The sequence below is a fragment of the Macrotis lagotis genome, chromosome X (genome assembly GCF_037893015.1).
Source record: "Macrotis lagotis isolate mMagLag1 chromosome X, bilby.v1.9.chrom.fasta, whole genome shotgun sequence".
In the NCBI taxonomy this organism is placed as follows: Eukaryota; Metazoa; Chordata; class Mammalia; order Peramelemorphia; family Peramelidae; genus Macrotis; species Macrotis lagotis.
Window position 1 is genome coordinate 81,272,112 of NC_133666.1, and position 144,179 is coordinate 81,416,290.

A 144,179-nucleotide genomic window follows, 5' to 3' on the forward strand; every position below is an offset into this window, starting at 1 on the left:
AGTGTGAAATGTCCACCAAGCAGTGGCTGCTGCCGGCCTGGAATTCTGAAAAGCTCAGTCTATCAATCTGGGGGTCAGCTGCATAGAGGCCCTAACTAAACCCTAGGGAGTTCACAAGTGTGTGGAGAGAGAAGAGTAGAGGGCCCAGCATGAAGCCTTGAGGGGCCCCTGTAGGGATTGGACAGGGCTGATGATTCAGCAAAGGGCAGAGGAAGACCAGCCAGATGGGAAATTGGGATAGAAGCAGACATTCAAAACCAGCCAGTTTCTTTAGGTACATAAACCCACTGCCCTTGCTGAATTTTCATTTATACCCTTATTTTGCTCAGTAAATCTGCTTTCCCTCCCCCTTTTTTTCAAGCATTAACTTCAGTCCCCAGTAAAGAGGGAGGGAAGGGGAGGGATGCTCTCAGAATTGACCCATGGCCCAAAGACCTAGTGTCCCCTCTGCCCAAACATTCTCACTCCCTCTTTGGTTGTTGGCAAGGTTGTTGATGCTCTGTGTTCTACCACCTGCAGGGCCATAAGTCACAAGAATACTGTCTAGCTTTGCCTAAAGCCTTCTATGGCGCTTCAGGGGTTCAGGCAAGGGGCTTTGGTGGAATTGTTAAGGTTTCTTGGTTCATTTCTGTTGGTTTTAGAGATGGTTCTGGGGGTTCCAGGAAAACAGAAATAGCCCAGGCTCTTTCCCTCGTATTTTGGGAGTCATTTAGAATCCAGGGGTGAAAAGCACATAGACCGACCCCTCAGCAGATTGTCTGGTATATAGTAAGGGCTTACTAAGTGCTTGGTGTCTGGCTGCAGGCTGACAGGCCTATCCTCCTCCCCCAGCAGCCCTTGAAAGATGACAGCTCCATGGACCCTCTCCAATTTAATTGGTGCATGGGAAGCCGGACACCACCTATTACTGTTACAGTAGGTGGAGCCAGGCGTGCTATGGGGAGCAGCTGTCATTCCAGCTCAAACCTGAGATGACAAAGGTCAAGAGTGACCGGCCAAGCTCAGAGATTCTGAGGAGCAAACAGAAGCCGAGCAAGACTCCATTGCATCCTCATGCGGGACCCACTCCTGCCCTCGTGGGCCAAAGGTGAATTCTCTGTGGCCCCTCCTGGGCTGTGTCCTTTGTGTGTGCCTTCTCCCTAGCCACTGAAGTAATAGATAAGAATATTGTTGATTGACTCAGTTCTTAGACTTCTTGCTTTAGAGATGGGAGGGACCTCAGAGATCGAGTTCAGCCCCTCATTTTATAGAGGAGGAAACTGAGACCCAGGGAGGGGAATGATGATGATGATGATGATGATGATGATGATAAATAGACTTAAATTGTGCCTACTATGTGCCAGATATTATGCTGAGCTCTTTACAAATATTATTTCATTTGGTCCTCACAACAGAGGGAGATGTGATTATGATCCCCATTTTACATTTGGGGAAATCAAGGAGGATAGAGGTGAAGTGATTTACCCAGGGGAATGGAAGTGTTTGAGGTTGTATTTGAACTCAGGGCTTCCAGACTCTGTGCACTGTGCTGCCCCCTAGAAGGGAAGTGATCTGTCCAAGGTGATACATGGGAGCAGAGCTCTAGATCTCAGAGGTCAGCTTGGCCAACCCCCTTATTCAGAGCTGTGCTGGAATCAGCTCAAATTGGTCAGTTTTTAGTAGGAGCGTTTACACCTCAGCAAATGCTACAATTCAGGATCTCATTGATTATTTTGTTGTCTAGACTTAAGAAAGTAAGGACAAAAATATTAATGATTCAACTTCTGAGTGTGTCCAGCTGTGCAAAGGGATGGGGGTGGGGTGAGGAGGAAAGTTAGTAGTTTACCAAGCATACCCCTGCCCTCATTTGGCAGAAAAAGAAACTGAGACCCAGGAAGTTGAAGAGATTTGCCCAAGGTCACACATAAGATCCTAAGGCTAGAGCTGTAAAGGGGGCCCCCAGGGACCTTCTATCCAATTCCCTTGTTTTACAGATGGAAAAAGTGAGGCTCAGGGAGCTCAGAAAGTTGCCCAGTGGGTGAATGATTGAATTGGAATTTGAACCCAGGTCTTCCTGCCTCTCAGTCCTCTGCCTTTTCTACTCCCCAGTGCCCACTGCCTATTTACATAGTATCACCCTCATTAGAAAGTGAGCTTCTTCAAGGCAGGGACCTGGCTTTTGCCTTTCTTGATATCCCTATCACTCTGGACAGCTCACATAGTAGGCACTTAATAAAATTCTTATTGACTTTCTGACTTCAGGAAGTGTAGATTTGTTGACCAGCACTTAGCACACAATGTGGACACCTAATAGGTGCTTATTAAAGATTGATTGATTTATTGAACTGGACCCAAATGAAACAGGTTCTTCTTTCTGGTAGACTAAAGGTCTCTCCGCTACAATCAGATTCATTTGCTCCTGAGCTTCTGCCCTTCCTGAAAAATATAGCAAAGTCTTGCTCCCCAGCCCTTGCCTAAGAATTCAGGAATCCCAGAGTAAAAGGGTGCACCATATATTTTTAAAGGGGCCTCATTATCCCATACATCTGCTTATAGCAGGGCTTGGAGCACATCCCTAGAACCACTTCTCTGGCCCCCACAAACCCACAAAGCTTCCAAAGACAAGGCTTTCAGTACCTCCAAAAGAGCCTGGTCACCAGTTCCTCAATCTAGAACCTTTCCTATCTTATCTGGGCCTTGAGAGACCAGGGATGGTCATTCTGTGACTCTCCTTCCTATCCTCTAGGGAGTCGATCTGCCTTCCCCACCCCAAACCAACTTTGACCCAGTCATACTATGGGGAGATGGTCAAATCATCCCCAACTTGTCTGGGCCTTTCTGAGAGCCAGTCTGACATCCTGCCCCCATTTATTCCCTCCTCGTCTCACACCAACTTTGAACTGTTTTCAAAACTCCTTCGTCAAAGTTCCTTCCTCAGAGGGGCTCAGATCCATGCCTCTCCAGGCCATTGGAAAGAATGTGCTGTCAGTGCTGAAGGCCATTTTTGGAGAGGAGTCTCCAGAGTGGTCTGATCAGGGGTGGCCTCATTGCAATCATTGTGCATTCAATCAAGATCCCCGTTGGCTGCCAAGCCTGTCTCCTTTCCTTCCAGTTGTACCACATATGTAGAGGAGGAGTGAGTCCCTTTGGCCTGTGTTGATAGGAATCAGAGTGGGATTCTATGTTCCATCTGTCTCACATTCACTTAATTAATTAGCCTCTGGAGGCTGAGTGGACCTAAGCCACTCTGGTTTAGTTGGGCTTAGAACCTGGAGTCAGAGGAAAAGAGCAAAATGGGAGACCACAGGGTGATGGAATAACCCAAGACTGAGAATCAGGTGACCTGGGATCTAACCTAGGCTCTGCCATTATCTGTGGGCACCTAATTCCAGATACCTTCCCTTCTCTGAATGTCAATTCCCCCCCACCCCGTAAAATGAGGGGTTTAAACTAGCTGGCCTCTGGGAGCCCTTCCAGCTTTAGAGTTAGGGGCCTAAGTGTGATCTTAGACAAGTCCCTTCCCCTCTCTGGGGTCTTGGTCCTTTGTTCTGAAAAATGAGAGAATTCAATTGTATGGGCATTAAGGACCCTTCTAGTTCTCTTGGTTTGGATCATCTAGATGGCCCAGTAGATAGAACACTGCTATTGGAGTCAGTAGGATGGGAGGTCGAATCCAACCTTAGACATTTTTACTAGGTGCGTGACTTTGGGCAAGTCACTTAACCCTTATTGCCTGGCATCCAGGACCATTTCCAGTCATTCTGATTCATATCTGACCACTGGATTCAATTGGTTCTGGAGGAAAAAGTGAGGCTGGTGACTTAGCACAGTACCCACACCCCAAACTCATATCCAATTCATGTGCTTTGTCATGGTCTTCTTCAGGAATGAAGTTCTCTCAGTCTACGTTCTGTGATCCCCCCCACCTCACTCTTTGAAGGGGTTCCCAATCTCAAGAGATTATTTTTTTTCTTTCCTTCCTCCTTGAAAGAATAGCTTTAGAGGCTGAGTTCCAAGCTAGGGGCTTGGAATTTTTTTTAATGCTTTGAAAAATTTCAATATAACTGATTTCCTTTGCAATCCCGTGTATTTTATTTCTTGCATTTAAAAACATCATTCTGAAAAGGGATCCTTGGGTTTCTTCTGATACCCTAGGCACCAATCAATGACACACAAAAGTCTCTAAGCTTTCTTTCTTCTCTTTCTTTCTCTTCCTTTTTGCTTTCCATTTTTCTTTCCTTTCTTTTTTTATCCTTCCTTTCTACATTCTCTTCTTTTTCCATTTCCATTTTGATTAAATTCATTAATTTTTGTAATGAAATCAATTGTACTAAAAATGATCTGCCTATTTAAAACAAAGAAAAAACACAGCAAGCAATTTCAAATCCTTGCATTTTAAATTTACATTAGTTCAAATGCTTGAAATTATTAGGATTCTGTGTGAGCTGCCCTTTCCAGAAGGGAGTAACTCTGTGTCTTGTAAGTATGGACCCCTGAGTGGGGGCCCCCAGAACCTGGTTCCAGGGCTTGGCTCCATCCTCATAAGATGACAGGATGCTCAATTTAGATCGAAATCAGCAATGCCAACTTCCCACATTTTTCAGTTGAGAAACTAGTCTCTCAGGTAAGTTACTTGCCCAGGGTCCCAGAACCAGGGTCAGAAAGAGAATTAGAATGCAGGTTTTCCTAACTATAAATCCAATGGAGAAGGAAGAGAGCTTGGGGCTGCTTGGGAGGTGGCGGGGGGGGGGGGGGGGGCACAAGGGAACTGGAGACTCTTAGGGAAGGTCAGTTTCCAGCCCAAAGGCTGCTTACTTCCCAAACCACTGCCTCTCTCTCCCTGAGAATAATACAAAACAGGCTCCCGGACCTGGGGAATGGGAGAGGAACTAATGGGAGGAACTGTTGTGGGAGAGAACTGATGAAGGGATGGGGGGCAGGGGGAAGAGGCATTTCTGTATTCTGACCTGGAGGATGAGCTGTTTCCGAGACCATGGGACTTTCCTCTTCAATTGCTGTGAAAAAAAAGAGGAGTCTGTGAGTGTGAATCTGTTCTTGGGGGGCTGCAGATACAAATGACTATGTGTGTGTCTAAGGGGGATATGTGTCAATGACTGTAGGTGTGTGTAAGATGGTATATATGAGTGTGAGAGTATGTGTATGTGTGTGAGGGGCCGTGAGCATATAATTGTGTACATGGGGGGGAGCCCCAGTGTTGGCTGCCTCTGGGCTCATTCCATCCATACTGCAATGCAGTTTTCTTCCAGAAAAGCTCTGCTGTAATTGGCTAATTAGTGTCATTGTACTTCCTCCTTGCTGGTCTCTCTCCCTGCATCACACCCCACCCCCCCCACCCAAGATGCTTCACGCTGCTCATTGCTGCGTGTCTCCCCTCCCCAGCTCTAGGGGCTCGGCCCTGAGAGAGAGCCCCCAAGGTCCTTCCCACAAAGGAGAGGCTGACCTTTTCTTCTGGCATGGCAGTGTTCCACAGGGCCTGGGGGGGAGGTGTGTGGAGCGGGGGGGGGGGGGGGGGGGGTGCAGCAGAAGCACAGCAGCAGAAGGATGGGCAGGAGAGACTGTCCAGAGCTAGAAAGAAAGGAAAAGAGGCCAGTTCCATCAGAGGAGCCAGGGCAAGGTCCAGGCAGCCAGGAGACAGAACTGCACAGGAGGCAGCTCAAGCTAGGATTTGGGCTCTGGAGCTGGGGTCCAGTGATTTGGGAGTTGGGGAGTACAGCACTAGAGAGCAGGTGGAGTCAGCACCCAGCTCCTGGTTAGTCCTGGACTACTAGGATAACTTAGGTTATGCTGACGTGCAGAAGAGGACACAGCCCCATAGGTGGTGTTTCTCCAGGCAATGGCAGGTCTTACCCTGATTATTTTTGCTTTCACCCCCCACTAAGTCCAGATGAACAAGACTGGCCCAATGTTGAGATTTGAGGCCAGTAAGCTGAGCTGGCAGGATATGTCAATCCTCACCCCCCCACACACACAGCCGGTATGGCTTCTATTGACATTGCTCCTTATTATCACCCAGACCAGAGAGCCCTGCTTTCGTCCCATCATTCTAATGGCCCAGAATCACCAAGGGTTCCCCATTGCATATTGGTCCAAGTCCAGACTCCTTACCCTGGCACTGAAGATCCTTTGTGCTCCATCTCCTATTGCCTTGTTAGCCTTCTCTCACACCGTCCCCCTATACAAAGTCCCTTCCCTCCACTGAAGTTGCTCTCCCCAGCTCCACACATATATACACATATGCATATACCTTACATTCACACATATACATACCATATGTTCACAATACATACACCTTAGCAACCCACAGATACATATATACAACACCCATATACAACGCACACACATATCACATGCATATGTACATACCCATGACCCACATGAACTGTACATACCACACATACATATGCACATACACACACCAGACCCATTCCTACCTTTGCAACATTCGTGTTTCTTGCCTAGAAGATCCTTCTCTTATACTTTTCTCCTTTCCTGTCATTTATCAATTTCTCCTCTTACCATGAAGCCTTTCCCATGACATATGGTTGTTAGCACTGTGATTATTAGCTCCTTGAGGCAGTGATATGACTGGTAATGTGTACTGTACTGTTGGCGATTTTTGATGACCAATCCCAGACTCTAATTGTTTCCTCTGGGTGAGTCCCATCTCCTCAACTAGATTGGGAATGCTTTGACAACAGAGTCAATGACTTTCTCCATACCCGACCTAGATACAACCATAGAAACATTCAGCAAAAGCATTTGGGCACCGTCCTTGGCTAGATGGGAAAATGATAAACTCAAAGGTTTGGAACCATAGAGCATTTTATCTTGGGTCATCTTCAGTTCTAACTCTTTGGTTACATGTTATTCCTGCCCTTCAGTAGGTTCCCCCAAAGCAAGGAACAACCCAGTGTTATTAATGCTACTGCTACTGCTACTGTGGTGATGGTGGTGGTGGTGGTAATGATGGTAGTTATAGTGGTGGGGGGGGGGGATGGTTGTTGCTGTGGTCTTCATCATCTCTTTGTCCCTTGTGCCTGGCTCATAGAAGGTGCTTAGCATATGCTTGTTGGGTTGCTTTAGAGACTTTGATGCTTTGCTAGTCATGGGCATATAGCAACTGGGGAAAGCATTGGTATTTTCACAAATGGATACAAGATATCTTCGTTTTGTTTTTGCATCCAGTACCCTTCAGTTGTAGGGTTACCTCATTTTCTATCTAAAAGACTTAAGTCAACAAGCTGCCCATCCAATTGCAAAGATTTTTCATCACTTTGGCCTTTCCTATATGGATTGTTTTCCAATACAATACTAGAACCAAAGACAGGCACTCTGCATATAAAAACAAAAGAAAAGCCAAACCTTGTCTTCAAAGATCTACCTTCTTTGGTTTATCTTCTCTCCCAGCATCTCTTTTCTGTATGCTGTTCCCTGAGGGTCTCTTTTGCCTTCTAATCCCCCCAGTCTTACCCTGGCACTGGCAGTGGGGAGAGAGGGAGAAAAAAATAGAAGTCACTTCTCTAGCCCCCATTCCTAAGGCACCCTGGTCTTTCTCAGTCCGCCACTCCTCCAGAAACCCATAGCCTCTTTCCCTGAAGTCCATTTTTCGGGTCTCCTCTCCCAGCCTCCCGGCTCCAAAGTTTCCATCCCCCAGTCTCCCCACTCTACAGCCTCCAGCTACACCAGCCTCTCAGCTCCACTCTTTTCAGGGGACCTTTTTTTGAATCACAAATTGCACAGGAGGTTCATGAAAAAAAAAAGATGTGCTTAGATGCAAACAGGCAGTAGCAGATATCCAAAGATATCCAAAAAATCAGATGGTCATATGAGGTGATGGACAGGTCCTAGAGTAAGCCAAGCACCCAATAAACAATTAATAAGTGACTATTCTGTGTGAGATACAGGCTTACTATGTGCAAATCACTGGGAATACAAAAGAGGAAAGGTAAGGAGTAAGAGTAATGAAAATGGAAATTAGGTAGGTCACCTGTGAAGACTTTTGGAAATTCTAAATGCACAGATTGAGAAAGATTGAGAAAGCCTGGATGCAGGGGGATGCTGGAGCCGGCTCATACTGACTTGAGATGATTGTTAAATTTTCAGTGTGAGCATTTCACCTTGGAACTCAGCAAATACTACAAATTGGGGCTTGATTGGGGCTTCTTTTGATTGTCTAGATTTAAAATGGTGATGGAGAAAATGTTAATGATGAAGATTAAAGCTAAAAGAGGGCCATGTGGTTTTGAAGAGACAGTTATTAAACATTTCCCAGCACACTGCTTGGGTTGGATCAGTATCGGCCCTACTAGAGATTTCCACATGAAGTGAGATCATATATCCACCAAAGAATCCAATTATAAGAGCCATAGAATTGCAGCTCTGGGCAGGGCATTAGAGATCATCTAGTGATCAACCCCTTCATGGCAAAACAGTGTGGACAGGTGGATTGAGTGTTAGATACAGAGTAAGGAAGGACTGCCTTCATTTCTAGCCTCAGATACAAGTTTGTGTGATCTGCACTAAATTACTTAACTACTCCTCACCTCACTTTCTTCATCTGTAAAATGGAAAAAACGTACCTGCCAGTGTTGTTGTGAGGAGCAAGATAATGTATATAAAGCAATGAACAAACTTTAAAGTGGTCAACAAACGCTATTTATTAGTATTTTCCGGATGAAGACAGTGAGGACTCAAAAGGGAAAAGGATTTATCTAAGGTCACATAGTGAATTAGTAGTAAAGTTGGCACTAGAACACAGGTTGATAGTTCAGGACTCTCTCATTTTTCTCCATGCTCTGTGTCCTAGTATGACCATCCTCTCCAGAGAAACCCAGGGTACCCATCCAGGTAGCAATTCAGGTGTCCAAACTTGCCCTCTCCCATTTCTAATATCCTCCCCCTATCAACTTTAACCTTAAGCTTGCCTTGTTCCTCTCCCTTCTGAGAGAAATGTCCAAATGAAAGTAAAAACGCCTGAATCTGCCCCCCCTTCTAGGGAACACATGAACATTTTAAAAAGAGTCTCCTAGAGACAGTGACTTAAACCCTCCCCCCCCCAAAAAAAGATTTCTTTTGTGAGGATTTTGAGCAAAGTGTTAGGTTGCTAGAGGAATCATTTTGTGATGTGCAGGACCTTGTGACACTTCTCACATCGTAAACCATAGGTTCCCATTGACTGTATCGAGCTAACATGACTGATTCTTGGGAAACAAACATTTTATTAGCCATTCTAGCAGCACTTAGGGTCCTGATAAGGGTGGTGGAAGTGCCTTGCACAGGCAGACAGGATGAATTTATAGATGATTCCTTCCTTATCTATCTCTACCTGTCAAAACCTACCTATCTTTCATGGCCCAACTCATATGCCTTAGAGCTCAGAGAAGATTTTTAACCTGAAGAGTCCATTCATTCATTCATTTATTCACTCATCAAATATTTACTAAAGGATCAAGTACCAGGTTCAACCATGCTAGAGAACCCCCTTTCCAGTTGGGAAGACAGACCTTAAATATATAGGAAGCAACTGAAGATAAGCTATAGAATAGACTGAGCAGTGAAGGGGGTTGAATCAATGAGAACTACCCTTGGATACTTAGCTATATGATTTCTTGGGAAAATAACTTCTCTCCCCGGATCTCAGTTTCCCTCTCTGCCCTCTCTGTAAAATGAGGGGATGGGACTCCATGGCCTTTGGGAATCCTTCCAGCTCTCCATCTGAGATCTTCTGATCTTGCAGATGAAAATTTCCACCAGCCTGTTTCTTAGGAGGACTTGGGATCTAAGTGGTATCTCCAGCAGTGTAGATTGAGGAAGCACTGAACCATCCTCACGCATCCCCCAGGTGCCCTTATAACTTGAGTTCATAGGAATTAGACCTGGAAGACATTTTGGGGATGATCTAAACAGAATTGTGAAACTCAAGGCCCCACCAGCAAAACTCTCAAGTTAGAAGAACAAGCTTCAAATGTAAATGGGAGATGTTTAACAAAATAAATGAAAATGCAGTGCAACATAGAAAATGTTCATTTGTGGTTTTCTAAATCAGTATGAAGCCTTTTGTTGTTCAGTTGTGTCCAACTTTTCATGACCCCATTTGGGGTCTTCTTGACCAAGATATTGGAGCAGTTTGTCATTTCCTTCTGTAGCAGGAAACTGAGGCCAACAGGGTAAAATGACTTGCCCAGGGTAATACAGCTAGAAAATGTCTTAAGTTGGGATTAGAATTCAGGTCTTCCTGACTCCAAGTCCAGAGCTCTATTTACTGCAGCACCACCTAGTAGCCCAAATATGACCCCTAAGTGTGACACCACTGAAATCCAACCCCTTCATTTTGATGCTGAAGAAACTGAGGCCCAGAGAAGTTAAAGGATACGCCCAAAGTTTTACAGGTAGTAAAGAGCAGAACTAGCATTCAGGGGCGGCTAGGTGGTATAGTGGATAGAGCACCGGTCCTGGAGTCAGGAGTACCCGGGTACCTAGTTGTGTGGCCTTGGGCAAGCCACTTAACCCCATTGCCTTGCAAAAACCTAAAAAAAAAACTAGCACTCATACCCCAGTCTCTTGCTCCAAAACTAATTACTTTTTGTGTTAGATCTTGAAACCTCTCTTACTTACCAAGGGGATATGCTTAAGAGGAGGGCTCAGTCTGGGGCTGTGGTCAGGACTCACTCTAGAGTTGCATTTGGGGCTCAGTTTGGAATTAGGACAGGTCTGTTCAGGGCAGAAGATTAGTGAGTCAAAGCTTGACCTTTGTTTGCCTCATTGACCTACTTATGCAGTTAAGGTCCTCCTGCCTCTGAGTTCAGAAGAAATATAGGCTCAAAAGAGCTGTCGAAGTTGGGTGAGAATTTGCCAGGTCATACCTGAAGGATGGAACTTGATGTAAGGAGAAGTCACACATTGATGGAGTTGAGGTTGGTCAGACCCAGTAAATTTCATCAAATGTTCTAACTGGGAAAGGGGAGAGACTTCCTTTCTTATGACCTCTTGAACATCCAGTACACAATTTGTATTCTGTTTTGTGTGCCTCTTGTAGTTAGTTCAGGATCTGAGGAACAGGAACCACCATCTTTCTTATCTTTGGGTTTCCCCACCCCACCCCCACTATGCTTTGTAGTGGCATTTAGGAAATGGTTGTTGTAGGAAGGATTATTATTCAATTATTCATTGTCCTTAATGATTCAAAGCAATTTCTTTGGAGGGAGCAAGACAGTGGGATTAAGTGACTTATCCAAGGTCACACAGCTAGGTAATTATTAAGTGTCTGAGTCTGGATTTGAACTCAGGTCCTCCTGACTCCAGGGCTATCGCCCTATCCACTGCACCACCTAGCCGCCCCTGATTCAAAGCAATTTCACAAATATTTAATAAGACCTATTTGTGTGCTTGAAGGCTGTAATAGAAATAATCCCTTACCTCAGATGCATATCCAGGATCAAACTTACACAAACTTGACAAATTGAGGTCATAGGAGAATTGAGTCCAATTCCCATGCTTTATAGTTAAGGAAACTGAGGTCCAAGGTCATTTTTTGACTCAAAATCCCAATTTGCCCCTGGGTAGAACCTTAAAAGAAGAGAAGACTTTTAAAATGAGGAGACTTGGAAGGACTCAAGTACATAAATTGGATGTGGGTGGGGGTGCTGTGTTAAGTCACCAGCCTCAGTTTCTCCTCCAGAGCCATCTTGGGTCCAATGGTCAGCTATGTACCAGGATGACTGGAGACGACCCTGGAAGCCAGGCAGTCAGGGTTAAGTGACTTGCCCTGGGGAAGTCTTGTGGGTTTAGGGTAGATTCTTGCCACCCCAGCCAAAGGGATAAGCTCTCTAAATATGGAAGATTCAGTCCATCTCTGTTTCCCCTTTCTTGTCAGGGGCCCAGAGCTACATCCTGCCTTCCACCTGTTTTTGTTTGGTCTGGGTTTGCCAAACCCTGAGAGAGGAGGGAAACAAGCATGAGAAGGGAGCAGGGGAATGATTTGGTGGGTGGGCATCCAGTTAGTTCCTTAAAGCTTAATTTGATTATAACCTTGGAACCCTTGCCTAATGAACTTCACTTTTCCAACAGCCTTTGTGAACTATGTGGCTCTGCAGAGGATAGAGTGTCAGACCAAGAGACAGGAAGACCTGAGTTCAAATTTGATCTCATACATTTACTAGTTGTGTGAGTAGAGTCAGTTAGGTAGTGAAGTGGATAGAGCACTGGCCTTGGAGTTAGGAGGATGGGAATTTGAATCCAGCCTCAGACACTTGACTTTTCCTAGCTGGGTGATCTTGGGCAAGTCACTTAATCCTGATTGCCTTGCATTCTGAGCCATCTCCAGTCACACTGATTACTATTTGACCACTAGACCCAGATGGCTCTGGAGGAGAAAGTGAGACTGGTGACTTGGCACAGCCCCACCCCCTCTCACTCAAATCCAGTTCATGTGCTTGTCATAGTCTTCTTTGAAAATGAAGGACATCGGGGCGGCAAGGTGGTGTAGTGGATAAAACACCGGCCCTGGAGTGAGGAGTACCTGGGTTCAAATCCGATCTCAGACACTTAATAATTACCTAGCTGTGTGGCCTTGGGCAAGCCACTTAACCCCATTGCCTTGCAAAAATCTAAAAAAAAAATGAAAGACACTCAATTGGGGATTGGCTTAACAAACTGTGGTATATGTATGTCATGGAACACCATTGTTCTATTAGAAACCAGGAGGGATGGGAATTCAGGGAAGCCTGGAGGGATTTGCATGACCTGATGCTGAATGAGATGAACAGAACCAGAAGAACACTGTATACCCTAACAGTAACGTGGGGTGATGATCAACCTTGATGGACTTGCTCATCCCTTCAGTACAACAACCAGGGACAATTTTGGGCTCTCTGTGATAGAGAATACCATCTGTATCCAGAGAAAGAATGGTGGAGTTTGAACAAAGACCAAGGACTATTACCTTTAATTTAGGGGAAAAAACTGATATCTTATTGTCTGATCTTGCTATCTCTTCTATTTTATGTTTCTTCCTTTTAAGGATAAGATTTCTCTCTCATCACATCCAATTTGGATCAATGTATACCATGGAAACAATGTAAAGACTAGCAAATTGCCTTCTGTGGGGGGTGGGGGGAGGGAAGTAAGATTAGGGGGAAAATTGTAAAACTCAAAATAAATAAAATTTTTAAGTACAAAAAAGGGACAAACATTATCATTAGTAATGTGACTGTGGACAAGTCACTTTATTGTGTTTGCCTCAGTTTTCTCTTCTGTAAAATGAACTAGAGAAGGAAATGGAAAACCACTCCTGTATCTTTGCCAAGAAAACCCCAAATGGGGTCATGAAGAGTTAGATCCAACTGAACAGTCCTTAGCTTCTTATTTGCATCTTTAATGCTAGAATGTACTGCTTGGTTGTAGCTAATGGCAGTCTTTTACATTGTAGGTTATAGCTTTATGGGGGAGATAGGAGGGAGGAAGAGGAGAACCAGGTGCTGCCCTTGGTTCTGCATGGAGCTCCTAGTCTGATAGAGAATTATCATGTGACCGAAGTGAGAGTTGGAGCTCTGTCTTATGTGGTTTAGAGCTCCCAGGAGGTGGGAGCGGCATGAGCTGGAGGGAGGAGGACAGCTTGCTGAGAGGTGCTAACTAAGGAGGTCTCTACTTAATTTCCTTGACTGTAGCTTTCCTAAGTGCTTCAGTGTCCCAGCTAGTCACTTCCCCCTGAAACTCTGTTTCTTCTGTGAAATGAAGGGATTGTGACCTCTGGGGCCCCTCCCAGCTCGAGCTCTAGGAACCTCTTGTTCATATCTTGCAAATGATTTTCTCCATCTTTGAACCAGTGCTTCCCAGAAGCAGCCTGGCCGGAACTAGTCATCAGGAGTTGGGGAGAGGGGGAGGACCAAGGAAGGAGCCTAGACTGCAGCTGTTTGAATGATAGGTAGGTCTTTGCCTGTCCTAATGTACCCCCCCCCCATAGGAAAAGGAGTGGATAGGAAGAGAGAAGTGGGAGAAAAGTGGGAAAGGTTAAAATGGAATAGCAGCACCCCAGGCCTCCACAAAGTGAGCAAAACGTCTGCTCTGGCTGAATGGAGGAACAGTTGAAAAGGGTAGTACAGTGGGGGGTACCTCTGCTAAGTAGTTAGTAGTAGTAGTGGTAGGAGGAGGAGGAGGAGGAGGAGGAGGAGGAAGAGGAGGAGGAGGAGTAACAATAGTAATAATGTCAACTGCCATTTATGGTACTTGCAAGCTTCCAAAGTATTTTCCATGTGTGTGTGTGTGTGTGTGTGTGTGTGTGTGTGTGTGTGTGTGTGTACGCGCGCGCGCGCGCCTAGGTAAGGAGCCATTAGAATCCAAGATGATTAGCAGAAAGGGTGGGGTTTCTGTCTAGATTTAGACATCTAAATAGCAGAGGTTCCTTAGAACCACAGTCAGACCTTCAGATGTGGCTGGCTGAGAAAACAAGAGGTTTGGGGATTGGGGTGGAATACTGAGAAATCCTTCTGAACTTTTCTGGTGTCTTTGGACCCCCTGGCAGCCAAGTGAAACCTCTGAGGTCCTTCACAGAGTCACACTTTTAAGTTAGAGAAGAGAATGCTAACTTTCATTTAGGAGTGAATGAACATGAACATGTAAGAGGTTTTCCTTCCAAGTGCTCAGATCCTCCTCCGTGGGGGAACCCAACTTCAAAACCTGCCCCCTCCCTGCATGGTGCTCTGAATGTTCTTGGGAGACAGGATGAGCAAAGGAGGGAAACCTCAGAATCTCCCAATTGCTAGAGTTTACATCACACTGCCCTCCGGATATCTCATAAAACTCAGTGTAAGTACACTGTTCTCCCCATCTTACAGTTGAGCAAACTGAGGCTCAGAGGACAGAAAAGCAACTCATAATCTCCCACAGCTGGGAATTATCAGACTGGCATTTTTCCCACTTATTTGTTGTTGAATTCTTGGTTCTGCCTTGATCAAAGGATTTGGGTGGAGATTTTGACCCCCTCTGTTCCGGGGAGATTGTTTTCATTACTGGTTGTTCAGTTAGTCATCGTTTTTCTCTAAAGAAATGACCACCTGTCCCCCTGTTCTAAACCTTGGCCTCCCTGAAGGCTGGGGCCTGCACCAGTTGGTCTCTTTGGGCCCCTTGCCGCTCTGGAATTCAATGATTCCATAATCCCATGATTCTCTGGGTCTAGAATTCCCTGCTTTTCAGAATCTGTGTCTGATTCTCTTGGGTACCTAACTTTTTGAGCCACTGAGGCCATTGACCATGGGAAGGGGTGTGTACTCATGAGTGCCTTCCACCAAAAGGAGATTGAGCTGCAGTTCAAACCTAGTCTGGGGGGGGATCCTCTGGAGCCCCCTGCCTGGCATTGGCAGGGGATGGGGGAAGGAGGCAGTGGCAGCAGCTGCTGCTGCCCTGTCCCCACATTTGGCGTTTGTAAGCATGTGCCCATGAGGAGAAGGGAGGGGGCGGACTGGGGGGTTGGGAGAAGGTCTGTCTCTTTAAATCTGTCTTTCTTTTTTCCTTTCCTATTCCCCCCCCCCCCCATCCGCCTCCCTCCACTAGCACAAGTAGCAGAGCAGCGAGGGCCCTGGAGCTGCAGTGACTGTGCCTCTGAAATATTAATGAGGCCGTGCTCAGCCTCAGCTCCCTCCCCCCGGCTCCCCGCCCTCCTGGGCTGAATGCAGGCCTTGTCCTTGGAACCAACCCCTTCCCTACCGGGTGGGCCCAAAGGTGCGTCTGGCGGGGGAGGGTGGTGAGGAGGGTGCTGGGGCCCGGGATGACTCAGGCGCCCAGGGCTGAAAGCTCTCTGCCAAGGTCAGGAGCTGGCCATTTGGGCAGCAACAGCCCCTGCGAGACAGACTGAAGGATGACTGGCAGCCTGTGCCAGGCACCAGGCTCTGGCATGGGGGCCCCACTGTACACCAGGCCCTCCTGAACACCTGCCCTGGCAGTCTCAATACACTCACCCTAGAAATCCTCGGACCCACCCCACCCCGCCCCTCCCCCAGGCTAGCCACCCCTGTGGGATAAGAGGAAGGTCAGAAGAGGGGAGGAGCAGCCAGCCAATGGGTACTGGACAGGAGTCTGGAGGGGTTCGGATGCTATGGATTCTGTATGTGAACAACGTGTGAATGACCAGATTTATATGTGGGCATGGGTGCCGGCAAGCCTATGAGAGTGAGTCTGTGAGTGTGAGTAAGTGTGTGTGTCAGCATGCAACTATAGGCATGAGCCTACAGAGGAATGTGGAGAGGGGCAAGTGGGAGTCCGAGATTGCTCAGGGAGAGGTGGGTGCCCACCCTTATACCCTGTTTGGGGTTAGATCTTCCTGCCACATTCTTTTGGAGGGCCTTATGACCAAAGAAATCAACCCCGATCGTGGATGTGTGGAAATGGGGATGCATTGTGGCTATTTCAAAGAATCCCCAGGGTGAATCCTTCAGGGACACAAAGGACTTTTCTGTGGAACCACTCATCAACCCTTGCTTGATCTGCTCAGTAGTAGCTCTAGATGTCCATAGAGTCAGTTTCCTTAACAGGATTGACACCTGGAATGTCTTGGAGAAAGGGACGATTCTCTGGATAATTTTCCCACCTCCTCCTTCTCCTGGCCCAGGAGGACACTGATCCACACTGCCTCCCTTTCCAAGGCTTAGACATTTATTCAGCCAATCCAAAGTGTGGAGGGCTGCTCTATAGATGGCATGCCCTCAGGTCTAGGGGAGAGAGAGAGAGAGAGAGAGAGGGAGAGAGAGAAGATTCCTATAAGGCAGGGAGCACCTGTCACATTCATTTTCATTGGTTCCTTCATTACACAAGAAAGTTCTTAGCATCTTCTAGGTGTCAGTCCTATGTCAATGATCTGTCCTGAAAATGAAGACCGGAGAAGGAGGATGAGTGAAAGTATTGAGGGGAACTCTTCTTACAGTGGGGGATGGCAGGAATCTTGAGGACAGGGGCCATTTGGTTTAGAGGAAGTAGGAGGGGACTGTAAGGTGGGAGAAGGAGGGAATCCAGCAAAGGCATGGAGACAGGAACCAGCCCATAATGTATAGGAGACAGGACAGGCTGGCATGTATGGAGCAGAGGAAATCTCTGAGCTAGAGAGGGTGGGTGGGGTCAGACTGGGGAGGGCTGAGGAGGCACTTTGTTCAAATGGTCCCTTGGCTGAGGGCCCGGGTGGGTAGGGAATGCTTCATGACTGAGGTGGGACCTGAGTCGCCAATGCTTGGAGAACCACTAGAGGTTGAATAGGTAGAAAGAGGAGTGGGAAAGCTCTCCAGAAGAGCAGAGAGCAAAGGTTCCATGGCTGTCTTAAGTCTGATGTGCTTTCAGGAACAGTCTGACCTGGCTGGAGCTGAGTTTGCCTAGGGGATCAGAGAAAAGAAGGTTCGAGCACTGGGGGGGGTGAGGGGGATGGGGTTGTAGTCTCCAAAGGTCTGACTAAGGAGGTCATCCCTGCTCCCGCAAGGAGGGAGTCACTGAAGAGGTCAGGGGACAAGTTGATCCAGGACCCCCCCCAATCACTGGGGGTCAGGAGTGTGGGTGGGGGAAGGGAGGCTTTGCTCATCTCCCCTCACCCATGAAGCCCTAGTGCCAGCTGCTCCCTCTCACTCTCCTCCCCAGGCCTGGAGTTGGCAGCTGCTTTATTTCACTTGTGGGAATAGGCTGTGTTATTAACCCCTTTGGCTCCTCTTGTCTCTGTCTACTGTCGGGAGTTTCTGGCTAGTTAAATGAAGGACCCTCCATCTAGATCTGAAAGGAACCCCAGAAGGCATCCATCTAGTCCAATCCTCCCTCATTTGACAGAAGGGGGAATGGGGATGTTTAAAGGTCAAATGACTTACCCAAGGTCATGCAAATAGAAAGCTGCCAGGGTCAGGAAACAGTCTTTACTGTCTATAAGGGTCATCAATTAAATGGAGCTACTTGAATACAAGGGACCCTGAAATTCTTGACACCACTGGTGGATTATATGTTCTTTTGAATTATCTAGGACTCTCCCCCAAGAGCCCAGAAAGTTACCTGGGGTGAAACTTTATGGAAGGATGATAACAAGTGGCCAGACAGTATAATGCTGTGGAATGAACATGCTTACTAGCTGTATGACCTTGGCTATCTCCCTCACCCCCTCCTGGGACCTCCGTTTCCTTCTCTGTAAAATGAAGGAACCAACCTTAGAGGTCCCTTCCAGCTCTGGCTCTAGGCTCCTAGGATTGGCTCACCCCCTCCGACTTCTGCTGTCCCCACCCCGATAATCCTCAAGCTTAGCCTCAACAACCAACTTCTGCACTCCTACCTCTGAGTTGCAGAGTCACGAGATGGTGCTGAAGGGGGTACACCTTGAATCGGACTCTCTAACCCCAACCAGGCTGGCCCTGCCACTGGACAATCATTCATCTCTGCTGGGCCTGCTCTTCCCTGCTCTCTTCCCTTCTCCACTTGATGTGGGAGAGGAGGTATAGGTGAGACAATGGAGAAAGTTCAAACCTTGATGACTAGAGGGACTGTGCCATTGAAAGACAAGAGAACAAAGTTGGAAGAGAGGGGGGACTAAAGTTAGGTGTGATGATTGGTGGGACAAGGGTCTGGTAGAGATGGGAGGGAAGATGGGGAACGGGGGCTGGAAAGCCCCTTGACTGGGTAGGGTTTCCTTTCTCATCATGAAGAAAGGGAGATGGAGGTGAGAAACAGCTTGATGTACTTGAAAGAATTCGAAGGATCAAGTCTTCACCCTGTTATTGACTGGTCAAAAGGACAGTACCACAGTTCTTACTTGTAAAATGAGAATACCTGTGCCTCTAGCAAACCCCACCCCCCCCACCCCCCCCCACCCCGTCTCCACCCCTTCCTCAATGTCTTTGTTAATTGATTGAATTGAACTCCACCAATATCTATGGGACTCATAGCCCTGTGTATAAGACTCGTTACAATGGGGGTCCCTGCCATCCCTCTAGTTCAACCTCACATCCTCTGAGGCCTGGGATGCAGGAATTTTTGTCTTCCTTTTACCCTTGAAGCCTCCCCAAGGTCACAGAGCTAGTAATGGCAGAAAAGTAGGACCTGACCCTGGGTCACCTGAGTCATAATCCAGTCTGCTTGCAGCTCTTGATGAATTTGGGCTTCAAGGCTTGGATTAGGACCCCCAAGGAGGTCACCTTGGAGAGAGAATTTTCAGTAGAGTGGCAAGTGGGTGGAGACAGAAGCCTGTTTGTAAGGGATTGAGGAGGTAGTGGGTGGTTAGGAAGTGGAGGCAGGGAGCTTAAACCACAAGTCTGAGGAGTTTGGCAGTGAAAGGGAAGAGAGGGAGGATTGTAGCTTGAGGACCTAGCAAGACCCAGTGAAAGTTTTTCCAAGATGGGGGAGCATATTTGAAAGACTGAGGAAAGTGAAGAGGAGAGATGAGGATGTGAAGCAGGATCCCCAGGAGGTAGGAGCAGATGGGCAGCAGTGCCACTGTGAACAGCTTCAATCCTCCCTGGGTGTCCCCTCTCCAGTCATCAATTATCAGGCACTTGTCTCATTGGTGTGGGCTGCTTCATCAGCCATTAATGGTCATGAATGATGTGGCAGGGACCATGGATGATGTGAGAACAGGCAGAGGGAGATGGTGATGATGAGGGGGAAACTCTAGTGTAAGAAGGTGGGAGCTCCTGTTTCAAGGGATCTTCAGCTGTTAGGGTTCAGGGAATCATCCAAGCATTCAACCCGCTGGGCAAGAGATGAGCCAGCCCATGGGCTAGGGAAACTCGATGTTGGGTAGAAAGAGGACTGGTCTAGGAAAACTAAGATCCTAGATACCCTAACTCTTCAAACTCTGGGGGGGGGGGTTAAGTTATAAGTGGAGCATCGAATTAGAACCCAGAGTCTGACTTAGAACAGGGACTGGGGGCCAACTCAGTTCTCTCCAAAATAGGACTGAAACTTGACCTGGAGCTGCTTGAGACTTGGACTGTGCCATGGGGCGGGCGCTTCAAACGCTTGCCAGCCTTAGCCTTCTCCAACCCAGAAGTGGGACCTGGGAATAGTTTGGTCCACAGGCTAGCTTGGGCTAACATGGCCTGTGGGGCTGAGGGGGGGCATGCTCTGTGGTACCACCATTTGCTAACCTATAGGGCTTCTCTGCCCCTTCTTCTCTGTTCTCTCTTTGACCAGGTTTTCCCAGTGCGGCCGAGATACCAGGTGGGCTTGATTGTAACTGGAATCCCCCCACCTGCTTCAGAGAGCAATCTCGTCCATGGATCGGCACCCACTTTGGACCTCGACACACAACAGTGCTTGTGACTGTTAGCTGGCCGAGTTCCCAAAAGAAGATTTTTCCAGATTTCTATATAGCATGAAATCATTATTGATGACCTCTTAAGCAGGCATGTGGGTTAAGATTATCCTTACCCTGGGGCAGCTAGGTGGCACAGTAGATAGAGTACTGGTCCTGGAGTCAGGAGGACCTGAGTTCAAATCTGGCCTCAGACACTTAATAATTCCCTAGCTGTGTGACCTTGGGCAAATCACCTAATCCCACTGCCTTAAATAAAATTGGAAAAAAATTTAAAAAATTAAAAATATTATCCTTACCCCAGGCCACACCACCTGATGATGCTAGTGGGAAGGCTCAGGGAGGGCACCAAGGGAAGCCATCCTCAGTGTAATCGAGTATTTGCATTCCGTGATTCACCAAACAACCCAAAGAATTTATTCATTGAAACCTGAGTTGATAAGTGTCTTTGTCATTTCCATCCCACTCATTCTTGTCTCCGGTCTTGTTTTCTCCTTCCCTTCTTGTTCCACCAGGCATTCCATATTTCTGCTCTCAGAGACTGCTCTACTCAGCAGTGTTCCTCTTCAACCAAATAGCCCTCCCAGCACCTCCAGCCAAGTGAGCAAAGAAAGGGGTTACCAGTTGTGAAAGCAACATGGGAGACGTGGCCAACAGCTCTGTCGGTCACCATGCCAAGAATCAGCCGCATGGAGCCAACCGGGCTGGGGGCTTCGGCTGTACGCTGCCCGAGCTCCGCTCCCTCATGGAGCTCCGGGGGGCTGAAGCTCTGCAAAAGATCCAGGAAACCTATGGGGATGTCAGTGGTCTCTGCAAGAGGTTGAAGACCTCCCCCACTGAAGGTAGGTGTGCTCTCTACTTTGCCTGGTCCCGGAGGGGGAAGCACTGGTCTTGAACCCTTAGCAACCTAGTCAAATGAGCACCAGTGGACTGCTACTCTACCTTCTTTCCATCCCCTAAGCCAAGCATTTCTGGCTTCCTTGGGCTGCCCCCTGTTCCTCTTAGAAGTTGCCTTTCCTTATTTCCCAATCCATACTGACCCATCTTAGACCTCATTTCTTCCAGATCTTGTTCTTGCTTTTCCAAATGTATCTGATACTTTGGTCTGTCCAAATACATTCTGTGGGTAACTAATGGCCTAGGGACCTTCCCTCAAAAGACCAGAGGATTAGTGGATAGAGCACCAGCCCTGGGGTCAGGAGGGTTTGTGTTCAAATCGGGCCTCAGACACTTAATAATTATGTAGATGTGTGACCTTGGGCAAGCCACTTAGCCCCATGGCCTTGCAAAAACCAAAACCAAAAACCAAAATGACCAATAAATTTAGAGCCAGAAAGAGGTTATTCTCTCTCAAATGAGGATATTAGTAAAGTACTTGGCCACTTATTTCTTCCTTTCCCTCCTTCCTGCTCATTTTTTTTGTTTTTGCAAGGCCATGGGGTTCTGACTTGCCCAAGGTCACACTAAATAAGTATTAACTGTCTGAGATCACATTTGAACTCAGGTTCTCCTGACTCCAGAGTCAGTGCTCTATCCAAAATGCCACCTAGCTGCCCCCTTCCCCCTCACTTTACAGAAGAGGAATCTAAGTTCACAAGAATTGATGATATGGGGGCGGCTAGGTGTCGCAGTGGATAAAGCACCGGCCTTGGAGTCAGGAGTACCTGGGTTCAAATCCGGTCTCAGACACTTAATAATTACCTAGCTGTGTGGCCTTGGGCAAGCCACTTAACCCCATTTGCCTTGCAAAAAAAACCCTAAAAAAATGATGATATGCCCAAAGTCCTATATAAGCTCATATATTTAGAATATCTCAGGGGTGCAGTCCCCTCGTTTTATAGATGCGGAGACTGAGGTGACAGAAGGCAGATATCTTACTCAGGATCATATGGTAAGTGTCTGTGGTAACATTCTAACACAGGTCTTTTTATGCTGCCTTTCTGCTCGTGTGTGGGTGTGGGTGAAAGGGTATGTGTGTGTGGGGTGGGGTGATGTGTGTGTGGTTTGTTTTTTTTTACAGGTCTGTGATTTTGATGGGTTAGTGGGACCTTATAAAAACAATGCAAAGGAAATGGCTCACTTTTACACATAAGGAAACTGAGGCTTAGAGTAGTTAAGTGACTTACTCAATGTCACTCAGATAGCAAGTCACTGAACCAGAATCCTCTGGGTAAATATATTTAGAATATTTGAGGAGACACTTGGGAGCAGAAGAGACAACCCCAGTGTAAGCAGCTCCCAACTCTCCTTCTGAGCAGAGTAGGCACTACTCTCTATAATTCTTCCCTTCTATGATAAGCAGCTGGGCCTTGCTCCAGTTTCTCCCTTCACTGGGGTGCATAGGGAACATGTTTAAAAAAGGCAGCTGAGTTGGACCTTACCAAATAGGATGTGAATATGAGAAAAGGAGGAAGAAGAAGGACATTCCTAGGTGGGAACACTGTGGATAAATATGATGAGGTGGGAGTGAACCCAGCAAGTGCAGAGGAATGGTTAGGAGACCAATATGAAGTAGACTGAGGGAGAGCAAGTTGGAAAAGGTCTATTTGAGTCTGTTTGGAATAGACTCTCAATGTCAGACTCAAGATTTTTGACAGGTAGACATGCATTGTAGGTTATTGAGCCTAAAACCTTACTGAATCTGCTTTAATAGCAATGGGACTGATTTGTTATTCTTATAAATGGATGCTATTAAAATGTTTGAAAATGTCCTCCCTCCCAGTAGATTAAAGATTTCCACTGCAATCTCATTTATGTTATTTACTTGTTCAGCAATTCAGTGATCCCTTTTCCTTCAGAGATCACGAAGGTCAACTCTTGTCTAGCTTCTGGGCCAATAATTAGAAGCCGGGATTATAGACTAAAGCTGGAAGGAACTTCAGAAGTCAACAAGTCCCCTCCCACCCCCACCTCCTTTGTTTAATAGTAAGGGAAACTGAGTGCCAGGGAGGTTAAGGGACTTGTCCAAGCTCACACATAGAATCCTAGAACTAGAGCTTGAAGGGGCCTCAGTGGCTATCTAGTCTAATGGCCTCATTTTACATAAGGGACACTGAGGCCAAGGGAAGTGAGATGACTTGTCCAAGGTCACACAGCTAATAAGAGGCAGAGTCAGGATTTGAAAATCAAATCCTCTGATTCCATATATTCATTGTTCTTTCATGCTGCCCCTCCCATTAACATCTACCTGCCATGTCATCAAATTCATGAAATTAAATCAACAGAACTAAATCCCACATTAATGAGTTTTGGCTGTGAAATGAGAATAAAGGTACCTTTGCTGAGCCTGGTTTCCTGTCCCAGGGGTGGGTGGATTTGATTCCATTTGAGATAGAGAGCTTTGGGAATGGTCTGTGCCAAGGCCCTGCCCAGGCCTGTTGGGAGAATACAAAATGAGCTTAGTAGAAAACTAATTGATTCCCCCCACCTTCATCCCCATCCCCCCATCTCTCACTCCATCTTTCTAATTCCCCACATTCATCCAGCTCAGCTCCTGTCCAGTAGCCCCAACAATATTGCTTACCCCATGGCCCTTCTCACTGCCCTGGGGATGATTACTACCCCTCAAGTCTCTAAGTCTCTCCCAAGACTAGTTTCTTCCCACCCCACTCATCCTCCCAACTACAAAATTGATCATTTCAGCAGGATCATTTTCCATTTGTTATCAGACTCCCTGCTTCTGACTCTCTGAAGCTGAACCAGCTAAGGCAAAACTGAATTCTCTTCTGGGCTCTGCCACTAACTAGTTGTACAGGAAAATCACATCATTTCTCAGGACCTCAGTTTGTAACTCTGTAAAATGGGGAGGAGAGGAATAGTAGCCATGCCATCCATCTCACAGATCTGTTGTGAAGCTTAAATGCCATCAGGAAAGCGCTTTGGCAAAGTTGAAAGGGCAAGCCAGATGGAAGGGGTGGTTGTTGTTTTTCATGATGAACCCTTCTGGGAATCTGTTCCCTGCAGAGCATTTTGAGCTCAGGGGATGTTTCTGGAGAGCCACACAGTCAGTCCCCCCACCCTCAGGCAAAGCTGTGCTGTGTTCCCGACCCTGACTGCCATCCATCTGTACCCACCTGCTTACACATTGTAGGCCCACCTGCCCAAACATGGGACTTTCATTGGGACCCACAGCCAACTATTCTCATCTCTGCCCAGGCTGAGATAAGAACCAAAGGCTCACTTGGGGGGTTTATTGCTGAATCTTTGAGTTGGAAGGATGCCCAAGCCATGCCCCACCACCACCACAGCATCCCTGAAAAGAGGTTATCCAGTGTCTAATTGTGGGCACTCCATTAAGGGTAGTCTACACCTTCCTAGAAGGCAGTGCCCTTCTGCTCCTAGGTAACTGTCTTGCTTCTGAGGAAGCTCTTTCCTGACTTCAAAAGGAAGGGCTCTTGATTATGCCCTCTTCCACAGGACAAACTTTACTCCACTAGACATCCCTCATCTTCTCTTCTCCAGTTCCTCATGGATCATCTCCAGGTCATTTTTCATCCTGATTCCTCTCTTCCAGATGTTCTAAAACTTATGAGTAGCCATAAAATGCAGCACCAGATGGAATACTTGATGTAGAGTCTGACTATAACAGATTACAGCAGATCTATATCTGATCTCTCTACTCCCAGACAATGCCATCTAAGATCCCGTACTCTTTTTTGGCTGCCAAACCACACTCTTGACTCATTGAACTTGCAATCTACTAACCTCCCCACTCACATCTTCAAATGAACTGCTGTTTAACCATGAAGGTGATTTTTTTCAAAATTCAGGAGCACAATTTTTCCATTTATTCCCCTTCAATTTCTCCTTCCTAAATCCAGTCCAATGTTCTAGCCTTTAAAGATTTTTGGGGATCCTAACTCTGTCATCCTTTCCTTCCTAGTCTTATGTCACCTGCAAATTTGAGAAGCATGCCCTTGATGCTTTAATCAAGTGGGGTGGGGGAGTGTTAAGCAGTTGGGGTCAAGTCCAGATCCTTTGCCTAGAGCACTCCACTAAGACTTCCTTCCAAGTTGCCATTAAACCTTTTGGGTGCAACCAACCCCACAGTATTGAAGCCATCTATGTATCCCATCTCTCTACCCCGTCATTGCTCTATCTTGCCTATAGCATTACTGTCAAATGTTTAGCTAAAATCTAGGTATCTATGTCATTCCCTTGATCAACCAAGCTCAAATAATCCTGGCAAAAAAGAAAATAAGGTTAGTCTGGCATGACCTGTTGTTCTAGCTGAAGTCATGCTGGTTCTTAGATGTCACCACTTCTTTGTGGGTCATTCATTAACTGGCCCTTTTTTGCCAGGAATCAACCTTCCACCCTCTAAATGTATTATTTGCGGTCTCCATTCTTGTTTCTTTTGGGAAAACCAGAGCACCCTTTGCCCTTCTTCATTCCTGCTTTCTATAGTCCTTTGGACTTCACTGACGGTGACCCAGCCATCATAGTCTGCCAGTTCTTTCAGGATGCAAGGAAGGAATAAGCTGTAACTAGGCCAATCTGTCTTCAATGTCTAGTACCTTGAGTATATGGTGTCTTCTGTGTATGAGCACATGAATACTCATACACTCAGCCTCTACAGAGTCCCCATTCACATTCACCCATGGATATGCACATATAAGCTTTCCCTGACAAGATATGTGTGAAAATGTACACATATATATGTTGCCAGGGGACCACAGGTTCTTGTGGCTTTCAAACCCCTTCTTTTAATGGAGGAGAACCCTGACCCCGCCCTCATTCCCCACCACTCCTACCCCACTACCAAGGCAGGGAGGTACCTACTCTACCTTTATGACTTTAGAGAGTCATATGGGACCCTCAGATTAGGAAAGGAAGTGATTTGCTCAAGGTCATACATAGAGTTGGAAAGAACCTCAGAGTCACCTAATCCAGCTTCCTTAGTTTACAGAAAATTGAGGGAAGGGACTTGTCCAAGGTTCCACATAAGAACCTAGCTCTAGAGTTGAAAAGGTACCTCAGAGGTCAATTAATCCAACCTCTTTATTTTTCAGAGAATGAAGTTGAATCATGAGGAGGGGAAGTGACTTGCTTCAAACATAGATCCCCTAACTCCAAAGCTAACACACTTCCCACTGTACTATATCCAGTTCTTCCCTATAATATTTAGTCTGCTCAGCTACTAGATTATACCAAGTCAGCTCAAGGAGGGACACCATCAGATCTTTCTATCCATAAACTGGTATCTCAGTGAGATTTACTTTAAAATCCTAGAATCAGAGATAAAAATGCTTGAATCTCTGTAATTGGGTGTTCTCACTATCTCCCCATGAAGGAGCCCATTTAGCAACCTCCAAAACATGATCATCTGGGTCTCCCTTGGATATGTCAAGCTGAAGGATCTCACTTTCTCCATTTAACTAAAGAGGGGTCTGCAGAAGCTGGAAACCCTGGGTCCAAGTCCTGCCTGGAATATCTATTGACTATGGGACTCTGGGCAAGTTATTTGAAATCTTGTGACCACAGGCAATTTGTTTTCAAGGCAATGGGGGATTGAGTGACTTGCCCATGGTCACCCAGCCAGGTAATTATTAAGTGTGTGAGGCTGAATTTGAACTCAGGTCCTCCTGACTCTAGGACTGGTGCTCTATCCACTGCACCACCTAGCTGCCCCATTACAGGCAATTTTCAAAGATCATGAGTGAGTGGTTCCCTGCATTAGGATAAGTATCATTGAAAACCATAGGTCTACTAAGCCATCACCACAATTGCCTAGGCAGGAAACCCTGGGTTCCACAAGCAGAGACCAAGGTTTGGCAGGTTCTGTCAGTCACTAGACGATTGTTAAATGTTCACCACATGCAGAGCATTGGGTCCTCAGCCCTTAGCTAGTGACTTAGCCTGGCACAGGGGAGGTGTTTAATGAACTCTCATTGAGTGACAGAGGAAGTAAAATCGGCCTCTAGGTCCTTGACATTTGAAGTCTATCAAGAAGACAGGCTCTAAGCCCAGGCCCCAGGCCAAACTGAGGTATCCAGTTTGTGAGAACCAACTTCTCTAATTTGGAAGGTTGACCACTGGGGAGAGAGGTATTTTCAGCCACAGCCCCCTCATAAAAGCTTTACTAAATCAAAAGAGAGGAGATCCACAGCAGTCTGGGAGGGGATCCCCTTATGTATGTCTTTGATCCTCTCCCTTGATCTTTCAAGGGCAGAACCCAAGAAAATCAGGCAGCAGGGTTGGGGAGGCCATATCCGGCCCAAGGCAGTGACCACGGGCAGTCCCCATGGCGCCCCTAAGAAAGCCTCAACTGGCCAAAAAACAGCCAGTCAGGTCTGATGACCTGGACCCACAGAAACCACCGAAGGTTTTCAGCATTTGAGAACGTAGTTTTCAATCAGAACTGAAACAAAAAGGGGTTTCTGGTCCTTGTGCAGAGGCCTGAAATAGCCAATTCACCAGACATCTCCTTCCACGAACATTCCTATTAATCAGTTAATAGGGGATTTTCAGTGATCATCTCCAGGCCCATTCCTGCATGAGGTAATGGAAAGAGCGCAGGCTTTGGAGTCAGCCCACTTCCTACCTGTGTACCTCAGTGACATCCTCTGTAAAATAAGGGGGTTGGACCCTATCTCCACAGGGGCCCCCTTTAATCTTGAGGGGCCTTCCTGTTCTTGGTCAGAAGCGCCAGCTATCTTGGCCACTCCTCTGGCTTAGAATCAATGAACTTCTTCCAGATTCTTCAATATTTCTCTCTCTGAACCTGGCATTAGTCCTACTTGTGGATTCTTTCCTTCTCTCTACCCTGGTCTAGGTACCTGCCACCTCTCACCTCCTAATGGGTCGCTCCAGTTGCAGCTGATTCCCCCTTACAATCCACCCTTCATATTTTGACCAGAACAATCTTCCTTAGGGGCATTTCTGATCATAACAATCACCTGCTCAAAGACTCCCTGAGGTCTACTGAATAAAGTCCAAATCCTTGATGTTGATATTCAGGGCCCTCCATGGTGTCTGGCCATTGAGCATCTTTCCAGCCATTTCTCCTTTTGCTGCCTTTTATTCCCCTTCCCTCCAAGGCACCTTGTACACTCTTAGCTTCAGTTGTTGTCCCTTTGCCACCTAGGGCTTGGGCAGATCTCAGCAGGATTGGAAGCTCCTCAGGAGGAGACTCTGAGTCTCCTTCTCCTCCTTGCCCTGGCATTGATGAGATCAAGATTCTGACCCAAAGCAGGAGTGAAATCTATGAGAGTAGAAACTTCTTGAGTACAGACATGATATTACTTTCCCTCTTTGTATTCCCAGCCACAAGCACGGCTTGAGCTGGTAGGAGCTTTAAAAAACACCCAAACAGTACGACTGGGCTTAGGCTTCAGGTTGTGGCCAGAGGTAGGCCAGAAAACAGGCAAGGAAATGAGCCCAGGTACAAGGAAATAAGGAGACCAAGTATGAGGAAATGAGCCCAGGTGCAAGGAAATGAGCCCAGGTGCAAGGGAATGAAGACCAGGTACAAGAAAAAGAACCCAAGTACATGGGAAAGAGCCCAGGTGCAAGGAAATGGAGACCAAGTACAAGGAAATGAGCCCAGGTGAAAGGAGATAAACCCAGGTGCCCAGCTTTTCCTCTTGGGGCCCAAATACCCAAGCCTCCAGTGCCTCTTTCCCAATCAGATGAGGGCCCCCACCCCACTGACCTCTTCAGAAAAACAACAAGAATAAATATCTAGTCCTGGGAAGCTTTTCTTTACCTGTCAGGCCCTGCCTTCAGGAACTTGCAGGATTCTGCCCTGGTGCTGTGGAATAGGCTGATCCTGCAGTCTGAAAGGGAAAAGGGGGAGGAGAAGGAGGTGAGAGAGGAGGAAGAGAAGAGGTAGGAGAAGGAGGAAGAAAAGGAGGAGGAGGGGGAGGAAGAGAAAGAAGAGGAAGGAGGGGAGGAGGAGGAACAGGAGGGGAGAAAGGAGGAGGGCGGGCATGGGAAGGGGGCTCAGAGGACAGAGCCTCAGCCGAGGTGAAAGGCCTTCCCCTTCCTCCAGAGGAGGCATCCCCTGGGAACCTGGAGACCAGGTTCTAATCCCAGCTATCATGAAGCTTGCTGTCTGTGTGACCTTAAGCAACTCTCTTCCCTTCCATGGTCCTCAGTTTCCTCCTCTGTGAGGTTGCAGGAGATGATCTCTAAAGGCCTTTCCAGTTCTGACAATCATTGCTTCTAATCTGATTCCTGTGGCATCTGGCTGCCTGACATGGGCAAAGTGCCCTGTCTGTGTCTGTGCCACCTGGCCAGACCCTGCCCCCACTATGACTCATTTGCTGCCCTAGCCTTCATAGCCCTTGGAAGAAAGGAGGCAAGGAGAGGTGGGTGTGGGGGGGGGGGGGATGGGGGGCCTTTCTCTCTGTCTCCCCTCCCCCTCCCCTCTCTTATTCTTTCCCTTCTATCTTCTGCTTTCCTCCTCTCTCTTTCCCCTCCTCCTTTCTCTCTCTTCCCCCCCTCTCCCTTCCCTTTCTTCCTCCTTTACCTTCTCTCTTCTCTTCTTCTTCTCCTTCTATCATCTCCTTTCCACCCTTGCCTGCCCCCCTCCTCCCCTTTTTCCTTTTCCATCTCTCCTTCCCCCTCTCTATTCTCTCTCCCCTCCTCATCTTTCCCCATCACCCCCCCCACACACACACACACATACACACCCACCCACTAGCACTGCTTCAGGGAATTTGAATCCAGCCCATGCCTGCAGCATTGGGACTTAGGAAAGAAAAAGGCAAGAAAAGAAAGAGTGAGAAAGGAAAAAGAAGTGGGGAGGAGAAGGAAAGCTCGAGAGAGAACAAGACAAAGGAAGATGGAGATAGGAAGTGGGGAGGGGAAGGGAGATGTGAGTGAGATGTTGGCTTGCTGCAGCAGCAAGGGCAAACCAAGGGGAAGCTAACAGAAAAGGAGGCACAAAGCACACTGGGGCCCTCAACGGACTGGTACTTTCTTTCTTGAACCAAAACAGCCCCCAAAGGAGTTCTCACTGGAAAGGAAGGGATTCTGGGAGGGGACAAGTGATGAGATCTATTCATGAGAGGGCTAAAGGTCAGATACTCTTCCTCGAGTCAACCCTAGGCAATTTTCTCCCTTCTTTCTGATGGGACAAGAGGGTAAATCCCCAAGCTGCCTGTTGGTGAGGAGCCAGTGAGAGTGATGGTGGCCGCAGCACAAGCTAGGGCCAAGGAGATATTTGCTATAATTTCTCTCTGGCCCTGTTACTATTATTCACTCAGAGAGCATCTGATCCAATCTGTATCTGAACAGGAATCTCTTTGAACGAACCTCCAAGGATGAAGACAAGGGAGGGGAAAGAAACAAGCTTTTATTAAATACCTCCCCATATGCCAGACACTGTTGCAAAGTACTTCCATTGGATCCTCATCACAACCCCCGTTTTATGTTTGAGGAAACTGAGGCAGACGGTGCCACAATTAGGAAGTGCCTGAGGCAAGATTTGAACTCCATGCTTTCTCCACCTAGCTACCTCATGAAAGACAGAACTAGACCTGTGATTTCACTGGTACTGGGAAATTCCAGGGCAGGAAACTCTCTACTGTCTCCTCAGCAACTTAGTTTCCAGAATTACATTGAGCACTGAGAGATAGAGACATGATTTATCCCAGGGTCATAGTGTAGGAAATGTTAGATGTGGAATTTGAATCCAGCTCCCTCGGCACTGTGTCTTATACTCTGACATGCACTGTGATAAATCCCAAGCTCCTGACATGTTGTTTGCCAACTTTGTCCCTGCCACACCTCTTTGGATTGGATATTCTGGCAATCTACAGTTTGGCTCTGCTCATGGCCCTCTCTGACTATGACTTGAATTCTGCCTCCACAGAGGTCTTCCCTTCAGCCCTATGGAGATTGTTTATTCACCAGCACCATTCAACCCCAGACCCTACTTCCTAGTAGTTGGGAATCCTAGAGCATTCAAAGCTGAACACAATACTACCTATTTGATAACTGAAGCATGAGACTATTTCCTTCATTTCACATCCCTGATTCTTATTGAATTTACAATCCACTGAAACCTACAGATCTTTTTTAGACAAACTGTTCATCCCAACCCCAGAAGTACAGATGCAGTCAATTGTTGAATCTAGTTACCCCAAGGCAGTTGGGTGGCATAGTGGATAGAGCACTGACCCTGAAGTCAGGAGGACCTGAGTTCAAATATGACCTCTGACACTTAATAATGTGACCTTGGGTAAGTCACTTAACCTCATTGCCTTAAATAAATTTTAAAAAATAACTCTTTACCACCACCCCCCTTAGATCTGTTCCACCATTTTAGCCTGCCAAGGTCTCTCACGATCTTTATTATATCATCCTACATATCAGCTAGCTCTCCCAGTTTCATAATTGGTTAAGCATACTATCAATGTCATTGATTAAGAAAAAAACATTGACTAGAAGAACAGGGCCAAGGACAGATCCCTGGGACAACTCTTTCTAGCTCAACTCCAATATTCTAATTCTGTAATTTAATACCCTGTGATCTCATCCAGGATGTCATTCTGTGTGCCCCCTGGTGGGGTCTGTGAATAATAATTATATCATCATTGTTAATCATCCATACTAAGAGATGCTGGGACCTGGTCCCCTTTTCAAAAGTCATTCGCTGGGGCTTTCATTCGCTGGTTTATCATATACACATGTTTTCCAGGTGTCTTCTCTTGTTGCTTTGGTCTTTGATCCATGCCCCCAACCTTAGCTATACCTATTTCTTCTTGTTCTGGTGCTAAATCAACTGAATCTCTGATGACAGTCCTTAGTTTAGTAATGAACTTGATTGGAATGATTGGAATCAATAGACTATACTAAATTACAAAGCAAAAAAAATCATTATTATTTTTTGCAAGATAATGGGGTTAAATAACATTCCCAAGGTCATACAGCTAAGTAAGTATGAAATGTCTTAGTTTGGATCTGAACTCAGATCTTTCTGACTCCAGGGCCAGTACTCTGTCCACTGGACCATCAGCTGTCCCTCAAAGCAAAAAAGAATTATTACAGGTTTGTAACATTATATTCCCATCTCAAGTCCAACTTCCCTAGGGGGTCAAAATCCTGTTCCAGCTAATTACTATCTAGACATTTGGAGACTGAATCCTTCCTAGCCAAGGCTTGGGTCATGGGACCATAGAAGTCAGTATCTGGTCATACAAAGCAGCAAAGGGCATAGGGAAATGAAATCTAAACTGTCAAAAGATACCAAAAGTTGAAGTCTAAAAGGCCCTTTGCATGTCACCAAACCAGGATGTGCTGGAGCCAGCTCAAACCCCTCTCAGACGAGCCATTAAATTTTGGCAAACTCAATTGTTTTGTTGATGCCATTCAACTTAAAAGTGTATTGTGTGCTTTTGAAATGCTAATTTTTAAACATTTACTGGCAGACTCCTGCCTAGAACTCAGGGTCATCTGCATGTCAAATGTATATGTAAACAGACATAGAGATAGCCACAACAACTTTTTTATTTATATAACACTTTACTAGGAATCTCATCTGATTCTCACAAGGATTATGAGAAGTGGATATTCTTAGGATCCCCATTTTTACAGATGAGAAAATTGAGGCAGGCAGAAGGGAAAGTGACTGGCCTAGAGTCACACAACTAGAAAGTGTCTGAGGTTGACTTAAATTCAGAACTTCCTGATTTCAGATCCAGCACTTACTCCACAAGCTGCCCAGAGACAGAAACATACATACAAGTGCTGCCTCAATTACCTACTGTCTGTTTGACCCTAAACAAGTCACCCAAAGTGCAAAGAAGATGCTGGCCTGTATTGATAGAGGGAGTTCCAATCCTTATCCTGTTAAAGATTCCCCATATCGGAGAACTTTTGTGTCTCCAAAGCATCTCTCTCTAATCTTATTAAATAAGGACAGAGTGGTTCAGAAATTCAGTTCAATTTATTGATGTTTCACTGAATGTCCTTCCTTTATTCCCCACCCCTAAGCTCCAGAGGGAAACTGAGGCAGAACAAGTAGCTACTCTGTTTGGCTAGATGACAGAGAAGAACAGAATCCTGCGTGATCATGGACTACACCAGGGAGGGTGGGGGTAAGGACAGGAAGAGCTATGACATGAAGAGGTATGGGAATGGAAAAGTCTGAAAAGATAAGTAGAGGCTGATTGGTGTGGTTCTTGAGGGTCACACTAAGGCACTTTCTTCAGACACTTAGGAATCATTGGAAATCAGTCTCAAAAGTTCAGGCTTGATATTCAAGGACCCAAGTTCCAGAAGCAGTTGGGTGATTGTGATCTGAGACAAGACACTGAACCTTAATTTTCTTGGTCATAGGATTCCATGATTTCTAAGGGCTTTTCCAGTTGGAATGTCTCCAAAAACTTTCATAGATACCAATCACCTTCTTTCTTCACCCAGTTTACACCCTGGCCCCAATTTCTTTCATTGTAGAAGGGTATTAATGGTTTTCCTGCTGGGGACTCAACCAGAAGATAAAGAACATGGAAACCCTTTGGTCAAGTAACTTCAGTAATTATAAAAATGAATGAGATTTCTAAAGCTCTTTCAGTTTAGGAAAGTGTTTGAGACCACAAACTCATTGGAGCCTTACACCACTGAGAAGCAGCTACAGCTAGATCCTGACTACTGTAATAATGAATTTCATTATTTGAATTTTCCCTACATATTTCCTTTGGGCTGAAACCTATGACCATATTTTACATAATTATAGGGCTTGGTAGGTGGTGCTGTGTATTTAGAGCACTGGTCCTGGTGTGGGGGGACCTGCATTCAAATCCAGTCTCAGACACTTACTAGCTATATGATCCAGGGCAAGTCATTTAACCCTGTTGGCCTCAGTTTCTTTATCTGTAAAATGAGCATGAAATAGCAAACCACTCCAGGATCTTTGCCAAGAAAATTCCAAATGAGATGACAGAGAGTCAGATACAACTGAAAAACAACTGAACCAAAGCATAAAGCTTCCAATTTGTATATAGAGAACACTTCAGGGAATTCATTCTTAACTGATTGCTACCTAACTGTATTGCAACAAGCTTTACCTTTATTTTACAGATAAGGAAACCGAGTCTCCAAGAGCTTATGTCTTGCCCATGGTCACACACACCTACAGAGTGTAGGAGGCAAAATTTAAAGTCAGGTCCCTCATGACTCCAAGGCCAGTGATCATTCTTTGAGAAAGTTGTACTAATTAGGCCAAAGGAATGATCTTGTTCACAGTCTTAGCCCAAGCATGACCGTTTGTTGCCTTGAGTTTTTGTTTCCCTCTCTCCCTTCTTGCCACCTTGCAGGTCTGTCAGACAATGTCACTGACTTGGAGAAGCGGAGGCAGATCTATGGACAGAACTTCATCCCTCCCAAGAAGCCTAAAACCTTCCTCCAGTTAGTGTGGGAAGCTCTCCAGGATGTCACCCTCATCATCCTGGAGATTGCTGCCATCATTTCTCTGGGGCTCTCCTTTTATGCACCACCTGGAGAACAGAGTGACGGTGAGTATGGGGTGGGCCTGGATCAGGGAGGGGAAAGAAGGGAGCCCAACAATTTAGGCCAGCAAATCTTGGGGAAGGAGAGACTCAGACCCTCCCCACAGGAAACTTACAGTCCCACTGGGAAGTCAGGCCTCACCCGCAGGCACCACTCCAAGAATGGCATAGACCAAAATGGGGAACAGTGTGGGGGAGACAGTAAGGGCTCAAGTTCAAAGGCAAGAGAAATTCCTGAGGATGGGGTAGTCAGGGAAGCTTTGATGGAGGACATAAGACTTGAAGATGCCTCCAGGCATCCAGAGCTTTCCTGCTGACACTGTGGTACCCGTCCCAGTCCTGTTTTTCTTCAATTTCTCAGAACCCTGAGATAACCCACCTCCCCTCTCCCCTACTCAAAATTCTCATCTCTTTTGGTATCAATCTTTGCTTTCCCCTTAGCCCTTCCAGAGGTCTGTAAAGACTATTACAAAAACAACTGTAAAGTTTTTGTAATAGCCAAGACACTGCCTTCTCCCACATAGGGCTTCACACTGGCCTCCTCAGAGTCTTGCATCCACTCAGAACCACAGTACAAGAGCAAAGAGCACCACATGTGTTTTCTCTTTCTCCACTCCTCCAAAAGACAGACTTAGTGAAAAGCAACGACATTTTAGTGAAATTATATAGTAAGGGGCAGCTAGGTGGCATAGTGGATAAAATACTGGCCTTGGAGTCAGGAGTACCTGAGTTCAAATCCAGTCTCAGACACTTAATAATTACCTAGCCGTGTGGCCTTGGGCAAGCCACTTAACCCCATTTGCCTTGCAAAAAAAAAAACCTAAAAAAAAAAAGAAATTATATAGTAAGAAAAATCACAATAAGCCATTCTCCTGTACACCCAGAGCACACTATCCTACAACTATACACTATCAGGGGAGGCATGCAGAGCAATTGGAGATGAGGCTACACAGGTAGGAAACACATGTGGTCAACACACATGCATGTGTATGGTGGCTGACAGGGGAGACAATGCATACCTTCTCCGATGTTGTTTCTTCTGATGTTGTCATCTTCCCCTGCTTTCATTGGGCTCATTGAGGAGGATGGCCAAGAAGCCTCATGCCTTTCAGGCAAGGAGTCACTTGTCTGTTGTTTCCTGCTATGTCTGGGCTGTCCAAAATGTAACCCATCTGTGGGTTTACTAAATGCTCTAGTAAATGAAAATGGAGCCAACTGCTTCAGAGCACTCACTAAAATGGCAAATCAAGATATCTTGTCTGTTGTTTCAATAAAAACTTTTAAAAGTAAGGTTGGGCAGTCCTGTACTATATGATTAATTTTACAGATAGAGAATCTGAGGCCTAGAGAGATGAAATGACTCACCTAGGGTCACTCATAGATTCTCTAGCTCTAGAGATGGAAAGGGCCTCAGAGGCCATCCAGTCCAAATCTCTCATTTTACAGAGGGGAAGGAACTTATCCAAGATTCACACATAATATCCTAGATCCAGATCTGGCAAGACCTCAGAGATCATTTAGTCTAATCTCTTCATTTTATAGAGGGGGAAACTGAGGCCCAAAGAAATATCAAAATAGGAATTCAAACTAAGGTCCTCCACCACCAAATGCAGTACTCTTTTCTATTTTAGCCCCCCCCCCCCCCCAGGGTCTTCTTTCCTTTCCACAGTCTCTACAATCTGGTTCAACCAACATAATCAGGCACTCAAGTGTCCATGGAGGCCTCACTGTTCTGTTGACTGGAGCCTTAGTGCCAGGGCCTGGAAGGGTCCAAAGGCCTTGACCCAGTGGCAGGGACCAGGTCTTACTCCTCCTCTTCAGTCTCCTGACCCTTTCCCCAGACCCACTCACTAAAGTCATGTCAGAACAGAGCTCAGAGGGCGATTAACTGAACAATGCTGCTGGGCCTGAATGAATGCAGAAATGGTGGGAATGTGCCAGGGCCTATCTAAGCCTTTCCCTCTCCCTTGGGGGCAGCCTGTGGGAATGTCTCAGCTGGGGCTGAGGATGAGGGCGAGGCAGAGGCTGGCTGGATTGAGGGAGCAGCTATCTTGCTATCGGTCATCTGCGTGGTGCTGGTCACGGCCTTCAATGACTGGAGTAAGGAGAAGCAGTTCCGGGGTCTGCAGAGCCGAATTGAGCAAGAACAGAAGTTCCAGGTCATCCGGAAGGGGCAAGTCATCCAGGTCCCTGTGGCTGAGCTCGTGGTGGGAGATATCGCCCAGATCAAATACGGTGAGGGACATAAGGGACTCTTCACTCTTTCCCAAGGGCCAAATGGTCCTACTAAATGAGTTATATTCCAAGGGAGAGAGAGCTAAGCTGTTCCCTTTTCTCTAAAACTTTCTTAACCCATTTCACATCCTTCATCCAACTTAACTTGGTCTTCCAAGGCATCAATTACACCAACAATTCTATTGGAATTGGAACAAGAAGAAAGACACTCCTTCCCACCCATCCAGGGACCTCCTTCCCTTCCTTAGGCTTGGTCTGGGGTACTAAAATGCCCCCTTTATGATGTTTTTATGTTATTCTTGCCCTTAGAGTCATTATCCACTGTTACTGATCAGTTCTATTTGGGGGAGTTCTACAGAAGCCACAGACAACAACAGAAAAAGTTTAGAAACTCAGAAGTGTGTAAAGTATATGTATAGTATTATATGATATCAATCTATTTTATCTTTTGATACCATAATAATTCAAACTTCTCTGATATGAAGGAGAACCAAAAAATTTGACTTGGATTTTCCAGGTTAGGGAGGTGCTGTGCTCTTAACCCCAAGTGTGTGGAGGGGCTAACTGTATATAGATCTTCCCCCCACTTTCCCAGTGGAGTAGAGAGGGGGATTAAAGGGAGGCAAGAACAAAGGGTTGAATTCTAGGTCCCTATCAGTTACAGGAAAAAGGAGGTAAAGAGGAAAATTCTAGTTTGATACAAGGAGAAACTTTCTAACAGTACTGTTAGAAAAATTGAAGATTGTGAGTTCTCCTTCACTTCAGGTAGAATCTGGATAGCTCTCTTGTCAGGGATGTTGTAGGAGGATTCACTCTCAGATATTGGTTGGCCTCTGCCTTCTGAGGTACCTCCCACCTTTGAAATTCTATGTTTCTGTGATGAAAGGAAGAAAACAAAAGGGGGAGGGAAGTTTGCTTGAGCTCTGAAGTGTTCTAGCTGCTTCCTGATTCCTTTTCTCTCCTGGTACCTTCCAGGTGACCTCCTACCTGCTGATGGAGTACTCATCCAGGGCAATGACCTCAAAATTGACGAGAGCTCCCTAACAGGAGAATCCGATCATGTGCGCAAAGCTGTGGACAAAGATCCCATGTTGCTGTCTGGTAAGTAAGAGTCCTAAGTCCTGACTCCAGGCAAACACTAGGGGCCTTTATGAGGTGAAACATGGACTTTGTCCATGGGGTTTTCTTGACAAACATACTTGAGTGGTTTGCCATTTCTTTGCCCGGTGTGCCCCCATTTTACAGATGAGGAGCTGAGGCAAATAGGGATGAAGTGATTTGCGCAAGGCCACATAGCCAACAAGTGTCTGAGACCAGATTGGAACTTAGGAAGATGAGTTTTCCTGTAAACCCAGTGTTGTGTCCTCTGCAGGTCCATTAAACTTCCCCAACACTCCTGTAACCCTATCTAAAAAGGGAATATAAGGAAATTGTATGGTAGTATGCAGACTAGAGTCATATGGTTTGGGTTCAAGTCCTGGCTCTGCCACTTTACTTCTGGTGTGACTTTGGATAAGTCTCTCTTCCTCCATGGGTCTTAGATTTCTCCTTGTAAAATGAAAAGATTAAATTGGATAGTCCCCAAGGTCCCTTCTAGCTCTAGATCTAGGAGTTTATTATTCTATAATCCCTTATATTTAGGCTTTTCCCAAAAAAATCCAGTTCTTGCCATAGCCTAGCCTTTGGCTTTTGAAACCACTTAGATCCCAATTTGGATCTTATTTCTCTTTTCCCAAGAAAGGACTCTTCCCTTGGGCTTAGTGAGTGACCTGACAGGAAAGTGGCATATTATATTACCTTCTTCACACTTAGTTTGGGTTTGGTCCCTTTGGGCTGTTTCATTCTATCTTTTGCAATTTGAAGATCATTTGTCTTTACTAGAGAAAATCAAAGCCAACTTTAGACTTTCCATGACATTTCCCCATTGGAAGTCTGGGAGGTAGAGGTGGGTATGTGAGGGAGAGTAGGAGAGCTTGGGTCATCTTTACCCATCAGATAGTGACCCTGAGTAATACAGACCAGTGTTACATATTCAAACAAGAGACTTATGAGACAGAGATAACCAGACCCAAGTCTTCACTTTAAAGATAAATTTTCCACTTTATGGACTTGCAAAATGCTAAATTTGGGAGGAACACAGGCCATTATTTGTCCCAGTCCCTTCATCTTCTAGAACCTGGGGCCCAGTGAGAAGAAGGAAGTCATAAAGCAAGGATACGCCAGCCCTGGGCCTAGCATCCTATAGCCTTCCTTTACATATATTACAGTCTTGTGGAGTGGGAAGAGAATGGACTCACAGTTAGGAGACCAGACTCTTGTCACTCTTTGGCCACTATGAGCTTCATAATCTTAGGCAAATCACTTCCTGAGTGAAGATGCGTGACAGCATTTGAAATGGAAGGGATCTTTAACACCATAGAGACCAAGTCTCTCATTTTACAGATGAGGAAACTGAGGCTTAAGGAACTGAAATGATTTTCCCATGTTAACTTGGATGCTAAGTGACAGCTATAATATCAATAGAGAAAAAGGTGTGGAGAGAGGAAATTCCAGGGTGATAAGCAGTCCAGAGGGGTAGGAAAGCATGAGTCACATTCAGGACTTCAGTAAGTCAAATTTGGCTGGAATGTAGAATATAAAATGTATTCTGCTTAATGCACACTGATTTGAGGGGAGCTTGGAACCAGATTGTGAAGGGCCTTGGATCCCCAGTTAAGGAATTTGAGTTCAGTTCAACCTGCATTTGTAGAGATTTTCCCCAAACCTAACACCAGATGACTGTGATTTCTCCATCCCCTGAACTACCATTTGGATTATGGTCTTTAGCCCCTTTTTATGGCATTTGTTATCCTGATTTCTTTTTTTTTAATTTTTTAGGGTTTTTTTGCAAGGCAAATGGGGTTAAGTGGCTTGCCCAAGGCCACACAGCTAGGTAATAATTAAGTGTCTGAGACCGGATTTGAACCCAGGTACTCCTGACTCCAGGGCCAGTGCTTTATCCACTGCACCACCTAGCTGCCCCTGTTATCCTGATTTCTACAACAGCTATTTCTCTTTGTGTCTGGGGCTTGGTTGTGATTCACAGACAGAGGGAACCAAGGTTCTAGAGGGATCCATGGAGCATCCTGACCCTCTCTTATTTAATCAGGTACCCATGTCATGGAAGGTTCAGGAAGAATGGTGGTCACTGCTGTCGGTGTGAACTCTCAGACTGGCATTATTTTTACTCTGCTTGGAGCCAGTGGAGAGGAAGAGGAGAAGAAAGAGAAGAAAGGTAAACCTCTATGCTCCATTATCTACTAGGCCTTCCCCCAGACCCCTCCCCTCCCTTAGAATCAAGCCTAGTGGAGTCATTTGAGGACCATTAACCCTACAGTTAGGAGAAATTGCCTTCAGTCTGAGATTCCCAGCTCTTTGAAGGAAAAACTAAAAAAAAAAGTTTTCAATCTCAACAGGATCAATCTCCTTAGACTCCCTTAAGGCATTTGATTGCCTTATACAATAACCCCCCCAGAAGAGAAATGCTTTTATAAGTGATACTAAAGGAATTCAAAACTAGGCAGAAAGAGCACCCTTCAGGGTTATTGTAAAAGGGGGAGGGAGGGAAATGGACCAAAGAGGTCCATAATGTTAAAGTCCTATGACCTCTGATGGCCAGGCCATTAAAAAAAACCCTTCCATGTTCACCAACACCAAAACATTGCACAATTTCCAAGATGGCCCTTGAGAACAAGACTTCCCCAGGAATGTATATGATAAAGTAGAACTTAGAAATAGCCTTAGAAATGACCCTTAAGTCACCCTGTCCCATGTCAATCTGTCCTGGCTCCCAATTCCTTCCAACAGCAGAACATCCTAGCCTAGGACATAAAGCCTGGGCAACTTCAGAGCAGAGGAGTACTTGCTATCTTTCTGCCCTCACAGCTCAGTTGCTCAGACTTCCCTACTGTTGCAACAGATCAAAGCAACTCATATTCCTAAAGTGCATACTCTCTTTGCATCACCCTTGGGAGTTGGTGGTGCAAGCATTCTCATCCCCATTTTGCAGATGAGGATATCGAGGCTCAGAGAGGTGCTCATGGTCACAAAACTAGTGAGTATTGGAGCTGGGGTAACATGTTCAGGCTCAGGCTGGATGACCATCAGACATGGATGCTGTAGAGGGGACTCCTGCAGCAAAAGGGATGTTGAGTCTTATGGGAAAAGAAATGGGCTGAATTCTTCAGATGGTGGGATTGATACCCCACTCCGATGGAGGAAATCGCAGAAGTAAAGGAAGGTACGGGAGACTGGCCTGGACCTCAACTGGTTCCCAGAAAATCCTTCCTGTAAAAGAAGTAGAAATCTCTTTAGGGAAATCCCTGACTTGCAGGAGAGTTCGGGGCCTAGGAAGAGTGGTATCTCATCCAGAGATAGATGCTGGAGCCTGATGGGGCATTAGTGCCCAAACAGTCTCTGGGATGGAGGTGGGATCCCTCAGTAGCCTTCATGTGACTGGGGGGACAGGGATCCAGGTAGCCCCAGGCTGTTCAAGAACAGCTGATGCAATATTTCCAGCCTGCAGAGTGGGGAGTATAGTGGTGGGGGAGGGGAATGCTGAATTCCTTTTGAAAGCCCAGGTCTAAACCAGCACTTGCCACGGTGAACAGATTGCCCCACTCCTCCCTCCCTCCTCCCCCTCACACACACATCCCACTCTGTCACTTATGCATCCTCCCCCCCCCCAACCTCCATCGATAAGCCATAGTCTGGAGCTCAGAGACAACCTCATCACCATTCTTGTTTCCTGGCCAACAGTATGTTCAAGAGACCTAAAGAAACCATTGAATCCTAGAGCATCTCCTCCTTTATGTCATTTCCTAATCTCTGACAGCCCAAAGTCATCAAGATCCATCAGAGCCCTGACCCACATCCCTGCCCTCAGTCTCCCTGATTGTTCCCTAATCCCAAACCCTTGAACTTCTCCTATCTGTATCCCACTTCTGAGATCTAAGAACTGACCTAGTTGAGGAGGTAGAGAGTTTAGGAAGGACTCCAATACCAATCTGTCTGCTCTGATCTAGTACCCATTGCTGAATTAAGTCTGAACCAAACCCTCTCACCTTGATCCTGTGGTGTTGGATCACAGAATCATAGAACAGTAGAATCCAAAGAGAGCTTCAAAAACCATCCATTCTCATCCCCTCGTTAAAAACAAAAAAATAAAAAAAAATATTTTCTTTTATGTTCTATTTTTCTTAAATTTTAATTTTGAACATAAATACCACTGCTACCAAAAACATTTCCATAAACATGGTGGAACAAAAAAAGTAGGATTTTGTATGAAATCGTGATTCTCCATTTCACATGACTTTTAAAAAAATGCAATAAATTCTACAACTTAATTTCCAAACTGTCCTATTTGTCAGGGCTTCCTTCTGAACTACTTTCTCAGTCTCTTCCCTACCTTTTAAAATATACTACAGTTGTCCCTTTTCTGAGGGGCAGGAAGTTTTGGTCATTTCTTCCTGGGATTTGTGTAGGTCTTGTGGAAATCCATTTTTCCCTTTGAGTCTGGACTTACTTGGTTCTTCTGGTTTTGTATCTCTAGATTTGATGTTTTCTTTTACTATCTGTCCAGCTTTAGTTCCTGAAATGGGGCTTTGTCCCAGGATTAGAGTCCACCAACCTGCTGTACTTTGGGGTGGGGAGTGGGGCTCCCTTTTATTTGGTCTCTCATTGGATCCACTGGAGTTCAACTCACCTGGGTCTTTGAGGTTGAGTTCTGGAATTTCGGGGTTTTCTCTGAAATTTCAGGACAGAGTATTTAGAATCTCAGAGCCCCAAGGTATGGGTTGTAATTCCTTTGAGCACTGGGAAGTACCACACTAGTAACTGATCACTACCTACTACCACTAAAGTTCCCACAATGTGTGGGGTTTTTTTAATCACTCTGGGGCTTTCTCAAGGGAATCCTCTGCTCTTCTTGCCCCTAGATTCAGAACTTTTAAAGCCAAATGTGTCCCATCTCCGGTTCTGGTGGCACTTGCTTGGCTGGAAAGGGGCTTTCTTTTTGCCTGTGCTCTTCGTGCTGACTTTTTATGCAGTTCTGGAATGGAAGATGCCACTTCCTGTAGTTTCTTATTGGATATTTTGATCATTATTAAATCTGATGCAAACTTCAGGGTTTTGCTGAAGTAAGTATGTGATAGAACTGGATGACCTCCTTCATTTAGGCAGCCATCTTGAAAGGAAGAAAACTGATTCTCTTTTTAAGTACTAGGTTCCTCTTCCATAGCAAACTGTCTTCTCAACTGCCAGAGACTGACTCTCCTCTCCACTAAGTCCTCAGAGAGGAAATGGAAGCCCCCAAAAGAGCAGCAATTTATTGAAAGTGACTTGGGTCATAAGTGACAGAGCCTAGACTAAGATTGAGATGGTATGACTCAGTAGAGCCTTGATTTATCTAGAAGGAGAATTCTGTTGTTGGGAAGGGAAGCTGGATGGTGCCTATGAGCCAGCTTAGGACCCAATGATCTTCTGGGTGCTCCTCATCATGTCAGTTGGAACCTCTGCCAAGTATAACTAATAGGAGAGGTCACTGAGATTGAGAGTAGAGATGATAGGAAAAGTCTTACTGTATGTCTAACAAGAATTGATTCAAGGTCCAGAAATTGGTAAACATAACAAGGAGTGCCTAAGTATTCAGTCCAGAGAACAAGACGAAGCTCTAAGTCATAGAATTTTGGAGTTGGAAGGGACTTCAGATGAACTTGAATATCTTTAATCAAGAGGCTTTCACTTCCTCAAGACACAGCCTCTTCTGTCTTTGGACAACTTGGAATGTTAGAAAGTTCCTCCTTCTATCGGTTCTCATTCTGTACTGAGGCCAAGTGGAAAAAAGTTCATTCTCCCTTCCCCATTCCAATTTTTCAAATATTCAAAGTTACCCATCACAGTCTCCCTGAAGTCTTATTCCTCAAGCTAAACATCCTCACACAACATGATTTTCAGATCCTCACAAGCCGGTGCTCACTTTCAACAGGCTCTAGTTGGTCAGCATTCCTCTTAAAATGCAACATCCAAACCTGAACACAGGACCCCAGGGGTCATCTGACTATTGGACTAGAAGTTTCCTTTTCCAGTCACCACACCAAGAGGGATCATGGTAGCTTTAACAGATGCATCACTTATCAACATGAGCTCATAAGTAACTTCCCATATCTCCCCTATACTTCACATATACAGTTAGCTATTTTGAATCTATTAAATTTCATCTTGTTGGTGTTTCAGATCTATTCTTCAAAGTTCTTTAATCTTACATTGCTCTCCCTAGCACATAGCACTGAAGTGTTTTGCATAATTTTTGAATTGAATCAAATGCTTGGATCTTGAATTCTTTATTAACACCAGATTTTTTTCCTCGGTAAATTTGAAGAACATTGCATATATGTCTTGATTCAAATCACTGATAAAAAATGTTGATGACTTAGCCACTGACAGTTTCTTGAAACACTCTACCAGAGACCTCTCTCTAAAGTGACCTTTGTTCATCAGTTGACAAATCCGGTGCAAATCCATCTTGTCCAAAAGGACTTTGATGATGTTTATCAGCTCATCTACTCATCCAGTAAATATCAGTAAAAGTGAATTAAGCTTGTTTGGCAGACCCTGTTCTTGAGGACCTTAGGCTGACTTAGGGCTATAATTGCTTTTCTTTTCTGAGGACTCACAAACTTACTGCTCATTGAAGTAACTCGGTCATGAATTTTGCTACTTGGGTATGGTTTATAAAAATGAAAAGAAAAAAAAAACAGAACATCAGCTTTTCCAAGACCTCCCTCAATCTCTTCAATTCCTAAAACATCAAACAAATGTAAGCACAAGAGAGATGAGAAGAGAGTTAAGAGAGAGCAATGTACTGTTTGGAATGAGTTGGAATCTTCTGACCCAGACAAATGACTGACCTGGGAACAGCCTGTTCTTTTACTCTGTTTGATCAATGTCTTCCAATTAAAAAATTATTTCTTGGCAGAAAAGATGGAAGCAAAGTAATTCATTCATTTATTCAGGAATTATTTCATAACATCTATCGTTTATAGAGCACTTGGCTGAGCCCAAGGGAACATAGCCTAAGATCTGATGCCTTGCCCATGGCATGAGGGTGAAGCAGAGTCTTGGCAGTGCTTATCAATCTGGAAAGGTTCTTCATCCATTCTGCTTTCAGGTGAAGACTGTCTAGCCAAACATGGAGAAGATGAGCACCAGAAGCTGACAGATCCACAAAATTCAGAGCAACACTTAGGCCTGTGTATCCCCTTCTGGTCCTTCAGGGATGGCAATAGCATGGTAGAAAAAAGGAGGCTTATACCATTTACCAACCTTAATGTAGCTGTTGGTGCTCTTCATATGCACTTATTGTCATATTGTATATTCAGAAGTGGAGGAAAACAGCACAACTACAGTAGCCAGACTCCACTCCTTTATTATTTTTGTTTTGAGCATAGTCATTAAAGCCCTTTAGATGCTCCTTGGCACTCTTCCAAACCTCACTTCATGAGAGCCTTAGCCTCTCTAACTGTTCCTAGAAGATCATAAGAATCTTTGGCATTTTGTACCTGTGTCTCCTTCTATCTTTTGCATATACATGTTTTATAAGTGAACCCACTGGAGAGCTCACTGTGTGGCTGCATCATATCTTTAGATGCTCATGTATTTTCTTTTTTATTAGGGTCATTTATATTTGCAGTGTCAGAATTTTGCTTTTCTTAGCTTTCCATCCTTCTTGAGCCAATTTCCCTTTGACTCTGTCTTATGGGTGTTATTTGTCTTTTCTTTGATGTCTTTGAACTTCAGTTAGGTTATGTTTGATATTTCCACCTTTCTCTATCTTGTTGATTTGGTCCAAGATTCCAGTCATTTCTACATCACCTACCATTTCCTTCTTAATGTATATTATCTCATTGATTCAGAGTGACCAGGATCCACCGAGAATCAAGAACTCAGCTTCAAGCAGAGGGAGACCCTCTAGCAATTTCCTAAGAGCTGAAATCCATAATCATCATCACCATAATCATCATTGTCGGCATTATTGTCATCACAACTCACATTTATATGACCTTGAAGGTTTCTAGAGCCCTACTCAAATCGCCCCTACAAGGAATGGGCTGGGAGCTGGAAAAAGGGCAGGGTTCATTCTGCAGTCACCAGGACTCATTCTGTAGGCTAACCTGACCTGACCTGGACCTGACCCTGAAGTCATACAATCATAGGTCTAACCCAGAGGCCAACTAGTTCAACTTCCACATTTTACTGAGGGGGAAACTGAGGTCTTGAGAAGAAAGATAATTTGCCCAAAGTCCTACTAGGCTAGAATCTGGCATAGCACCGTTAAACTTCAGAATTACCCAAGCTGCTTAGAGGTCAAGCACCCTGTTTTATAAATGATGCAACCAAGGGAAAGGGAAAGGAAGGGAGTGAGCATTTTTAGTGCCTACTCTGTGCCAGGCACTGTGGTAAACTTTGCAATTATTATCTCTTTTGATCTTCACAACTCTGAAAATTAGGTACTATTTTTGCTCCCCTTTTACAGTTGAAGAAACTGAGGCAGACGAAAGTGACTTGCCCAAGATCACATAGCTAGCAGTAAATATCTAACTCAAATCTTCCTGACTCTGCCAGGTACAAGACTCTATCCATTGCAGCGCCACCTAGTCACAGGCCTTGGAACCACTGAGGCTAGCCACTTAAAGAGGATCATTTTCTTGGTTTTCAGGCCATGCCACAAGGCTGCCCCCTTCCAGAGAGAAATCTTTCTCCTCATTTCTCATTCAGAAGCAGCCTAATTTCACATCTATCCCCTTGAAGAAAGTTGAGGAAGCATCTCCAAGCCCCCTGGAGCTGACACAAGTAGAGAAATAGTGTTTCCATAGCTACCTGGTTCCACCCGCAGAGCTCAGCACCTCAAACAGGCAAGCCCCTAGGGGGAGGGCCAGGAAGAGGAGGAGGCTGAAGCCCAAGCCCTTCTGGGGAGCAGTCTCCTCCCCCCGTGGTCCCCAGTATGAGGGTATCAATGAGCTCTAGAAAGAAAGGAAAATCTTACCTAGACAGATAAACATAAGACTCAGAAGCCTGTATGTACATCCTTTTCAAGAATATACAGATCTTACTGACACACAAAGGAACTGCTAAGTAAAGAACCTCAGAGGCTTGCTTTAGTAAGTGCTCAAAGCTAATTTTGTAATGTATAACTTATAGAATATTAGAGATGTAAACGGGGCTTTATCAATCACATAGCCAATCCCCTCAAGAAAACTGAATGAGAAGAGTCAAGCGTCCCTGAGATCAATCTCTGGCTACAACATCTAGTACCTGAATCACATTTGTCCTCTTTGAGGGGATCAGTTTCATCATCTATAAATCAGGGGATTAGACTAGATGACCCTAGGTTTCTTCCAGTTCTTCCATCCTAGGGGCAAGCTATAGTTTGTTTGATCTTCCTCCCCCAACCCAAACTCTTCCCCAATATCAACAAACACCTATTTTATTTCCAAGTTTTTGCTACTGGTAAAAGTGTAGTAGCAATCAATCCCTATTTATAAAAGGGCATCAGACATGCCTGCCATCTTCCTCTTGGCTGCCACGGGTTCCAAAGCTGAATTAGTGAGGCCTTGTTGTATTAGCTGACGAGCTTCCAAATGATCCAGTGAGAAAGTTAAGTATTACAGGGCAAATGAGTCATCCACTGAACCTTCAAAGTGGAGCCGCCTGGTCAAATTCCCATAATCAGAACAGATTCTAAGATATTACAGATTAAAAATATCGACCATTGTTTTCTGATGAGGGGGAAAAATGCATCAGCTATCTGAACCTCTTCCCTCATTTGAGCCTCTACCTTGGCATTAAGATTCCTTGAAATTCTGTCTACAGTGAAGCCATTGGGCATTTCATCCTAAAGCCCACTGGCTTCCTTTCCCTCTCTCCACCCCCCCAAATGCCGTAGAATCACAGATTTGAGCTGGAAGAGACCCTAAAAACCATCTAGAACAACTTTCTTATTTTACAGAGAGGAAACTGAGGTCCAGAGAAAGGATACACAGTTAAAGAATTGTCTGAGGTGGGATTTGAACTGAGGTCTTCCTGGCTCTAAGTTCAGTTCTCCTTCTTTACCATGTCTGACAGTGTCTAGTATCCAGTACCAATGTGTTTGGAGCCTGAGTCACAGTTCATCTCATCCTTTAGTCCCACTTCTTAACTCCTCATAACACTTCCCCTGCCTGCCTTAATGGAAAGATAAGACTGGTTTTGTGTTAAACACATTTTAGCCTTCTTATTCTTCTCCCCCTCTTCTTCTTCCTCCTCCTCCCCAACTCTTCCCCACTTGGCTCCTCACCTTCTAGGGAATCCCAAACTCTTCTCTTCCTCTCTACACAGGGACTCCTTGCCTCAACCACTCAGCCCCACTTTTGATTTGGAGGGGCTATTTCAACTTCCCACAGTGCCCTGAATTTCTGGCAATGGTAGCAGTACTTTAGAAAGGATTGCTAATGACACCCGATTCCCTTTCCCTACTTTTCACTCTAAGTAGATCCCTAAAAAGTTTATTTTAGAAATGACATCCTTAGCAATTTCTTCTCTACCTTCCACCCTGCTGACTTTCCAGAGGCAGCCACAGTCCACAATTGAATTTCTCTTTTGGTGACCTCTCTATCATTTAGAATGAATGACCAAGTGTCTCACCAGCTACAAACTCTCAAGCTATACAGGAGCTGACTGAATCATCCTGTGTATATTTAAACCCTGGGATTATGGGACCCTAGACTTTCATCTGGAAGGGACCTTAGAGGTCATAGTGTCCAATACCCTCATTTAATAGATGAGGTACATAATGGAGGCACAGAGAGATGAAGTTACTTGCCTAGAGTCACACAGCCTAGTGACAGAAGTGAATAAATCCTACAACTGACACTTCACTGCCCTGGGGAAACCATTCTTTAAATCTTTTGTGTCAATACTCTGAGGAAACAATGAACCCAATGTTTGTTATCTATATTCACAATAGGAGCAGATGCTTTAGTCTGAGCTTTGTAAAAATAAAGATACAATTTTTTCCTACCCAAGTTCAAACTCCCTGAAATCTATCTATAGACTCCTTGGGAAGGTCTATGGACACCAAGTTAAGAACTCCTACTTTATAGAAACCTTTAGGAACATGAATGATCCCACCACTAATTTGTTTGCTCTGAGTTTTCATAAATTACAATTGGAGTCAGGAGGACCTGAATTCAAATTCTTCCAGTGATACCTATTGTTTGGGACAGTCATATGGCCCCTGAGTGCCCCAGGAAGAAATATGAATTACACAGATGGACATTGTGGCAGATCCAGACAGAGTTCTCCATACACTGATGAAATCACAGGCCAGAACCAAAGTAATACATTTGCTAATTTAGGGAGGAGCACTCATAGTTTGCTTATTCTGCATCCATCTTCCAAAGCCCTGCCACTTTGAAAATCAGGACTTCAAAGCTGAGACAAGGTAGGTTCCCCTTGGGTTTTTTTTTTCATCAATTTATAACCCAGTGACCAACTGATCATTATTAAGGTAAGATGTGGAAGAGAGAAAGTGTTTCAGTCCATCATCTGTCAGTGAGCTAACATGTCTGACTAGGCTGCCAGCAAAAGGAATGGGTTTTCTCAAGTTGTTGACTCTTACATGGATCTCCTCCTGACTAGTGGCACCTCTTTGGAGGCAGTTGGTGAGTGTTAGGGCTTAGCTTGTGCTTAGAGGTCAGGGGTCAGTCCAAGACTAGAACTAGGGTCCAGTCTGTAGCTTAGTTCAAGGTCATATCAACTGCTCAAGGAAGAGCTCCATTGATTTTTGGAATCAGGGTCCAGTTCATCTTTAGGATCAGTATTCTTCTTCTTCAAAGGAGGGAGCTGAGGCCAAGAGAGGTGAGAAAGTGAGTGGAGCTCAAGGGTGGGTATCTAATTATCTTTTCCCCTAGGTCCTAGGGTTCCCCCAAGCAGTAACCTGATGAATTCCTCTTTGTGACCTTGTCCTTCTCATCCTTCTCAGTCACTCAACATCAGTCACCATGGGCCCCGTTTGTCTTCGGCAGCCATGTTTCATGTGCATGTATGTACATGTGTGTCTATGAGCTATGTTTGTCTGTTTTCAAGTGTTGTGTCTGTCCTTCCTCTTCCATTGTAGGCAAACAGCAGGATGGGGCTGTGGAGAATAACCAGAATAAAGGTAACTGGAAAATCGTGGGTCCAACTCCCACCCCTCCCCACTCCCTTCCCCTAGCTTCAAGCCCCACTTGGAGGGAGAAGGGAGGAGGGAGGAGGAAAGGGAAAAGAGCCATGATGTGGGATAACTGGGGGCTTCCTCCACGGGCTCTGGAGACTTCTCTAAAATCTACTCTCAGCAGCATTAAGAAAGGAGGTAAGTGAGTCTCAGAACAACTAGGGATGTTGATCTAAGTATTGTGTCAAACAACACTGGATTCAGGGGGGCCTTAAAGAGCAGTTATTCCAAACCCCATCATTTTACACTGAAGGAAACTGAGGTTTGGAGAGCTTCTCAAATGGTACAGCCCAGGCTTTTCTCTCTACATCACCCTCCCAATTCCTTAACCACCCTGCTTCTTCCTTTGGGCTTTTTGTTTCCTTTTTTGGGCCAGATCTGTGATTTCATTGGCATAGGGAACTTCTGATGAGAAAAGTCCCTCTACCAATGCAGTATCGCTCACCCCCTGCTTACCCAGGGCTTGAAGAGGGTAAGGGTCACTTGATTTGACCCCAGCCATGCACACAGTAGCTGTCAGAGGTGAGGCTTGAACCTAGGACTTCCTGGCCAGATTCCCAATATGGCAGCTTCCTCTCTATTATTTCTCTTTGTTAAGGAGAATTGTTCAGAAGTGACAGGGCCAGTTGTAGGATCATAATCTGATAGAGGCAGAGACCTACAGGTTTACACATACAGTTATCCCTCCCACATCACAGGGGTCAGAGGCCCAGCCACCCCTGAGATCTCCAAAAGGACCCTCCTGATTTTTTTCTTTTCCTTTTATGGGGTGTTTACAATACCTCGTTGTAAAATTTGGATTGATATTATATACTATTTTACACATATTTTATGCATTTCTGATTATCTAAATTTTTTCTGTCTGCTGGTCTTCTTGTGTCATCTGTGGCTTATTCAGAACTCCTAAAACAAATTCCCATTTAATTTCTCATGCCAATCCAAGGAATATCAAAAGCATAATGGGGAAAGTTGTGAGGTGGAAGGGATAACTATATACATATACTTCCATGTGTGTAAATGTGTGCTAGAGCCAATTGGAACAGGCGCTGGAGAGTAGATTGTTACATTTTCAGTGTGAATATTTACACCCGGGAAACCAAAAGCTATGAATCAGTGCTTGATTGATTGTTTTGTTTCTTGTCGATGGTGTCAAACCAAAGGCTGCATATTGATTTAGAAGATCACAAATTAATATTATCTGTGTCATACTGTATTTTTAATTTATTTTATTAAATATTTCCCAATTATATTTTCATCTGGTTCTGGTGTTCGATACCTCTGAACCGAGGAGGATCAACCCATTACTGCCAGAGGACTAAATTCAGCAACTGATTGTTTTTACCTGTTTTTATCCAGTCCATGAGTCAAGAATAGTTTTTATATTTTTCAATATAAGGGGAGGAAGGGAGTAAACATTTATCAAAAGCCTCCTATGTGCCAAGCATTTTAGGACTATTATTTCATTTGATTGTCACAATAATCCTGTGAGGTAGGTGTTGTAATTATCATCATTTTACAATTAAGGAAACTGAGACAGATCATAATTAAGTAATTTGCCCAGAGTCACATGGTGAGTGAGTATCTGAGGGCAGATTTGAACTTAGGTCTTCCTGACTCCAAGTCCAGCACTCTGAACTTTGTTAATCCTCAGTCTAGACTTTGCCCAGAACACCTACTAGTTGTTATTGCCATGCTATGGTCCATAGAGTCACAGAGTCAGTCATGACTAATCAGCAAGAAGTCTAGACTTAAGAAAATGTTAATAGCAAATTCAACTGAAAAGTGTTTTATAGATACTTTTTTCCAGAAAGTCTGTTGTTTAACATTTACCAGCATATAGTTGCATATATACATATTATATATGTGTTTATATACACACACACACACACACACACACACGCACATAAAGGTTTATCTGGAAGAACCGTTAGAGATTACATAGTCTAAACTCCTAATTCTAGAGAGAAGGAGGGCTAGACCTACAAGGAGAAGGGATTTGTCCAAGATCACATCTTAGTAGCCAAGTCCAGACTCAGACCTGCAGCTCCTGACTTTTAGGCCATAACTTCTTCCTCCATAGCCCCACTGAGTTATGACTATGATTAAAAGGCAATGTCAGAGTTAGGAAACCACAAGTCTGTGACCCAGCTCTGAGCCAACCTAGTTGTATGACCCTGAGACATTCATTTCGTCCCTCAGGGTTCCCTCAGCTCTCTCTAAGATTGCAGAGAAGGTGCCTATCTACATCAGGAAAGGAAATTCCTCCCTGGGAACTCCCTACATTGAGAATAACACAAAACCAGTCCAAGAAAATGAAATACCCATGACCTGTGATTTGACAGTTTGACCATGGACTGGCTGTGTACATCTATCTTCAATATAGAGAGGAAATCTGAGTCACATGACATTGGGTACCATGGCACCATCCCTACTGGCATGGATGTCAACAGCATATGGTGTGTTGGCAGCACCCAACTCCCTCCCCACTTACTCAATCTGCTTATGCTGTTTGTTATTTACCACCATCTGAAGACTTGAGCATTTTCTCCCCAAAGACTTAGGAAGCATGATTTGGAGTCCTGGAAGCCTGTCCCTTAATAACCTTTTGGGGCTTTAGCTTCTTCATCTATCAGATGAAGGAAAGCCTTTGAAAAGCATGTTCCATAGAACTGACAAAAAGCCAGGGCCACCCCAGAGAGGAGGGATATTAAAATGGTGTTGGTTCACTTGGGATCATATGATTCCAACATCAGAGACTTAAAAGTCCAAAGAGAACTTCATTTTCTATAGAGTAAAACAGGCTCCTATAGAAGTGACTGAAAAATAAAGCAACTGGCCCACCTAGGATAAAGAGTAGAGCCAAAATTTGAACCCAGATTCTCTGAGCTCAAGTTTAATATGTTTTCTGTTATACCACACTATTGGCACCAATGGTGTTCTGGAGCTGGCTCTACAAATTAGTATTTGATTTATTGTTTTGTGAATTGTCAAGAAGGGGATGGAGAAGATGGTAAGAATGCTAATTAAATGTGAAAGGTTGTCCCATGCATATTTGTTATGGAAAGCCCCTTGGTTAAATGTTTACTAGCACCCCCCCTGGATAACATTATTGTGAGACAGTGTACAGAATAATCACTGATATTCTTAATGGTGAGAGGCAGACTAATAGTGGCTGGAGGCCAACCTTGGAGTCGGGAAGCCAGCCTCTGCCCCCAGTGGCTACAAAACATGATGAGATCCTAGATCCAGCTAGAGGCAACCTTACAAGATCATTGAGTCCAATCCCCTTTTACAGGAGTATGATGGCAGTTCGGCAAGTTGTCATTTGTGTGTGTGTGTGTGTGTATATATATATATTTGTAGCCTGGAAAAGATCTGAGAAGTCATTGTGTTTAAACTCCCTCCCCTTTTATAAATATTCCAATTGACCATACTAAGAATTCTCTCCCCTGATGAAATCACAGGTCTGGTCCCCCCCCCCCCAAAGAGATGATCAAGAAATAAATCAAGACAAAATTAATATATTCTCAGCTTGATTTGTTTGAGAAGTGATGGAATTCAGTCTGAATTAACAGCCCAAAGGACTGTCCTAGGCATGAGGGTTACAGAATTGAAAATTAAAAAGTGAGCTCTTCCCAAAAGGAATATTTCCATGTACATCAGAAGAATAGGTTTGAATGCTAGCTCTGCTACTTGATATGGGATCTCAAGCAAATCTCTTCCTCTCTCTGAGTCTCAGATTTTACATCTTTAAAATGGGAGTAATAGACATGGTGAGTTTGATTGTTCCCTTCAGCCCCAAACTCTCTGATTGTGTAAGTAGGTGGATTTTGTGGGCTCTTTCTAATTCTGAGGGTCTCCAGTGCAATTGCCTAGATCTGGACAAAATCCTCCAACTGACAACTCTTATTGTGTTTTTTGTCTTAAAAAAAAAAAAGATCCGAGAGATGCAAGAGACAAAGGACTAGAAAGGTGAAGGGATGGGCTCGAGGTCCCAGAATAATGGCTGAATGTAAAGTGTTAGTGGTCAGTAGTCATAATTCCTGCCCTACCCCAGGTCCTCCTTCTGTGTAGGTGTGGTACCCACAGGGATGAGATTAGTGTGACTAGAGCTGGAGGGGGGCCTTAGAACACCTCTGAGTCAAACCCACTCATTTTACAGATGAGGAAGCTGAAACCCTGGAGGAGCAAAGTGGCCTTGCACAGAGTCACGTAACTAGTAAGTGTTTGAGGCAGGATTTGAACCCAGGCCTCCCTGATTCAGAGTCCAGGTCTCTTCTACTTCCTGTGTGTTGCTTTCTAATTTGCAGAATGCTTTCAATTGATCCTTATACATTAGCCCATTTTTCAGATGGAGAAGTAGAGCCCTTAGGAAACTGAAGTGACTTAACCAGTATCATACATATACACATACCAGTGGTTTATCAAAGGATAATTTTGAGATGAATGAGATTCTGAAGCCTGGGTTTCTTCCTGTTATCTGTGACACCTAGATTTCTCCACACAATCTATGTGTTCTGTATCTCTGTCAACATGTTTTTGCCTGTGGATGCTTTGCAAATATCTGTGGTTGTAGCTGGTAATGAGATGGGATTCGGTGTGCAGAGTTGGGGTGGGCGAGCAGAGGAAGGAATGGAAAGGAGGCCATGAGAGACAGGCTGGAAAGAAGCCAGCTACTAGATACAAGGTGGGGGGGGCTAGTAAAATGGTGAGAAAGAAGACACAGGAAGCGGAGGACCCAAGAGAATGAGACAGTTGGCTGAGAAAAGGCAGAAGAAAGAAGCAAAGAGAATGGAGGTGAAGGGTTGGACAGATCCTTGATTCAACCCCATCATATAAATGATGAAACTGAGGTGCAAGGGAGAAGAAGTAAATTTCCTAAGTTCACACACAGGATCCTCGATCTAGGACTGAATGGGATTTCATAGGCCATCTAGTGCCACCTCTTCATTTTACAGAGAAGGAAACTGAGGACAAGAGAGATTAAATGATTTGCTCAAGGCCACACTGGTAGTGAGTGTCAATGGTAAGATTTGCAAGGAGATCCTTTAATTCTATATCTAGAGAAACTGAAATGCCAGAGACCCTTTTGCCTGCTTCCTCAGTGACCCAGAGAGCTGAAAGAGGGCTTCAACAAGACTGGAGGAAGGACAGCTAGGTGGCACAGTGGATAGAGCACCAGCCCCGAAGTCAGGAGTACCTGAGTTCAAATCCTAAATCAGACACTTAATGATTACCTAGCTGTGTGGCCTTGGGCAAGCCACTTAACCCCATTGCCTTGCAAAAGAACCTAAAAAAAACAAGACTGGGGGACTCTTGATGCAAAGGTTAAGTCATGGTAGCCAAGAAACCCAAGGCACATCAGCTGACAGGAAGCATTCAGGTGGTCTCATCTAGGCTACATGCATCAAAACCTGAATTGGACTCCTGGACTTATATGCTAAACTCATAGCCAGAAAGCCCCTGTCATACTTTCTTGGCAAGGAGATTGGCTCTCCAACCCTTGGGCATTGGGAAGGATGGGGACTCTGGTACTGAACTCAAGAACACGATGCTCCAATCCATTAGCTTGACTGGTAGCAAGAACGTTATGTTGCCTTGTACCAGTGCAGGAGGATGAAGTCACTCAGGGTCCCTACATGTTTACTGGTCTGCAGAAAAGACTGTTTGCCAACAGGCAGCTTTAGACCCCAGGCAATGGAGAGGTGCCAGCTTTTTACTTCAGTGAGATTGGTTTCATTCAGAAGGCAGATCCTCAAGGCAAACTCTGCTCATACATTTCTCTGCCTTTTTTTCTTCAACCTCAAATCTGGTGGAGGACAAAGGTGAAATTCAGACAGGGGAACTAGTCCTACCAAGTTGTTTGCAGACAAACATTCCAGAGAACAAGAGGTTCAGCCTATGAGAATTCAAGGGGGTCATGTGGAGAGGAGCAATTGGCTACTACTTCGGAGGCGAAGGGGGTATCTTAGGGTCAGGTATATAGTAGACACAGAACTGATGCTTGGTGACGGATGGGTGGATGGATGGATGGATGGCTTGATGGAGGCCAAAGTGGCAACAAAGGAATATGACCTACTTTGTTTAGGGAAAGGTGAAGAGATTGGGTTGACTGGAGCAGAGGGAGGGCAAGCTCTGAAAGAGTTGCAGAGGACAGCTATGGGATGGTTTGGTCTGAATAGAATTTACATTCTAGCTTGTTAGAAACCAATTCTCAGAAATGTCATCTTAAATCTTCAAATGAGGAGATTTCCAGGTTTGGTTATCTCTCCCTCATCCCACATTTTCTCCACACTGTTAGCCTCTTGGGCAATTGTGGAGACTGTGAAACTGACCCCCAAAGAAAAGGAGAAGTACTATCTTGTGGTCAATAGACTCTCTTGGCAGAAGGGGTGGTGGACTACAGTTGCGGAATGAGGCATACATTATCATACATGGCCAATATATTGGTTTATTTCAGTTAAATGTGCTATTTTGCTATAAAATCCTAGTGATTCCTTCATCTTGACATACATCTCAATAGAATCTTCCCTTGTAGGAAAAATAAATTATTAAATATAGTTAAATGAAACAAACCAACATATTGATCATGTCTCACAATGTATGCCTCATTCTGAATCGTAGTTCACCACCTCAGCACAGAGACAGAAGGCAGCTTTTCGCACAAGACAGTATTTTCCTCCTTTTTGATCAAAACCTGATTTATTTATGCCATATATAACAACAGCTCCCATTTCTTGAGCACTTGAAGCTTTACAGAAAGAGCCCTTTGCCTGACAATTGCCCCAGGATTCAAGGGTGAGCATCTCTATTTGACAGATAAGGTAACTGAGGCTCTTGAATAACTTATCCAAGATTGCATGGGTAATAGTCAAATCAAGATGCAAAGCCAGATCGCCTGTCTCTTTCCCATTCTAGCATGCTGCCTTTCTGATAAGAGAAATGATTTAAATAAAGTAGAATGTGTCCAGGCTTTGTTTTTTCCTGAAAAGGCAAGGATTTTGTTTAACCCTTTCAGCAGCCAGTTCAGACCTTGACCCTGACCCTCTTGTGTTCTTCCATTTCCTTTCATACAGCTAAGAAGCAAGATGGGGCGGTTGCCATGGAGATGCAGCCACTGAAGAGCGCTGAGGGTGGGGAGATGGAGGAGCGAGAGAAGAAGAAAGCCAATGGCCCCAAAAAGGAAAAGTCTGTGCTTCAGGGGAAACTGACAAAGCTGGCCGTACAGATCGGAAAAGCAGGTATCAACTAGGGATGCTTCTGGGAACAACCTATCCTATACTAGACCCTGAATGGGAAGGAGTTATGTTAGTGAATAAAGGAATAAAACGTTTGAAATCAAACAATCAGAAAAGACAAGACAGTATATAGTGGCAGTGGCACAGCGAGTGATTTCTAGGCAATTCTGAACCTCCAACCTTGCTAAACTGAGCTTCCTAGGAGCCCAGCTCCTTCCTCTGCTTGCACCCAAGCCAGGGGATATTTCCTGCTACCTCAGGGCTTGCACCTCTTGCTAAGCCTGCTCCCCTTAATATCCTGGGGTTCTGAGTAGGTGGGGCTAGCCAGGAGGTTCTGGACTCTTGGACTTCCCAGATCTGGCCCTTTGCCCTCTGAGCTCCTGCCACTATCACTGGTTGCTCTAGATTAGTATCTGCTCGCTCACTCTTTTTCATCTACACTCCATATGCATAAACATCTTTCTTATAGAATTTATTTACAAAGCCAATTCAGAAATAGCACATCCACATGAGGCAATTAGAATCAACATCCTACCCAGCTTGGACTTCTATAATTCATGTCACACACATTATTTCATTTGAGCTCCACAACCATCCTGGAACATAAGTATCATTATTATTCCCATTTTATAGATGAGGAATTGAGGCAGACAGTCAGGTTAAGTGATTTGCTGCCTCTTTTCAGAAGAATTCATAAAAGGGAGTTATCCAGTTCAGACTATGAAGTTCTTAGACTTTCTGTATTCTAGCTAGCTACAGCAACCTGAACTGAGATGGACCCACTTGGAGTCTATCTTACCCAAAATCATCAGCTTTCTCACCCTGGATTAAGAATGTAATCCTTTGTCCTAGCCATCCAATTGAGATTAATCCATATGGGGACTCTGGCTTGAGTTCAATGGCTCATTCTGCTCTCTCTATTACTATGGAGTCTCTAGTCTGGGCTTCTCCCAAGTGAATCCTGCCACCTGGAAGCAGAGGTGTAGTAAACTACTGCCTTGGAATTCTCCTGGGATGGGAGACTGGGTGACATTGAGCCTTCTTGATGTTGCTTTGAACTTGATTTGGGGGAGAGGAACCTCCAAACTGGGTTTTCACAAAAACCTACAGGTTTTGCTGGGCAGAGACCATGGTATCGCATGGGATCAGCAGAGGAGGTCATAGTTTTGTGATCTTCCCTCCTTTAGTCATGGCGGTCCTGGAACATTATATTCATAAACCAGTGCAACGTGGCCAATGTCGTGGTCATAGGGCCCCACCAGGACTCCAATGCTGCATTCTAGTCATCCCAGGTCCCAGATGAGTGACTAGACCTACCAATTCTGGATCCCAATTGTATTCAGGACTTTGTAGAAGTGGTATAACCACAGTTCCCTCCTGTTCTTATTCCACTGTGACCTGGCAGGAGAGGTAGATAGTTGGCCAGGAATCCTTGGCCTGGTTTCTCAGGTCTTTTCAGCCAAGGAGTCTACTGATCTGTCCAAGGCTGAACTTCTTATACTAAATAACATGATTAGAGATACTGTGTGGAGACACAGCACTTCCCTGGTGCTGGAGAATATTGGCCAAGTCCGGATATTAAAGAGACAGTGCCTGATTACCCCTAACCCTCACTCTCCAGCAGTGGCAGGTGATTGGCAGTTGCTTAGTGCCCTGGCAATTTTTATTGCAATATCGGAACATGATGGGGGACAGGGGGGTGAAGATGACTCTTCTCCCATCCCCCATCATGTAATACTGAGAACCAATGGGGAAACAGGAACAGGTTAGACCTCACTAAAATCAAGTTTCCCGAGTATGTGCAAATTCAGGTGGCTTTTGACTAATGTTCTGGATCACTGGATCTAATCAAAGTGAGCACATGTTGATCATCTCAACAAATAGGGATACTGTTTTGGAGATGCCTGGAGCTCTGTCCTTCTGTCCTTTTTGTATCCTCCTAGGACAAGAGTTCTTTCCCCAAGGTCCTTGAACTTGCTTTGTCCCCTCAAAGATATATTATGATAACTGTATCTCAATGTAACTGGCTTCCTTTGTTGTTCCTTTTCTTTGTTGGGTTTTTTTTTTAAAATTTAAAGCATGATTCTAAAAAAAACATCCACAGACTTCACCAAAAGACTCTATTACACAAATAAGATTAAGAATTCCTAATGTAGGAGCCCAACCCTAGGGATGGAAGGAGACCTCCAGTAGAACTGATCTTGGGCTACAAAGAATCCCGGATTCAGGAGGAAGAGGAGGACTTTTAGAATTCCAATCCAGCCAGGCAGTTGCCCCTAATGTTTGAGGGCCCAGGAGCCTGAATGCCACGTGCCAAGGAGGAGACAGAGTCAGGGCATTGCCAAGTTGAAACCAAGGTCCGTTGCTGGAATTCAGCCTGCAAGAGAGGAGAACAGGTTAAGATTTTCCCAGCTAGGTGTGAGGAGCCATGGGGGATGCAGTGGAGCCAGACAGAAGCCTGAAGACCTGCAGCAGTGTAAATGCTTGTATCCCCAAGGACTGCTGGGAGCCATCTGCTTTTCAAGGCTATCCATGTAGGACTAACAGGCCTCAGCTGGCACCACAGTCATGCTGCCATCTTGGGTCACACCAATCTCCTCCTCCAGGCACTAGCATACATCTCAGACAAATCTTGGTGTAACGGATCCTTTTTCATTCCAAAATCTCCACATAATCAAGATTCCAAGTCAAAGGCTTATTTATTTGAAACACTTTAGACTGATAAGATTCAAGTTCAGGAACCCCAACAGCCAGCAAACTTCAGTCGGGGAGACCAAATCTCTCCACTTGTTTGTGCACAGTCCTTAAGCTAAGAATGGAAATGTAAAAACTATTCTTAGCTCATGGGCCCCACAAAAACAGGTGGCAGGCTGGATTTGGCCCGCAGGCTGTAGTTTGCTATCCACTGTTTTCCTAAACCGGTAACTTGAACTAAATTGAATGGTGACCCCCCACCCACCCAAGACCCAAACAAACAATTTTTCTGAAACATAACTGGAGCCAAATATGAATCGTTTTGCCAATTAATGGCTCCCCCTTCCCTTAAAAAAATCACACACAAATAAATCTAGTTAATCTATTTATACCTAAACCAAGATTTTTTTTCTATAACTATTGGACCGGAAAGAATCACCAGAATATTCTAAAGAGTCACCAAGCCAAGCCCAGACTAAAGCAGTGTTCCATTTGGTATCACATTTTTGTAAATAGAAATCCTACTTTAAATGTATTTAGGGAGCGCTTTATTCAATGGAGTCCTGTTGTGAATCCTTTTCTAAAGCTAATAACATCCTTCTAATTGGTCTTTTGTGTAAATGTACGAAGATCCCCTCCCCATTTGCAGGGTGCTATTCTGGAAACCCCTGCTAATAGAGGAGTGTGAATGCGATAGGGTTTGCTCCTGCCATGGAAGGCTTCTTTCCCACAGCTGCCCTCCCTTTCCCAGGGCTCTTTCTATTCTTCTTGAATGGAGAGAAAACTTACATTGGAGGGCTGATGTGTCTTTACCAGCTCTCTATAATACGAGTTAATCTCTCTTTTCAAAAGGAAGTTCCCCACACCACCATCACCACCACCAACACCAACACCACCATCACCACCAACAACAACACCACCACCACCACCATCATCACCACTAGCACCACCATCACCACCACCAGTTCTGGATTTTCTGCAGGCAGCTCATAGAACTACCAGGAAGGCAGCAGCCAGGGATCTGCAGGGCTGTAGCAGAATCAGAAGGCACCTGAGTGAGTCAGGGTACAGAGGTGAATACTTGAACCCTCCAATCCTAGATCTGCAGGGTTCCCAGTATCAACCCAAAGCATAGAAGGTGACAATTCACATTTGATGCTGATTAAAATAGGAATCAAGTTCGCTTGAAGAGAGGTACACCCAGGACCAGGTTAGCAAAGGTTTAGCAATGAAGTATTTAGGGAAGGGAGAAGATATGTGTATGTGTGTGTGTGTGTGTGTAGATACATATATATGGATATGTATGTGTATATATAGATACATAAATATATTTAATGTGCTTACTACACACCTTAAAGTTTAATCTGCATTTTCATCATTTTTCCATCTCTCTAAGTCTAGAAAACAATACATCATTCTTTGATTTGTATCAGTTTGCTTATTTCAGAAATGTCAATGCTCACGCTGAAAATTTCACAATCTGGTTGTCTTCTAGCACAGCCTGGGTATACCTGTCTCCTTTGCCTCACCCTAATGTGGGTGGCCCCATAGAATTCATATAATGGTGTCTGACTATTTCTTCTCCTTTCTGCCTCTTCACTCTAACACACTTATCCCCTACACTACCCCCTCAATCCTCCCCCTCGCCCTCCCCTTGGCCGCCATCGATTGGTAGGTTTGGTGATGTCTGCGTTCACTGTCGTCATCCTGGTCATCTACTTCGTGATCTACAACTTTGTCATTGGTGGGCGGACCTGGCTCTCCAATTGCACACCCGTCTATGTGCAGTACTTCGTCAAGTTCTTCATCATCGGAGTCACTGTCTTAGTTGTTGCTGTTCCTGAAGGACTGCCACTAGCTGTCACCATCTCCCTGGCATACTCAGTCAAGGTAAGGGGCTGGTACCACCAACATAACTGTCTCCTCTGAGGAAGCCTACCTTAAGTAACAGGCCAACATACTCCTTAAATAGTGCACGTTTCCCATTGGAGTGATGCCATCTTCCCCTACCAGATTGTACACTCCATGAGGGCAGGGACCAGAGCTTTTCACTACTTTGCATGTCATTCAGTAAGCAATCAAGCAGCATTTAGGAAGAGACTGCTATATGGAGAGATAAAAAAAAGAAGCAAACCAGGCCCCTGCCCTCAAGGAGGTTACATTTTATCAGGGGATAGCTATGAGTACATAAAGATAGATTCAAAACAAATCCAAAGTAAAAATGAGGTCAGTGGGCAGGAGGCAGTGGAAGATAAGGGGTGACCTCAAGTAAGGTAGTCCTTGAGTTGAACCTTGAAAGAGGCTAGGGATTTTAAGAGGCTGAGGTAAGAACAGATTACATTCAAGGCATAGAGCACAGCCTGTGCAAAAGCCTGGAGAGAGGAGATTGAAATAACAAGAAGACTAATTTGAGGTGGAAAGCAGAGTGTGTGCAAAATGTCTAGAAATGTGACAATAGAGGAGTTAAGATGAGGGGGAATCCTCAGAGCTTCTTGAGCCAAGGAGTGACATGGTCAGTCCTATACTTTAGGAATGTCACTTTGGTATCTAGAAGATGGACTGAAGTGGGGAGACAGTTGAGGCACGGAGGCTATTAGAAGGTAGTTACAATAGTCCAAATAAGAGACAATGAGGGTCCAAACTTGGGAGGGAGGAGGTGGTGACTGAGCAGAGACAAGGCATCTAATAAGTCAGAATTTCTTCAAATTGAATTTTCATTCCCTCCCCCACCCCTCAGGGGCTCTCATGTTCATCTCAAACACACATTATATTCTTTGCAGAATGATTGCCGAAGGCCAGCAGTCCCCTGTAAACAAACCGAGCTTCCTTAGGGTCCTGGGCCTTAGTCTCTTAGAGATTGTTTTCAGTCCTGGACAGAAGTCTGTCACCACATGATTGGATCATGGGATAGACCTTTATACTCTTATGCTCTACTTCCCAATAGGTCTTATAGCAAATAGTGCAATATTATATTATGGTACGATATAATATAGTATATGATATTGTACACTAATACAATATAATTCAATTATTGCATTATGCATGCAATAATACAATACACTGAACAATAATTGTACAATAACACCATATATTGCAATAATAATACAACATGGGACACAATATAGGGCAATATTATAATACAATAATAATACAGTATAATACAACATACAATAGTGTACAATAAAACAGTACTATGACACAATAAACCTTTATTGAGCACCAACTATGTATTAGGCTAAGTGCTAAGGATACAAAAAAAGGCAAAAGAGTCTGCCCACAAGGAGCTTACAATCCTGTAGGGAAGACAACACACAAACCAATATAGACACAGCAAGCTCTGGACAGGATAAATAGGAAATAATGACCTGAGGGAAAGTACCAGGATTAAGTGGTGTAGGTGTAGGGGAAGGCTTCCTGAAGGAAGTAAGATTTTAGTTTGGACTTAAAGGAAGCCAAGGAGGTCAGTAGGCAGCATGGAGGAGGGAGAACCTGGAGGACGACCAGAAAGAGATGGAGAGGTTTGTTTGTGGAACAGCCAGGAGGTCTCTGTCACCTGATCCAAAATATGGGAACTGAAATAGATGCTTTCTAAGGTCCCTTCTAGGTCTACATGCACTTAAGCTCTGTGACTGGCCTACAAAGCCAAAAAGTACTGTCTAGGATAGTCTAGATAGAGATGTTTGGAAAGCTTTCTCTAAAAGCTTTTTCCCCTTCTCATTCACTGACAAATTTCTCCCCACTGCCAGCCAGAACTATGATGGAGGTGGTCTAGTCAGTCCCCAAGAGAGGAAGGGAGAATCCCAAATCATAGACTAAGAGCAGGACATCCATGACTAGATTCTTCAAGCCCAAAATAGCATCATACAGTTGGAAGGGGCCCCAAGAGTCTAAGCCATCCAAGAGAGACATTCATTGATTTTCCTTGGGAAGATTTCTGAAGCTGGAGGCTCCTCTCTCTCTCTCTCTCTCTCTCTCTCTCTCTCTCTCTCTCTCTCTCTCTCTCTCTCGGTTACCCATCCCAGTGTTTAATCATCCCAACAGACTCAGATTCCTTATTGCTATCTGCCCCACTCTCTAGTCCTAAAGAATTCCCTAGACAATTTGGACAATAGCAAGGAAGGATTTCTTCAGTCACTAGGCAAAGGGTCATCTTGAATACTATGGAGAGGGGAATAATTTTAATGATTTATAATTTCTGGGGAAGACCCAGGCAACTTAGAGATACCTCCTCACCAGGAGTTATTTCACGTTATAAAGGAAAATTCCTACATTTCAAACGAATTTGTCACATGTAGTGTCCATCAATTATAGCCAGTTAGTAGACCATATCAATACTTCCTTCTCAACCTAATAAGCTGTTGAATTGATTAATGGGGGGGGGGGGGCGGCTAGGTGGCCTAGTGGATAAAGCACCGGCCCTGGAGTCAGGAGTACCTGGGTTCAAATCCCGTCTCAGACACTTCATAATTACCTAGCTGTGTGGCCTTGGGCAAGCCACTTAACCCCATTTGCCTTGCAACAACAACAACAAAAAAAAAAAAAAAAAAACCTGAATTGATTAACGGCTTCTCTTTCCATTAGGAATTGTTAGCATTACACAAGGGCCTGGCTCTGGTGAAGTGTTTGGGATTTTGCTGCTGTTGTTGTTCCCAAGGCTATTTTAGATATACCCATCTGAGGGTTAACAAACCCTACTGAGGACAACTGAATAAGTAGCACAATCGATATCCCCTTCGATTTGCAGAAAATGATGAAAGATAACAACCTCGTCCGCCATCTGGATGCCTGTGAGACCATGGGCAATGCTACTGCTATCTGCTCAGACAAGACAGGAACACTCACCACCAATCGTATGACAGTGGTTCAGTCCTACGTGGGTGACACACACTACAAAGAGATCCCCGACCCCACCAATCTGAACCCCAAAATCCTGGATCTCCTTGTCCATGCCATTTCCATCAACAGTGCCTACACCACCAAAGTGCTAGTAAGTCTGGAAAGAGTTGGGAGAGGAGGGACAGGCAGGGGCCCCACCTAGAACAGGGCCACATGGGGGCTGACCACTGGCCAAATCCTCATTGTACTTCACTTAAGAACTGCCAAATAAGGAGATAGAGAGCTCTTGATCATTAGAAAAGATCAGTGACCATCAGTCAGGAAACTGTTATGGGAATCCCTGTAAGAGAAAGGGAGACCAGATGAACCTGATCCTGAGGTTCTGGGGAGCTATGAGCTCTATGAGAGTGGAAGGGGAAGGGAAACTTAAGCACCTAGAAATCTCAGCCACTGTGATGATACAATGAATCCTGACAATGAGTTCTTCAAGAAAATATCTTCAATTTGGGAAATGAATCCATATTCTGCTTTTACCATTTCTCCAAATTCAACGAAAACAAACCAACTTGAAACATGGTTGTTGCTTGTTTAATCCCTGTCCCCCATACCTTGTGGCTTTGGCAGATCTCAGTCCCCAAGTCTTTATCAGGAAGGAGGAGATCCAATATTTGGACTCTGGGAGCTCCTATTTAGCTGGAGAGACAAGACGGACCCAAGGAAGCTGATGAGGTCATGAAATCTCAGAGCTGGAAGGAAACCCAGGTCTTCTAGTCCCCACCTCCCCATCCAGGGAACAAGAGTACTTTCTACAACTTTCTTGTCAAGTCTTTATTTGAAGACCACCAGTGAAGGGAAGCCACTCAAACCCTCACCTCCTAAGGCAGCCTACATCACTTTGTTAGGGAACTAAAATCTCTCTCCTGTCCCAACTACACTTAGTTTATCCCTCTGAGGTTGAGCTGAATATGTTCAGTCTATCCTCTATTTGACAAGGATAGAATAGCTTTCCCTCTCTTCTTGTTCTGGGCCAGCAGCTGAATTCCCTAGTATGACTGGAAAAACATGTGGGTGGTGGGCTAGGGAGCCAAGATTCTCTGGCCTGACAAATTAATTGTCTTTCCTTCCCCAAGCCTCCAGAGAAGGAAGGAGGTCTCCCACGACAGGTTGGCAATAAAACAGAGTGTGCCCTGCTGGGCTTTGTCCTGGACTTGAAACAGGACTTCCAGCCAGTGCGGGACCAGATTCCTGAACAGAAGCTTTATAAGGTTTATACCTTCAACTCTGTCCGCAAGTCAATGAGTACTGTCATCTGCATGCCTGATGGTGGCTTCCGACTGTTCAGCAAAGGAGCTTCAGAAATCCTTCTCAAAAAGTGAGTAGTGGCCCCCTGCCTTATCTTAGACTTCAAGGCTGTCACTTTTTTCTGTACTGGTTCCCCACACTCCTCAGCCTGGCATTCAAGGCCCTCTGCCATCTGGCTTCCCACTTACACCTCCTACAACTAACTCCCCTCTGCTCCAGTCACTCCATACTCCTCACACTCACATTCCTCTTCTCTAGGATATCTATCTCTATGCCTAGAGACAGAGATAGAAAGCAAGAGACAGACAGTGTTGCCTTGAGTATTGAGATGCCCCAGGCTCACCTGGTTAGTATGTTTTGTAGGCAGGACTCAAACTCAAATCTCTGTCCCATTTTTCCCTTTCTTTCCAAACAAGAAGGATGAAGAGAGCTTTGGCTAGGGTAGTGGCTAGGAGAAACGGAAGGTGTAGAGAGATATAACTTAATCATGGAAGAGGCCTTTTGGAAAATGGAATTATCATTAAGGCAAGGTAAGAAACTATTCACTCCTCTGCATCTGTTGAAAAAAGTTCCAACAGATGTCTGGATAATTTAAGCCCCCTGTCATTACTATATCATTCCTCTGTGCCAGTCTCATGATCTGTTCCCCACACTTTCCAACTATGTCCTCTTTCTGCCCAGGTAGTTTGTAGTACACTCCAATGACAAAATCGCTCTTGTTCTCTCCTTTGATCTTGTCTCAAATGCTATCCCCCTCATCTCTACCCCTGGTTTCTGAATTTCCTTACAGGAGTTTGTATACTTTCTTAATATTCATTGCTCCTCCAGGCTCCATGGCCTGACATGTTTCCTTTGAATAAGGTATAGTCTTCCAAAGCTATAGTCTAGTCATGGATTTTATCTCACTGAATCTCAGGGATATATGTAAAGTTAAGTTTGCCCCCTTGCATTTAGGACTTCAAGCTGTTCTTCCTTGTTGTCTTAACTTTGGCCTTTGGGTTTCGATATTTGAGTGGTGAGTTTATTTCTTGGACTTTGTCTCCTGTGAAGTGTTGGCTGTTTTAGCTGCCATTCTCCTCTCTATGATCTTGGTAGATGGGTAGGTAATTTTCTCACTCTCCCATACTTCCTTGGTTTTAAACTCTTTTGAATTGATTTGCAAAACATCAAGGAAACCCATTGTCATGACCCACCCAATAGCCTATCATTCCTAGACATCCTCATCCTCAGATTCCAACTTCTTAATGAGATTTCCCAAAGCAATTTTTCCTCTTTTGCATTCCTTACTTTTAATAGGCTTTCTGTTTTGGTCAAAATCCTGAGGGGCTTCCCCTCCCAGGTTGATTTTTTTTTCTTTTTTTTACTAAGAGGCCATTCTTTGCCTCATTTTAACCTAGCCTTAATCAATGAATGGGCATTGCCTCAGACAAACTGAGACCTGAGAAAGACCCTAGCTCAAAAAGACCAAGACCTCCCACTGTATCTGTGGATGCTGGGTGCTGGATGCCAGAAATGAGACCAATTACCCTGATTTATATCGGGGAAACTCCAGAGGAGAAAGTGAGGCTGGTGATTGCATGGCCCTCCTCACCTAAGTCCATTTCACTTGCAAGGCATAACATCACCTCCCTGATGTCATGGTCCTCTTCAGGAACAAAAGACAAACTACAACAACAGTAATCGGCAGGGAGGAAAGTCTTACTGTGCTCTAGTTGAATTTATAAGGGCCCTCCAATTTCTGGAATCTTAGTTGCTTAGAATTTTTTAAAATTAGAATTGTTATCCATGTCTTTTTTATTTTTTAAATATTTTATTAGTTTTCCAATTATATACAACAGTAGTTACTACCTATTATTTTTAAAGATTTTATTTATTTTGTTTTATAATTTTCCCCCAATCTTACTTCCCTCCCCCCACCCCCACAGAAGGCAATTTGCCAGTCTTTACATTGTTTCCATGGTATACATTGATCCAAATTGAGTATGATGAGAGAGAAATCATATCCTTAAGGAAGAAACATAAAGTACAAGAGATAATAAGATCAGACAATAAGATATCAGGGTTTTTTTTTTCCTAATTTAAAGGTAATAGTGCTTGGTCTTTGTTCAAACTCCACAGTTGTTTCTCTGGATACAGATGGTATTCTCCATTGCAGAGAGTCCCAAATTGTCCCTGATTGTTGCACTAATGGAATGAGCAAGTCCACCAAGGTTGATCATCACCCCCATGTTGCTGTTAGAGTGTACAGTGTTTTTATGGTTCTGCTCATCTCGTTCAACATCAGTTCATGCAAATCTTTCCAGGCTTCTCTGAAATCCCATTCCTCTTGGTTTCTAATAGAACAGTAGTGTTCCATAACATACATATACCACAGTTTGTTCAGCCATCCCCCAAAGGATGGACATCCACTCGAATTCTTATTCTTTGCCTCCACAAACAGGGCTGCTATGAATATTTTTGTACAAGTGATGTTTTTACCCTTTTTCAGGATCTCTTCAGGTTATATACCCAGTAGTGGCATTGCTGGATCAAAGGGCATGCACATTTTTATTGCCCAAAGACATAATTCCAGATTGCTCTGCAGAAAGGTTGGATGAATTCACAGCTCCACCAACAATTAGTCCCTCAGATTTCCCACATTCCTTCCAACATTGAATATTGCCCTTTCTGGTCATATTGACCAATCTGATACGTGTGAGATGGTACCTCAGAGCTGCTTTAGTTTGCATTTCTCTAAACAGTAATGTTTTAGAGCATTTTTTTCATATAACTATGGATAACTTTGATTTCCTCATCTATAAATTGCCTTTGCAAATCCTTTGACCACTTGTCAATTTTGAATGGTTTTTTTTTATAAATTTGACTCAGTTCTCTGTATATTTTAGAAATGAGTCCTTTGCCAGAAATACTAGTTGTAAAAATAAAATTAGAATTTTTAAGAGTTTGATGACAGAAGACACTTGATATTTTTCTACTCAAATTTCAACTGGCCAAAAGCCTACTTGTGGCCACAATTCTCAATGTTGAGCAACAACCATACATGAATTGGGGGACACAGGGAAGTTTTGATTCTCACCAACTCACTCTGTTTTATCAATTTTACTGCTTTGTTTTTCCCTTTACCTTACCCCCTCCTTTCTTCCACTTCTGTCCTTCACTCCACTTCTCCAGATGCACCAATATCTTAAACAGCAATGGAGAACTCCGCAGCTTCCGTCCTCGGGACAGGGATGAGATGGTGAAGAAGATCATTGAACCGATGGCCTGTGATGGCCTACGGACCATCTGCATTGCCTACCGGGACTTTTCTGCAGGCCAGGAGCCCGAATGGGACAATGAGACTGAAATTGTTGGAGAACTCACCTGTATTGCTGTTGTAGGCATCGAAGATCCTGTGCGACCTGAGGTAGGGATTAAATCATAAGAATTCCTATCATTTCTACTGAACTTTAAGGTTTACAGGGTGCTTTCTCCCAAAGATAACATAAGTACTATTATCCCTGTTTTGCCGAGGAAGGCCAGAAAGACAAAATGACTTGCTCACTGTCATATAGCTAGTAAATTGAAAGAGCCAGGACTCAAACCCATGACTTCAGATGCCAGCTCCTGTGTTCTTTCAACTATACCATGATACCTTTTATAACTCACACTTTTTCCAACATTCTGAATTTTTTCTTTCTCCCATCAACCAATAAATTTCTCTTCTTCCCTTATAAGAAGCAATAACATTTGACTTTGGAGGGCACTGATCTGTGCCTAGGTATGTAGTATTTCAGTATATTTTGCTCCAAGGAAAATTATCTATCTTATTATGAAAATGTAAAAATAGTACCTTTTCTCCACTCCCCACCTGAGACTACCAAATGTACTTCTTCCTAGATTGTCATAGAAGAAACAGACAGGAAGAAAGCATAAATAGGAGATAGAGAGTTTCATTAAATTCTTAAATAATAGATATATAAGAGGGAGTTTCCAAATGTTCCCTGAAAGGGACCTTCTGCTTCAACCTGACTGGTATCCTCACTGGATATGGAATCAGAGGACCTATGTTTGAATCCCACATCTTCTGCTTCCAGTCCATATGATCTTGGACAAGTCCCTTCAACTCCCGGTAAGTTTCTTAAAATGATAGTCAGACAAAACAGTTCTAAGTCCCTTCTGGTTCTAAACCTATTATCCTCTGGAACTCTTCTATGTCAGACTCATTCCCACCTTTGCTCCAGCTACTCCCAACCAGAATATCCTGCCTTCTCCTTTCTGTCCATCCTATTTCAACCTTCTTTTAGGAAGTCTTAGCTGATACCCCAGCTCAACCCCCTTGTTTTCTTATTCCTCAGATTTCTTCTGGCCCTTAGCATTTATAATTCAAGGTTTAACCCTCAGATGCCCACTGAGTGCTCTTTGTGGATGAGGCTTATCTTCCTATACAGACTGGGAATCTCTTGGAGCAAGTCTCAAGCCTCCTCCTCCATGCTCTCCCCTATCCTTGAGCTCAGGGCTAGACACACAGTATAAATTCGCTGACTACTTGATTTATTGATGGACTGACATTTGTGACAGCTTTCAAGTCTGGGAGGATGCAGTCTGTGAGAATGACCATGACCCCTCTGGGGTCTTCATCAGAGGCTATATCCTGGCCCTAAGGAACCATGTGGATGGTCCAGGAGGAGGATTTGCATGTCCTGGGTTTTGAAAATGAATTGATTTTAGTTTTAAGCACTTATTTTCTTTTTGATTAGAATAATAATTCATTCAACTGGAATTGGACAACATGGACCTGAGGGGGATAAAAAGAAGTCATAGATAGATAGATAGATAGATAGATAGATAGATAGATAGAGAGATAGATAGATAGATATAGATAGATACGGATAGATGGATAAAGTCAACAAATAACCATAGAGTGCTGGAGCCAGGAGAAACCTTGAGATCATCTAAACCAAATCCATCATTTTATAGGTGAAGAAACAGAAGCCCAGAGAGGGAAGTTAACTTCATTGAGGCCACATAGCAAGTTAGGAACAGAGCTGAAACCTTGCTCAAAAGCCATTTCATTCCCTTAGAATGTTGCCTTCCCCTGCTCTTACTTCGAATCTTCCAAGTTTGCCTCTTTAGGGAGCCTTCCCTGACCACTTGAGAGAGAAAGCTCAGGATACTTGGATTTGAGTTCTAATTCTGCCACTGATTAGCTGTGTGACCTTGAGCAGGTAATTTCTCCTCTCTGGGTCTCATCCAAAGTCACAGAGTAGCAACTTAACTTTTCTTTTCATGGCCCTTCCTTATTTCTTTTTTTCCAGATAATGTTTTCCATTCATTATTTGCTCTATGTTCTCTCATTTATTTTTATATTAAGCTCTCCACATTCCAAACTGGTTCTTTGGGGGGCTTTGAAGGAGAAACTTGCAAACTTTTCCACTTGGATGTTTGGATTGGGGTTGGCTGCACTTAGACCCACCATCACCACTTCACCCCCCCCCCCAAATATAAAGGTCCCACCTCTGTCGGGCCAAGTAAATGGACGCCTGTTAGGCACCTCAAAAGAAGATATTCATAGCAACCTGGCCTCATTCTGCCAAGGCTTTTCAGGATCGTAAACATGCACTGAATAACTGGCCACTTGTTGGCCTCAGCCCTAGTGTGGTTCCCTCTCCATGTTTGGTGTTTGCCTAAGTGTGCATGTGCGTCTGTGCTTGGGTGTGCAAAGCTAGCCAGTGACTGCCGCCCTTTACAGACAGTTCCAGAACTGACCTCCCTAGGGCCCCCTGGGCCTTGAATCCTTCCCCCTAATCTCCCAGACCCTGAAAATGTTCAAACTGGAAGGGACCTTGGAACTGTTCCAGGACAACTCTCTCTCTTTGACACTTGAGGAACCCAAGGCCCAGAGAAGACAAATGACTAACTCGACGTCACCCAACCCAAAGTAACACAAGCAAGCCTGGAAATGTAGGTCTCCAGACTTTCAGCCCAGGGCCTTTGCCATTGCACAATGGTGCCTTTGAAATCAGAAGAGTAGAAGCTGGCTCAACACAACCAGCATTTATCTAGTACCTACTATGTGCCCCACTCTTTCCAGAAGCTGGGGTACAAACAGAAAAGTGAGAACCAGTTCCTGTCTTTAAGCATTTTGCATTTCTTCAGGTTTGAGGTGGAGTGGATATATAGAAATAAATAAGGATCATCTCAGGAAAAAGAAGATGTAAAAGCTTCCTGTCTTGCTTCAGGGAGGGCCCAGTTGAGGTTATATAACATAAATATGTAGTGGACCCAAGGCAGCATGGGTTTTGGGACTCTATAACTCCATTCATTCTTGTGTGAATAGTACTGAAGGAGGCAGATGGGATGAAGGAAAAAAGCATTTAATCAAGGTGCCAGACATAGTGCTAATCACTTTACAAATATCTTATTTGATCTACACAATTCTGGGATGTGGATGCTTTCATTATTCTCATTTTATAGTTGAGGAAACCGAGGCAGACGGAAATTTTGATTTTATTTTGTTGTTATTCTTGACTTGTACAGGGTTCCACAGCTCTTAAGTGTCTGAGGCCAAATTTGAACTTGAGTCTTTCTGGCTTTCAGGCCATTTCAGGCTCATTTCACCACCTATTTGCCTTTTCAAGGAAGAATCTCAGGTTGGGCCATAACAGTGCTTCATCAAGGCAAGGGACTGTAGTGACAAGCTGAATTGATATACCAAGAGGTTGAGAAAGAAAAGGAAAGAAAACACAGCCAATGCAGGGGTGATGGCCAGGAAAGAGATAAGGTAAAAGAATCAGAGATTACAGTAAGGATAAAAAATAGACTTAAAACTTCTAAGAAGGGAAGGGAAAATGAAATGATAACAGATTGTGACCAAAGAAGGGAATTTCAGAACTCACACATACATAGAAGTGGAATATTTGTGAACGATGGCAAGATCAAGGCTATGACTGTTTCTGGGTGGAGCTGAGGTAGAACAACCATATTGAGGAAATGAAAGGTTAGGGTATTTGAGGAAAGTATCAATATGTATGTTGAAGGCAGGAGTTGGAGAAGAGAAAAAGACTGGGCCAGGGATGAAAATCGTTAAATAAGGAAGGCAAATAGCCTTGGCTCAGTCCACTAGGACCTGACTGGGTGATGAATTTGAATAGTGGAGGAGGAGAAGCTACTGAGGGAAAGTGGTAAAGAACGTGACAGTGGGGGGGGGGGCAAGGAGGAATCCAACTCCCTCATCACAACCAGTGAGTTGGGAAAGGGCAAAGGGAAGGGTTATGAGTGGAAGTGGTGGGAGTTGGAGGGGGGAAGGGAGCCAAAGGAGGGCTGTGCCATCAAGTGAGAGTCTAGGGCTCAGTGAGAGCTGAAAGATGGAGAGAACAAGTAAGAAAAAGACCTAAGATGAAAGCTAGTTTGGTCTTAAATGCTTAGGGCTTTGACTTTTAAAAAAGAACTGGAGAGGCGGAGAGAGAGGGAGACATTCAGAGAGCTCCCACAGAGACAGACTTGATTAACTAAAGAGGAAACCTTTTCATCTGTGAGGCTCCTCAAAGGGCCCACGTAGCCTTGGGGATGGCAGCCCCTGAGCATCAGGGATCTCCTGAACCAATCTGGGAGCTAAAGAGACAAGAACAGGCAGCTGTGAAGTGGCAGTGGTAGACTAAACGGAGACATTCGTGGGCCAAACCTTCCAGACTCAGTAAAGGGGCTCCTTGAACAAGCTTGTGGAACAGGTACAGTTAGGGTTAAGTGGGACTACAGTCAAGGAAAGAGAAAAAGCTACAATATTTAGGAATAAACTTAGATGTTACCCTTCACTGGTCCTGTGATTCATATGTACCGTGCAGGTCCATGAAAATTAACCAGTCAATAAACATTTCTCATGTGCTTGCTAGGTGATAAGCACTGGTCTAAATGCGGCCGAAATAAAGAAAAAAAAACTGGAAAAAAAAAATCCCTGCCCTCAAGGAGCTTACATTCCAGTGGGGGGGGGGGGGGCGGGTAGAAAACATATTCACATATCAATATACATAGACTCTCTATCAAATGAATACAAAGGTAGTTTGGGAAGGGAGTCTTCTAGCACCTGAGGGGCCCAGAAGAACCAGGGGCACTTTTTTTGCCCCAAAGTGTTTTCCCTCTGCAAAATCCTCAAATCTGTAAGTCTAGAGGTCTATAGAGGTCCCTGAAGGAAATGGACCTCATCAGAAAGAATGTACAGTTGTTTTGACTTCAACCCAAAGTTACACAGGGAGTAATCGTATAATTCATATGAAAAAGGCTCCAAGGTCTTGGTGGACCTCCAATGATTATACCATTTAAGAGTCTCCTGAAGGAGTTGGAGATGGCTATCCTGGAGGAAAAAAAGAAGTAGCTATTTACCAGTATTTGAAAAGATTAGAAATTTCCACTAAAGGGCAGAATGAGAATCAATGGATAGAAATTTCAGAGAAGCTGATTTCAAATTCGTGATAAGAAAAAACAATCAGAAGTGTCCAACAATGGAGAGCTCACCACCTCATGAAGTAGTGAGCTCCCCATCACCGAGGAACTTCAAGCCACTGTCACATATACTGTAGAGAGGATTCCCTACAAGATCAGGGAAGTTGCATTCTCTCTGCCTTCTGAGCTGCCTTCCAAACTCTGCTTGTGTAGGTGTATGATTACTAGGTGCCACTAGATGGCAGCAGAGACTAAGAAGCAACTGCCACGGACTCCATCGAGTCGCTCACAAGATGGATCCATTCGGTCTATTAGCATCTATTAAGAATCTGTCATGTGCTGGAAACCATGCTAGGCTTTGAGAAGACTGAAAACATTTCAGCTCCGTCCTCAAGGACCTTGCATTGTCTTAGCAATCTCCTTCAGGTCACTCCCTCTCTCCTGCTTTGCTTCATCTCATTACCTTCCATGGATTCAATTAGCATCTCTTTGCTGATGATTCTCAAACCTACTTATTCAGTTCTAATAACTCAGTTGACCTCCAGTCTCCATCTTCAACTGCCCATTGGACATCGCAAAGTGAATGTCCCAATGGCATATCAGAATCAAAATATCGCAAACTAAATTCATTAGATTCCTCCCCTTTCTTTCCCCAGTTTACTGTTGAGCACATGACCATCCTCTCAGACACCCAGGATCACACCATAGGTACTGCCCTCAATTCCTCACTCTCACTTTCCCCCATATCCAATCTACTTCTGAGTTCCATTCATTTTACCTTCCCCAAATCTTTTGGGTAAGCCTTTCTCTTTCCTTGGACACTGCCCCTAGGACAGGCCTTCACCACCTCCACCCTGAACTATTGCAAGAGCCTTCTGATTGATCTCCCTGCCACAAGTCTCCCCTCATTCCAGTTCATTCTACACTTAGTTGTCAAATAGATCTTCCTAAAGCAAAGGTCTGATCGTGCTATTTCCCTACCCCCATCTCCCCATTCTATAAACTTTAGTGACTCCGTTAACTTCAGGATCAAAAATCTAATCTTTGGCTTTGAACAAGCTTACCTCTCCCTAACTACCTTTCAAGTGTTCTTACACCTTCTTCCCCTCCATGTGCCCTTCAATCCAGTGGCTAACTTGCTTTTTCTCAAACAAGGCACTCCATCTCTTGCCTCTGGCCATTTCCTTTGGTTGTCCTCTGTGCCTCAGATTCCCTCATTCCTTCATCTCCATCTCTTGGCTTCCTTTGGCTTCCTTCAAGTCCCAGTCAAAATCTGACCTTCCAAACCCACTTAGTTCTAGTGCTTTCCCTCTATTGATTATCTCCAATTTTAACTTGTTTGTATGTAGCTGTGACCATGTTGTCCTCCCCATTAGACCATAAGCTCCTTGAAGATAGGAATTATCTTTTACCTTCCTTTATATTCACAACCATTTAAAAAAGTGTCTGGCACTTAAGAAATGTTTGTTGCCTGACTAATAGAAACAACACACACACACACACACACACACACATACATATAAAATATCTACAAAGTGAAGGCAATGTCTTTGGGGATGGGAGGTCCCTGGGAACTGGGAGAATCAAACATGGAAATCATCATTTAAGAAGAAGTGGCCCTTGGACTGAGTCTTGAGGAGACCTAGGAAATCTCAGAGGTGAAGGTGATGAGGGCTGAGGCTTTTTATTTTAACTTTAATTTTTAAAAATATGAATACATGAAAAGATGATTCTATCTAAAACTCAACAAGCATGATTGACAATTTGTGTCCTAATTAAAAATGTAAGATCTTAACCACATGAAAAGATGCACTGTATATGGATTTATTATTTGCATGTGCATATATGTTCTTCACCTACAAACACAATGCGGAAGAGAGAAAATAGTATAATAAGTTGTTAATGTAATAGAAAATTTCTATTTTTGCATTTTTAGCATACAACTCGACAAAAGTTATGCAAAAGTTAGTTTTAAGCTGTTTTCTTGACAAAATCAACAATGAAATATTGAAATCATTAGTGGTCTAAAAGTCTTAGAAAATCACTTTGAATGGCACTTGAAGACAGGGCTTCTTCTAAAAGACTGCCAAATCCTACCTTGACACTTTAAAATGTTTTTAAGGTATAAAATCAATTTTCTAGACAAGTGGATCATTCTATTCAACTGCTTCCAGAGGCTATGATTGCAACTTCTGTTGTCTAGAATGAATTTATTGTATGAGTTCTGAGGCCACTGAAAGGGGGGCAGGGAAGCAAGGAGAAAAGAAAATTTGTCAGAACAGAACAGTGGATTGCTGGTAAAATTGGTGAGATGCATTCTTTGTTTCTCTTTGTACATTTTAGGTAACTGATACAACAAGCAAGTATTTTGTTGTTGCTGTTGTTGTCTTTTTTTGAGTCATGTCTGACTCTTTGTGACCCCATTTATGCATTCTTGACAGAGATACTGGAATACTTCTTCTCTAACTCATTTTACAAATGAGAAATTTGAGACAAATGGGGTAAAGTGACTTGTCCAGGGTCACACAACTAGGAAATGTCTGATGCCAGATGTGAACTTGGGTTTTCATGACTCCAGGCCTGCCAGGTGCTCTATCCACTGTAGCGTCACATAGCTGAAGGTGTTAATATTTAAGACCTTTCTTTTCAGGTGTCAGTCAACTTTCCCACCTATACTACACAAACACACACACCCTCTTCTTCCTGGTCAAGTTTCTTACCATCCCTGAAATATGTCAGACCCTTTTCCACTTCCCTGTTTTTCCTCATCTGACCACCACACCCCTTTCCTCCCCACTGCTCAGCCTGCCCTTAGGAAGCCCTCTCTGCCCTTGCCAGTCCCTACTATCTTTCCCCAAACACACACCTTCTGTAGACCTCATTACCTATCTTTACAGCTTATTAAATTCATACTCAGCATAAGCTGAATAATTTTTCCTCCGTTGCATCTAGCTGTACCCTAACTGGATTATGAGAATCTCAAGGATATATAACATGGATTTATACCTTTCCCCTGTAGACATTTAACCTGAAAAACAAGACCTTAGACTGCAATCCTCTTTGTTCTAAATTATTCTTGATGTTTCATGTGAAAATTGGTGTTCCTTACCCCAGATGTTGCACAAAGAGCTCTTAATGAAAGTGGTTCAAGGTCTTGGCCTTGGATTAAATTTGGGAAACTGTATCTAAGTACATAGAAGGGAGGAGGGCAGTGCCTGGATTGGGACCAGCTCTCTTCATACCACAGATCTTCCTGTAACAAAAGATTGACAAGAAATAGGGCTCTTTGCCTTGGAAAAGACCCAAAGTTTGCTTATGGAAGAGGGCATGGGAAGGGCTGTAGTTTGGGAGGTACTGTGAAGTGGAGCAATTTTCTGAATTTCATGGATGAAATTTCCTATAAACAAATGTGAAATTCTCTTTCTGCTCAAATTGTTCCCTAATGTAGCAATAATGCTATAATAAATACGAATGTTCAAAATGAGTAATTCAGCAGAACTGACTGCACCAAGTATGGCAAGGTTTGGATGTCAGTTTCCAACAAGTTAATCAGAGAGAGACACAAAAACTCACAGGTAAGAGGAATTCCTGACTTAATAGGATCATAGATCTGGAGATGAAAAGGACCTTAGAGGCCATCAAATCCAAACTCCTCTTGTTTTGCAGAAAAAGAAACTGGGGCAAAGATAGGGAAAGACATTTATCCAAGGTCGCAAAAGTAGCAAATGACAGAGCCTGGATTTCATTTCATAGCATATATCATAAATATATAGGGGACCTCAGAACCATCTGGTCCAACTGTCACACTTTACAGGTGAAGAAACTGAGTCAAAGAGAGGAGAAAGGTCTTGCTCAAAGTCATATATGGAATCAATGCCAGAGGCAGGATTTGAGCCCATTGAGTCTAACTTGGTCTCTGCATCTTCTACCCAATGCTCCAAATTATCTCCTATCCTCTAGGGCCAAAGAGAACAAGTCTTACTCCTTTTCTGAATAATACATGTTAAATACTGAATGTTAACAGTTATATCACACACATACACACATACACACACACATACACGCACACACATGTCTTCTCTTTTCCACATATCTCATCACCAAATTCTGCAACCCAGCTTCCAGTCACTAGACATCTCCTCTCACAGGAAACACATCTTTGATCAATTTGGAGTCTACGGATTTGGGTTCAAATTCTTACTCTGTCACTTACTAGTTATATGACTTTGGGCATTCCTCAGTTTCCTTCTTTGTAAAAAAAGAGAGGGTTAGACCTTTGAGATCCTGCTCAGTTGTACAATTGGATCTAGTGAAACTTATGGCCAATAGGGGAATAAGTCAGTTTCTAATTTCTTGTTTCCTGTAGGTTCCTGAAGCTATTCGCAAGTGTCAACGCGCTGGCATCACAGTGCGCATGGTGACTGGTGACAACATCAATACTGCACGGGCCATTGCAGCAAAATGTGGCATCATCCAACCTGGGGAAGACTTTCTGTGTTTGGAAGGGAAGGAATTCAACCGTCGCATTCGCAATGAGAAAGGAGAGGTAACTCAGAATTTCTGCCTTAGGGAGGGGGGGACCCAGTATGATCTGGAATTGCTTTGGATATGATCAAGAGATATTCACTCCTCCCTCCCCCTACACACAGACACACAACACACCACACACACACACACACACACACACACACACACATACACACACCTTATACAAACAAAGACTTGAGACTGAGGTTCATTTCACCCCCAAATATGTACTGTTGACATTTGTCATCACATTCAATAATTTCTGAGAAAAACTATCATTTGCTAAACCAAGTAACAAATGTTTGTCTACTATTTCATGACTTTAAAATATTTAGTGCAGTTAAAAGACATACCTACACATCCAACTTTTGATGAGTTAAAAAAATAAAAATAATCATTAAAAGAGTGACCTTTATTGCATTCATAAACTATAAATTAATAAGAATAAAGATATGAGCTGTTATTCAACTGACATAGAGAATTCCTTGTACATATTCATAGAGCTTAAGTGACTTGACCAGAGTCTTACATCCAATTTGTGTCAGAGGGAGGACTTGAACCCAGGGCTAACTGGACTCTGACCAATAAGCTTTTCTTTCCATTAAGCTTTTCTTTCCATCAGTGTTAAGACTAATTTAAAAGTTAGTATTGAAGTTAATGTTGAATAATAAAAAGTTCATTTTTAATGCTTTTGCTGCATTAAAAAATGTGGCCACCTTCTTATCGACTTTGTGCTTTAATAAATTATTTGTAAATGTACCAAAAGTAAATGCTGCTTGGTATCACTATCAAGTTTATTGCTCCTAAAGGCAAAATCAGAGATTCTCAACTTTGCCTAACCCCCAAGGGGATAGCATTAGCTTGTCAAAAGGGCCCAGATCATTTGCTTTTCTTTCTTCATATGTGAGTATGAATGAGAAACAGTATAATGCAGCAGAATCAGAAGTTCTAGCCTCCAGTTCAACCTCTGACCCACACAGTTATGGGACCTTGGAAAAGTCATTGTTCTCTGAGCAGCTCTCTCAGATTCAGGGATGAGGAAGGAGTTCTTAATTATATTATATTGTATTATATTAATTATATATTTTTATTGTATTATTTTTAAATTATATTATTCCCTATAGAGAGAAGGAATTCTATATCAATGAAATCTCAATCCCCCTGTCTAGCTCATATACTTATGCCTGGCTGACTCCAGAAGTTATTTGCTCCCACCAAATAAGAGTTATTTGAAAGCCAAGAGAGGGAGGAGGACTTGAGAAAGGATAGGGGACCTTGGCCAAAATGGAGATGAATGGGTTTCAAAGATCTCCTCCTGACAGCTATGCTGGTCAGACTTAGCACTGGGGTGGGGAGTTCAAGGTTCAGAGAACATTCTGGACATACCACATGACCTTCCCCCAAGGCCCTGGAGAGAGCAGACAGATGGTCCTTTTTTGCCTTCTCTCTCTTCATCCCTCTGATCTTGACATGCAGTGTTTTTTTTTCTCCATGTCTCTACTCAGTCTCGTCCTTATCTGTTTGTATTCCTCAGATCGAACAAGATCGCCTAGATAAAGTCTGGCCCAAGCTGAGGGTCCTAGCTCGGTCTTCTCCCACTGACAAACACACCTTGGTGAAAGGTAAGGCCCAGGTCCCCCTCCAACTTTGTTCTCTGCAGCCCCTTCCCCCACCTTCTATGCTATGTCCTCATTAATTTTCTAAAGCTCGTTTTTTTAAACATTTCCCATCATCCTCTACTCTGGATTGCATCTTATTGGTACCACCACATTTAGGAGAAACTGTCAATCTAAGACCTGGCTGGAGAACACCACAGCTTCCCCACACAACCACAGAAAGTCCCTTCTTCCCTAGCCTCCACGTCAGGAAATCTATAGCAGGGCCATGTCTTTTAACTTAAGGGAGACTAGCTGAGGTAGAGGATTTGGGGAGAGAAAGCGATAAAGATGAGACAGGACACTTAGCAAGAACAGCAATAACCTATCTCTCCCTTGTATATTGTGTGGGAAAAGGACTCAGAGTATGAGCACCCAGTTTTGAATCTAAGCTCTACTGCTTACTACCTGTGTGACCTTGAACAAGTCATTTCTTTTCTCTGGGCCTCACTTTTCCCATCTGAGGTCTTAGATGTGATCCTTTCCAACTCTGACATTTTATGGTCCTTAAATTTAAATACTTATGGTGGCATTGGCCTCAACAGTTCTCAGTTATTTACGTTTTGAACCTGAGGTACACCAAGTTCTGAACCTCAATATAAGTGGGCCCTGATTTAAGCAGTATTCCCCTAATAAATATCTTGTCTCAGGAGGAAAACCAGAGGTGAGTGAAGTCATAAGGATCATAGGACTCTAGCTGTAGAGCCAAAAGGGATCTTAGGGACCACTGAGTCTAACCCAATCCTTTGATTCCAGATTCAGTAGAATCTTTGAGCAGAGAAAGTTCCTTAGAGAATAGGTGATCCAGGGGTCAGTAGCATTTTAAGCAAGAACAGCCATCTTGATGACATCCAGAGCCACAATACACATCTATATTCATTGTGTATCTCTTAGTTCTTGCCAAAGAGGTCATATAACCATCCGTTCTAGTTTCTCTTGCGTCTCAGTATCATCTCTAAAATGATGATCTTAATTCCTGACCCGTGAACCTCATAAGGTCCTAATGAGGATCAGGATGTGAGTAAGCTGTGAGTGACAGTGACAGCATGAGCCGCCCCCATCATAGTATCTTCAATTTCTGCAGCCTGGCCTCATTTTGTGACTCACAATAAAGTCTGTTGTCTATATTCATAACTGAAGGGAATGCTCAACTTCAGTTATAGGCCAGTGAAAAATGTGTCATTTTTTTTCCATCCGAATTCCCTGGCCTTCCGAAGTCTATCCATGGATTCCTGCTGCAGATGGGAATTCCATAGGCCCCTGGCTAAGAAACTTTACTATCCAAGAAAAGTAGAGTGCCATTCTATTATTCCCCAAGAGAGCGTAATTCTGATCTTGTCCACTGGGTGGCAATATGCTCAAACTACAAAGCAAGTAATCCCAGCGTCTCTAACATGCATGGGCAAAAAGCCTCACCTCTGCCAAAGCTGAAGGAAGGGGTTCTGAATGGTTGGTCAAATTAAAAAAAAAAAATTAATAATCAATATGACCTGGCTCTGTATTTAACAAACTAAAAGATGATGGAATATGAAAATATGAAAGTTGTAGTCTGAACACAGCTCAGACCTCTCCTACTTCTGGACTTTTCTCTTGCAGTATGAACAGTACCCCCCATTTACCCTCCCAGCCCCATACATAGGACTCAGGCAATCAGGCAACTAAGGTTGTGTAGGTGAGTTTTTGGTTTTGTTTTGTTTCATTATGAACATTCAGGACAAAAGTTTTCAGTGCCTCCATATAAATTTCCAAACTTCCTCCCATGGGGCTTCCCAGCTTTTCCTTTGGGACTGAGAAAGGGACAGTTAGGAAGCTTTGACACCCCATGACTTGGGGAAGAGTTGTAGGTTTGTGATTGCCACCTTGAGCTTGGTTGTACCTGAAAGCAAGAGAAGACAAGAGAATACAAGAGGTCAATGGGTCTCACTCCCTACCCTTACAGCAATTGAGATTATCAAAAGCTGCTATTTCTGTCTACCTGTTCAGTTTCACCTGACCCACCTGGTCCCTGACATCTTACTCTTGAAACCTGGCTGCTGGACTGGTTTGGGTCATCTCTATAGGATTGGCTTTGGGCTGTTTCCATAAATAATAATAATAATAATAATAATAATAATAATAATAATAATAATAAACACATGCACAATATATGTGCAGGTATATATAGATATATGCTTTAAGGTTTGCAAGGGAGTTTACATATATTATCTCATGTATAACCTTGGGAGATAAACCCTATTATTATCCCCATTTTTCAGATGAGGAAACAGACAGGGAAAGGTTAAATGACTTGACTAGGGTTCCATAGCTAGAAAGTATCATAGACAGGATTTGACTATAGGTTTGCACTCTATCCACGGAACCATTAATCTCCCTATGAGGTCTTTCTTGATTCCCTTGGTAAGAGACTGCATGTTTGTCTCCAAGAACTAACTTAGCTAAATTCAGAGAGGTTCCTTCCCAGAGTGACTTCAGGAGGATGAACATTTTAATCCTGGTAGCCCTTGAAGATCTTCTCCTAAATAATAATGTACTTAGGATCTACAAGGAGATGGGACAGGAATTTTTTTTTGTAAGGCAAATGGGGTTAAGTGGCTTGCCCAAGGCCACACAGCTAGGCAATTAGTGTCTGAGACCGGACCTGAACCCAGGCACTCCTGACTCCAGGGTCAGTGCTTTGTCCACTGTGCCACCTAGCTGTCCCAAGGAATTCTTAACTTAAAGTCTGTGAACTTGGTTTTTATTTCTTTTTTTGTGGCAAGGTAATCAGAGTTAAGTGATTTGCCCAGGGTCACACAAATTGTAAATATCAAGTGTCTGAGGTCAGATTTAAACCCAGATCTTCCTGGTTCGAGGACTTGTGTTGTATCCATTGCATCACCTAACCGCCTCTGAACTTGATTTTTTTTTGCAAGGCAGATGGGGTTAAGTGGCTTGCACAGCTAGGTAATTATTAAGTGTCTGAGACCGGATTTGAACACAGGTACTCCTGACTCCAAGGGCGGTGCTTTATCCACTATGCCACCTAGCCGCCCCCGAACTTGATTTTTTAAAAAAAAAAATTTGGTAATTTCATTTCAACATAATGGATTTCCTAGTAATCCTATGAATTTTTTTTTAGTTTTTGCTAGGCAATGGGGTTAAGTGGCTTGCCCAAGGCCACACAGCTAGGTAATCATTAAGTATTTGAAGTCAGATTTGAACTCAGGTACTCCTGACTCCAGGGCTGGTGCTCTATCCACTATGCCACTTAGCTGCCCCAATCCTATGAATTTTTAACCATCTGATTTTTAACCATGCTTCTGAACTTTTAAACCATGATTATGAAAAGCTTTTACAGTGACACAAAGTTTCAGAATTCCTAATACACAAAGCACCCACACCAATAGTGAAGTTCCAAATCATTGGAGAACTAAAATGGACTATCCCCATCTAACAATCTCTTACTCTAATATAACCCACACATGTGACCCAAGAACTGGAAAGAGGAGCTTGAGGAGCTTTCATAGCCATCTTTTATTAGCACATTAGCATAATGAGTTCATCAGATTGGTTAATTGTCACCTGGGAAGGTAGGAAGAACCTGGGCTTGAGTTGATGAGGCCTAGCACTGGAAAGAGTGGAGGCGGAAAGAAAACGGAAGCAGCAATCCTGGGAGGGAGATAATAAAGTGGAAGTTAATGACTAAGAAGGAGAGGCCTAAGGGTAAGACTGTACAATGAAAAGTACTGTATCCAGACTCTACCGGTTACTACCTATGTGACCCTGGGCAAGTCCCTTCCTCTCTCTGGGCCTCAGTTTCCCCCTCAAATAATAGGATTAGACTAGATGGCACCTGAGGCCCCTTTCTAAATCTCTATCTGTACTCCTAAGTAGGGCCTCACTGTTGAGGACAGAGGGAGGGCACTAAGGAGATGAGTCAGCTTACAGACTGGATATTGTGCAAAAGTGAATGAGAACTCATTCATTTATTTTGGCTAGAAGAGGCTTGCCTAGTTACTTAAAGGGCCCCAGTGCCCACAGGGCACTGAATGAATTCAGTCCCCTCATGGATAAAGAACCTGAGGCACAGAGACAGGAAATAACTAACCTAATGTAGGAGAGCTAGTAAGTGGCAAAATTAGGACTAGAACCCCATCTCCTAAGTCCTAGTCCTGGGGACACCCCTACAATTCTCCAGTGGTTGATTGAAACATCAGGAAAGTTCAAAGAACTGTGGTTCTAAAGTGATAGGTAGGGACAACTAGGTGGCTCAGTGGATAGATCACCAACCCTAGAGTCAGGAGGACCTGAATTCAAATCTGGCCTCAGACACTTATTACTTACTAGCTGTGTGACCTTGGACAAGTCACTTAACACTATTATTTCACAAAAAAAGGTGATAGGTATCTTTGCTTCATTTCATGGCCTTCTCTTATGTGCTTCAGGGATTATCGACAGTACCATTGGGGAGCAGCGTCAAGTGGTGGCTGTGACTGGAGATGGGACCAATGATGGGCCTGCCCTGAAGAAGGCGGATGTGGGCTTTGCCATGGTAAACTTATCTCCCCAGGCTTCTTTCCCATCCCCAAGCTCATGGCCCTTCCAGTTCCATAGAAGTATCCTTTGGGAAAGTTCGACCTTAGAAACCCCATCTTGGGAAGCTGCAGCTAATTACACACACACACACACACACACACACACACACACACAAAACACTGTTCCCAGCCAGAACCCCCACGCTTTTTCCTGGTTGGTAGAAGGTTGGTCAAACTTGGAGAAGGCTCATTTTTAATGTGGCCAAGTGTAGTTAACTTTCTAATATCCAACAATGACTAAGAGACAAAAGTCAAGGAGCACTAGGCTACATACTTTAGTGAACTCAGATGACTAGATAAGAATCAATGGTCACTGTCACCTGAACCTACTGCCATAGTTGGAGCTGGCACCCTCCCTGAAGCAACTATATGTTGCTTTTATTCTTGCTTTGTCTCCTAGAGATCAAGCAAAGGGAAACCAATTCAGTGGCCCAAACTCATTCCAAATCGGTTAAGTCTAGATGAATAAAGATGTCTAACTCTCCTGACTCTTCTGCTTGTTTCTTGCCAAAATAGTCATGGGAGGCAACATTGTTCAGTCATTTTTCAGTCATGTTTGACTCTCCATGACCCCATTTGGGGTTTTCTTGGCAGACATACTGAAGTGATTTGCCATTTCCTTCTCCAGCTCATTTTCCAGATGAGGAAAATGAGGCAAACAGGGACAAATGACTTGCACATAGTATCTGAGGTCCTATTTGAACTCAGATCTTCCTAACTTCCAGCCCAACACTATTAATTGCAGTACCTCCTAGCTGCCCCAGGAGAGGCAGTATAACATAGTATAACATAATAGAAATCAAGCTAAAATAAGAAAACCTATGTTCAAATTCTGAGTTTTCAAATTTCTACTTGGATGACCTTGGGCTAACCATTTCCTCCCCTTAGGTCTCGTTTTTCCCATCTGTAAAGTGGGAAGAGGTGATTGGATGAGCTGCCTTGCTCGTTCTGAATCCTATGAAACAATGAAGGAACTACCTTGATTCTAGGAGAGGTTGCAGGCTCATGGGTTACTGAAAGATTTCTTTTTCTTCTTGTCCCCCCCACAGTTTTTAACACAGTGCTTAATAAATGATTCATTCATTTATTCATTCATACCCCCCTAATAAAGCAATACAACCACAAATAAGGTCCAAGAGTGCTGCCCTTTTTTCTCTCCTCTTTTGTTCTCCTTTCTGGTCTTGCAGCCAGCTTCCCTGCAACATCTTTTGCCCGAGTTCAACCACAAGAGAAAAAAAAAAGGTAGAAGACTGGCATAAGAAAATGGGAACCCTGGTTTCTTTTTTTTAGGCTTTTGTAAGGCAAATGGGGTTAAGTGGCTTGCCCAAGGCCACACTGCTAGGTAATGATTAAGTGTCTGAGACCGGTTTTGAACCCAGGTACTCCTGACTCCAAGGCCGGTGCTTTATCCACGATGCCACCTAGCCGCCCCAGGAATCCTGGTTTCGAGTCCCACTTTGGCTACTTATTAACTATGTGACCCTGAATTTAACCCCTTAAGTGCTCTGGACATCCAAGTTCAGCCACAGCTTTGCCGTGGATTCATGCCAAGATTTTCATGCTTTCTTCAAAGTCATACTTTTGTTATAGCCTTTAAACTGGTCAGATCAGGCCCCTTGGCAGTCCTCTTAAATGTCTTAGGATTTCACCAAGAAAGAAAATGCAATCTCCTGCCCCTTGCTTATCATACATCATTTTGCAATTGCTCTTGCCACCTTACTACTTGCTCAGACTTAGCAAAGAAAGAAGCTTCCTAATAGAATCTGTGAAACGGGCAACAGGCTAGAACATGGGCTAAATCTAATCTGATGGATGGTATATAATAAGGCTAAATGTAAAATCATACATTTGGGTTCAAATCATCAGCATCACAAGAATTGATGGAAAGATCATCGTCTGAAAAAGATGGAGGCTTAATGTTGAGGACTCAGGAGGGGAGATCTTCACTGAACTTTGCCCTGATCAAACCCAATTTCAGTTAGATCTGTACAGTATAGCTCAAGTTACTCCTTCAAGAGGCCGGTCTCTCCTGCTTCTCAGAATGAATGTATTTTGGATATGAGCTGTATTTAGAGGCAGTTAAGCACAGAAGCTACAGAGATGGCCTCAGTCAAGAAGACCTGGGTTCAGGTTCTTCTAACAACATACTAGTTGTATCATCCTTAGCAAGTTATTTTATTTAGTGCAGGAGGTGATGAACTGGCATTGGAGTCCCCAAACCTCAATAAAATCACAGGGGATGGTGGTAGAAATAAATTTTGTTGTTTAGTCTTTGTTCATGGGTTTATTGACAGAGATATACTGGAGTGGTTTGCCATTTCCTTCTCCAGCTCATTTTACAGATGAGAAAACTAAGGCAAACAGGGACACACAGCTAGAAGTGTCTGAGGCCAGATTGGAACTCAAGAAATGAGTCTTGTTTTATTTTGGGTTTTTTTGCAAGGCAGTAGGGTTAAGTGACTTGCCCAAGGTCACACAACTAGGTAATTATTAAGTGTCTGAGGCCAGATTTGAACTCAGATCCTCCTGACTCCAGGGCCAGTGCTCTATCCACTGTGCCACCTAGCTGCCACATAAATATTCTGTTTTTATTTATCTATGAACATGCAGTATCTTTCCAATAAAATGTAAGGTCCTTGGGAGCAGGAACCATCTCATAGCAAAGGGACTTATGAATTGACTGCCATGTTTTAGGTAAGACATGGATGATCCAGAGAACAGTCAGAGGAAGTTGAGCAGGATGGGGAAAGGGCCTCCTGATTGCACCCTTTGAAAAGTAGATGAAGAAGTAAGAATTAGCCTGGAGACAAAGAGGTATCTTTAGGCATTTGAAGGGCTGTCATATGGAACAGAGACTGAGCTTGCTGGGTTTGGCCCCAGAAGGCAGGACCAGGAGCCATGGGAGGAAGTTGAAAAGAGGCAAGTTGGGGCTTGATGGCAGAAAATACTTCCTGCCTTGGGTGGTTTTCCCTTCCTGGGGTTTTTCAAGCAAAGGCTGGTTTCTTACTTGTCAGCTAGGTCCTCCAGGGTGAGAAGGTGGGGCATATGGTGTATGAATGGGGCAGTGAAGTAGAAGAAAAAGTGTAGGGTGCTAAGGAAAGGACTAAAAGGTAGAGGGGAGCCAGAGCGAAGAATCTTCACATTATTACCCTTTATTCAGTGGCCAGCAAGGAGCTTGGGGCAGAGGAATGACCCAAACAGAGCTGAGCCTGAGAAAAATGCCTTTGGCTTCATAGGGAGGGTAGGTCAGACCAGAAGACTAGAGGCAGGGAGGCCAATTAGGAAGCACAGAAACCAATGGGAGTCATTTTTTCCACTTTGCAATGACTTCCCTTCCATTGATAAATTTCTTTGAGGTATTTAAAATAGGACTAGACCATAAAGCACTTTGTTTTATGGCCAGGTTTGCAGTGCTACATCACCCAACATAAAGGTCTGGGAAGAATTCTAGAGGTTATCTAGCTCAGCTGTCTATTTTACAGAGGAGATATCTGTACAATTGAGATTGCATTATTTGATGTTCCAGAATAGAAATGCAGCATCAAGCTGCCAGAGAGTTGAAAGAGTCTTGGAATCAGGAAGATCTCAGTTTGAATTTTGCCTCAGACACTTACTAGCCATGTGACCCTTACACCACTGCCTGCCTCAGTTTCCTTATTTGTAAAACAACCATTAACAGCCCCTACCTCCCAGAGCTATTATGAGGATCAAATGAGTTAAGATATGTAACATGCTTTGTAAACCTTGAAGTGCTTCTATAGAAAGGAAATCAATAACCCTATGTCGGATTTGTGGGCTCCATGCCTGTAGCAGGTACTGGATACATAAATGAATGAATGAGTAAAGGAGTCAAATAAAAGAGTAGACTTTATGGCAGCAATGATTTTGCCTTGATCAGAAAGGAAGGAAAGAACTAGGAGGTGAATGGGTCTTCTATGTGATTCTCTAGGGGATTGCAGGAACAGATGTGGCCAAGGAAGCTTCGGACATCATCCTGACTGATGACAACTTCTCCAGTATTGTCAAGGCAGTGATGTGGGGCCGAAATGTTTATGACAGCATCTCTAAGTTTCTGCAGTTCCAACTGACAGTCAATGTCGTTGCTGTGATTGTGGCCTTCACAGGAGCCTGTATTACACAGGTAAGCACTATCTTGCTGTCAGGTGAGAGTCAGTGAGTCAGCACCAACATAACTTCCTTGAGGGCCAATGAGATAGAAACAAAGCTAGTCTCCTTGGCTCAAGAGTTTTACTGTAGAGAAAGCAAGTTCTAGACAGTTTTAAACCAAAGTAGAGATGAGGATCCATAATAGACTGCTTAAAGGGAGGGTATACAAGGAATGAGAGCAGTTCTGGGGAGGCCAGGCTTACCTCTCCCAAAATGTTTCTAATGCTGAGAGGCTCTTGGGACAGGGAGACCAATGTCTATCTTTGTGGGTAGACTTGTCTTTAGCATCTGTATTATATTGTAATGAGTGAAAAACAAGGCCTTGTTAAGCATTTTGCTAGCATCATCTCTCACTCAAGCTTTCTTATGTGGTTGAAAATCAAGGAAAAGCCAGGTGATAATCACTCCCTTTCTCATGTAATTACGTTTGCTTCTCCTTTTTACCAACTCTTGGAATTGAGATGAGAGAGAAGAGAATGAGAGAGAATGAGAGAGAAGAGAGAGAAGAATGCACAGGGAGAAACAGAAAAGAGGGGTAGAATGGAATAAATTATCTCATCAAAGAGACCCAAAAAAGTTTTTATAATGAAAGGGAAGATGGGGAGGTGGGCGGGGTGGTGAGTGAACCTTTTTCTCATCAGAACTGGCTCAAATTGGGAATAATATAAACTGTGGGTACACAGGCTATTCTAACAGCCATGACACAAATCATTTCCAAGTAAACCACCACCTGGACAGTCTCAGGAGCTGGCAAGCCGCCCTTAGAGATAAAGGTGTGCCGGCGTCCTTGGGAGCTGGAGTCCTTTGAAGCTGGACATTCCGCCCCATTGACCAAGGGCACTAGACACAGCTGTGCCTTATCACCTCCTCCCTAACATACTCCCTTATCCTGTAATGCAAGACACCGCACGTACACACCGATTACACCCCTATTCCCTCATTATTCTTTGTTCTACCCTGGAAGACCTAACATTATATATGTAATAGCTAAGCAGTAATAAAATCGAGCTGGAGGCATAAGGCAGTGGTGGCTTGACTCCTTATTCTCAGCTCCCCTCTGGGAGGGAGGTTGCCGCTGTGGGCCCCAAGGAAGCAAGCCACAGCAATAAATATTCAATTGGATATAAAAATCTATCTTACCCTACTGGAAAGTAGGGGGAAAGGGATAAGAGAAGGGAATGGTAAGACAAGGGAATGGTGATAGAAGGAAGGGCGGATTGGAGGAGGCAGTAGTCAGAAGCAAACCACTTTTGAAAGGGGACAGGATAAAAGGATAAAGAATAGAATAAATGGGAGGAATAGGATGAAGGAAAATACATTTAGTAATCATAACTGAAAAAATTTTGAAGCAAGTTTTTTTCTGATAAAGGTCTTATTTCTCAAATATACCAAGAACTGAGTCAAATTTATAAAAATGAATCATCCCCAATTGATAAATGATCAAGAGATTTTTACAGTTTTCAGATAAAGTAATCAAAGCTATCTATAATCATATGAGAAAGTGCTCTAAATCTCTATTGATGGGAAGAATGCAAATTGAAACAATTCTAAGGCACTACTCCACACCTATTAGATTAGTTAATAGGATAGAAAAGGAAAATGACAAATATTGGAGAAACTTCGGGGAAAATGAGACATTAATGCACTGTTAGTGGAGTCATGAACTGATTCAACCATTCTGCAGAGCATTTTGGAACTATTTCCAAAGGACTATAAAGCATGCATGCCCTTTGACCTAGGAATACCACTACTAGGTCTATACCTTAAAAAAGGGGAAAACGTTCATGTTACAGAAATGTTTATAGCAGCTCTTTTCTGGTGGCAGGGGATTGGAAAGTAAGTGGATGAACAATTGGGGAATGGATCAACAATTTGTGCTATCTGATTGTGTTAGAATAGTATTGTGCTATAAGAAATGATGAGCAGGATACTATCAGAAAAACCTGGAAAGATTTACATGAGCTGATGCAAAGTTAAATGTACTGTGTACAAAGGAACAGCAGTACTGTGAGATAATCAGCTATGAATGACTTGGCTATTCTCAACAATACAATGGTCCAAGACAACTCTGAAGGACTAAATTTTTTTTCTGTTTTCTTTGACAATAATGAATACAGAAATGTGTTTTGCATGACTACACATGTATAATCTATATCAAATTGGTTGTCTTCTCAATGAAAGGGGGTAAAGAGGGAGAAAGGTAGAGAATTTGGAACTCAAGAGTTTTAAAAACAAATGTTTTTATTTGTAATTGGGGAAAAATAAAATATTAAATAATTTTTTACAAAACACTTTCATAACATCATCATTTTTAACTGGGTGACCTAGTGGCAGAATGGACTCAATTTTCATCAGTAGAGCTGCAATTCTTTTTTAATTTAAATTTTATTTATTTTTCCAATTACATGCAATGGTATTTTTTCAACATTTATCCATTTCCAAATTTATGAGTTCCACATTTTTCTATCACCCTTCCTTCCCCCCCCCCACCATGGAGGGAAACAGTCTGGTAAAAGTTGTACATTTGTGTTTAACATTTTCATATTAATCATTTTGTGAAAGAAGAATTAGAACTAAGGGGAAAGGAAAAAATTATAAGAAAAGAAGGAAAAACATAGAAGTTTTAAAAAAGTGAACGTAGTATACATTCAGATTCCATGGCTTTGTCCTCTGGATATGGATAGCATTGTCCATAACTGATCTCTCAGGGTTGTCCTTTATCTCTGAACTGCTGAGAGGACCTGCATCCATTAAAGTTGATCATCTCACAGTGTTATTGTTAATGTGTACAATGTTCTCTTGGTTCTCGAATAACAGTTCTTTAAAAAAAACAGAAAAACAAACAAAAGTACATGCAAAAATCATGAGTGCTAGCCTTTTCTTTTGACACTCAAATCATTTCCCAATGTGTGATGCCAATCCCCCCCTTCGCTAATTTCCTTGTACCAAAAAAAGCCAACAATATCCCAAATTGACAATAACCAAGCCAAATTCTTCCACAAAGCCACTTTGTCTAGACTCTCTCCTTTTGCTATTGTTTGGAGGTTTGAACTGATTTTTACTTAGACTTTTGAATTCCGTATCAAAAACTTTTATCTACCTCCTCCCTCAGATTGTGGCCATCAGGTGAGCAAAGAAGGAAAGTCTTTGGTAGAATGTACATCCAAGGACCCACTCAGCTCAGGAGGCTGCAGTCACTAGAGGATGTGGGGCTTGACCTGGATCTTTAAGTACAAATTAGAAGACTTTGGAGAGGAAGAGTGGAGGAGGGGGTATGATGAGCTGGAGCCCAGAGGAAGGCCAGGGTTAAGGCTGGAAAGGTTAGCCAGGGTCAGACTGTGGGGAGCCTCGGATCATCATGATCATCATTCACAGATGGTCATTGAGTAGGCACTGACTATGGAATAAGTGCCTGAATTGCCTTTCAGAGCTCTGGACATTATCCAGAGGACAATGGGTCTTGAGTAAGGCATACAAAATAAGGCTCAACATGGATTAGAAGCCATGTGGGACAGAGGAAGGGGCACTGGGCCTGGAGGCTGAGGACCAGGGTTCTTAGCCTAGATAAACAGAAAGGATGTCCACCTCCAAGATCTCGTCTATCGATTCTAGGCTATTATCATATGATCAGGGTATGATCATATGATAGGATCGATTATATGATAGAGTCCTAGATCTAGAGTTGGACTGGCTTGGAGGTCATTGAGTCCAAGCCAATCTGATTTTTCAAAGGAGGAAACTCCAGAGGAGACTCGAAGATGTGATGTTGTTGTCTTTTGTTCTCAGAGTACCCAATGACATTAGGAGGGTGACTTTCAAGTGAACTGGTTTTCTGTCTCAGAAAAAAACAATTCAACAAGCTATTATTGAACTCCCTAAAAAAATCTCCAGGGTTAGATGGATTCACAAGTGAACTCTCTCAAACTTTTAAGGATTGGTTCCAATTCTATATAAACTCTTTGGAAAAATAGGTGAAGATGGAACTCTGCCTAGCTCCTTCTATGACACCAATATGGTGCTAATAACTAAACCAGGAAGAGTCAAAACAGAGAAAAAAAATATAGACCAATTTCCCTAATGACTATGGATACAAAAATTTAAATAAAATCTTAGCAAAGTGATTGTATACAGCAAGTTATCACAGGATAATAAATTATGACCAAGCAGGATTTATCCCAGGAATACAAGGTTGATTCAATATCAGGAAAAACTTATTATAATTGACTATATCAATAACAAACCTTACAGAAATCATATGATTATCTCAATAAATTCTGAAAAGCCTTTGACAAAATACAGCACTCATTCCTACTAAAAGCATTAGAGAGTGTAGGAATAAATGAACTGTTCTTTAGAATAATAAGCAGTATCTATCTGAAACCATCAACAAGCATTATATGCAATAGGGATAAGCTAGAGGTATTCCCAATAAGATCAGGGGTGAAACAAGGGTGCCCATTATCACCACTACTATTCAATATTGTGTTAGAAATGTTAGCTTCAGCAATAAGAGAAGAAAAAGAAATTAAAGGAATTCGAATTGGGAAGGAAGAGACAAAACTCTCACTCTTTTCAGATGACATGATGGTATACCTAGAGAATCCTAAAAAAATCATCTAAAAAACTACTAGAAACAATTAGGAACTTTAGCAAAGTTGCAGGATATAAAATAAACCCACATAAATCCTCAGCATTTTGATAAATTACTAGCAAGATATATAACAGCAAGAGCTAGAGAGAGAAATTCTATTTAAAGTAACTTTAGATAATATAAAACACCTGAGATTCTACCTGCCAAGGCAGACTCAGAAACTATGAAAACAACTATAAAACACTTTTCATGCAAATAAAATCAGATTTAAAAATAACTGGGCAAACAGCAACTGCTCATGGATAGGTCAAGCTAATAGAATAAAAATGACAGTTCTACCAAAACTAAACTACCTGTTTAGTGCCCTACCAATCAAAATTCCAAAAAATCACTTTAATGAGTTAGAAAAAGTTGTAAGTAAATTCATATGGAGAAATAAAAAGTCAAGAATTTTCAGGGATTCAGTGAAAAAAAGTGCAAAAGAAGGGGCTTATCCTAACCAGATGTAAAATTGTATAAAGCATCAGTCATCAAAACTATCTGGTATTGGCTAAGAAATAGAGTGGTGGATCAGTGGAATAGACTAGGTGTAAAAGCAGGAAATGATTACAGTAATCTACTGTTTGATAAACCCAAAGAGTCCAGCTATTGGGACAAAAACTCTCTCTTCAATAAAAACTGTTGGGAAAATTGGAAGTTAGTATGGAAGAAACAAAGGATTAAACCAACACCTCACACCCTTTGCCAAGTTAAGATCAAAATGGATATAGGATCTAGATATAAAAAACAAGATTATAAGCAAACTAGAAGACCAAGGAGTAATTTATCTGTTGGATCTATGGAAAGGGAAGCAGCTTATGACCAAGGAAGAGATGGAGAACATCATTAAAAACAAACTAGATAATTCTGATTACATTAAATTGAAAAGCTTTTGTACAGACAAAACCACTGTAACCAAGATCAAAAGAAATGTAGTAAATTGGGAAACAATTTTTACAACTAGTATTTCTGACAAAGTACTCATTTCTAAAATATACAGACTGAGTTAAATTTATTTAAAAAAAAAAAGAAGCCATTCCTCAATTGACAAATGGTCGAAGGATGCAATTTACAGATGAGTAAAGCTTCCATAGTTAAATAAAAATTGCTCTAAATAATTACTGATTAGAGAAATGCAAATTAAAGCATCTCTAAGGTATCATTTCAGACCTATCATATTGGCCAATGTGACCAGAAATGACAATGTTCAATGTTGAAAGGGATGTGGGAAATATGGGACACTAATGTATTGTTGGTGGAGCTGTGAAGTGATCCAACTTTTCTGGAGAACAATCTGGAATTACGCCCAAAGGGCAACAAAAATGAGCATACCCTTTGATCCAGCAATACCACTCCTGTGTCTATCCCTGAAGAGATCATGAAAAAGGGTAAAAGCATCACCTGTACAAAAATATTCATAGCAGCCCTGTTTGTGGTGGCAAAGAACTGGAAATTAAGTGAATGTCCTTCAATTGGGGAATGGCTTAGCAAACTGTGATATATGTATGTCATAGAACACTATCGTTCTATTAGAAACCAGGAGGGGTGGGAATTCAGGGAAGCCTGGAGGGATTTGCATGAACTGATGCTGAGTGAGATGAGCAAAGCCAGAAAACCATTATACACCCTAACAGCAACATGGGGGTGGTGATCAACCTTGATGGACTTGCTCATTCCATCAGTGCAACAATCAGGGACAATTTGGGGCTGTCTGCAATGGAGAATGCCATCTGTATTCAGTGAAAGAACTGTGAAGTTTGAAGAAAGACCAAGGACTATTACCTTTGATTTTTTTTAAAAAAAAAAGTTGTCTTATGTACTAAGGATATGATTTCTCTCTCACTACATTCAATTTTGATCAATGTATACCAATGAAACAATGTAAAGACTATCAGACTGCTTTCTGTGGGGGGGGGGAAGGGAAGGTGGGGGGAAGAAGTATAAAATTCAAAACCTTACCAAAAATGATAAGTAGGAACTACTATTGTATATAATTGGAAAACAAATAAAATATTTTTTTAAAATGAACTGGATTTAAGTGATGCAGGGCTGTGCAAAATCAGCAGCCTCACTCTGTTCTCCAGTCATTGAAGTTCAGGGACAAGACAGCTCAGGATGACTGGAGATGACCCTAGGTGCAGTGGGAGACCTTGGCCTTTTTTAAGCTAAGATCTTTCCTAGGTCTGTTTGTCTGAGGCAACACCCATTCGGTGATTTTAAGGCTAGGTAAGAATTGAGACCAAAAATGGCCTAGTTTGCCTTCACAAATCAGTCTAGGAGAGAAAGACCCTCAGAGTTTCTGGCCAGAACAAATAATAGCTATTGAAGGAAAAAAGGTAGGGACAGCAATGAGGAGGTTGCAGAAGAGCCCAAGAAAGTAGATGATGGAGGTCTGGCCTTGGGGCTGCTGCCACAACTTGATGAAAAAGTACAGATGCACATGAGTATGTGTGTGCGCACATGTGCACACACGCACACATACACACATCCTAAAGCTTAGTTAAGCACTGTACCAAACCTCAAAGCAGGGAGAAATATCACCATCACACTTGTTCAAAAGAGCTATCAAGGTTTTCATTTGAACAAAATACCACTAAAATTGGGCCCAAACTAGGTGGCTTTTTTCCCCTTTTCACAAGGATCAAAACTCCCACCTGCTCAGTAGGAAAGTATTTCTGTAAGACAGTTGTCAGTGCTGTTTCTGATTCATGTCTCTGAAGACCTAGGTGGTGCCTTGATTCCCCAGGGCTAATTTCTTCCTTCCCATCTTCTCTGTCCACAGGACTCCCCTCTCAAAGCAGTCCAGATGCTCTGGGTGAATCTCATCATGGATACGTTTGCTTCGCTGGCACTGGCTACAGAACCACCCACTGAGTCCCTCCTCCTCCGAAAGCCATATGGACGAGATAAGCCCCTCATCTCCCGTACAATGATGAAGAATATTCTGGGCCATGCCATCTACCAGCTTACAGTCATTTTCACCCTTCTATTTGCAGGTAAGCTGCTTCTGCCAATGCCAGCCTGTTTGCCCAACATCCTTCCTGCCGCCAGTTGGGCTTGTGCTTACAAGTTAGCCTTGATACATGCTAAACTCCAGGGGCTGTCTGTGTATGCAAGATGTGTGATTGGCCTAGCTCAGCAGGGATGAAGTCCAAATGGGGTGAAGGTTTGCAGAAAGGCTTAAATAGAAAAAGTCGAGGTGGAATCAGGGAAGGAGATACTTTGCAAAGCTCCAGCTAGGGGAGCCTGACTCTATTAAGAGCTGGAAGTGACCTCATGAATCAGCTAGTCATATCCTCCCTTCATTTTAAAGTTGAGGGGACTGACTCCCATCCAGGTGAGGTGACTTGCCCAAGAGGCCAAATTTGATTTGAAACCTAGTTCTACTGAGACTCCAAATGCAACTTTCAGACCACTCCAACACACTGCCATCTTTAACCAAATAAAAGCTAGAGTTGGTCACAGAAAATAGATTGGACAATTTTAGTTATGTAAAATTGCTTTTATGCAAACAAAATCAATAGACCTAGAAAGGAAAGGGAAGTTTGTGTGTGTGAGGGGAACTTTGTTGAAAATTTTTTTCTGATAAAGACCTAGTATCTAAGATATATGTGTGTGTGTGTGTGTGTGTGTGTGTGTGTGTGTATAAATATATATGTGTGTATGTATATATATATATATATATATGTATTGAGAATGAGAGACACAGACAGGCAAATAGAGAGAGAATGAGTATGAGAGAGAAACCAGCCTGCTATATTGGGTAGAGTCTCTGAGACATCCTGATCATGTGACCTTGGACAAGTCACTTAACTTCTTAGTACCTGAGGTAACTCTGAGACTATATATTGCAGAGAAGATGCATACATATAGGTGGAAAGATTTTCCTCATTGGGGAACATATGTGCAGCCCCTCACTAGAGGGAATCAGGAAAAATCTCACATAGACAGCTAGCTGGCACAGCAAACAGAGCTCCAGACTTGGAGTCAGGAAGATATGACTTCAAATCTGGCCTCAGATTTGTGTCACCCCGGGCAAATCACTTAACCTCTATTTGCCTCTATTTCCTCAACTATAAAATGGAAATAAGAAGAGCACCTCCCTCAAAAGGTTGTTGTAAGGGTCAATCTAGGCAAACCTCAGATATTAGCTAGTATCCTCCTTGAAGAGGTCAACAATCTTTGATTGACATTGATAAGCTATTGTCTTGAGCCATATATTCTGATTATGAAGAGGAAAGAAATAAAGAGGGAGGAATAGGGATCTAAGAGGAGGAAAAGGAGAGGGGGGAGAATCAGGAGCGTGTGACTCTGCCCATGATCCAGGCTGACCTAACATCAACTCACCAGATTCCTCCTCCTCTCTCTCATCTTCCTTCTCACTGAAAAAATGTCAACTGGCTGTCCCAGACTAGCCTTGCTTTCAGGTGGGGTTCAGTTCAGTTCATTGATTGAGTCCTTCCTCTTTGCCTGACCTGGGATTGCCAGTAAAAGTGAAACAGGCCCTGCCCTCAAGAAGCTTAGAGTCCATGTAAGGGAAACAACAGATTAACAGAGAAGTAAATGCATGCAAAGTCATTTTATGGGGAAAGAGAACAGTGCTGACAGCTGTAGGAAGTGTAGTTTAAGCTGGAGAGGAAGCCCAGGAGAGACAGAAGGGCAGTGCATTCCAAGAATAGGGAATGGCCTACAAGGGCACACAGAGGCAGGACCCAAGGGAAGATCCACCCCCACCAGCACCTCCACATCCACCACAACCACCACCCCTACAGCCTGCCACCACCACTACCCTTATTTCCTATCACTACCCTCACCACCCCCCATACCTCCTACCACCCCACCACCAACACCACTACTACCTTCTCCTACCCCACCACCACTACCCCTGTTTTCTACCACCACCACCCCACCACCCCTATAGAAAAAAACGACTCCTAGATATTACCAGAAAGACTAAAGAGCTGACTAGGTAGGAGATACCAAAGATCTCAGGAAACATTCAATCGTCTGAGTTTGCTTGGGGGCCAGGAAGGAACCTCAGACAGACCATTGTTCTCTCTCTACCTGCTGCCCCCCCCCCCCCCCGCACTTGTCATCTTTCCGCAAACACAGCCGACTTCTTCAGCTGTAAAGGGCCGCTTAAGATGTTCCAGTTGCCCCCCGCCACCTTGCCTCACCTGTCAGACTAAGCATTCCAGGTGACTTTGGCCCTGAGCCAGCAGGGCTACCTTTCTCCCCTTTCCCAGGAGGACTCTTTCCTGGGGCCCTGAAAATGTCCTTAACCCCCAGCACAGGCTTATGCCATTGTAGTCTTCTCTGGTGATGGCACAGTTGCTACACTGCGTGGGCACTGCTGAGAGATCATCCAGAGGTCATTCAGGGCTCAGGGCTGTATCCAGTAGCATTCCTGTTATCACACTTCAGACTTTTGTCTCTGCAAATTCAAAAGCTGGGATCACTGCATCAGGGGCCTGGCTGCTGAAGGTGCCTCTGCACTCTCCAACCCGGCAAGGTGGAACCTGCTAAGAAAACAGATTTGATCAACCAGATTGGGGGTAAAAAACCAAAGCAAAACAAATTGGGGGTAGGGAGGCAGAGAAGACAGAGCAAAGGGACTGTTTCAACAGTCTGACAGAACCAATTCATTTCAAGTCTCCTTTTTTTGGCCCCCACCTATGTGCAAAGGATTGATGTTAATTCTTGCCTGATGTCTAATTCCAAGCTGTTCAGTAAAGTCGGCTACAATCTGTTAACCTGGCAAGACTTAAGGTCATGGGATCAGAGGTTTGGAGCACAGAGCTGGAAGGTCAGCTAATCCAACTCTCTCCATTTAACATTGGGAAAAAAACAAGACTCAGGGAGAGAAAAGGACTCGTCCAAGGTCATATATCTCTCTACCTCATGCTGCCTCCACCCCTGCTGGAGTTTGCTGGAATCTGCCCATTAACCATCTCTCTTCTCCTTCTCCATTCTAGGTGAAGTCATGTTTGACATTGACAGTGGCAGGAATGCCCCTCTGCACTCTCCACCCTCAGAGCATTATACCATCATCTTCAATACTTTCGTTCTAATGCAACTTTGTAATGAAATCAATGCCCGTAAGATCCATGGTGAGAGGAATGTCTTCGAAGGCATTTTCAGCAATCCCATCTTTTGTTCCATTGTCCTGGGCACCTTTGGCATTCAAGTAAGTTAATCTAGACTAATCTCACCACCTACTTGCCATGGGATGTTGGGCGAGTACTGACTCTGGGTTACCATTTTCCCTTCTACCAAGTAGGAAGAGATTAGAAACTGAGGAGAATGAAGGAATCCAAAATTACTTATTAAGTGCTTATTTCCATGCCCAGCAATGGCGGGGTTCAAATGGAAGTAAGGAAGACAATTCCATCTTCTAGTTTAACCCTTAACATTTTTGCTAGCAGGGAAGGGAGGAAACAATTCTTAAAGGGGGACATCGAGAGAAGAGAAAAGGGAGAGTTAATATAAAAGATGGACTAACCCAAGGCAAAACTGTGAAGGAGTATTTTTTGGTTCTTTCACCCCTCCTTGAGGGCCTACTGCTAGCCTTAGGCTACCACCATTACCACTTTGGCCCAAGTGACAGGTGCCCAGACTCTTCACCCCGAGGTCCCAAGCTACTCTGGGCTACTATTAGTCCTTCTTATGGAAGAGGATCACACCTACTAACCAAGCAGTGCATTGGCGTGAGGACTTGCACAATTCTGTTTATTTTAATGAGGGATGTATTGTGTGAGGCAACCTCCCTTGCCTTTAACCAGAATCATTCTACCTCCGGGTCTGATTGATAGGAAACAGGACTATTGGATGTTCACCTCAGAATTAAATTCTCTGGTCCTCAGTAAGGTGTTACTTGCTGATAGAGGGTATCTCAGTTCCCCTGTCCAAGGGTATTTGCATTTGAATCAATCTGCAGCAGACTCCCACACTCACTGAGTAAGGATGATTTTTCCAATTGTCCAGATCAGTGGAGAAAGCGACTAGTCTGTTTTGGAAGGCCAGTAGGATAGTCCTGACCCTTGACTTTCAGTCTGACTTGAAGGAAAGGCATTAAACTTTCATGTTTCCTTTCATGGGAGAGGAGACAAGAGAGGCCAGTTAGTGGACCAAGTCACTACAAAGTTTGTAAAGGGGGGAGGAGGGAGAGAGGGACGACAGGACTTAGCTCTGAGGAAAGGTTTGCTGAAGCAGCCTGGCAAGACCACCCCTGCCACAGGGCCTCCTCCCACTGCCAGCATTAGGTGGGGCAAGGTTTCATCAAACCCTTCTTTGTTGGGCGGAAAGGAATTCAAGCACAGCCCCAAGCTCATTGGCCAGTTATTTCCCAAACTCAGACTTTCCAAAAACATTGTGCTGCTCCAAAGGTATACCTTACTCGGTACTTCTTTGAAATTCCCAAATTTTGGCATTTATTTTTTCAAAAGAAAAGCTTCTTCTCTTCCCTTTCCACCCTCCCCATCCCACCCAATTTCCCAGGAAAAAGCTCAGGCTTGAGCTCACAAAAGTGACTGGTAGATGCAACCCATGCACCTGAGAGTCCAGGTACCACAAAAAACAAACCAACTTCACCAACCCATCCTCTTAAGTTAAGTCCATGGGAGACCCAGCTAGTTCCCTGAGAGAGAGCACAGAGGGCAGGAGCCAGTAAAACAGAAGAGGCCCTTAATACTTATGGTCAGCCTCATCCCCACTCCGCAAACATACCCTAGAATCCCAACGGCTTGTTGCCAAGCAGGGAGGCCCTTGCCACTTTGGAATACTTTCTTATGATTACCAGTTCCAGGTGACTAGCTATCACTTTTAGCCCCATTGGCAGGTGGTGTTTATGCCCTGTCCTGCTGAATACAGCCTTAACTGGCGAGTAGAGGACACTGAGCACATGGAATCAGAAGCCAGGGACAGATCCTTGTTAAGCAGGAGAAAATGGGAAGCATGGAGAGGGTAGTCATTTTTTTATCCCATCTGCCTCTTGGGCCAATAGGGATTCCTCTTCTGCCTTAGTTTAACTCTTCCATGATTTTCTGTAAATGCTGCATCTTGTGGAGTGAATCAACCACCTGCTAACAATTTCATCACTGGCCCCTAGCAGCATCATGCTTCTTCCAGATCAATTTAGGGCAAAGGATCTTTACCTGGAACTTGTACACCTGTTTTTATCTTTGGTTTGGTTTTTTTAACATTTGGTAAGATTATTTCAATATAAATGATTTCCTTTATAATAGTATCAATTTTATATTATTCATTTTTTTAAAAATTTGAGGAGTAAATAGGCATCACCAGATTTCCATAGGGGTCCAGCTCTCTCTCTCTCATACACATACACACACATGTTAGGAACCCCTGGTTTAAGAATTCATTAGCCCCAAGGCAGGGATGATCCTATTCATGGGCAGAGTAAGTAGCTACCTTCTCCCACCCAGTGAATCTGCCTGCCCACAGCTCCTGAAACCTGCTACCCTTAAAGTTTTTTTCTTTAGGGAAAGAATTATCTGCCCAAAGCCTATGCTAGAATGCAAAGATCCCAACATCCATGCAAGGTTTGGTGGGAATGGGGCAAAGTATTAGCAAAGGCTCCTAGTAAGGTCCTACCTAGGAATGCTAGCCCTGGCAGGGAGGGATAGGAGGGGGAAGGAAAGGCCAAGGCAATGGAACATGGAGAAGAGATGGAGATATATTTGGCCAACTTCCAAGGCTGATGAGGGTCAATTGTATCCTGAGATATCAAATCAATGACAACCACCAAGACTTCATTGGAGTCACTACAATACCTGACCCTGAGCTTCCTGATACCAGGGAGCAGAAGAAGGTTAAATCCAAGTTCTGGAGAGTTCCCAGTTTGTTGGAGGAGATAGGCCTTAATCTTCTTCACCTCATCAGCTACACACCTCCAGTAAGCATTAGAGGGAGGAGACATTGCTGTAGGCTGGGGCTAGATTAGGGTGGGCTTCCTGAAGAAGATAGAACTTAGAATCAAGGACCATGAAATGCTGAAGCTGGAAGGGACCTTAAAAATCAGGTAATTCAAACCCTTTCATTTTACTGTGGGGAAACTGAAATTCATCGAGGGAAAATAAAGCTCAAGGTCCCATAGCAAGTTCATGGTAAAACTCCAGAACGGAACCTCAAAGAGGGTAGTGGAATTCACGTGGAAATCAGGGGGAGGCATTCAAGTAGGTGGAGGTTAAAGGGAGGTTAAGAAGTTCTGGCTCAGGCCCCCTTTATCTCTTACAGATTGTGATTGTTCAGTTTGGCGGGAAACCCTTCAGCTGTGCACCTTTGACCATTGACCAGTGGCTCTGGTGCCTGTTCATTGGTATCGGGGAACTCGTCTGGGGCCAGGTAAAAACCTCACTACTTCAATGTTCTTGCCCAAGCTCTGCAGCTGCCTACCCCCAGCCTTGGTTTACCATAGGTACCATCATTGGCAATACCCCCACAAATGGTAAAGTGGGAAGAGCCTTTGCCCAGCATCCCTGGGCTTTCATTCCAGCTCTGCCACTAATAAGCTGTGTAACTTTGGGCTGTGGAACTGTCCAATAACTTGGAGACCCTCCAACATTATGTGGGACCTAGGCATCCCTGTTAACCTTTGCTCAGGTCATGCAGCTGGCTCAATTTCTTCTCCGGTCATACAGCATTCTCCACGACAATGACTTGTAGGCTATTTATTTTACAAGTAATTATTGTGGCCGTTGTTGGGGGGAGGGAGAGTGGCTCCCATTGCCCTTGAGGTCAGTGGAAGATTTGAAGCCTCTGATATTGCATGGGGCATGTGTCATCAGAAGAATATTAGGATTAGAAATGATGTGTTTTTATTATATTCTCATATCAATTCTATTAATAGTGTGTTAACATAGAATAATAATGTTGTATAAGAATATTTAATATTGTATAATGTTGTATAAGAATATTTTAAGCCACTTAACCTTTGTTGGTCTTAATTTCCTCATCTATAAATGAAGACAACAACCACAGTACCTACCTCCTGGGGCTGTTGTGAGGATCAAATGAGATAATCATTGTAAAAAGCACTTAGGACATAGTAGGCACTTAATAAATGTTGTTTCCATTGTTAGCTATCATAATATAATTTTTTGTTGACCCAGACCTGATTTCTTCAATGTAAGGACTTTCAGTGTAAGGTGAAAAATGTTCTCTTTTAATGCAGATTGCTATCTGCTCTGTAACTTATAGTCTTGAAGAGTTCCCTAGAATACTAAGAGATTCGGTGACTCGTTCAGGGTCCCATAGGCATTATGTGTCAGAGATAGAACTTGAACCCAGGTCTTCTGGACTTTAAGGCCACCTCTCTGTGCAATGTATTGTATAATATTATATGATAATAATGAGGGGTGTGCTGCTGAATATTTGACAACCAGCTCTCTGGGAGGGAAATGTGTAAATGACACATTTTTACGTTTAATCTACATCAAGATTTTCTTCATCATTTTCTTAAGCCTAGATAATTGACAAGACAATAAATCAATCACTGATTTATAACATTTATCAATTTCCAATGTGTAAATGCTCATACTGAAAATGTAACAATAGACTCAAACACGTCCAAGCTGACTTCAAGCACACCCTGAAACAGAAAGTGGAATCAGAATTTAGACTTGGAAAGGGCCTTAGTGTTCATGGAGGCCAGCCAGCTACCTTTCATTTTATAAGAGTAGGAAGCTCAAGCTCACGGAGAAGCACCTAACCCCAGTACATAGAAAGGAAATAAGCATTTATCAAGGACCTACTTTGTATTAAGTGCTCACTTACAAATATTATCTCATTTGATCCTCACAACCACCCAGGGAGGGAGGTTTTGTTATTATCCTCATTTTACAGATGAGAAAACTGAAGCAAACAGAGGTGAAGTGACTCGACCAGGGTCACACAGCTAGTATCTGAATCCAGATTTGAACTCAGGGCTTCCTGACTCCAAGTCCTGGACTCTATGCCACCTAGCTGTCTCCATAAGTAGCAGAGGGTCAAGGAAGAGGGCCGATGGTGCCAATCCAGGGAAGTCAGGTAAGGCAGAGAGGAAGGGGGGGGAGGGCAAGTTCAGGAGGTCAAGAACCCAGGCTAGGAAGGAGAAACAAAGAGTCTGGGCAACCAGGGATTTGAGCTCCAGAAACATGACTGCAATTTAAATGGCCAGACTTGGCCTAGAGTGTGGGCAGTCCCTAACCTGTGAGGAAAAAAGCAAGTCCATAAGGGGGAAACTAATGAAGGAGCTGTCTATAAGGCAGCAGCTGCATGAGAGTATATGAGGTTAGTCCTGATACACATACACACACACACACACACACACACACACACACACACACACACACACACACATCACCCCCTGGTGGATGTATGCTAGTAACCAAATTGGGAGGCAGAGCCTCATAGGTATATGGCTTGCTTGGGACTTCTGCTAGAACCCAAGACCTTGTGTTAATCTGGGCCTCCAGGAAGTTCTTCTAGACAGCCCTTCATTGACAACCATCTCTGTTTGCCTTCTGGGGGCTTTTGACTCTGCTCAGGTCATTGCCACCATCCCTACCAGCCAACTGAAGTTCCTGAAAGAGGCAGGGCATGGGCCAGGAAAAGATGAGATCACTGATGAGGAGATGGCGGAAGATGAGGAAGAAATTGATCATGCAGAGAGGGAACTCCGCCGTGGCCAGATCCTCTGGTTCCGAGGCCTTAACCGGATCCAGACTCAGGTATACCACTGAGAAGTGGGAGGAGGAGCGACAGTCAGTTGCTTTGGAAAAAAGACATGTTCACCACTCAGGTCCTTCCAATACCCTGAAAGTGTCCTTTCAAGAAAATAGCATCCAGTTGTGCATGTCTTTGGAGGGGTGTGCCCAGTTGTTTACCAGATGATTTTACTTTAGTTAACATTGGTTGCTTTTCTGCCTAGAGAGACTGGAAAGAAGCAGAGGATGGGAGAGCTGGGCTTAAACCACTGAGTGATGTCCTTATCTTCCATTCCGATCAGTTTCACAAAGCAGGTTGCCATATTGTTTTTGTTTTTTGTTTTTTTTTTTAACCTAGTTGGTGACCCAAAGAAATAAGAATTCCAATTGTATAAAATTCAACACAGTTTACTTCATAAAAATAGACACTCAGGGAAGCTACTTGTGTTCATTCTTTTTCAAAACAATGTGACAACATAAACCGGTTATCCAGACCAAATATGTTTGGCCTATTTTGAGCCATCTCTTCTTCATTCTAAATGTAAGCTGGTCTCCTCCCTCCCAGCTCTGAGTGCAGGTTGATTTTCTCCATGGGAATTCTTCTCCCAGATGGTGCAGCATATGACTCAAGGTGTGTTGGTGGTGGTAGAGGGGTTGAGGTGTATAGGGAGGGGTTATGTGTGAGATTTTAATTAGCTATCCTTTGAAGCATGAGGGAAGTTTACCCAAATGAACAAAACAGCTCAACTACCATTCTGGTTTCCATAACTGACCATGTCGAAGTCTGGGTAAGGATACTTGGTAATCTGTTAAAATATGGGAAACATATTTAACAGAGAAATTTCAACAAGGGCTACCAAAGCTAGAGGAATTATCCAGCTCACCCCCTTTACTCCCTAACCTTCTAAGAGACACCTTAAGAGCAAAGCTAGTTGAACACAAGACAGAATGCAACCAAGTAGCCAAATTCTGGGACTAAGTACAATATTATTTCTGAATAGAGTTCCTCCCAGCCCAGTCATCCAAAACACCAGCTGTTTGTGCTATATAGCATTCCAAATTATTAGCATTCACAAGAAGTCTTTTTTTATTGTTGTGCATATAGGATGGTCTAACCAAAGCAGGAAGGAAAAAGCAAAGACCAAACACCAGCTCACAGAAACTATCTTGGAATTGAATTGTCCCTTTCCCAGACCTTCCTTAATAAGAAAATCCCTTCTTTTAAAAGACCTGTCCAAAAAGATTATCTTCATGTAGCTTTAAAAGACACCACAAGGGAGGAAAAGGATGGGAGATTCTTAGTGACTTCCTGAATACTTCTGGTAAAATGACATGGGCTCATCCTAGCCAAGTGCCAATGTTTAAGTGGTAGCCATTGGGTTTCCCAGCTGTGGGGTGGGGGGGATGAGGGTGGGCAGGAAGGAGGAAGGGGGGCCTTCACCAAGCACAACCTCTCCATTGTTCCTTCATTTAGACCAAACCAATGTTTTGTTCAATTACCTGATGTTGGCAGTTGGTTGAATCCAAGTCTTATTTCTCACAACTTGGTCCTAAATGCCCTGACTTCTGTGCCATACTGGCAAACGTGCTACAGTTTCTTCCTTGTATTTTGTCTCCTGCGCTATACCCTGAGCCTGCCACTGCCTTTCCAAGTGACCCTGCTAAATGGGCCCGGTATTCTTCAGCCATGTCTGGTTTGAATAAACAGAAATACATTCAGCTAATAGGGCAAGGTGGATGTGAGTCTATTGATTCCAAAGAGAATATATCCTGGAAAAAATCAGGGCTAATGTGATGGATGGCCTCATGTCAATGCTATGGTTCCTAAGAAAAAGAAAAAGAAAAAAAGGGGAAAAGAAAGAAAACGTAGATGCTACTGAGCAGCCTTCTCCACACTGACTCGCCCTGTTCCTGGGCCTCTCACTAACCTGACCTGAATGCACAAAGCCTCCTTTATTTAAACACATGTAGTTGGCTGATGTGGTTGTAGGTGCCAAATCAGCCGCATAGACATGAGAATTCGTAAATGCTCTCCACCCCAACTAGAATAACAGAACGCAATGGGACACACACAACATTGTTGAATTTTGCCTAGCAGCCTCGGAAGGGAGCCCTGCCCGGTGCTCTGCCTCCTGGCCTCCTGCCGACAACATTTGGGTCTTACTTCCAAAAAGGCCTAGTCAATTCCCAAGACCCACCCAGGTCCTTGATGTCCAAGCAGCCCCTTCATTTTGGGGGGATGAAGATTGGGTACCTTCCTTTCCCCCACCTAAAGTCAGGATACATGGCTGGAAGAGAACACAAGGACTCGGCAAACATTTGCTTTAGCTTCTTGATTTGAAACTCATGTGAGGTTGGACTCAAAGGAAAAGAGACTAATAGTCTCCTTGTTAACAGCCAAGAGTGTATCCTTCCCTCCCAGTGAGCATTGTTCTCCTCTTGGGAGGCTGCCCCAGCCAGGGAGGGAGAAGGGGGGAAAGAAGGGGGAAGGCCTTCTCTTTGGCAATGGCCTTGGAGAAAATCAGATCTCATTCCTTTATGGTCACACCACGTTTATGACCCCAGACAGTATTTCCTGCCTTGCCTGTACCTCCCTCCTCCACCTCCTTCAACAATCAATGACTTTGGGATGCCTCCAGAATTCAGATGCACCCTCAAAGGACCCAGATCTGTTCCTGTGAAGGACATACAAAGAATATAGAAGAGGCCTTTCCCAAAGAGGAGCCCCAAAGTAGTGTGGGAAGCAAGGAGGAGGACTCTAAAAGGGAACATCATCCACTTGGATGTGAGCATTGGAATCTATCTGTTTCATAATCAGTATAATTGGTCTCATTGCCTCAAGAGTCATACCACCTAGGCTTGATTTGGCAATAATTAAAAATCTCCAACCAACCCCAAAAGGAGAACAGTTAGGATCAGAATACTGCCAGTGATAATCCAGAATCACTCATTTCCCTCACTACCTCGTGCTCATAGCCCTACAGACAACTTAAAAAAAATTTAAAACACACACACACACACACACACACAGCCTCAACTCATAAGAAATCTAAAAACAGACTCAAACTTGTGCACAAAATCCACATTGTTGCTCTGAACCTTGGGGGGAGGGGAAATGCAGATGTCATGTCCCCTCCTCCCGCCTTGCTGCTGTAGAGCAAGGACTCTTGGGAGGCAGCCCTCCCCAGTGCCAGCAAGCCCACAGGCTTGGTGGGAATCTTGTATTGCCGTAGTTTTGAAAATCTACCCTTCTTAGTTAAGCAAATTCTCCTTTTGATATTTCCTAGGGGATATTTTCCTGGCTGATAAAATAAGATACTCAGAAATCTGATCATTTGGACAGAGTAATAAAAGTGAGTAATTAATAGAGTAAGAACTTGATCATTTAGGGCGCTCTAGGCAGAACTTAAAGTGTAAATAAGAAGATGGTTTTGAAGTAACACATTATTATTACTTTTATAGAACGTATAGAAAAATTAGAAGTAGGTTAACAAAGTATCACCTGGTAGAGGTATTTCAGAAGTATGCTTTAATGGCTAGAGAAGTGGTTTGTGATGTGTGTGTTGTTATATACCGCTAGGTCCAGATTAGTGCAAATGATGAATCCCTTTGAAGTAGTCACATCATTCTAATTCATGCTGCGTATTTCCATTGGCTAGAGCCAATGGCCATACTTGACATGATGATAACTTTGAATAGTGCCAATTGGAATCCATAAGACCACTTCAGGGAGATCATTAGTCGCAGTAACCGGGACCTGGCTGAATGGTATCTCTTAAATGCCTGAAAATCTTGTGTTCTCTTAATTAGTTTCAGTAACCCCAGTCACCCTCTACCATGCCCTTCTCCCCCATATGCTCACAGTCTTGTTCGAATTAGTCACTTCTTCTGCAAGCCCATTCTTCATGGATAGTACAGAGGTCAACCTCCACCCCACCCTATCCAAATTGATTATATTTTCCTAATCAAGCCCCCTTTCTCCTTTCCTAACCCCATTCCCTCCTTCACCATCTCTAGGAGGGTAGTACAAGCCAAACTTTATCTCATTTTCTCTCCCACAGATGGAGGTAGTGAGTACTTTCAAGAGAAGCGGTTCATTTCAGGGTGCCGTGCGCCGACGTTCTTCGGTCCTCAGCCAACTCCATGACGTAACCAATATTTCTACCCCTACTCACGTAATTCTCTCTGCTGCCAATCCCACCAGCGCTGCTGGGAGTGAGTCTTGATTTCCCTTTTCTGATCATCTTTAAGCAAAAAAAAAGCTAAATATAAATATATATATATATATATATATACACCAATCCTCCCCAAAAAAGCAAAAAAAAAAAAAACCCAACCCTCTCCACAATTCTTTCTTCTCTTTTTTCCAGTCTTGCATTCTCTGCTCAACGTGGCTTTTAAGTTCTTCTTTTATTGCTCTGTCTAGTCCTTTTTCAGTCAAGATGGTGTATACGTTCTAAAGCCATGTTCTCTTATAATATTTCTCTACATCTGTGGTCCTGCTAGACCTGTTCTTTTAGCTGTAGTTTATTTTTTCTTTTGTTTCACTTTCGTGCTCTTTTGCCTTTGATTTCCATTTTACTTCCTTTGTATCTGCCAATGGTTTTTTGGTGAGTTTGGGCTACTTCTGGTGTTGTAACATGTCTTTTGGTGTATTGTGTAAGGGTTTGTATGGGAGTTCTATTTAGAAGGGTGAGGGGGCAGTGCAAAAATCAGGAGTGTTTTTACAAAGACATTTTCCTTTTCTGTATCATTTATGATGGAAGAATCCACTATCTGGGGGTGGGGCCCATAATCAGTAGCATTCAGCCCTTGCTTGGAGTTGATTTCAGGGGCACGGATCCATTCTGAAATGCTCAGAATTCACCGGACATTACTGCTGCCTTCCCAGAGATCATGGGCCAGAGGCAGTGTCACCTACCACTGAGCTGCTGCTACCACATAGCAAAGGGGAGCAATAATAATACTGCTGCCTATGCTACCTCTTTCCATTCTGGAGGGAAAGGCTCTGCCCTCTGAGCTTACTTCTCTAAGCTCTCTGATTTTTCTATGTTCTCTATAAATTCAATCTCGACCAAATTTTGTTCTGTTCTGAAGTTCTTTGATTCTCCAGTGCACTGTGGGGCCAACACCTTGGAACACTGGAACCATTGTTTGGGGGATATTACTCGTTTCTGCCATGGGTCCTATTCCGGACGTGGATTCTACCACATCTTTGTTGTTTAGTATGGCTTTCCTCATCAACCCACAGAGCTAGATGGCTAAATTCTGACTTGGCCTACGCTCTTTCTCAGGGAAAATGCCCCATTATTCTTGACAAATGGCAAATCGGTTTTATTTTTTTTTCTTTTCCTTTTAGTTTAAAAATACCACAGGGCTTTTTCGAAAGAGGTAAGACAATTCCACCACTGTGCCAATTAGTCCCCCCTCAAAACAGGCAATGAAAAAAAAAAAACACAGTTGCTCGAAGCACCACCCCCACAGCTAGACACATACATCACTGTTCCCCTGTTAATGGTTCCTTTAAGGGAGACTGGTAAACTATTGATTTCACTCACATGTTGGCCTGCTTTTCATAAAATGCCAAGAGCTAAGAGTAAACCTTCGAGTATAGGCCCAAAGGGTTTGCGGAAGTCTGTAAATGCTGCCATTTTCTTTCCTTTCAGTGAGATGTAATCCCTTTGACCTGCAGTGAACAACATTTGATTATTTATACAGTCTGAAGGTCATTAACTGCGTCTTTTTCTCCCCATCACAGAATCTTTGGTTTTCTTTTAGGAACTGTTGTGAGGCCACCCATGGGGGTGAGGTCCATGGTCCCTGTTGGCTAAGTTGTCATTTCTGGCTTATTTTAAATCACTGCCTTTTCAGTAGGAGAGCCCTGACACATAGGAATTGCCAGTCTCCCTACCCCCACCCCAGCTTCCCCCAGTGTCATGACTTGCAACTGGCTCTGTTCTCTGGAGCTCCACTAAGACATTTTCTCCCATGAGCGCCAGCCCCAAACAATGCCTATCCACCAAGGAAATCAGTTATTGGTCCACAAGCATCTGATGGTGCTGTGCAGGTGTCCCCAAACAGAGTTGCCCAGGGCTGCACCCAACCGAGGAAGCTGCCCCATCACCCGGGGCTCATCGGGAAGCTCATTGTCACAAAAACATTGGGTGCATGGTTAGGTAGGGCCTCCAAGCAGATTTGGTTTCAGCTGCTATAGGACACGAACTATTAGCACAGTGTGTGGGACAGGGAGGGCTTCTGCTCCGGAGAGAAACGCCAATGCACCATTGAGAAGCCTTTTTCACCTTGACTCCATCTTTCTTGATATTGATATGTCCCTCCTGGTTCTGAGCCAAGGAGCACTACCAATATCAGTAGCCAGGCACTTCCCATTGCACTGTTTCTTTCTGTTCCTAGTTATCTCTGTCAGTCTCTGTGTTGTTTCAGGAGGGCATCAGCTCCTTTTCTCCTCCCCATGATGCCATTGCTGCCTTCTCCATAGCACTCTGATTTAACATACTCACTGGCACCCCCTCCTAGGTCCCAAGCCATCAAACACCACCCCTCTCACTGCCATCTCCCTGCTTCTCTCTCTCTCTCTTCCATGCCTCTTGGCTCCTAGGTTCCTGCTTGTTCTCCTGCCTGTCCCTGGGCATCCTTTATTTTCCTTGCACCTTCTCTTTTCCCGCAATGTGCCTGCCAACCATTCTCTCCTTCCTTTCTGCTCCTGGGTGCCTCCCAGGAGTCAGCAGGTGGTAAGGACAGTGGGAAAAGAGTTCCCACTGTTACCTGAACAGTTTAGGTGAAGAATTCATCGACTCTCAGCTCGGGGCAAGGTTAGCAGCTTCTCATTCACTTTATGAGAGAAGGGAAGAGGAGGATTCTCCATCCCTTTTGGGTCACACCTGCATTCCTCTCCAAGAGTTGGAGTTGAGAGGAAAGAAGTAGTTTGGAGTCCCATTTTACTGAACAAGGATTTCTGGCGCCTCGGATCAATTTGTCTCTTTTATGATTGGGTTGTACTTGCTGGAAAAGATCATCTGCTTGGGATGAGTCCAATGAGCAGGACAGCACTGACTCTCCCACTGTTTGCGGGGGGGGGGGGGGGTTTAAACCCATATCAGCCATGTTGGAGGCAACTAACTTGTAATGAGACTAGTTCCTCAAGCCACACAGGAAAATAAGTCTTATTCCTTCATGGTCACACCCCAGAGGTGTACAGGGAACCAGAAAACACCTTTGTATGTTCTGAATGGCTGTGTGAGCTAGCCAAGAAACTGGATCAGGCAGCATGTCTGGCATCGTCTTCTTAAGTTTTGGGAGGCATCCAAGGAGCAGATATTAAAACAGAAACAGGTTGCCCCTCCCCAGAATGGGGCTTCTCTCCTGAAATCAACAACACAGCTCACTCATTTACATGTTGAAACTAAATTTGAGTATCAAAATCTCTTCTAATGATCTGGTCAGTCCCAATGAGGATGAATCACTGGGACCTGAAGTACTTCGGGTCAGGGTTGAAATGGTTGAAAAATAAGATGATGTTTTCTGATAACTCCAAGCTGTCCATAGGGCTACTGCCTAGACAATCCTAATAGTTCTTTAGGGGCATAAGGATGGTACTGGGGGCACGGCGGTGAAGCCCCTTGGCAAAGTGCTGCTTAGAGAACCAGAGATCTAATTCACTATTTATAGCCTTTTAATGAATATACACTCAGAACATCCCTCTGCCATGATCTTAAGTCTATCGAGGATCTAAACACATCCCAGCCCCATACACCACTCCTCTACATCCTGAATGCTTTTTGGTCAGACTGAGCCTGAAATGAATTCTTGACCGAAACAGTGACCTGGGACCACCCCATGCCTTTCATCTCCAAATTCAATCGCATCCCCTCCCAAACCCATTTCTTCTAGTTCGACCTCAAGAAGGGCAATGGATGGACTCGGCTGCCTTCTGTTTGGAGTTGGATCTTCCTGGATTTTCCCCCTGCTGTTTTCCCTTTTAGTTTGATTATCATTTGCCGTCATTAGCATTTGAATATTGTTTGCTGCTCGCTGCTGTGTCGCACACATCTGCTCATCGGCACCTCTTCATTTGTTAGGGACAACATTGGCAGCATGAGAGCTGTAGCCAAAGAAAACCCTTCTGTTCCAATTCATTTTTATTTGAATGATTTTAGAATTAAAATGGTGAAGTCTATCCCCCTCTTGGATGAGCAGTTATTGCTACTGCTCCTTAAGGGTCTATATTTTCCCAGTTAAATAGAGTATGAAAAACCCAAGAATGGGACTTGGGATTTTTCCCTGGTAGGATAAATATTATCATCCTTATTTCAATAAAACCAACTCATTCAACAGAAATTTGTCTAATGCACTGGGAAACGGTCCCGGTAGACTTTCAGACCTTGCAGACTATCCATGAACTCAGACTGCTCACCAAGCCTTTATTCATCCAGAACCCCAGTCCTTTCCCTCTCCACCCCCCACCCTAGAAAAGTGGGGATTTCATGGGATAGTTGTAAACTTCTAGTTTAGACTCACTGGGAAGTAGCCTCCAGAGGCTAAGAATATAGCTATGGAGGTAGTGTGCTCCTCCTCTTCCCCTTCCCCCTCCTCCTCCTCTTCCCCATTCCCCCTTCTCCTCTTCCTCCTCCTCCTCCTCCTCTTCCTCCTTCTCCTCCTCCAACCTACTCTAGTGAAAGCTCCTAGACCATAAAAACAAACTAGCACAGAATGAATGAGGCCTGTCTATCCCAGTGGTAGGCCTAAGGTTCCTTTCATAGTACCTACTTTTTAATTCAAAGACATACATTCACAAAATCTGCTTTCCTTGTTTTTTTATTTTATTTTATGTCGTGTGTGTGTGTGTGTGTGTGTGTGTGTGTGTGTGTGTGTGTCCATGTCCCCCACGTGCCTCATTAGCTTCCCCCAGGGCCCAGGCATGGATGGACGCACCAATGATTTGGCATGCAATTCTCCCTGGTGAAACAAGGGGCCACTCGAGGCCTGTCCACAGCCCCTCTTCCAGCAATAATGGGCCTTTATACTCGAATGTTTACTGTGGCAATAATGCATGAGTTTTGTACCCAAAGTTTCCTCTGGGGGTTGCAGACTGTGTCGGTCAGCCATGGACAGAGGCCTCCTCTATGTTGTCTTGTTTCTCTGTATTGTGCCGGAAACAGGTTGGGGCAGGGGGAGGGGTTTCCTTTTTTTACCTCCCTTTTCATTTGATTCTGGCAGCATGCATACACTCCATTCAGCTTTGCAAGGCCTGAACCTGGGCCTCAGTTGGAGGCTTCACAGCTTTGCCTTCATACCACTCGCCATGAGCATGTGGAGACTTTGTAAATCAGTGGCACAAGAAAACCTTTTTGTCGCATGTAACATGAAATGCCTTGAAAACTGAGCCCAGTCTCATATTGAAAGGAGCTTTTTTGGCCAAGAAAAAAGTCTCCAAATTGGGGTCTCTCCAAAGAAACAAAAATGTCAATAATAATAATAATTTTCATACAACAGTCTAAAGCTTGAAAAATATCTTACACACATCACAGCCTAGATTTTAAGCAGGAAAGGGTTTTTCAGGCCAGCTAACCCAGCCTCCTCATTTCACAGAGAAGGTGGGCGATTTGCCCAAGGTCACAAAGGTAGCAAAAAGCTGTGGGAGGATTTGTACTCAGGTCCTCTGATTCCACTCTATACCAGTGTATTTTCTGAACCTCCTAAAGAGGAACTAAAGGTGCTTGGAGGAAAAAAAATTCTCAATTTTTACATTTGGGAAACTGAGGGTCTGAGAAATTAAGTGATTGCATAACTAATGTCAGAGGTAGGATTTGAACCAGAGTGTTCCTAATTTCACTGGGGTCCCATGTGGTCTCTCTCTTAGACAGTCCTAAAATATTCAAGGAATTACTCAATTCCCAGGAGATTTGGAGACTAAGAGGCATTACACCTTGAATTACTGGAAGGATTTGGGGTTTTCTCTCTCCCCCCAAAATATGAAAGCTTTATTCTTGGGGCAGCTGATGATGATGATGATGATGACTAGCATATCTTGAGCACCTACTATGTGCCTAAGCACCGTACTAAGTGGTTTTTTAAACAAATATTTCATTTGATCCTCACAATAACCCTGTGAGGTTGCTGCTACTCCATTTTACAGATTAGGGGACTGAGGTTTAGAGAGGTTAAGTGACTTGCCCAGGGAAACCAAGCTATTGTCTGAATCAGGATCTGAACTCAGGTCTTTCTAACTCCAAGTCCAATACTCGATACATAAGCTAGCTGCTTCATGAAACTAAAACAGCCTACTGCCTCAATGTTTTTATTGGCATCCCTGGAAATTACGTCCAAAGAAAATTTTTACATATACTATACAGCCCCTGTAGGAGACATGAAAGGAGCAATACAAAAGGATTGATCAATTGCTGCCCTCTAGTAGCCAGTGACTCATTGGCTTAGGAGTCAACTCAACCCTTCCAAGTTCCAGGAAGCTTAAACTGAAGGCTTGGACTCAGACAATTCTTGAGTAGTTATGTCAAAATGTCTTGAGTCAAGCTGGAAAAGACCTTAGATCTAATCTAGTCATACCTTGGGGAGAGTAAGGTTCAATCTCTCCAGAGAGATGCAAACAGCTAGATGCATTGCCCCTTTCTTGCTAGGGTTTCACAGCATCGGCATCTTTTTCCCACCCACTCATGCCCACTACTGAACACCCCTCCAGTTTAAAACAAATTAGACCCACCACTGAACTAGTTCAGTTCCTCCATTTGAAAGATAAGGAAAGATACAGTGAAGTCCAGGATATGAATCCTCCTGCTCCAGTCCTTCCCTGCCACCCCATTTTACCACATTCATAAACCCCCCCTCCAAAAAAGTAACCACCTCTTGATGCTTAGTAACCTCATCAGAAAACTCTCAGCTAGGTTACTCTTATGAAGTACATAGCCTCCAAATGATCTCTACCCAGCCTAGTAACCCAAGGCAATTTGGGAAGAGGCATTTTTGGGGTCAGCGACATCAGTTTGAAGCTATTGCTTTGCCAAGTACAGACTCAGGGGGCAGATTAAGGCCCATCCGGTCCATCTGCTACATTTTCTTCTAATCAGGAACCCAAGGCTCCCAAGAGAGAATGTACAAGATCACACACCAAGTTAGTGGCCAAGTTGAACTGAGAATCCAGTCTCCCAGACCAGTGCTCTTGCCAGGACACTGCCTCCCTTTTCCCACCTTCAGACCCTGAAGGGTCTGGTGACCTTGAGTAAATGGAACACAATGGACTCATCCCAGAGCCTGCTTCCAGGGTTTCCTTTCTTCAGGGACATGCATTATGGTAACCCTTGAGAAGGTTTTTAAAAGGAAGTACCATCAGTTGAATTGGGGTATTTTGATGCCAATTAACTCCCCTCTGCACAGGCTCATGGAAAAACATCTGGTTTTCCAAGGCCATGTCTTCATTGTATATTTGGAGGGCTTTCTTTACAGTTCAAGGACCACTTCTGGATTTCACTGATTAACTTTTCAGCTTCCAGCACCAGGCCCTTTCTGACAGTAGTTAGGAAACAAGATCTTGTCGATCCCACTCCTTCTATTTTGTATGCCTGTGATCACTTTAAGCATGAAACCTTTCTCTGCAACCTCGAGATTACACCAGGAGTGTAAGCCAGGAAAGATAGAAAACAAGGGAAAGAAAGGCAGGCAGGCAGGCAGGCAGGAAGGAAGGAAGGAAGGAAGGAAGGAAGGAAGGAAGGAAGAAAGAGGGGCGGCTAGGTGGCGCAGTGGATAAAGCACCATCCCTGGAGTCAGGAGTACCTGGATTCAAATCCAGTCTCAGACACTTAATAATTACCTAGCTGTGTGGCCTTGGGCAAGCCACTTAACCCCATTTGCCTTTCAAGAAAGAAAGAAAGAAAGAAAGAAAGAAAGAAAGAAAGAAAGAAAGAAAGAAAGAAAGAAAGAAAGAAAGAAAGAAAGAAAGAAAGAAATAGAAAGAAGGAAGGAAGGAAAGAAAGAAAGAAAGAAAGAAAGAAAGAAAGAAAGAAAGAAAGAGAAAAAGGGACATTCAAATCTATCTCCAATGGGTCAGATCTGGGAATTCTGAGGTTCCCTTAAGCAGTCACAATAGATCCTCCTGACCATTCCATATGAAATCATTCAAGATTCCTCCTAGCACATGAATGGGCATCCCTGAAAGGGTCTGGACCCAAGTGGGTTGTGTCAATCATGAGTGGAGCTCTCAGGAAAACCATAAAAGGATGGAGGGAGAGGCCCAGATATTGCATATTTAAGAGAGTTTTCTAATGAGGCTACTCACTAGGCTGAGTGGGGGAAAGCAGTGGCAGAGGCCAAGGATACCCAAAAAGGAGACAGTAAGGTGGGTACCTGAATTTGATCTTTGGCTCCTAAAGCAGAACAAAATGAGAACGTGTCCTTCACATTTGTTGTTGTTTTTGTCTTTTCATTTTACTTGGCTTCTTCCAGTCAAAGCAAAAGGTTTTCCTCTCCATTCTTTGCTCATGTGCCCCCCCCACCCCGCTTCCTCATCCTGTCTCCACTCCCATCTGTCCCGCCTCCAGTGAATGTATGCTCAGGAAGCAATCTGCTTCTCTCAAGACAAAAGCCCATCTCCTCCTACTGGGACCTGCCCTCTGGTTGCTTGAGCTCACTAAACTCATCCATCAGACGCCTATTTCCGTTGCAGAGTCTAACACCCCAGCACCCCTCCACTTCCGTTCCTTTGGTTTGGTTTGGGATGTTCTTGTTGACCTTCCCCTGCTCTTATAATGTTTTGTCTCCTATGTGTGCCACAGTCTGGATCAGTCCACGGTAATGCATCCTCCAACTTATAACTGTTCATGCACATTTTATAAGGGAGTGTACATCAAATGTCACCATACACAGGTGGGATCGGAGATTCGAATGGGGAGGAGGGCCAAGGAGAAGGAGGGAGGGGGCCATTTCAGCCTTGGTAATGTCTACCTACTCTGGATTCCTAGGAGGACCATGTGGATTCCTCAGGCCCTTCTTTATTTTAAACTTGGAGAGCAGAGCCTTCTCTTAAAGGGCTTCCACACTCTGAGTTCATGATTGTAATAGTTTCTCAGCTTTGACCCAACTCTTCAGTGATAAGGCTACTGGCAGTGTCAGGGAGGGCAGCAGGTATTCGAGCTAAGTAGACTTCATTGATGTCATATGACCGGCTACATGGAGAAAAACAAAATACACGGTGTCACAGGGAATATTTAATGCCATAGGACCAATATTAGAAATAAGTCATTGGTTGGACAAAGTCATGATTCTTGGGGTGTGGTCACAGTATGGTTTTGATTACCAAATGACATTGTTTGAGGGCAACCTCCCAGGGGGGTGCCTCAACTTGGAACCTCAGCTCCCAAATCCAGGAATGAGAAGGGTTGCCAAGATTAAAGCAAGATCAGGGTATGCCAACCCTGATCCGATCCAACCTACCATTTTCCCTCCATTGAGGCTGTAGTTTCTCAGATTGCCCTAAAGTTCCTTTAGACTTGCCAGGCAATCTTCCAAGCTTGTGTTGCCCATGATTCCAGGCCTCAAGAGATGAACAGTTATAATGAACAAACTCCAACAAGTCATTGAGGTGGACAGACCCAGTGGGTAGCAATTAGTGAACAATTTATGGTCTCCTCCTTATTTCCTCCCTTCTTTTCCCATTCCCAACTCTTGCCCTCCTGCCCCATCAATTCCCATTTTAGATCCGGGTGGTGAAAGCATTCCGTAGCTCCCTCTACGAAGGACTGGAGAAACCTGCATCCAAGACCTCCATCCATAACTTCACGACGACGCCTGAGTTTCTGATCAATGACTACATCCACAACATCCCTCTCATTGATGACACGGACGTGGAAGAGCTGGAGGAGCGCCTCCGAGCCAGCCCCCAGCCCCCCTCCAATCAGAACAACAATGCCATAGACAGTGGTATCTATTTGACCACAGACGTCAGCAAGCCAGCTACCTCTTCTAGTCCTGGAAGCCCACTCAACAGTGTGGAAACTTCACTCTAACCGGAACTTCTCTCTTTTCACGAACACATGCAGACCCACACTCAGACACACACACACACACACACACACACACACACACACAGACACACAGACACACAGACACACAGACACGCACACACTCCAATATGTCCACCTAACAAGAGAGGGAAAGGACAAGGCTTTCCTAAGACGTTTCTTGCATATTACATTGCAAGCAGTGGAACAAATTAAACAAATCAGGTTTTGGCATGACATACGGTTGTTCATCCAGACCACGAAGTCTAGCTTATTAAAGAAAAAGTGAACGAGTAACAGCTAGAGATGGGGATGGATGTTTTCCCTACTTGTTTTATTCTTTTTGATCAATGATGAAAGAAATAACCTCCACAATTCCATTATTTATTGGGGGCTTAGACTCTGAGATGGGGTGGGTTGGGTTTGGGGTTTTTTTTTGTCGGGGAGGGGGGTTTTGTACACCCGGTGGGGTGGGGAGAGTGGAAATGGATTTGTAAGTGAAAAAAACAAATGAGAGCAACTTCTATGGTTTGGGCTGAGCTCAAGAGCCAAGAAGGATGCTGTGTGTATGTATGTATGTATGTATGAATATCTATCTTCCTGATTTTTTCCCTCTCTCTCTTCAGTCCAGCAACTGACCCACCCGCAGGAGCCACTTTCACACATATTTGCACCTTTTTCAGGCACTTTAATTCAGAAATGCCATCCTTCGTTGGAACAGGGATATTTTTCAGGGAGAGAATTCTGGGTTTTGTGTATTTCTTCCTTTCCCTCCTCCCTCTTTTCTCCTTTCCCCTCTGCCTTCCTTCCTGCTGTGTTCCTGGGAATACTTTTGGTGAGATACCATATTCCTAAGGGGGGAAATAAAGGGAGCTAAAATAAAGTTTACACTTTGAGACATAGTGCAAGGTGTGGGGGGGGGGGGGGGAGTTATCTTTAAACGGGTTTCATGGTTTCAAAGGAATGTACCAAAGTGTCTAATTGGAAACATCCCATCCAACAGAGGGGAACTGAACTGTAATTTCAGTTCTCTCTTGTCTCACTCTAGTCCTAAGAATGTTCCTATTTCTTTCTCCATAATTCCAATGTCAAGAAAAAAGTTTTCTGGTGAACTAAGTCGAAGTTGCTGGTGCCCATTCAGGATCCATTCCAGGACCTTCAGTTGCTAACAGATTCAAGCTAGCTCCCTGCAAACTCCTGTTAGGTATCGATTGCTATCTAGCAGCCACTTGTTATCGCACCAAGAAGGATTTCTCTTGTAGCAGAAAGAAAGAAAATCTGAAGTGGTTGCATCCAAATGGCATGCATGGAGCAACCATCACTCTGCAGCCAGAAAAGACCAGAGAAAAGAAAATCTATTCGTGATCCAGTTCAAGATGCTGACAAAATACAATTGCTACCAAACCCAGACTCAACCGATGGAAAAGGAAGGTGCCAATGGTGAGAAAACAATGCCAAGAAGTAAAAGTAAAGAGAGGACACCAATTCGTGAAACCCAGAAGATGTCAAAAGCCTGAGGACCAGGGGTCCCGAAGTGTCTAGGACTCTGGGTTGCCCTCTTTACCCTAGGAGAAGCTTACAGGTTAGCACTTGACAATCAATCAGCTTTTGAGAAAAAGCATTTTACCTCTGCTCTGTTGCCTGCCGCTAGACTCAAGGAATATGCTGGCTTTGGTGTCAGTGAAGCAGTTCTGGACACTTTCAAACACCATATGTCAAAAGCCCTCTTCTGATCTCTTCTAGCTCAGAGCATATGCAAAGGAGAATGTCGAAACCCATTTACATTCAACTTTGTTTACTGTGGCTTTAAGGCAACATCAGGGGAGGCAAATGAAAAAAAAAAAGCCATCTGGAGGAATGGAATCTTGTTTTTGTTTAAATAAAACCTGTGGGCTCTTTCTCCTGAGGCTACAAATCAACTTTCTCTCCTGGGAAAGTCCTGTGATACACAGATCCCTTCTTTATGTGATGGCTAAAAAACACGTCTGTTTTAAACAGGCTACCCCATCATTTCAAACTGTGGTCAGTTTCAATATTGCTTAGTAGTTCTAGTACACAGCAATGCCCACCCACCCGCTCTCTCTCTCTGTTCTCTCTCTCTCTGTCTGTCTGTCTTTCTCTGTCCCTTTGTCCCTGTCCCTCCCTCTTTCCTTCTTTCCCTCTCTTCCTCTATCTCTCTTTCCTTCTTTCTCTGTTTTTCTCTGTGTTCTCTGTGTTTCTCTGTCCCTCTCTTTCCTTCCTTCCTTCCCTCTCTTCCTCCATCTCTTTCCTTCTCTCTCCTTCCTTCTCTGTCTTCTTCTTCTTCTTCTTCTTCTTCTTCTTCTTCTTCTTCTTCTTCTTCTTCTCTTCTTCTCTCTCTCTCTCTCTCTCTCTCTCTCTCTCTCTCTCTCTCCCTCCCTCCCTCCCTCCCTTCCCCCTCCCCTCCCCTCCCCTCTCCTCCCCTCCCCTCTCCTCTCTATCTTTCCTCTCCTCTCCTCTCTGTCTCTCCTCTCCTCTCTCTCTCTCTGTCTCTCCCCCCCCCCCATCTGTCTCTCTCATCTTGGGCATAGGGCTTCAATTGGACATTCTCCTACACACTTTGAGGGCACTTTAAGTAATTTTGTCTGTCAGTGTCCCATACTGAAATGAGCACCAGCTAGTGTGGTAGCTCATTCCTTGAGACCATCCAAGGTAACGGGGTTATAGAGGGAGGCCTGCAACCAGCCACTGCCCCCACTTGGAAGAAAGTTGAAGATCCCAGATATTAAAAAAAAACCCACTGTGGTCATTCAAAGGGAAACATCTCTGCTGACCAAAGACTCGTTAAACAATTTTACATAAGCATGAGTTCAACCAGATCACAATTGGGGAGGGGGAGTGTTTAGGGGGGCGGGGTGACAGCAAGGGACTTTTTCCTTTTGCAACAAGAATGGCTGGTCCAGATATAGACAACTTGGCATTTCTTCCCAGCTCGTGGGTTTTTTTTTTCCTTGATATTACAACCATGTTCTCTGTTTGGCCTCTAAAGGCATCTCTTTGGATTTATCTTGATGGGGAGTTGCTGCTTGGGAAGACTGGGGAGGGCAGATTGAAATTAAACAGGTAGATTTGAGTAATCCAAAATTGAATTTTCAGAAGATGCTAGAAAAATAGCTAAGGGGTGCATGTAAGGATTACTCAATTTTCATTTCCTCCTGCTGCCTCCTCCCCAGGGCTCCCTCCTTAGCAAATGGGTGCTGTGTTCACATGAAAAAGTGGGATGCCTAAACCACAACAGAGTCCTTACATTTACCTCTATTACCTTCTATAAGCTTTCACCCAGAAGACAAAACCAAGCTGAGTGGACTGCAAGCTGGCTACAATAAATAGCATTGCTTCACACCTAAGCAAGACTACTCCACTCGCTCTGAAACAGTCATTCTGTTGGAAAAAGTACATCCCACTTTAAAATACCAGCTAGAGATAATTTAAAGCCATCCCTTCTTTCAAAAGGGCACATTGAGAATGTTCTCCATTTGTAAACTCTTTCTCACTGTCCTTTTTTTTTAAGGCAACTCAATTTGTTGAGCATCTGCGTGTTCATAAAAATGAAACTGAACTCTTTAAGTGTTTAATTTTAAGAAGAAAATGTGTGTAAGCACATGCACAGGCTTCTCGTCATTCGATATTGTAGATATATTGATAGAACAAATGAGCAAATCTATATTTAAAAACAAAAAAAATCCAAAAAAAACCATTGCTGCTGTATAAGGTTGCTTATTTACCATAAATTTCCTTTCCTTTGGGGGGAGTGGGGTTGAGGGGACAAGGTTGGAATCAGGACAGTGAAATATGTTCTTCACATCTAGTTGGGTTATTCTGTCTGTTTTTTAAAAATAAAAACAAAAATGCTTATACATTTTTCTGGAAGAGGGGACCCCTCTCTTTAAAAAGCATTATATTCTATTGAATGGCTCTATACACTTTGTTCAGATCATTAAATATGTTTTAAAATTTATCTGCCTGTTATAAAATGAACAAAAATATATTAAGAAAAAAAGACGACGCCTGCATAGTAATTTAAAAAGAAAAGTCTGTACTGGAATTTCTGAATTTGAAGAATAGGTTGACACTTTTTGTGTGTATAAAAAATATGTATCCTACAATCTCAGCTTGAATAATGTGTGTTTTTTGTGACTCGGTGACTTCTGGCAGTGTCCTTGCCAAACCCGGGTAACAATGTAATAAATGGCAGCAGTGATACATGTCTCCCTGGCCTTGGAACAGCTTTAGCAAATCATTCCAAAGAGTCAAACATAAAAGGAAGGGGGAAATGGTATAACACACCCAGTCCACTAGTCTCTTAAGACTTACAAAGTACTTTCCTCACAGCCCTGGGAGGTAGAGAATACAATCATCATCGCCCTATTAACTGATGGGGAAATTGAAATTGAGCAACTTGCCCAAGGTCACACAGCCGTTAAGTGGCAGAGTCAGAACTTACATCCTCTGATAGCAAGCAAATCCAGGGCTCTGTCCACTGTGTTACATTGCCTTTGTATCCCTACAAGTCTTGAATCTAGCCATGGAAAGGCTCCCTCCATCTCCCACCATTTGGTGAAACTAAAGTACAACCACGAATAGTTTTGTCCAAGTGTAACAGGAAAATAACTGGTGCTTTCAACTTTACCTAAGAGGTTAAAGGGGGCAGCAATGTAGGGCTGTAGGGATTCCATAGGGGTAAGATACACAAACAGGATGCCTGTAAAAGGGAGCCTCCCTCTTGGTTTGGCACCTACTTCAGCATTTCCAGAGAGCTATGATTTCATCAAGGTAGGCAATGCTTCCACCAATATGTGAACAGTCTTCACCAGTCACTAGGGTCTGAAATTCATCTCCTGGCAGTCAGCCTTCTGAAAAGTCTTTTCCAATACCAACAGGTAGAATCTGTCACTGGACCCATAACACCAAATCTTTCCAATCTGAGGAGAACCTAACAATTTGTGCCCTACTGGTAAAGCCAGGGTCAATATGGGCCGTGCCCCAACGAGTCATGAAAAGACAATATCAGTAGGAGAAAGTTGGAGAAGGGCCATTCAGTCAAGAAAAAAATTAGTTTTCCCCCATGACGAGTATAAAGTAACCAGATTTGTTTAACCTAAAAGAGAACAATCTGCAGGGCAGACCCCAGTCTTCCAGGTGTGTACAGAAACATTTAATGTGTGAAAGACAGCAACCTTTCCCCTTATTTCTGCTAAGAACAATATCAGGTTAGCATTTAGGCCAGCAATGGGAAACTCAACAAGAGTTACAAAATACAATTGAGAGGTCTTGGATTGTCCTCAATTGGATACTTTTTAAGATGGAAAAATGGACCAGTTCTCTGGGATGGACTATGTTAAATCTTGAATGGAACATTCCCTTATTTGGGAAATGTTAGTCATCTACCATGTATAAGGCCCTGTACTGGGGGAGGTGTAAGGGTCCATAAAATAGGCCCAATATTCATGAAGTTTTTATTATCTAGCAGTAAAACTCAGCTCAGTGCTTTATGGGCACCAAACACTATATAGACATTCATTGATTCTGCCATCACAACAAACCTGATACAAATATCATATACGGCTTTAATGGAAAAAGAAACTGAGAGAATGAGAGGTTACCCAAAGTCACAGAGCCCTTAGAGTCTCTCACTCTGTGTTAAGAGTTTTTGCTACTCCACCATCTTCCCTCTCTGGTACAGACTAGGTGATCTAGGAAGACCCATTCCAGTCTTTTGAACCCATTTACATGAAGTGGAAAATTACTTGACCTTCTAATAATAAAGTGGTCTATTAATATAGTGTTTTGTTCTATTTTATAACTTATTATGGGGACCAATTCCAGTGAATTTAAAGAAAAAAAAAACAATCGACACCACCTTTCATTACATATAAATTCTCAATTCTCAGTCACTATAATTCCCCATTCCCACTCCATTCCAGCCAGTGCACACCCCAGTTAATAAAACGATAGTCATTTGACTGTCTCTCTTAGGCCAAAGAGCCCTAGTGACTATGGGGACGAAGTTTATATGCCCTTCAAAGAGGAGGTGTTCCTGAGGGATGGCAATCAACTCTGATTGGTTAACACAATGAGAGGTGGACTATTGTGGAGTTTGTGACTTAGGTCACTCAAACCTTAATCAAAGAGACATCAATTTCTATATCATCTGTCTTGATAGTAGGGAGAATCAGCATTTTCCCAGGTTTGTCTGAGGAAATACAATGAACAGAAATACACCCATCACCCAACCTTAGCATTTCTTTTACTGTCTGATTAGATCTTGGCCTGGGTAAGTCTCTAAGACAAATTTCCTACCTTGGTTGATTTCTGGATGAGAAAGTAGAAAAGGGGGGGAAACTTGGTCCTAATACAATAATTACTTATTAAATATAAGGGAGATATATATCCATTTCTTGCATGTGTGTGAACATGTGTGTATGCATACATGTATGTGTATCTACACAGATACACACTCTAGATTCCCTTTATTACCACATAATCACATAAAGAGCAAAGTACCTTGAACAGAGTAGGCAGTCAACCACTAGCTGTTACTTCTTTTACCACATGACTGATGATTCATTGTTTTCTAACCTCCACACAAATGTCCCCTCTTTCAATGGCACAAATAATCCAGGACTGACTCATTTGCACAAGGCCAATATCCCTCAGAGGCCTTGCTTGGACAATATGTTTTGTTTGGGGCTTTTTTTTTATCATTGTTTCATATTCAGCACTGACAGGTTTTGACCTTCCAGATTCTTGAGAGATCCTATTTCATACAGCATTATTCTGCAAAATCCTCTATCCATTCATTTACCCTCATCATCAGACCCCAGGAAAAAGCTCGAGGCTTGCACATTAATAGAGCAGTGATGGATGCCAGTTTCCTGGTTGGCTCCAAAGTTTCCTTTTTGTTGTCTACAATGCCATTTCTGAGTTGGCCATTGTAAAAGATAACTTTCTTGGGGACAGAAAAGGAAAATCAGAAAATAAAAGACAAGTAGCAAAGACCTACTGTCTCACTTGTGCCCAGTTCATTTGTGAGCTCTGAGGAGGAATTGTCTACCTTGGAGAAAACTGCCTCTCATCTGATATAAGAGATCTATTATCCCCCACCACCACTACCCCAAAGCTACATGGTATATTCCTGTAACATGAATCCTCTTTTTCGTTGGCTTCTGTTATAAAATATGAGCTAGGTTCCTATGGAAAAATATTTCATACTTAGTTGAAAAGTCTTGGCAAGGAAATGATTAAACCAGTGGTTAGTCCTACTGTATACTGTGAGCCTGCCTACAGCCTTTTCTAGATTCTAGGGTCCTTTCTCCAATGTTCAGGTCCCTTTCCTGCCCTCCCCCCTTTACTCTCTGCCCAGCATTCATTCTGCAAAAATAAAGCATCAACTGTGCACAAGGGGAGCTAAGATGAAAGGCTCTGGAGGTTTGGTTTAGGAGGAATAGACATAAACACAGATAAATATAATACCCAATATTCATTTGCTCCTCACAACCACCCTATGTAAAATACATTTCTTGTTTTTAGGATTAAATAAGGAAATTGAGACTGGAGAAATTAATTTGCCCAGGATCACACGGATAGTGTCTGAGACAGAATTTGAATTCACACCTTCCTGACCGAGTCCCAGATTCTATTCAGTCAGCCTAGTTTCCTATCTTTGCTTTCTTTAAAGGCAAGAAGGGACATCTTTAAACTTCAAGGAGCAAAGACAGGATCAAGGAAGGTGAAAGAAATTGGAGAGGCTAATACTTCCCTTTCAGTATATGACGAATGAATACCAGCTGATAACCATGAAAATTCGTATTTGTTACACAGACTAAACCAAACATTCCCCGAATATTTCTCCTGTTGGCCCCATGCTAGACTTTAGAAGGGATATAAAGATGACTGTCTCCTTCCTCACAGGTATCTCTTTACTGAGCAGATCAAATGAGACTAGATCAATTCAGACTATTTTGAGATGAGTTTTCACATGAAGGTTTATGCCCAGCAGGGATAGAACCTAATTGTCTGACATATAGACATAGCTGTTCACATGTTGACTCCATCAGATTGTGTTACCTTGTTTTGTCCATCCCCAGAATCTAGCACAGTGCCTAGTACAAAGTAGTTTATTGACTTGGGGAGTGTCTTTTTACTGAAACTAGTCCCCCAACCCCCACAGTCCTTGGTGACAGTGTGGCACAGTGGAAAAGGCAATCAAAGGACCTGTGTTCAAATCTTGTCTCAACTATTTACTACCTGTATAACCTTGCATACCAAGTCAGTCCATCTTCCAGAATCAGTTTCCTTCTCTGTAAAACAAAGTGACCTCAGTTTCCTCATATGTAAAAGGAGGAGACTGGACTGTAAGGTTGCTGAAGTCCCTTCCAGACCTGCATCCTATGACTTTGTTTCAAAATTAAAATGGAAGCAAATGATAGTTTTGAGAATTGTTTAACATAATTGGAAATAACTAGGCAGACCTTAGGGAAATGAAAACTCAGAGTTGGGAATCACCATGCAAAGAAGTAGGCCCCCAAGGATCTGCCATCTTGCACTCTGCTTGAGACAGGAAGTCCCAAATTTACAAACCAGTTGTGATATCAAATTCATTTTTGCTTTCCCAGAGAACCAACCTTCTACAGAGCAGTTAGTCCACATAAAACTGTTTAACCACAAATGCTGTGCAACTACAGTACTAATAGCACTATAGTCACGCCTCTGGGCTAAAAAGAAAGGAGGTCCTGATTCATTGGCATTAAAGAAACCTATACATGCAAAAAGAGTACTGCTCTTAAAAGCAATCCTTTCTCCCTCTCCCCCCAGTCAAACTGGCCCCAGACTATTCATTCAGGCATTGCTGTTCTTGTTGCTCAAAAAGTATTTGGAATTTCTAGGAGTCACCACTCAGCAAGATTTGTTGCAAAAGGACTTTGAGCTGTTGTGGATTTTTTTTTCAGAAGAAGAAGATTGCCCAGTCAAGCTAACTGATATCATAACTTTGCTAGTTCCACTCTCTCTGGGACTCAATTTCCTCATCTGTAAAATAAGGACATTGGACTAGATAACCACTAATGATCCCACTCCCATTCTCTGGTTTCATGGGAGAATGTCAATAAAGGGGCCTGGGAAAAGTAGTCAATGTGCCTCTCTTTCAGTACTCTGGGAACTGAGAAGAGGACACATGGGTCAGGGAGCATTACCTTCCCCATTCCCACTCCTACCAAAGAGACTATCCTGGTTCGTTATCCAGCACATGATGTTCATGAGTCAGGCAGAGCCTGTACTGGTAGTAAATACATTATAAGGAACATTTTCAATTTATGGGACCACTTTAAGTGACAGAAAGATGACTTTAAACAGATAGATAAATCATGCTATTTTATAAATAACCAAAGGATTGGAATCAGAGGTAACCAGAACAATGTAGAAAACAAAAGTTGCCTACAATGATTTACATCATTTTTTATTAAACAAAATAAAAGATAGTTCATTTATGTGAAAAGGTTATGTTTGCTTTAAGCCTACTTTTAAAAAAAAATCCCAGAGGGTAGTGAAATATATACACTACTGTGGTTTTCATTTAAACAAAGAGATGCAGTTTGTCACAAAATCAAGGATTCTCCTTCAAAGATTTCCCAAAGGTAAGTGAAGGTTTAAATCTGCATTGTCCACATTAAACATGGACCAATTCATGTGTCATGTGAATGCCATGGAATATTATTATATCATAATAAATGACAACTATGAGGAATTCAAAGAAACTTGAAAAGATTTCTATGAATTGATACAAAACAAAAAAAAAGGAAAAAGGAAAGCACAACCAGAACAATACACATCATTCCTGCAACAATGAAAAGAATGATTAAAAGTGGGAATCATTTGTAATTATAATTGACTCTGCTGCTGAATATGTCAAAGATACATCAAAGAACAAAAAATGAAGTTAGCTTTTTCTCCCTTCCTCACTCTGTACCTCATCCTAGCTCTGGCACTGAAAAACTGTTCCTTATGGTCAATCTTCTTGCTCGTACCTTTCAGGTAACTTTTCAAATTCAGGGTCCATTTTAATCATGCCAAGTCCAGACTTCCCAAAATTTAAGCATTTGCTTCTTTTGGGATGGTTCTGAAACAATTAAGGGACTTTGGTGTGCAGGTATAAATCTGAATCTTATCAGAGACAATTTTATTAGTGACTGGTTTAGTAAGGTCTTCATTTACAACCTAGAAAGGTGTAGAAAAATAGTTTCAGCTCAGATTTGCTCTCCATCAAAGAGAACAAATGCAAACTTGATTTTCTTCAGAGGAGTGAGACTTTGCTGTTCTATGAATTGGACATAGAAAGCAGGTTATGGATTATTTAACAAGATCAGTTCAGTTTTGACAAATTGGTGTCGACCAAAAGTCTCTAGAAGGACCAACCTAGAAAGGCCCTTGGATAGCAACTAATCCAACTCCCTCTTATTTACAAAGAAAGAAATTAAGACTGAATGAGAGAACATTATCTAGCTACAAGTTTTGCAGTGACTTAGTGACAGACAGCACCCCAGCCTCCTGCCTCTTTCCAGTAAACCACTCGTTTTTTTTCCTAATGGTTAACACATTTGAAAGAATGCAGTGGTCCAAAATATCTAGCTTTGATGAGTCTCTCCAGAAGTGCTTTCCTTGTCAACAGCCAAAAAGACAAAGTGAACAACAAGATGTGTAAACTCAATCCTTCTCTTGTTTGAAAAGTTTCTTTCCTTTTAGGATTGTTATAAAAGTTTGCATGACTTTAGCCTGAAGAATACCTGTCTGGTTAATAGTGAAAGTAGGGATTTACTTTCATTCATTTTTGAAAAAAAGAAAAATGTGGCACATAATGGCAGTGAAAGCTTTGGGATAAACCACCATGGCAACCAGCCACATTTCTGCAGCCAAGGGAGGGTTAAAACAAGAGTAAAGTCTACTTTACTCAAAGGACAATCCTTCACTTAGATTCTATTAACTTATTTTGGAATCATTTTTTTTTAGGTTTTTTGCAAGGCAATGGGGTTAAGTGACTGCCCAAGGACAGAGAACTAAGTAATTATTAAGTGTCTGAGGTCGGATTTGAACTCGGGTCCTCCTGACTCCAGGGCCGATGCTCTATCCACTGCACCACCTAGCCACCCCATATTTTGTAACCAATTTTAAAAAGTTTATGATCCATTTTCCTAATGCACTGAGATCAGAAGCAGCAAAATTGAAACCAAGGTTAGGGTTGAGGTTGGGAGCAGGAGCGAATAAGGCTAGAATTGGGTCTGTTGCTAGAGGCAACAGGAAGCAGTCTTGAAAATAAAGAAGATACTACAATCTCAGTCACTAAAGACTTCATCAAGATTTTATCTTCCATTGGTTGTCTCACTACCTTCCTGAATCCATGTAGTTCATTAACAAAGTTCAGACCAAAAATGTTTGTGATTTGTTCTGGAATTAGAGAGATGCTGCCAAAAACAGTGGGACTGATGTCACAGAAATCAGTGGTTGATTTGGCATTTCTGAAATTGTGAGAAGTGGACAGAATGTCCTGAAAAAGCATCAGGGTACATTCGTATGTATGTGCTACTTGCTGATGATGAAAACAGTCAGATATAATACAATAGGTCTCATTCGAGACTGTGACGCAACTTCAAGGAATTAACAGGTTGGTCATAGTTCTTGCTTCAATTTGGCTGACAGGTTTCAACACCTCTGAAGCCTCTTATGTTCTAAGATAATAGTTTGCATGTTAAGGGGATAGGGGTACATATATAAGAGACACATGTGTACTTTAACTAAATTATAACTGTGTCACTAAAAAAATTATTAGAAAATAAATTTCAGTATATAAGATCATGGGCACTTAGGTATCTCACTGGTGAATCTTTTGTCTTGGCAAAAATTTCTGCTTTCTTTGGCCTAGGTTAGATGAGTGTGGAGAGATTCAGCACCAAAAGACTGGCAACTAAGCAATAAAGTCTCTGGAAACCCTTTATGAAATCCAGACCACTACAAAAAGGCCCTCATCCTGAGCAGGACTTTCTGCTTTTGTGGTAAAGATAGTAGACTGCTACCTGGCGAAGTGGATAGAGCAGTTTTTGTTTGTGCACCCTATTACCCCCAGTTTCCACCTTAGCTCCATCCCTAGTGATATAGCTCTTGTTTAAACTAGTTTGTGGGTTTCCTGAACCAACCTAATACCTCCAATCACTTCTCTAATCCAACCAACTGCTTACCACACTTACTTACCAGTGCACTACTGTGATCAAATCACTCACAAAAATCTTCATTGCCCTGCATAATCTAGTCTACTTAACTTGAGATTTTAAACCCTTTGTACTATCCTTCCTTTACACATCTCTCACATACTATTCCCCTTCAAGTTTTCTATTTCTTGAAACAAACTATTCACCATTCCCTAAGATAGCCTAAGTTTTTCCATCTCCGGGATTTGCTTATTCCCTATATCTGACCTGTTTCCCAGGCACCCAACATTCAAGGAACAGATTGAATGCTTCTTCCTCCACAAAAACTAGATTAGAAGCTCCCAGGGATCATGGAATTGCCCCAATTTGATCTTTGTATATCTCTTAAATAATTATAATTCTTAGCATATATTTTCATATTTCAATTTATTTCAATATTGGTTGACTAATAAATGCCCAAGGTTTTGGTGAGGGACTTAGCAACTGGTTGTAAAATAAAAGAAGACATTTTAGAGAAGCCAGTAACTTTTCTGGTACTCTCTTATTCACCTCACAACCTTATCAATCAAGAATATAGGTAAGGGTTCAAAAGCAAGAAGAGTCTAAGTTTCAATACTCAAGCAATTAACACAAGGGGAAAAGCTCCTGTGATTTACTCACAAGTGGCCCCATTTTATAGTTGTGGAAACTGAGACAGACAGAGGTTAAGCAACTTGCCCAAAGTTTGTGTCTGAGGCTGGATTTGTACTCAGGTCTTCCTGACTCTAGGCTCAGAGGCCTATCCACAACACCACCTAATTTCCTAGGAACTGGTTGAAAATTTTATACAAAATCTAACTAATCCTGGTTATTGGATTTCTCAGTCCATAGTAAAGATGGAATTTTGGAAGGGGAAGGAACACAGAAACACAGATGACAGCTAGAGATACCTTAACTTCAAAAGGCCATTTAGCACAGGGGCAAACAGTCCCATGCACCACAACAGCCTCTTTTGGGTATCATCACATTTGGCACAGACAGTTCCCATAAAGAAAAAAAAATGTCATTGTGTTCAGGAGTCTGTTTAAGAAGGTAGGGAAGTGTGTATTCAGTTTTTTAAAAGACTTCCATCCAGAAAAGGGTAGAGATTTTTTAAAAAGATTAGATGATCAAAGGGATGAGGTTTAATCACCCTGAACATCCTCTCATGTCAACTCATTCATTAGACAACAATGCTAGACAATAAGGCACAACTGTTTAAAAAAAATCAGTACCAAAATTTATCAAGTATGAATTGGAATCTGGGAGAGGAAGCATGGTCCCTAAATTCTGTGCCTGAGAAATAATGGCAACTGGAACAATGAAACTTGAAAGACTACCAGAAGAAAATAATATATTAGGAACAGGAAGGAACTTCAAAACCCAACCTCCTACACAATGATGTGATGACATACATGAAATTCTCAGACCTTGATTTCCTACCTATATAATGGAAATCATATCTCATGTAGAGAGCCAATGAAGTTTATTAGCCTATGGGAAAGCACTTTAAGAAAGTTAATTGAGGGGCAGAGGTAGTGCAGTGGATAGCACAACAGCTCTAGAGTCAGGAGGACCTGAGTTCAAATTCAGTCCCAGACACTTATTAATTATCTAACTGTGTGACCTTGGACAAGTCACTTAACCCCATTGCTTTGTCCAAAAAAAAAAATGAAAGTTGAATTTGTTGTTCATCCTTCTTTTGTTTTTGTTTTGCTTTATGTTGTTGAATAGGCCCAACTAAAGGGAATTACTAGGTATAAGCGACTACTGCCTAGCAAAAGACATTAGTGATTTGACAAGGTTCACTAGTACTGGCCATTTACCTTATCTGACTCCCATCAGTGGTTTTGTGCCTTGGAACTAGGGGACATCTCCACATTGTGACAGTGAAGGGAGAAGTCAAGAAATCTAACCCTGTTGCAGGGAGATACCAGGTCAATTTATTCCCTTATCATATGTGTAGAAGCGGGGGTATTTTGAAGACAGTTAACCAGTTTGCCTGGAGACAGAGGAGGAAATGGTCAGGTGTATTTTTTGCTCACCTTCCACTTAGCTGGGTGACTATCTCCTCACCTTACCCTAAAACCACAACCTGAATTATCCTACCTCTATGCTCTTGCCTTCCACCATTCCCTCCGAACCCTTGAAATGTTGTCCCCATCATATTTCTGCCTGCGAAATACTACTAGCTTTTACAATCTAGCTCAAATGATTCATAGATCCTTCCTGAATCCTCTGTCCACCCCAAGTTGGACATTTTCTATTCTTTCTTGTACCTCAGAAAGTACTTGTGGGACTGTGGAGGAGGAGCCAAGATGATGAAGTAAAGGAAAGCAATTGGTTTGAATTTGTTAAGCTCTGCTGTCTATATATGCTATATCACCCCAAGACTGCAATGACACATATCTCCCCTGGTGCTTGATAATGCCAGTTGAACTGAATCAAGAGGAAGGAACTCTTTTGGATGGATAAAAAAAGAAACATTATCTTGCCTTCAAAAATTTAAGATCTGACCTTTTTTATTTCTTTCATTTGGGTGCCTAATCATTAAAATCACTACATACTCAGTTATAAAAATCGTATATCTGGATAACAAACATTGGTTCACTGATGAAACATGGAAATTAATTACTATATTGGGAAGACTTCTAATGGGTTCTCCCAACTGGTCTACACCTCTGAGCAGGGTACATAGGAAGGAATTTGGTATATCATTGTAAGTCTAACTAACACCTGGATACTAACTCCAAGTGAAAGGAATAATGAAGTTGAAACTCCCAGCAGCAATGACAAAGTCACCTTATTACATTAAGTACTCCTCCCCCAATCCCTTTTGACTGATCATCCTTCTTCAGGCACCCATGGACAATCATTCTTTTTTTAATTAGGTTTTTGCAAGGCAAATGGAATTAAGTGGCTTGCCCAAGGCCACGCAGCTAGGTAATTATTAAGTGTCTGAGACCGGATTTGAACCCAGGTACTCCTGACTCCAGGGCTGGTGCTCTATCCACTGTGCCACCTAGCTGCCCTGACAATCATTCTTGAAAACTTGTCTTGATGACATTCCACAGATACCAGGCTTTTTGCTGTCTCTCCCCCCACCATAAAGCATTATGTCTTCTGAAAAAAATATCAGTGAGGGGTTTTTTTAAGCTGCTACAGGAGTATCAAATCAAAATCAAAACTCTTTAGTCCATCTTTTAAAACCTCTCTCCCAAGCTGCTCTCAATGGAATTTGATTCATCTTAAGGGAAGATAATATCAAAGTCTTAAGCTTAAAAGCTTGACTGCCCCACCCCCAACCTTTCTGTTATTGTTTTAAATGACTCTTTCTAATCAGAATTATGTACTAAGTTAAATTGTACATAATTATAACCACTTGACTTTTAAAAATTTTTAAACCCAATTGAATTAGGAGTCAGCTCAAGCACATAATATCAAGCAAAAATAACTAATCCCTACATATGAAAAGCATTGTACTTCCTGTCATTGTGCCCCTATATTCCAAATCAATTTCACAAAAAGTCTTTTAAGCGAATGTTGTAAGATTTGGCATGTACCCATCCATACAGACTTCGGTCTGGGGTAAGAGATAATCCATTGTACATTAGCACAAAAAGAGCTATAAAGAATACAGGGAATTTCACACATACATGGAAATCAAATATGGAAGGGTACAGAGTATGCTGGCAATCTTGATTTGGAATTAAGAAGACCTGGTTTCTAATCTCAATTCTGCCACTAACTCTGTGTGACCTTGGGCTGCTAGTCCTGGAAATCCTCCAGGCCTCATTTTCCTGATTTATAAAAATGAAAGGGTTAGTGCTATGCTACAAGGGAGGATATCATGGAAAAAAAATATTGTGTTGCAAAAAAAAGGCATGAGCAAAAGTTTTTTTAAATAATAATAACATGAAAGATTTGAAGAAATTTATTTTAGGTCCCCGCTAACGTGCTATGAGTTTATGAAACATAAACAGGGGAATAGAGGAAAGGGAGTGAAAACAAAGCTCTTCTGGTTACTGGAACATTAACTTATGGTCCCACGGACCAGATTTGATGAATTCTCTGGATAAGGAACAAAGACCCTGGCTTATTCGTCTCTCTCAGTTCCCTGAATGACCTTGGTGATATTCCCCGCACTGTCTTCCGCTGCCCACCAATTCATCAGTGCATACTTTGTGTGAATGCTGGAAGGAAACTCAGAAATGTAAAGCCCCTTAACATGAGTAATTCACACTGAACGATGCTCCTTTTCACTTCCCAGAATTGGGAGTTCATCTCTAAGGGCTCACTTTTTGGATTCAAATACATACCATGGAAAAAGAGGGATTTTCTATGTATTAAACGAGGATTGTTTTATTTATATTTACAAAAAACAGTCTTTCATCCAAGTTTTTAACACACAAGGTGAGAACATTAGCCAAACGGGTAGAGGAATCTAAAGTTTTATTTCTAACCTTAATAGGCCATGTCAATTCCCATTCCTATGTCAATTAGCAAAACACCAATTTGAAAAATATGCTTTTACCGTAGCATAAGATTGGTCCGACTATAAATCTATAGTCTGGGACTTTAAATCATTCAAGCCTTTCATCCAGGGATATTTGTTCTTACATCTCTCTCTAGTCCTAAAAGACTTAATGTAAACTTCATAATAAAGTTATGTTCATAATAGCAAGTATTTTTGAGTTTCGAACTTTCCAGGTCATTTTTCTTCCAAACATATTTACATTTTATTTTTCTATCTCTCTCCCACACACAGGAACAGCCAGCTCCCTGTGAACACGACCCATAATCAGGTGATTCAAACTGAATCATCGCTCCCAGTTACTCACTAATCTTCCAATTTCCCCCACCCACTTTCACCTACACACACACACACACACACACACACACACACACACACATACACACACATACATACACACACACACATACACATACACACACACACACACACACACACACACACACACACACACACACACACGTATATATACACCTAATAAAGCACTACCAGACAATTCCTAATGGACTCTGTAGTCAACCCCCTCATAATCTTTACCTGTTTCTTTATATTCTTTCCCTCCGCTTTTTAAAGTTGTCGCTCTTCATAAGAGGGCGTTCTCCCATTATCTGTTCTCAAAAAATGAGGAGCAAATTCACTTCCCTGCCCCCTCCCCATCCACCTACCCCAACTTCATTTGTTCCTGGAAGTACTGGTGACTCAGTGTTGGTTACTAGTGTTCCATAAATCAGAGGGGTGCTTTATGGGCTCTTAGAGCCCACAGACCACACTGAAATACTGGTGGGAGAAATCTGCAAGGTACAGTCAGAGCAGCCTGACCAGCTTAATGGATCCTTGGGTCATTCACTGACTTGAGCAGTCCACCAACTATTTGTTTCAGTCACCGATTGAGAAATAGAGAGGTAACTTTTGGGCTCACTCAATCTGCCCCTCAAGTTCCAAAAGACAATGGCCAAGGTAAATCTATGCCCTAGCCACTGAAATAGATGACTGGGTTACGTGACATGTGTAAATCAACTGGCACAAGAGACATTTGTTCTCTGTTTCCCTGCCTCCACTCTCCCCCTTGTCCAATCCTTCCGAAAATAAGGCTGCCGATTTGAGTTTCTAAAACACCACATTCATCAGCATGCCCCTCCTCTGCTTGAGAACCTACTATGCATACCATTGCACCAATGGATCAACAGCAATTTTTATGCTGGGCAGCTAACTTGCTCTCCCCCCTCCCTCTTTCCTAGTCAGCTCTTTGTTACTGCTTCTCCATAAGCCCCTTCTGCTGTCTGTGGGGCTCTTCACTATCTCTGCACACACCATGATCATTCCCACGGTCACTCCCACCTCTCTACCTTTGATGAATGATGGTCCCCTCTGACTCCAACCTAGCAGGTGTTCTCTCTTCCCTGCTGCTTATACTACCACCACCACTAACAATAACAAACAACCACCCAAGTTTTACTCATACTCAGAGGCTTAACTCAAGTTGGATCTTCTCCACTGAGCCTCCTGTAGAGGTTCCTCTAGAGTAATCCAGCCCAGACTGATCTCCACCCCCTTCTCTGACCTCTGAGTCCATGACACCAAATGAATAGCTTATTATATGTCTCCCAGATTCACCGTAAAACTCTTTCAGGCAGAGTTCAAGCTCCTTATGCCTTTGAGATCTACCACAAAGGGGCTATTTGAGGCTTACCTACTGGTCAATGACTTAATGTGCCTCAGTGGAGCTTACCGGTTTTGAGGCACATCACTTGCACTGCTCTGTAGAAGAGCACCTGCAAGTGAAGAGCTGACTTGGCAATAAGATAAAAGGTCACAAACATCCAGTTTAGTCTTGCAATAACAATGAGTAAATGGTGCAGCTTCTAGCAATTGGAATGGATGGCATCCCAAGCTCAACATCTATTGAAAAGAGGGCAGACTGAGAACTTCATTCAACTCAGTGAGCATTTATCAATACCTAAAAAAAGAATCAGGTAAAGACTATCAGACTGCCTTCTGGGGGGGGGGGGACGAGATTAGGGGGAAAATTGTAAAATTCAAAATAAATAAATAATTTTTAAAAAAAGAATCAGGTTTCATAAAACTAAGGGTATACCCACCGGTGTTGCTGACAGGGAACTTACATTCTAATTAGAAATATATTTTTATAGTTGCTCAAACATAACCAAACATATTCATTGCTTTTAAATCGGGAGTGGGGGAACCTTTTTTTGTAAGGATCATTTGGAAATTTATAGCATCATTCATGAGCTATATTTGGTCAAACATTTAATTAATTCACCCCTAAACAGATTTATTGAATTTTAAATCCCACCTGTGGTTGCTTTGGCAACATCATACCAATATGACCCATAGGTCCCAAGGTTCCTTGCCCCTTTTTAAATACTTTATTTTTCCCAATTACATGTAAAAACAATTTTTAACATTTGTTTTTTTTTGATTCTGAGTTCCAAATTCTTCCTCCCTTTGCTTCCCCTCCCTGAAACAGCAAGCAATGTGATATAGGTTATATACATGGGCAATCAACATATTTCCTTATTAAGGAAGGGATGGAGGACATCACTAAAAACAAATTAGATGATTTTGATTACATTAAATTAAAAAGCTTTTGCACAGACAAAACCACTGTAACCAAGATCAAAAGAAATGTAGTAAATTGGGAAACAATCTTTATAAATAATGTTTCTGACAAAGGACTCATTTCTAATATATACAGAGAACTGAGTCATATTTTTAAAAAAGCCATTCCCCAATTGACAAATAGTCAAAGGATATTCAGAGGCAATTTGCAGATGAGGAGACCAAAGCAATCCATAGCCATATGAAAAATTGCTCTAAATCATTAATTATTAGAGAAATGCAAATTAAAGCTTCTCTGAGGTACCACCTCACACCTCTCAGTTGGCATATGACCAGAAAGAACAATGATCATTGTTGGGAAGATTGTGAGAAATCTGGGGCACTATTACACTGTTGGTGGAGCTGTGAACTCATCCAACCTTACCAGAGAGAAATTTGGAACTATGCCCAAAGGGCAACAAAAATGTACATACCCTTTGATCCAACAATACCACTACTGGGTATATACCATGAAGAGATGATGAAAAAGGGTAAAAACAACACTTGTATAAAAATATTCATAGCAGCCTTGTTTGTGGTGGCAAAGAAATGGAAATCAGGTAAATGCCCTTCAATTGGGGAATGGCTTAGAAAACTGTGGTATATGTATGTCATGGAACACTATTGTTCTATTAGAAACAAGGAGGGATGAGAATTCAGGGAAGCCTGGAGGGATTTGCATGAACTGATGCTGAGTGAGATGAGCAGAACCAGAAAAACACTGCATACCCTAACAGCAACATGGGGGTGATGTTCAACCTTGATGTTCAACCTCTGCTCATTCCATCATTGCAACAATCAGGGACAATTTTGGCTGTCTGCAATGGAGAATACCATCTGTATCCAGATAAAGAACTGTGGAGTTTGAACAAAGTCCAAGGACTATTACCTTCAATTTAGAAAAAAAAACTGCTATCTTATTGTCTGATCTTGCTATCTCTTATATTTTATGTTTCTTCCTTAAAGATATGATTTCTCTCTCATCACATTCCATTTGGATCAATGTACAACATGGAAACAATATAAAGACTGGCAAATTGCCTTCTCTGGGGAGGGAAGTAAGATTGGGGGAAAATTTTAAAACTCAAAATAAATAAAATCTTTAAGTAAAAAGAACATACTTCCTTATTAGTCAAAAACATATTGTTAAAGCCTTCTTTTAACAGACTCACACACAGTAAAAAACAAAGGATTCTATTTCTATGGAAAAGATGAAGAGTTGGATAAACTACACTCAGATATGAATGGACCAGAGAATGACCAGTGAGAAAATTCACTACTTAGAGGGACATGATGCCCAATTGGGCATTAACATTGGGATGACTTTGTCTCCTCTGTTTCTAAGACCACCATACCAGTATAGGCCATTATCACCTGCCAAGATAAATGCATTAACTTGCCAGGTGTTCTTGCTTTCACTATCTCCCTACTGCAATCCATCCTTCATACTGTTGTGAAAAAAATATATGTTTAATGAGATCTGACCACTACTCTTCAGTACAGTATAGTGGAAGTTCACTAAATTGGAATTCAGGGGACTTGGGTTCAAATCCCACTTCCCACTCACCCTAATGGACACTTCAGTTTCCTCATCTGTGGAATGGGATTAATAAGCATAATTCACAAGTTAGTCGTGAGGGAAGTATTAACAAAAGTGAATAACAACTGCACTGGTTCCTTACTACAGTTAATCCCTTTACATCTAGACTTTCCCTATCTCAGTTTTGCTATATTAATGAGTTGGCATAAGAAATTCAATGGGAATTTTGGAAAAAAATTGCAGAAGTCACAGATGGCACACATAGAAAAAAGTTTTGAAACTCAGAAATGCATAAAATATATGTATAGCCTTGTATAATATCAACATATTTTATCTTTTAATACCATAATGATTCAGATTTCTTCTCTGATACAAAGACAGGATCAAAAAAATTATGCCTATTTTTCAGATCATGGGGATGCCATATCCCTAACCCTCGCAATGTGGAAGGGACATTAGTACTTATAACAACTAAGGTCAAGCTCTTTTGCCAGGCATTCAAGTCTTGTCCAATGAGGCACCATTTCTGGTCTCATCTCTTCTTAACTCTCTTCTGCACATGTAGTGGCCCATCTGAACAGAACTATTTTCTGCCCCATCTGTCCAAAGGTAACCTGAGCTACTTATCATCACTTTATCATACATTACTGATTAAATTTAGGTGTTTACTATTCCCCATTCCTGAACTAGCCCCCTGTTTTAATTTCCTACTTATCCCTTAAAGCGCAAGGAGAAACTTTGTCATTTCCTCCATGAAGTCTCTCAGGATCCTCTTTAAAACAACCTTCCCCTTCAGACCTCCCATAGCACTTCCCCTTGTGATGTTTGAATACCTCTATTATACAATACTATGTATTCTCCTTATTTGTGCTCATCTTATATTCTGCAACTAAACCTGAAGTCCTATAAGGGCAGAGGTCTTTTTTTTCCCCTGAACTTTGTATCTCACCCAGCATTGAGAGTCTTTCACCCACAGACACTCATAAATATTTATCAAATGAATGAAACGTGTGTAATAAATTGTCCTTTCCCTTTCTCCTTTGCTTTGCAGTACTGTGCTGTTGGACATGTGGGCCTCTTTTTTAAGGTAGCACCTCACTAGGGGTCATTTGTCCAACAAGATTAACTCTCCAGAACCTAACAAAATGATCAGAAGGAAAGAGAAAAAGGCCCCTCTTGAGTCTCCCAACAGAGATACACTAAATAGAGTCTAGTCACTTGAGTGCCTATATGTGTCCCCTCATGGTAACAAATCTCAAACAGCAAATCGGAGTGCTTAGAGGGATGCTACAAGTGAAAGAAAACAGTTGGGATAAGGGAAGAACCCAAGAAACCATGAAAAGCAGACACCTCACAAACCACAACAGTCTGGGGCCATTTCCTCTGCAAATAAACAGCCTCACATACCTCAATAAGCCCTGAGGGCATCGTTGTATTTCATCCCAGGATAATAACTACCATTGATAATGAAGACTATAAGCCATCAGGAAAAGAGTAAGTGTATAGATGGGAATAGCAGAAAGCGTGTTGAATCTAAAGTCAGGTTTGTTGTTCAGTCATTTTGGTCGTGTCTGACTCCCTATGACCCCATTTGGGCTTTCTTAACAGAGATACTGGCGTGGTTTGCCATTTCTTCCCCAGCTCACATTATAAATGGGGAAACTGAGGCAAATAGGGTGAACTGAAGTGACTTGTCCAGGGTCACATGGTAAGAGAGGCTGGATTTGAACTCAGGAAGATGAGTCTTCCTGACTGTAGATTCAGTGCTCTATCCACTAAGTCACTTAATACAAGAATTTTGTTGTTTTTCAGTCACTTCGGTTCTGTTCAACTCTTAGTGACCTCTTTTGGGGTTTTCTTGGCAGAGATACAGGAATGGTTTGTCATTTCCTTCTCCAGCTCATTTTACAGATGAAGAAGCTGAGGCATAAAAACTGAGAAACTGTATTTGAACTCTGGAAGATGAGTTTTCCTGACTCTACCCTCTATCTACTGTAGCCCACCTAGAATCAGAGACCTAGGTTCAAATCCCCACTACACTATTCACTACTGGGGTGTTCTTGAGCAAGTGCTTCATAGGATCCTTGATTTAGTGCTGGAAGTGATCTTAGAAACTACCTAAGTCCAACTTTTTTTTTTTAGATTTTGCAAGGGTTAAGTGGCTTGCCCAAGGCCACACGGCTAGATAATTATTAAGTGTCTGAGGTCGGATTTGAACCCAGGTATTCCTGACTCCAAGGCTGATGCTCTATCCACTGCACCACCTAGCCACTCCCTAAGTCCAACTTTTACAGATGAGAGCCAGAGACTTGTCTCAGGTCACGCTTAATCTTTATAGGCTTCAGTTGCCTCATTTGTAAGATGATGAAGTGAAGGGACAGCAAGCATTTATATGCTGCTGAATATTTGACAAGCATTATATTGAATGCTTTACTAATACTATCTCATTTGGGAACACTATTGTTCTAATAGAAACCAGGAGGGACGGGAATTCAGAGAAGCCTGGAGGGATTTGCATGAACTGATGCTGAGCGAGATGAGCAGAACCAGAAAAACACTGTACATACACCCTAACAGCAACATGGGGGTGATGATCAAACTTGATGGACTCACTCATTCCATCAGTGCAACAACTGGGGACAATTTGGGGCTGTCTGAAATGGAGAATACCATCTGTATCCAGATAGAGAGCCGTGGAGCTTGAACAAAGTTCAAGGACTATTCCCTTTAATTTAGAAAAAAAACTATCTTATTTTCTGATCTTGTTATCTCTTGGAGTTTTTTCTCTTCCTTTGGGATGTGATTTCTCTCTCATCACACTCGATTTGGATCAATGTATGACATGGAGACAAGGTAAGTACTGACAGATTGCTTTCCATGGGGCAGGGGAGGTGAGATTGGGGGAAAAATTGCAAAACTCAAATGATATCTTTAATAAAAAAAATTGTGAAAAAATTTAAAAAAATATATTATCTCATTTGACCTTCACAACCCTGGGAGGTAGTATTACTATCCCCATTTTACAGTTCAAGAACCTGAAGCAGACAGATTATGGCTTGTCCAGAATCATACAACTAGTGTCTGAAAATTCATAGATTTGAATTCGGGTCTTTCTAACTCCAAGCCCAAAGTTCTACCTGCCACTTGAATTAGCACTCCAAAGCTCTGATCATATAAAAGCCAGTATTCATATAGTGTTTTAAATCTGTAAAAGCTAACACATGAAATTCATTTTGGAAAGATTTCC

General features: G+C 43.2%; 1 protein-coding gene across 3 annotated transcripts; it reads left to right on the top strand.

Annotated features, from left to right (window-relative positions):
* The first annotated feature begins 20,778 nt into the window (after positions 1-20,778).
* Positions 20,779-120,015, top strand: ATP2B3 (ATPase plasma membrane Ca2+ transporting 3). Of its 3 annotated transcripts, XM_074201307.1 has the most exons (20): positions 20,779-21,102; positions 34,525-34,722; positions 36,694-36,951; positions 37,927-38,052; positions 40,100-40,225; positions 57,316-57,480; positions 61,847-62,061; positions 64,916-65,158; positions 66,138-66,379; positions 69,481-69,715; positions 79,094-79,273; positions 80,789-80,876; positions 85,334-85,440; positions 89,433-89,624; positions 97,063-97,276; positions 100,256-100,467; positions 103,533-103,640; positions 105,824-106,006; positions 110,044-110,157; positions 119,707-120,015. In XM_074201307.1, exons 1-20 carry the CDS (start codon positions 20,898-20,900, stop codon positions 120,013-120,015), a joined length of 3,720 nt encoding a protein of 1,239 aa, XP_074057408.1. In that variant the 5' UTR covers positions 20,779-20,897. The 3 variants fall into 3 exon arrangements, with proteins under 3 accessions (XP_074057408.1, XP_074057406.1, XP_074057409.1); XM_074201305.1 differs by lacking the exon at positions 119,707-120,015 and having other exon boundaries at positions 110,044-111,067; XM_074201308.1 differs by lacking the exons at positions 110,044-110,157; positions 119,707-120,015 and adding an exon at positions 106,207-106,379.
* Positions 120,016-144,179: the final 24,164 nt, after the last annotated feature.

Bases quoted from the DNA above. Each gene is read 5' to 3' on its own strand.
- ATP2B3 (XM_074201307.1), top strand. From the start codon at position 20,898: ATGGGAGACGTGGCCAACAGCTCTGTCGGTCACCATGCCAAGAATCAG. The intron at 38,053-40,099 runs GTAAGTAAGAGT...TTATTTAATCAG, and splicing joins AGATCCCATGTTGCTGTCTG to GTACCCATGTCATGGAAGGT. The intron at 80,877-85,333 runs GTAAGGCCCAGG...TATGTGCTTCAG, and splicing joins CAAACACACCTTGGTGAAAG to GGATTATCGACAGTACCATT.